This window comes from Myotis myotis, unplaced genomic scaffold (assembly GCF_014108235.1).
Source record: "Myotis myotis isolate mMyoMyo1 unplaced genomic scaffold, mMyoMyo1.p scaffold_m19_p_4, whole genome shotgun sequence".
NCBI classification, from domain to species: Eukaryota; Metazoa; Chordata; class Mammalia; order Chiroptera; family Vespertilionidae; genus Myotis; species Myotis myotis.
Genome location: NW_023416346.1, coordinates 60,131,764 through 60,275,942, shown reverse-complemented (window position 1 = coordinate 60,275,942; position 144,179 = coordinate 60,131,764). Strand labels below are relative to the sequence as shown.

The window sequence follows — 144,179 nt, the reverse complement described above, 5'->3', positions numbered from 1 at the left end:
TTAGCATCATTAGTCACCTTGCTAAATAAAATTACTATTTATTGGAGGGGTTTTTTTTTTTGGTAGGTTCCTTGGGACTATATCAATAATCATTTCAGTGAATAGAGGTTTTTTTCCTTTTCTTTTTTAAAAATTTATTATTAAAAAATAATTTTTAATAAAAATATTAAATAATAAATAATATATTAATATTAAATAATAATAAATATTAAATAATAAATAATAAAAATTTATTATTAGTTTTTATTGTTTAAAGTATTGCATATGTCTCCTTTTCCCCCCATCGATCCCTCCCTGTGTTTGTGTCCATTGGTTATACTTATATGCATGCATACAAGTCCTTTGGTTGATCTCTTACCCCTACTCCACAACCTCCCCTGCCTTCCCTCTGAGATTTGATGGTCTGTTTGATACTTCTCTGTCGCTGGATTCATTTTTGTTCATCAGTTTATGTTGTTCATTATATTCCACAAATGAGTGAGATCATGTGACATTTATCTTTCTCCAACTGGCTTATTTCCCTTAGCATAATGCTCTCCAGTTCCATCCATGCTGTTGCGAATGGTAAAAGTTCCTTCTTTTTTACAGCAGCATAGTATTCCATTGTGTAGATGTAGCACAGTTTTCTAATCCACTCATTTGCTGATGGTCACTTAAGCTGTTTCCAAATCTTAGCTATTGTAAATTGTGCTGCTATGAACATAGGGATGCATATATTCTTTCTGATTGGTGTTTCTGATTTCTTGGGATATATTCCTAGAAGTGAGGTTACTGGGTCAAACAGGAGTTCCATTTTTAATTTTTTGAGGAAACTCCATACTGTTTTCCTCAGTGGTTGCACCAGTCTGTATTCCCACCAGCAGTGCAAGAGGGTTCCTTTTTCTCCACATCCTCACCAGCACTTGTCATTTGTTGATTTGTTGATGATAGCCATTCTGACATGTGTGAGATGTTACCTCATTGTCATTTTGATTTGCATCTCTCAGATGATTAGTGACTTTGAACATATTTTCATATGTCTCATGGCCTCTTTTGAAAAGTGTCTATTTAGGTCCTTTGCCCATTTTTTGATTGGATTGTTTATCTTCCTTTTGTTAAGTTGTATGAGTTCCCTGTAAATTTTGGAGATTAATCCCTTATCAGAGGTAAAATTGGCAAATATGTTCTCCCATGCAGTGGGCTCTCTTGTTGTTTTGTTGATGGTTTCTTTTGCCGTGCAGAAGCTTTTTATTTTGATGTAGTCCCATTTGTTTATTTTCTCCTTAGTTTCCATTGCCCTAAGAGCTGTATCGGTAAAGATATTACTATTACATATGTCTGATATTTTCCTGCCTGTGGATTCTTCTAAGATTTTTATGGTTTCCCGTCTTACGTTTAAGTCCTTTACCATTTTGAGTTTATTTTTTTGTATGGTATAAGTTGGTGGTCTAGTTCCATATTTTTGCATGAATAGAGTTTATTTTTAAGCCAGCTTATTTTATTACTAGAGGCCTGGTGCATGAAATTTGTGCATGGGGGTGCGGGGGGGTCCCTCAGCCTGGCCTGCACCGTCTCCAATCCAGGACCCTTGGGGGATGTCCGACTGACTCTTGCAATCCAGGACCACTGGCTCCTAACCGCTCGCCTGCTTGCCTGCCTGATCGCCCCTAACCACCTCTGCCTGCATGCCTGATCGCCTGTAACTGCTCCCCAACTGGCCTGATTGCTCCTAACTACTCCCCTGCTGGCCTGATCACCCCTAACTGCCTCTGCCTCATACTGCACCCAGGACCCAGGATTCCCTCCTTCAGCCGGTCGCAGGCACCCGGGACCCAGGCTGGCTTCACCTGGGCCGGCGGCAGCCACAGGGGACCGTGGGCAGGCGGCTTCACTCGGGCCACAGGCGCCCTGGACCGTGGGGCGGGCAGCTTGTCCTTCTCCCGGGCTGCAAGCACTGGCACCTGTGACCGCGGGGCAGGTGGCTTGTCGCTTTCCCAGGCCACAGGCACAGGCACAGCAGCTGGCACCCGGACCATGGAGCAGGCCGCTTGTCCCTCTCCCAGGCCACAGGTGCAGCAGCTGGTGCCCAGGACCACGGGGACCATGGAGTGTGCAGATTGGCGCTCTCCCAGGCCGCAGGCACAGGTGCAGACGCTGGCACCCAGGACAGAGGGGTGGGTGGCTTGTCCCTCTCCCAGGCCGCAGCCTAGCTAGTCCCCATTCCTCTTTCGCGAGCTCATTTGTGCCTGGCTGGTCCCCATTCCTCTCTTGTGAGCTCATTTGTGCCTGGCTGGTCCCCATTCCTCTCTCCCCAGTGTTGAGTGTCTGAGCCATTATGGTGTGACAGCATGACGACCATTTGCATATTAGCTCTTTATTATATAGAATGGTAGCTATTCTGGCAGGTATGAGGTACGTCATTGACACTTTAATTTATATCTCTCTAATGATTAGTGATGTTGACATTTTTTCATATGTCACTTGGCAATTTTAGGTCCTTTTTGGTTAAGTGTCTATTTAGGTCTTCAGCCCACTTTTTTTCTTTTATTTAAAATGCGAGAGCGCCAGCTATCCTGAGGGAAACTTTGGAGTTCTGCCCACTTTTTGATTGGATTGTTTGTCTTTCTTTTATTGAGTTGTATGAATATTTTACATATTTTGGACATGAACCCCTTATCAAATGTATCATTGGCAAATATGTTCTCCCATACAGTGGGTTCCCTTTTCATTTTGATGCTGATTTCTTTTGCTGTGCAGAAGCTTTTTATTCTGATGTAGTCTCAATTGTTTAATTTTTCCTTGGTTTCTCTTACCCTAGGCATTGTGTCAGTGAAAAATTTGGTACCTGAGATGTCTGATATTTTGCTGCCAATGATGCTTTTAAGGATTTTTTATAGTTTCGAGGCTCAGTACACAAATCCGTGCATGGGTGGGGTCTGTCTGACCTGTCCCGATCAGGCCAATCAGGCCGGGTGGGCTGGAGAGGGAGAGGCCACGGGTGGTTGGCGGGCCAGCCCTGCCCCTGATCGGGGGGAGAGGGGCCACCATGGGTGGGCCCGGCTGGGGGGAGGGCTGTGGCTAGTTGGCCAGCCAGCCCCACCCCCTGATCAAACTCCTGGTCAAGGGGACAATTTGCATATTAGCCTTTTATTATATAGGATGACTCACATTTAAATCTTTCATCCATTTTGAGTTTATTCTTGTGTATGGTGTAAGTTGGTGGTCTAGTTTCATTTTTTACATGTCCAATTATCCTACCATTTATTGAAAAAACTGCCTTCCATTGATCCATATGCCTGTATTTGTGTAGTACCAGGTTGTTTTGATTACAGTAGCTTTGTAGTATAACTTGATATCTGGTATTATGATCCCTCCAGCTTCGTTCTCAAGATTGCTACACCTATTTGGGGTCTTTTTTGGTTCCATATGAATTTTTGGAGTATTTGTTCTAGATCTGTGAAATATACCATTGGTATTTTAATAGGGATTGCATTGAATTTAAGGTTGCTTTGGGTAGTATGGACATTTTAATGAACATGGTATATTCTTCCAGTTGTTTATATAACTTCTTTGATATTTTACAACATTCTATAGTTTTCCAACTACAGGTTTTTTACCTTTTTGGTTATTTTGATCCCTAAGTATCTTAATTTTTTGTTGTTGCAATGATCAATGGGATTACTTTTTAGTTTTTTTCTGAGAGTTCATTATTGGTGTATAAAAATGATATTGATTTCTGGGTGTTAATTTTGTATCCTGCTACATTGCTGAATTCATTTGTTAAAGCTAGTAGTTTTTTGGTGGAATCGTTAGGTTTTTTATGTACAATATCATGTCATCTGTGAATAATGACAGTTTTACATACTTCTTTCCAATTTGGATGCCTTTTTTAATTCTTCTCTGATTGCTGTGGCTAGGACTTCTAGTACTATCCTATATAATAAAAGCCTAATGTGCAAATTGACCGAACGGCGGAATGACTGGTGAAATAACTGGTTGCTATAACGCACACTGACCACCAGGGGGCAGACGCTCAATGCAGGAGCTGCCCCCAGCCCCCTGGCCAGCCATGCGAGGGCCAGTGGGGGCCTCCCTGATCACCCTGCCAGTTGCTGCCCCACAGAGGGAGGTGACCAGTGGGGCGATCGGGGGATGGGGCCAGCTGGTGAATGGGCCAGAATCGCCCCTCCCAATTGCCCCACTGGTCGCTTCCCACAGAGGGAGGCAACTGGCGGCAGCTGGCAAGCGGGCGGCACCAGACTGGCCAAGGCAGTGCCAGTGGGAGCCCCTTCACCCCCTGATTGCCCTGCCGGTTGCCCCACAGATCGGCCCTGATTGCCGGCCAGGTCTAGATACCCTACCCTTGCACGAATTTTGTCCACTGGGCCTCTAGTGTTGAATAAAAGTAGTGAAAGCAAACAACCCTGTCTTGTTCCTGTTTTAGGGGAAATGGTTTTAGTCTTTGCCCATTGAATATGATTTTGGCTGTAGGTTTGTCATATATGGTCTTTATTATGTTGAGGTATGATCTCTCTATTACCACACTCCTGAGAGTTTTTGTCAAAAATGCATGCTGGGTTTTGTTGAATGCTTTTTCTGTATCTATTGATATGATCCTGTGATTTTTGTCTTTCAATTTGTTAATATATATCTTATATATTGATTTGTAAATATTGTACCAGCCTTGCATGCCTGGAATAAATCCTACTTGGTATGATCTTTTTAATATATTGCTGGATCTGGTTTGATAATATTTTGTTGAGGATTTTAGCATCTATGTTCATATTGGCCTGTAGTTATCTTTCTTTGTAGTGTCTTCACCTGGTTTTGGAATTAGGATAATTCTGGTCTCATTAAAAAAAGCTTGGAAGTGTTCCTTCCTCTTGGATTTTTTGGAATAGTTTGAGGAGGATAGGTATTAATTCTTTGAATATTTGGTAAAACTCCCCTGTGAAACCATCTAGAACAGGGCTTTTGTTTGCTGGGAGGTTTTTGTTTGTTTGTTTGTTTTATTTTTTTTTATTACTGCTTCAATTTCATCAGTAGTTATTGGCCTATTCAGGTTTTCTGATTCTTCCTGATTCAACTTTGGAAGGTTGGATTTTTCTAGGAATTTGTCCATCTCATCCAGGTTGTCCAGCTTGTTGGCATATAGTTGTTCATAGTATTTGCTTACAATCCTTTGTATTTCTGTGGTGTCAGTTGTTATTTCACCTCTTTCATTTCTGATTTTATTTATTTGGATTCTCTCTCTTTGTTTCTTGATGAGTCTGGCTACAGGTTCATCAATCCTGTTTATCTTTCCAAAGAACCAGCTCGTGGTTTCATTGATTTTTTTTGTATTGTTTTTTTTTTAAATATATTTTATTGATTTTTTACAGAGAGGAAGGGAAAGGGATAGAGAGTTAGAAACATCAATGAGAGAGAAACATCGATCAGCTGCCTCCTGCACACTCCCCACTGGGGATGTGCCCGCAACCAAGGTACATGTCCTTGACCGGAATCGAACCTGGGACCCTTCAGTCCGCAGGCCGACGCTCTATCCACTGAGTGAAACCGGTTAGGGCTTGTATTGTTTTTTTTTAAGTCTCTATTTCATTTATTTCTGCTCTGATCTTTATTATTTTCTTCCTTCTAATTACTCTGGAGTTTCTTGTTGTCCTCAAACAAAGTAGAAACAGACTCATAAATACAAAGAACAGACTTACAGCTGTCAGTGGGAAGATGGGTTGGGGGCTGGATGAAAAAGATGAAGGAATTAACAACAACAACAAAAAAAAACTGTCACAGACAGACAACAGTATGGTGATTACCAGAGTGAAATGGGAGAGGGGGGAGGTAGAAGACGGTAAAGGGGCATAAATGGCAATGAAAGGAGACTTGATTTGGGGTGGTAAACACAATATGATATACAGATGATGTATTATAGAATTGTATACCTGAAACCTATAATTTTATTAACCAATGTCACCCCAATAAATTCAATAAGTGATTAAATTTTTAAAAATTAAAATAAATATTAATTTAAATTAATAGTTACAAGCAAAATATTTTATGCCTCCTAGATAATTGAATGTCTGCAACCAATTGTTCCAGTAAAAAGAGACCACTAAAATGTTTTCAGTGACTAAGTCTACAGATATAATTTATACCTTTACATGGTTACAGTTTAAAACTTTAAATATTTTTATTGAGTAATTTTAAGATGTAATTTTAAGAAAGGCCTTTAAACATGGAATTCGAGTTCAAGACTCACATTATTTGCTGATAAATTAGTATTTGGGCCTCAAAGTATATGAAAAATTTTCACTAAATTTTCTATACATTTCATGGCTGCAGTTTATTGAGTGTCATTCAATATTTGATGTAGACATTTCACACTGATCACTTTAACCATATTTTTCTTTGAACTTTTAAATCTTGCAATCTCAGTAGCAAAAATTGAAAATTGATTTTAATTTTTATCATCTCTATTTGTTTCCTTAAACAAAAATGTAGTGATCCTAAAGGCTTTGGTGTCTAGCATCATTCTTTAACTCAATTTTTTTAAATTAAACATAATATTTTAGATATAGAGTTAAATAATATATGATATTAAAAACAAAAGAAATGAACTTAATTTAGAACCTATTTTAATATATGGCTACTTTATTTTCCCAATTTATGGAGGTATAATTAACAAATAGAAATTATATAGAGACTTCCAAAATGGCGAACAGCAGGAAGGTAGGGAGGGAGAGGGTATGAGAGCACAAGGAAGTGATAGAGGAGTGTGTGGATGCGTGTGGTGTGTGTGTATGAGCTAGGGACAGTTAGACTCTGCAGGTCTTCTAAGGGGCTGCTAAACCGGGCAGTCTTAGGCAGCGGAGTCCCGCTCCCTGTGCGGACACTCCTGGGCAGCCAGCACAGGCACGGCGACCACGCCATCTTGGGAAACAGAGCTGCTTGAGACTAGGATCCTGGCCTCAGCACCACCCAGTCTGATCTCAGACACATACCAGGACCCTGCAGTCACTGGGGACAGAGACCTGTGACCACAGCTACAGACCTGCGGACACCAAAAGTTCAGAAATCCCCGCGGCAGATCCATGAGTAACAGAGCCCATCCCCCCTTCCCACAGGCTTGTGGGCAGCGCCAGAATAACTAACTGATAGACCCACCCCTTGCCAGGGCCTCAGCACTCCAGGAACTTTAGCCTGGAAATGTGCGAGCACCTTGGAACTGATCCTACTCGCAAGGCCAGCTTCTGAGCCCTGGGCTGGAAGCAAACCCGCGAACCCCAGGAACTGAGTCTAGGCGCAATGCCTGCTTCTGAGCCCTGGGCTGGAAGCAAACCCGCGAACCCCAGGAACTGAGCCTAGGTGCACTGCCGGCTTCTGAGCCCTGGGCTGGGAGCAAACGCTCAAACCCTAGGAACTGAGCCTAGGCACACTGCCGGCTTCTGAGCCCTGGGCTGGAAGCAAACGCGCGAACCCCAGAAATTTGTCGCACATATCACAGGCCCAGGGACCCCAATTCTCTGGGCAGGTGGCAGCACCAAGCACCAGTGACTTGACGGTGTCTCTTTTCACCTGCGCCTGAGATCCTGATTTCCTGTGCACTCATACTAAGAGCCAGTGATTCAAATTCGTGGTGCAAGGGCACACAGGGACCCTGATTCTCAAGGCAAGGTCGTGCGAAGGAACAGAGACTCTGATACTGGATTCTGGGGAACTCTGACTCCTGGCGCACGCGAGGGGGCTCTGGTTTTCAACACGCTTCAGGGGGGGTCTCTGTTTCAGCACGGTGCAGGCAGGGTCCCTGATTCTAAGGGCGCTTACAAGGCCACATTGAGCGCTGACAACACTGATTCTGAGCGAGCCTGATTCCCACCAACCCACAACAACCACACATGTTAGTGTCAGAGCTCTTCAGTGACACTAAGGTGGTGGGTGGCTCCCACTGCACACGGCCCAGGCCCACGCAACTCGACGTTTGAACCATCGGGAGATAATCAGAATGAAGAGACGAAACAACACCCAGAGGAAAGACAATGAGGAGTCACCAAGAAAGGACATTAATGAAGTTGAAGCATGCAACATGACAGAAAAAGAATTCAGAATAATGGTTGTACAATTCATTCACCGGATGGATGAGAAAATCAACAACCGATGCAAGAATCAGGAAGAAATGAAAAGTGATATAGCTACAATCAAAAACACCATGGAAAGTTTCAACAGCAGATTTGAAGAAGTAGAGGACCGAATTAGTGAATTAGAAGATAAGGCAGAGAAACAAGCTCAATCTGAACAGCAACTGGAGAAAAAAATTAAAAAGCAGGAGGAGAGCCTAAGGGAGCTTCAGGACAACATGAAACGAAGTAACATACACATAATAGGGCTGCAAGAAGGACAAGAAGAGCAGCAAGGATTAGAAAATCTATTTGAAGAAATAATGTCAGAAAACATCCCAGATATGGGGAAGAAAAAAGTTACACAAGTACAGAGAGTCCCAGGCAAGATGAACCCCAAAGACCCACACCAAAGCACGTCATAATAACGATGGCAAATGTACAAGACAAAGAGAGAATCTTAAAGGCTGCAAGAGAGAAACAGAGAGTTACCTACAAAGGATCCCCCATCAGATTATCAAATGATTTCTCAACAGAAACACATCAGGCCAGAAAAGAATGGACAGAAATTTACAAAGTGATGCAAAGCAAAGGACTGAATCCAAGAATACTCTATCCAGCAAGGCTATCATTCAAAATTGAAGGGGAAATAAGAAGCTTCACAGACAAAAAAAGGCTAAGGGAGTTTATCACCACCAAGCCAGCAATGCAAGAAATGCTAAAGGGAATGGTGTAAAAAGAAGAACTAAAAAGCCCAGAAAGAAAACAGCCACAAAAAAAAAAAATGGAAATGGCTACAAACAAGTACCTTTCAATAATAACTTTAAACGTAAATGGACTAAATGGTCAAATCAAAAGACATCGAGTGGCTGAATGGATAAAAAAACATGACCCATATATTTGCTGTCTACAAGAGACCCACCTCATTAGAAGGGACTCACACAGACTGAAAGTGAAGAGATGGAAAAATATCTTTCAGGCAAATGGAAAGGAAAAGAAAGCTGGGGTAGCAATACTTATATCAGACGAAATAGACCTCAAAGTGAAGGCCATAACAAGAGATAAGAAAGGCCACTTCATAATACTAAAGGGATCAATACAACAAGAGGATATAACCCTGATAAACATATATGCACCCAATGCAGGAGCACCCACATACATAAGAAAACTCCTGGAAGATATCAGGGGAGAGATCGACAACAATACAATCATAGTAGGGGACTTTAATACACCACTGACATCACTGGATAAATCCGCTAGACAAAAACTCAGCAAAGAAACAGCAATCCTAAATGACTCACTAGATCAGATGGACTTAATTGACATCTTCAGAACACTTCACCCCAAAGCCACAAAATATACGTTCTTCTCAAGTGCTCATGGGACATCTTCAAAAATAGACCACATATTGGGTCACAAACAAAGTCTCCCCAAACTCAAGAAGATTGAAATCATACTAAGCATCTTCTCAGACCACAAGGCCATAATATTAGAAATAAACTACAATAAAAACAACTCAAAATACTCAAACACTTGGAAGGTGAATAACACGTTATTAAATATTGATTGGGTTACCAATGAGATCAAAGAAGAAATTAAAAACATCCTGGAAACTAATGACAATGAAAACACAACAATCCAAAACCTTTGGGACGCAATGAAAGCAGTCCTGAGAGGGAAGTTTATAGCTCTACAGGCCTATCTCAACAAAAAAGAAAAAATGGTAGTAAATCATCTAAATCTACAGCTCAAAGAATTAGAAAGAGAGCAACAAGAAAAGCCCAGAGTGAGCAGAAGGAAGGAGATAATAAAGATTAGAGCAGAAATAAATGACATAGAGACCAAAAAAACAATACAGAAAATCAATGAAACCAAGAGCTGGTTTTTTGAAAGGATAAACAAGATTGACAAACCTCTAGCCAGGCTCACCAAGAAGCAAAGAGAAAGGACCCAAATCAACAAAATCAGAAATGATAGAGGCGAAATAACAACAGATCCCACAGAAATACAAATGATTGTTAAAAAATACTATGGACAGCTCTACTCCAACAAACTAGACAACCTGGAGGAATTGGACATATTCCTAGAAAAATACAACATTCCAAAACTTGATCAGGAAGAATCTAAAAATCTCAATAGGCCAATAACTATGGAAGAAATTGAAGCAGTCATCAAAAAGCTTCCAGCAAACAAAAGCCCAGGACCAGACAGCTTCACAGGGGAGTTTTACCAAACATTCAAGGAAGAACTAAAACCTATCCTCCTCAGATTACTACAAAAAATCCAAGAGGAAGGAACACTTCCAAGCTCATTCTATGAAGCCAGCATCACCCTAATACCAAAACCAGGTAAAGACAACACTATGAAAGAGAATTACAGGCCAATATCCCTCATGAACATAGATGCCAAAATCCTCAACAAAATCTTAGCAAATCGGATCCAGCAGTACATCAGAAAGATCATACACCACGACCAAGTAGGATTTATCCCAGGGATGCAAGGATGGTACAATATCCGCAAATCAATAAACGTGATACATCACATAAACAAATTGAAAGAAAAAAACCACATAGTCATATCAATTGATGCAGAAAAAGCGTTTGACAAAATTCAACACCCATTTTTGATAAAAACTCTCAGCAAGGTGGGAATTGAAGGATCATACCTCAACATAATAAAAGCCATATATGACAAACCCACAGCCAACATCATACTCAATGGACAAAAACTAACACCATTTGCCCTAAGAACAGGAACAAGACAAGGATGCCCACTCTCACCACTCCTGTTTGACATAGTACTGGAAGTATTAGCCATTGCAATTAGGCAAGAAGAAGAAATAAAAGGCATTCAAATTGGAAAAGAAGAAGTAAAACTGTCCTTATTTGCAGATGACATGATATTATACTTAAAAAACCCTAAAGACTCCATCAATAAACTATTAGACTTAATAAAAGAATTCGGCAATGTAGCAGGATACAAAATTAACGCCAAGAAATCTATGGCATTTCTATACACCAATAGTGAATGTGCAGAAAGAGAGACTAAAAAAGCAATCCCATTTACCATCGCACCAAAAAATTAAGCTACCTAGGAATAAACTTAACTAAAGAGGTAACAGACCTCTTCTCAGAAAACTACAGGACGTTGAAAAAAGAGATAGAGGAAGACATAAAGAGATGGAAGAACATACCATGTTCTTGGATTGGTAGAATCAACATCATTAAAATGTCCATACTGCCCAAAGCAATCTATAAATTCAACGCACTTCCCATTTAAATACCAATGGCATATTTCACAGACCTAGAACGTACTCTCCAAAAAATTCATCTGGAATAAAAAACGACCCCGAATAGCTGCAGCGATCCTGAGAAAGAACAAAGTAGGTAGAATCTCAATACCAGATATCAAGCTGTATTACAAAGCCACTGTTCTCAAAACTGCCTGGTACTGGCACAAGAACAGACATATAGATCAATGGAATAGAATAGAGAGCCCAGAAATCAGCCCCAACCAATACGCTCAATTAATATTCGACAAAGGAGGCAAGAACATACAATGGAGTCAAGATAGTCTCTTCAATAAATGGTGTTGGGAAAATTGGACAGATACATGCAAGAAAATGAAACTAGACCACCAACTTACACCATACACAAAAATAAACTCAAAATGGATAAAGAACTTAAATATACGACGGGAAACCATACAAATACTAGAAAAATCCAAAGGCAACAAAATCTCAGACATATGCCGAAGCAATTTCTTCACCGATACAGCTCCTAGGGCATTAGAAACTACAGAGAATAAACAAATGGGACTACATCAAAATAAAAAGCTTCTGCACAGCAAAAGAAACCATCAACAAAACAACAAGAAAACCCACTGTGTGGGAAAAGATATTTGCCAATGTCATATCTGATAAGGGCCTAATCTCCAAAATTTATAGGGAACTCATACAACTTAACAAAAGGAAGATAAACAATCCAATCAAAAAATGGGCAAAGGATCTAAATAGACACCTTTCAAAAGAGGACATTCAGAAAGCCAAGAGACATATGAAAACATGCTCAAAGTCACTAATCATCCGAGAGATGCAAATCAAAACAACAATGAGGTACCATCTCACACCTGTCAGACTGGCTATCATCAACATATCAACAAAAGACAAGTGCTGGAGAGGATATGGAGAAAAAGGAACACTTGTGCACTGCTGGTGGGAATGCAGACTGGTGCAGCCACTATGGAAGACAGTATGGAGTTTCCTCAAAAAACTATAAATGGAACTCCCATTTGACCCTGTGATCCCACTTCTAGGAATATATCCCAGGAAACCAGAAACACCAATCAGAAAGGATATATGCACCCCTATGTTCATAGCAGCACAATTCACCATAGCTAAGATCTGGAAACAGCCTAAGTGCCCATCTGTAGATGAACAGATAGATTAAAAAACTGTGGTACATCTACATGATGGAATACTATGCTGCTATAAAAAAGAAGGAACTCTTACCATTGGCAACAGCATGGATGGATCTGGAGAGCATTATGCTAAGTGAAATAAGCCAGTCAATGAAGGAAAAATACCACATGATGTCACTCATTTCTGGATAATAAAGACCATTATAAACTTATGAACAAAAATAGATACAGAGGCAGAGCTGCCTCGAACAGACTGTCAAACTACAGCAGGAAGGCCGGGGAGGGTGGGAGGGCAGGAGGGGGGTGGGTAAGAGATCAACCAAAGGACTTGTATGCATGAATATAAGCATAACCAATGGACATAAGACACTGGGGGGTAGGGGAGGCCAGGGGATTGTCAAGGGCGGGGGGGGGGGGGGGAAGGAGACATATGTAATACTTTTTGTAATACTTTAAGCAATAAAAAAAAGAAAGTATATATATTTAAGGTATACACTATGGTGTTTTGATATACGTATACATCGTGAAATGATTACCCACAAATCAAGCTAATTCACATATCCATCACCTCATACAGTTACTATGTTCTTTTGTTTGTGGTGAGAGCACTTAAGATCTACTCTTTTAGCAAATTTCAATAATGCAATACGGTATTGCAACCTATAGTGATTATGTTGTAAATGAGATCTCCAGAACTTATGCATCCTACATAACTGAAAAGTTTGTACCCTTTGACCAACATTTCCCCAACCCCATCCTTATCAACTACTAATCTATTCTCTGCTTTTATGAGTTTGACGTTTTAAGATTCCACATATAAGTGAGATAATGCAGTATTTGTCCTTTTTTGTTTAGCTTATTTCACTTAAAATGTCCTCCAGGTTCATCCATGTCGTTGCAATGGCATGATTTCCTTCTTTTTAAGACTGAATATTATATGTATATAATATTCTTTGTCCGTTCATTTATCAACAGACACTTAGGTTGCTCCCATATCTTAGCTACTGTGAATACTACAGCAATGAACGTGGAAGAGCAGGTATGTTTTTAAGACCTTGGTTGCAATTCTTTTAGATATATACCCCAAAATGACATTGCTTAATTTCCTTTTTAAATTGTTATTGGCAGTGTATAGAAATGCAACTGATATTTGTTGATTTTGTATCCTACATCTTTGCTAAAATCATTTATTAGTTTTAGTAGGTTTAAATGGGGGATTTTTAAGGTTTTCTACATATAAGATCATGTCAATTGTGAACAGAGGTCATTTTATTTCTTCCTTTCCTATTTGGATGCCTTTTCTTTCTTGTACTTGTCAAATGCTCTGTCTAGAACTTTCAGTATATTTCGAACAGCAAGGTGAGAGTGGGCATCAGATACTTTGATCTTAGAGGAAAAGCTCTAAGTATTTCGCCATTGTGTACCAGTATGTTAGTTGTGGGCTTTTCATACATAGCTTTTATTGCCTTCAGGTAGTTTCCTTCTATTTCTAATTTGCTGGGTGTTTTCATCATGGAAGGCTATTGAATTTTATTTATTTTATTTTTTTCTTTATTAATATATTACATATGTGTCCTTATCCCCCCATTGCTCCCCCACTCATGCCCTCACACACCCCCCTCCCCCGTGTCTGTGTCCATTGGTTAGGTGAGTTGAATTTTTTTAATGCTTTGTCTGCATCTATTGAGATGATCATGTGCTTTTGTCCTTCATTCTGTTAATGTAGTATATTACAGTGATTTTCATATATTGAACCATCTTTTATTTCCAGGTATAAATCCAACTTGGTCATGGTGTATAATCCTTTTAATGTGCTGCTGAATTTGGTTTGCTAGGATTTCATTGAGCATTTTTGCATTAATATTCACCAAATATATTAGTATGTAATTCTGTGTCTTTGCTTGGTTTTGGTATCAGAGTAATATTGGCCTTACAAAATGAGTTTGCAATTGTTTCCTCCTCCTTGATTTTTTTAAAGAATTTGAGAAATGGATTAATTATTTTTTAAATGTTTGGTAGAATTCCCAGTAAAACTATCTGGTCTTTGGCTTTTGGGGGGGGCGAGGGAGGGAGGGAGGCTTTTTATTTCCTAATTAAAAGCAATTTTATTTTATTTTTATTTTTGTATTGATTATTACATATGTGTCCTTATCCCCACATTACCCCCCTATCCCTCCCACTCATGCCCTCACCCCCCTGTTGTCTGTGTCCATTCGTTAGGCCTATATGCTTGCATATAAGTCCTTTGGTTGATCTCTCTGCTTGGGAGGCTTTTTATTACAATTATAACCTAATTACTAGTTATAGTTCTGTTCATGTTTTTTTTTTTTAAATTTCTACATGATTCATTCTTGGTAGGTTGTAGGTTTCCAGGATATATTTCTTCTAGGATATCAAATTTGTTATATAATTGTTCATGTAGTCTCTTATAATCCTTTTATTGCTGTGACATCAACTGTCCCCTCTTTCATTTTCAATTTTAGGTATTTGAGCGTTCTCTCTTTTTTTTCTTAGTCTAGCTAAGGGTTTGCCAATTTTATCAATGTTTTCATAAACCAACTTTTGGTTTCATTGATTTTTTTCCACTTTCTATTTCATAAATCTGTTTTAATCTTTATTATATATTTCCTTATTCTAATTTTGGACTTAGATTGATTTTTTCCTAATTCCCTGAGATGTAAAGTTAGGTTGGTGATTTGAGATCTTTCTACTTTTTTAATCTAAGCAATTACCACTATAAACTTTCCTGTTAGTATTGCTTTCTCTGAATTCCTTAAATTTTAGATTTTTAAAATCAGGTTTACTGAGCCCTAGCCGGTAAGGCTCAGTGGATAGAGTGTTGGCCTGCGGATTGAAGGGTCCCAGATTTGATACCAGTCAAGGGTACATGCCTGGGTTGTGGGCTCAATCCCAGTAGGGGGTGTCAGGAGGCAGTCAATCGATTATCTCTCATCATTCATGTTTCTATCTCTCTCTCCCCCTTCCTTCCTCTCTGAAATAAAAATATATTTTAAATAAAATAAAATAAAATAAAATATACCTTTTATTGAGGTAGAATTAACAATTAAATTATAGATATTTAAAATGTACAATGTGATGACATTACATATGTGTAATTTTTGAAATAATTATCAAAAACAGGTTAATTATCACATTCATCACCTCATATACTTATCTTTTTTTGTATGGTTAAGATTACTTAAGGTCTACTCTATTAGCAAATTTCAAACATACAACACAGTAGTATGATTGTAATCACCATCTGTATATACTAGTACAGTAGATCCTCAGAGATTATTCATCTATAACTGAAGGCTTATACCCTTTGATCAGTATGTCCTCAACTACCCCACTCCTAAGCCCCTCGTAACCACATTTCTACTCTTTGTTTCTATGAGGATTTTTCCCCCATTAGATTCATATATAAGTGAGACCATACAACATTTTACCTTCACTGTCTGACAAATCTCACTGAGCATAACGTCCTCTAGGCTCATCAGTGTTGTTGCAAATGGCAGTATGTCCTTTTTTTCTTAGGCTAAATAATATTCCATTACACACACACACACACACACACACACATCTTCTATATACAGTCATGCAGTAATAGACACTTGTTTCTGATTGTTTAGTTTCTTTGTTTATTTCTCTGCTGTTGTCATCCTTTGTGAATTAATTCATAGTGCTATGTATTGATTCCCTTCTCTTTATCTTTTGTGTGTCTACTGCAAGATTTTAACTGGTTATTGCTATGGTGCTTACATAAAACATCTTACAGTTTTAAGTATTTTAATCTGATAACATAACTCAATTGCATACAAACTCTACCCTTTTACTACCCCCAACTTTGTTTTGATGACCTGATTTACATATTTTTACATTGTGTATCCATTAACAAAATTTGTAGCTATAATTATTTTAATATATTTTCCCTTTAACCTTTTTTTCTTGGATAGCAGGTTTTTTTTGTTTCAACCCATTAAATATATCATATCATCCCATGTCCTTCTCACCAGCAATGTTTTTGCTGAGAAATCTGCTGATAATTTTTTAATGTTTTTTTAACTTTTTCAATTATAGTTTATATTCAATATTATTCTGTATTAGTATCAGTTATACAGCACGGTGGTTAGACAATCATATACTTTATAAGGTGTTCCCCCCTGATATTTCCAGTACCCATCTGGCAGCATACGTAGTTATTATAACATTATTGACTATATTTCTTATGTTGTAATTTACATCTCCGTATGGTATATATACAGCATAGGAAATGTAGTCTGCTGATAATTTAATAGGAGCTCACTATGTGTGACGACTTGTTCTTCTCTTGTTGCTTTTAAGACTGCTCCTATGTCTGACTTTTTAAAAATGTTTTTATTTATTTTAGAGAGGAGGGGGGAGGGATAAAAACGTCGATGAGAAAGAAAGATTGGTCAGCTGCCTCCTGTATGCCCCCTACTGAGGACCGAGCGTACAACCCTGGCACGTGTCCCAACCAGGAATCAAACCTGTGACCTCTGGGTTCATGGGTTGATGCTCAACCACTGAAACACACCAGCAGGGCTCTTTGTCTGTGACTTTTGACAATTTGATTAAATGTGTCTTGGTGTAGGTCTCTTTATATTTTTCCTAGTTGGGGTTTTTGAGCTTCTTGAATTTGTATGTCCATTTATCCTAAGATTTGGGAAGTTTTATACCATTAGTTCTTCAAATAGTTCTCTGTCCTTTTCTTCTCTTCTCTTCATGTACATATTGTTCCTACCATTGATGTCCCCTCACTCTGTTCCCTTTTTTCATTATTTTTTTCCTTTATTTTTTCCTATGCCTTAACTATTTTGAAGCCCTTCTTCAAGTTCACTAATTCTTCTAGGTCTACTATGATACCCCTCTTGTGAATTTTTCAGTTCTGTAATTATATTCTTCAATTCCTGAATTTGATTTGTTTCTTATTCATAATTTATAACTAGGTTGATATTCTATTTTGCTTTATGCATATTTTTCTGATTTTGTTTAGTTGTCCATCTGTGATCTCCTTGAATTCATAAAGCATACTTATGGCAGTTATGTTGAACTTTATGTCTGGTAATTCATATATATATATATATATCTGTTTCTTTAGGGTTGGTTTCAGGTTTTTTAATTTGTTCCTTTGATTAGGTCATGTTTCCCTGTTTCTTTGTGTACTCTGTTATATTCTGTTGGAACTTTGCCAATTGAAAAATCAGCTACCTCTCCCAGTCTTTGTGGTTTGGTTTGGTACATGGAAGACTTTCTCTAATCACCCAGCTAGAGATTCAGGAGACCTCTAAGCTTTTTCTGGCAATGTGTTGTCTAGGGCTTCTGTGTGTAATTGCCTAATTGAAGAGATTTTTCAGTTTCTATTCATATGCTTCCTTTTGGTGTCTGCGCTACTGCAACCTAGCTGGATGTCTACTAAACCACATTACTGGAGCCCCATCTCGTGTCTATTTAAGGTACTACAGACTCTGGTGCATGTCGATCTTTGTTCTCAGAGGCTCCCAACCTGGCACCTAATTCTTGTCAGAGATCAAATTCAGGTAAGACAAAAACCAGTCTCCTCAGACAGTTGCCCCATTAGTCAGAATGTTGGCTGTATGTTCTACTCTTATCTTTCTCTCCCCAGGGAGAAGCAGGGAGTTGGAAATTTTCTCCCACCATGCCTACTATGCTGGGAAGAGGGTCTGTAGTGAGTGAATGCTATAAAAAATTTTTCTAAAAGGCTTTGATTCAGTTGGCCTCATGCTTGCCTGTGATGCAGGAACCATTTAACTGGTTTCTTGACTTCTTACAAAGGCAACTGTTGTTAAATTGGTGTTTCTGTGGGGTAAGGAGGTTCTGGGGCTTCCTATTCTGACATCTTGCAGATGCCACTCTCCATGAGTCAGGTCATACTCTTTTTAAAAAGTTTTTTTGATTTATAATTCACATACCATACTATTAACCCATTTAAAGTATATAACTCAATGATTTTCAATATATTCAGATATATGTGCAACCACCACCACAGTCAATTTCAGAACATGTTTATCACCTCAAAAAGAAACCCTGTACAATTTAGCTGTCACTCCCCCTCACTCCAATCCTCTCCCAATCCTTAAGAAAATACTAAGGAGAAACCAAGATGGCGCCATAGGTAAACACCGGAGTTTGCTGCCTCGAAAAACCACTTCAAAAATACAACTAAAAGACGGAAGGGACATCATCCAGAACCACAGGAAGGCTGGCTGAATGGAAATTCTACAACTAGAAGGAAAGAGAAAACCACACCGAGACTCAGAGGAGGCGCAGTGTGGAAGTAAAATACTAAGGTGTGGAGGCACATGGGAGCGGGCTGGTGGCTGAGGGCACAGTTGTCGTTTTCAATCCGGAGGGAGTCTCGGGCTCTGAGCTCCAGTTCTGGGCGAGTCTCTGGGGACCCAGACTCATATGGGAGAAGCAGAACTGTCTGGCATCGGTCGGAACTTGAGGGCAGCTTTCTCTCGGTAGGGCTTGCAGCAATTGCCAACACTGAGAAGGGGAGCCTCTGAGAGCAGCCATAACTGCTAGCCCCGCCCTGTTGATCCTGTGGGGACCACCCCGCCAAAGCCCTGCAGGGAGGCTTTTGCTGGATAGCCTAAGACAAAGGCTAGATTAGCACCTCCCTAGAGATCCAGGAGCCAGTGTACCCAGAGGTCAGAGTGGGACCATCCAGCTTGCAGCTCCGTGGAACCATAAAGGACACACTCAGGGGGCAGACTCAGTGAGCACCAAAGCCCCATTGAAGCAAGTCTTGCCCCAGAGGGGTGTCTCCAGCACAGAAGTTCTCCCACTGCAGACACAGCTGATTCTCACAGCCAATTGGCCTGGAGGTCAATTCCTCCCAGTGTTACCTACAACAATCAAGGCTTAACTACAACAAGACTGTGGACAAAGACCACAAGGGGGTACACCAAGAGTGTCCTCCTCAGGTAATTGGGGAGGCTGAACCACTGGGCCCTAGAAGACACTTAGCACAGAAAACCACTGTATCAACACAGGGAAGCATAAAAAATGCGGAGACAAAGAAAAAGGACACAAATGACAGAAATGGAGGAAAGCAAACTACTGGATATAGAGTTCAAAACCACACTTTTAAGGTTTCTCAAGAATTTTCTAGAAACTGCCGATAAACTTAATGAGACCTACAAGAAATCTAATGAGACCCTCGAGGTTGTAATAAAGGACCAACTAGAAATTAAGCATACACTGACTGAAATAAAGACTATTATACAGAATCCCAACAGCAGACTAGAGGATCGCAAGAATCAAGTCAACGATTTGAAATACAAAGAAGCAAAAAACACCCAACCAGAAAAGCAAAATGAAAAAAGAATCCAAAAATACGAAGATAGTGTAAGGAGCCTCTGGGACAGCTTCAAGTGTACCAACATCTGAATTATAGGGGTGCCAGAAGAAGAGAGAGGGCAAGATATTGAAAATCTATTTGAAAAAATAATGACAGAAAACTTCCCCTACCTAGTGAAAGAAATAGACTTACAAGTCCAGGAAGCGCAGAGAACCCCAAACAAAAGGAATCCAAAGAGGACCACACCAAGACACATCATAATTAAAATGCCAAGAGCAAAAGACAAAGAGAGAATCTTAAAAGCAGCAAGAGAAAGAAAGCCAGTTACCTACAAGGGAGTACCCATACGAATGTCAGCTGATTTCTCAACAGAAACTTTGCAGGCCAGAAGGGAGTGGCAAGAAATATTCAAAGTGATGAATGCCAAGAACCTACAAACAAGATTACTTTATCCAGCAAAGCTATCATTCAGAATTGAAGGCCAGATAAAGAGCTTCACAGATAAGAAAAAGCTAAAGGAGTTCATCACCACCAAACCAGTATTATATGAAATGCTGAAAGGTATCCTTTAAGAAGAGGAAGAAGAAGAAAAAGGTAAAGATACAAATTATGAACAACAAATACACATCTATCAACAAGTGAATCTGAAAATCAAGTGAATAATCTGATGAAAAGAATGAACTGGTGATTACAATAGAATCAGGGGCATAGAAAGGGAGTGGACTGACTATTCTTGGGGGGGAAAGGGGTGAGCAAGATGGGGGAAGAGACTGGACAAAAATTGTGCACCTATGGATGAGGACAGTGGGTGGGGAGTGAGGGAGGAGGGTGGGGTGGGAACTGGGTGGATGGGAGTTATGGGGGGAAAAAAGAGGAACAAATGTAATAATCTGAACAATAAAGATTTATTTAATCAAAAAAAAAGAAAATACTAATCTACTTTTGGTCTCTATAGATTTTCCTATTCTGGACATTTCATATGAATGGAATTATATAATATGTTGTCTTTTAAAACTGGCTTGTTTTGCTTAGCATAATGTTTTCAAGCTTCATCCATGCTGTGGACGAAAAGGGCTACATACTAAACTTAACAAGCTCAGGGAAGGCCTACGTGATGGTCTTGCAAACTCAGAGACCTAAAGTAACCACATAGAATGGTCTGAAATTAAAACTTTCGAACTAAAAGCAGTTTATGGCAGGTAGTCATGTCCTAGGCTAGAATCTTCTCTGACAAAGGTCAATTTTCACCTTAATTGACCTTTTCTATTATCTTTTTGCATCTACAAAAAACATACCATTGGAATGTCAAAGTAATTTTCTTTTTCCAGACACCTCAAAGCACAGAGCAGAGATCACAAAACCCTTCACTGTTATTGAGTTAATTGTTGATTATTAACTATCTTGCACCCACCTATGTAAAAGATGTATGTGTCTATCATTTTACTTTTTATCCCATCCCAAAGATTTCCCCACTTTGCTTTCTCTCACCTCCCTAATCTATCACCAATGGATTTCATGCAACCAACTTGTGTTTTCTCTTTTGATTCTAATGTATAAAATAAGGTGCAAAACTGCCATTTTCTGGAGCATAATTTCAATCCTTTGAGATTTGCTTCCTGGCAATCATAGACAGTTTGACTCAAAGAAACTCACAAAAATTATGTATAGGCTTGACTGTTTCTTACGTTAACAATACTATAGCATATATTAGTATAGACATAACTCGTTCTCTACTATTCCCAAGCGACATGGGATTAGCAAATTGATTATATTGATCCTCCTCCCTGTGAGGGTTGTAAATATGCCTTGGTTTGTGTAGACACCATGCCTGGTTTAACCCAAGCTTTCCCCTGCAGTCTCACATACCATATTGCCACCACTGGGGGATTAGAGAATCTGGGTATCACATATGGTTACCCTTGTCAAATAGATAGTAATTGGAGGGGGGATATCACATTTCAAAGGTTATGATATGTAAGACTATGCAAAAGAACAGGACAATGAATGAAGGTTCCATCTCCCCCATAACCCACAAGCAGCAGGGTTGGCAGAAAGGAAGAATGGACTATTAAAGCCCCAGATTACATTACTAAAAAGTAAAACATTACAAAAGTACCACCCCAGGCTTTAATATACAGGGGTGGGCAAAAGTAAGTTTACAGTTGTGGTATGCAAAACACAGTGTTATTTAATAAAACTATTGTAATACTTATAACCTGCATGTCTTTTTCCATACGAAAAACTGTAAAGCTACTTTTGCCTACCCCTGTATTTGAATAATCACCCAGTAGGGCCATATGCCAGGCCGGGGACTGCAGTGGAAACACCAAACATCATGAAGGTATATAAAGGCACGGAAGTTGCAAGAGACGACCATGGCTCTGACTCTCACTGTGGATCAATGTGCTATACCGCCGAAAACACCAAGCCCATCATGCCTGGGAAAGGCATTTTTTACTGGAATTTGCAACAGGACGTCCCACCAGGATGGGTGATTTACTTCACACCCCTGGGTGAGGGGGAACTTCTCAGTGACCACTGGGATCCTACTGTCCTGCTGCACGCTGGACCAATTGAAACATATTGTATCTGGAATGATACACACACCATTAAAAGAGGGGAGAAGGTGGGCATCCTGGTCTGGCATATCCGATCCCCAGTCTACCGCCTCATACCTGATATGCTGCCTCCTCTGGGCATCATGTATGGTATTCACAACAATGTCAAGTTCCTAAAGCTTCAGCCACATTAACATCTAAGGATCAGGTCAGAAGTGTTATTTTTATAGAAGGGGAAGACCTCCCCATAAAAATTTATACTAAATATCTGTCTTTCTGGCTTTAAGCTTGTTGCCCCTGTGGTATCTGGTAATGGGATCGGTACACATTCTATTTTCCACTGGTATGATCATTTGGCTGCTGTCTATATTCCCTCCATTAGCCTGAAGGACATTATAGCACACATAGAAGCCAATATGGAAAACAGTATGGAGGTTCCTCAAAAAATTCAAAATATAACTACTACATGACCCAGCAATCCCACCTCTGGGTGTATATCTAAAGGAAATAAAAATCGCTATCTTGAAGGGCTATCAGCACTCCCATATTCATTGCAGCATTATTCATAATAGCCAAGATATGGTAACAACCTATGTGTCAACCAATGGATGAAAGGATAAAGAAGATGATACATACACACACACACACACACACACACACCACAGAGGAATATAATGCAGACATTCAGGCATGATAAAGATAGAAATCCTGCCATATTCAACAACTTGGATGAACTTTGAGGGCATTATGCTAAGTGAAATAAGTCAAATGGAGAAAGACAAATACTGTATAATATCCCTTATATGTGGAATCTAAAAAAAGCCTAACTCAGAGAAACAGAGTTGTTACCAGGGGGTGGGGAGGTGGAAGAAATGCGGAGGTATTGGTCAAAGGGTATCAACTTTCAGTTATAAGATTAACAATTTCTGGGAATCTAATTGCAGCATGGTAACTATGGCTAATACTGTATAATACAGTTGAATGTTGCAAAAAGGTTAGATACTAAATGTTCTCACCACAAAAAAGAAATAATTGTGTGACAGAATGAAGGTGCTAACTAATGTTATGGTGGAAATCATTTCACAATATGTAAATGTATTAACTAAACACATTGTATACCATAAACTTATGCAATGTTATGTGTCAATTATATCTCAGTAAATCTGGGGGAAATATAAAATATATAATGAAAAATGTTAAAATATAATATACAGAAAAATATTAATACACAATTGTTCATAGTATTCTCTTATAATCTTTTATATCTCTATGAGGTCACTAGCAATGCCCCCACTTTAATTTCTGATTTTAGTTATTTGTGTCATCTCTCTTTTTACTTTGCAGTTTAGCTAAAGGTTTGTCAATTTTTTAAATATTTTCAAAGTACCAATTTTTGGTTTCATTAATTTTCTCTATTATTTTTCTATTTTCTACTTTGTTTATCTCTGACCTGATCTTTATTATTGCCTTTCCTATGCTAGCTTTGGATTTAGTTTACTCTTCGTTTTCTGGGGCCTTAATGTATAAGGATAAGTTATTATTTTGTGATCTTTTAATGCAGGCATTTACAGCTACAAATTCCCTCTGATCACTGCTTTTGCTGTATCCCATAAGTTTTGGTATGTGGTAGTTTTGTTACTATTTGTCCTTAAGAATTTTGTAATTATCCTTGTATTTTATTGTTCATTATTTATAGAAGTTTTCATTTCATTCTTATTTGAAATATATTTGACATATAACATTGTGCAAATTTAAAGTTTACAACATGTTGGAGAACCAAGATGGTGGCATAGGTAAATGCCTGTACTTGCTGCCTCCCACAACCACATCAAAATTACAACTAAAATACAGAACAACTATCATTCAGAACTTCCCAAAATCTGGCAGAATGGAAGTCCTACAATTAGAGAATTAAATAAGAAAGCACATTAAGACTGGTAGGAGGGGTGGAGATGAGGAATAGGCTGGCCTGACACCCACCTGTACCATTTTTTTAATAGGGAGGGAGATCGTCTCTGCAGAGACCACCCATGAGGAGCAAGGGATCCAAGCACCACACCAGACCCCAGCCCAGGGTTCCAAAGTTGAGAAGTCCCCACAACTATGGACTGTAAAAAGCAGCAGGGAGTGACACAGAGGCTACTGGAGACTCAGGTGTTACATTTAAAGGGCTGGTGCATGAACTGATTCAGACTCCCAGCACCGGACAACTTTGGGGGACCCAGACATACATGGGGAAGAACTGGATTATCTGCCATTGGGGCAGGAACTTGGGGGTGGCTTTCTCCCAGACTAGGGTGCTCACAGGGGTCACTGTTCCTGTGCTGGGACCTCTCCTGTTGCAGAGCTGACTGGCAGCCATAGCTGAGTCTCCATCAGCCTGGAGCACACTGTTTGCTCCACCATAGGGATTCTCTGAAACTCTACCCCATTCATTTGCAGCCCCACCCAAGCTGTTGCAGCAACTTTTCCATATGAATGACCTGTCCTGGCTCAGGCTTCAAGCTTTGCTAAAATCTCTCAAACAAGCTACAGCTGGTGATAGTGTGGCCCAAACCTATCAATGAAAGGCCCAAGACCCAGAATTAGCACCAGTCTGCCTTGCTACACCTGGGCCTCACCTGGGAAACTCCAAGCCCAATAAAAATAGCAAATAGTAGCCACCTGCAGATACCTCTGTAGCTCCTGCTGGGTGGCCGCAGGCAGTGGCTGACTTTCTACCTCCCTGGAGGCCCTAGAGCCAGTGCACCTGGTGGACAGCTTCAGACCATAGCAGATTACAACTCTATACATCCACAAGCAAAACACTCAAGAGGCAGACTCAGTGAGCACCAAAGCCCCACTGAAGCAAGTCCTACTCCATAGGGGTATTTCCTGCACAGCAGCTCTCCCACTGTGGTCAAAGCTGATCTTCACAGCCAACTGGCCAGGAGGTCAACTCCTCCCAGTGATGCCAACAGCAATCAAGTCTCAACTACAAGACTGTGCACACAGCCCACACAGGGGCACACCTAGACTGCCCAGCTCAGGTGAATGGGGAGGCTGAGCCACTGGGCCCTACAGAGCATCTACTACACAAGGCCACTCTACCAATTCCAGGAGACATAACAGCTCTACCTAATACATTGAAACAAACACAGGGAAGCAGCCAAAATGCGGAGACAAAGAAACATGTCACAAATGAAAGAAATGGAAGCAAGAAAACTACTGGATACAGAGTTCAAAATCATGGTTATAAGGTTACTCAAGGATCTTTATGAGACACTAGGATCTTAGTGAGAATGTCAAAGACATGAAAAAGGACCAGTCAGAAATTAAGCATACACTAACTGAAATAAAAAATAATTTACAGGGATTCAAAAGTAGAGGATTTCGAGAATCAAATCAATGATTTATATGGTCCTTTTCCATGTCTTGGACACAGACAATAGGGGGTGAACGCCTGGTCTGGGGGGCCGGAAGTAGGCTGGTAGAGGTCAATGTGGGAAAAAGGGGACATATGTACTACTTTCAACAATAAAGAATTTTTAAATATTTAATCTTAAATTTTTTAAAAAATGAATTGAATATTTTGTCTCTTTCATGCCAAACACTTGTTTGATTGAATTTTCACATTGTAAACATGTTTTTAACTAATTTCAACAAACTTTACCTTAAAGACAAAAAAGTCATGACATTTAAATGTCACAAATATTTGCTACAAAGGTCTTTTTATTTCAAAGTTAGATCAAAAGAAAGGCACCAAATGTTAATGGTGGGTATCTGTGATTGTAAATTAATGAGTGACATTTCTTCTATTTTGTACTGTCCAAATCTCCTATAATAAACATCCTATATAATGAAAGGGTAATATGCAAATTGACCCTAACAGCAGAACGGCTGGGAATGACTGGTCACTATGACACACACTGATCACCAGGGGGAAGATGCTCAATGCAAGAGCTTCCCCCTGGTGGTCAGTACACTCCCACAGGGAGAGCTCTGCTCAGCCACAAGCCAGGCTGATGGCTGCCAGTACAGTGGTGGTGGTGGGAGCCTCTCCCGTCTCCTCAGCAGTGCTTAGGATGTGCAGCTTAGGCCTGCTCCCCGCTGGCAAGTGAATATCCCCTGAGGGCTCCCGAGCTCCCAGAGGGATATCTGACAGCCAGCTTGGGCTGAGGGACCCTCCCGAGTGCACAAATTTTTGTGCACCGGGCCTCTAGTTAAGTATAAAATAAAACACATTCCGGTTGAAAAAACATAAAGTGAGTATCTTGTAGACAGTATGTAGTATATCATGGTTTTTTTACGTACATTCAGCCAATCTTTTTCTTTTGATTGGAGAATTTAATTCATTTACATTTAAATCACTGATAAGGGATTTTTGCCCTTTTGATATATTTCTCAGTTGTTTTGTTCCCATTTCCTCTATTATTGCTTTCTTTTATGTTTAGTTGATTTTTTATTAAGGGTTTGTTTTTTATAGAGCAGTTTTAATTCACAGCAATATTGATGGGAGGTATAGAGATTTCCCATGTATACCCTGGTCCCATATGTGCATATATGCATAGATTCCCCCATTTTCATCATCTTCCAACACAGCAGTACCTTTGTTACAATTGCTGAACCTATACTGATATATCATAATCAACCAAAGTCCATAGTTTACATTACAGACAGCTCACTCTTGGAATTGTATTTTCTATGGATTTAGACAAATGTATAGTGACATATATCCATTATTATGGTATCATGCAGAGTATTTTCACTCCCCTAAAAGTCTTTTGTGCTCTGACTAGTCATCCCTCTTCAACTGACAGAAACCACTGATCATTTTCACTGTCTCCACATAAGACCCCAAATAACAAAAACAATCCTGAGAAAGAACAAAGTTGGAGGTATCACACTTCCTGATTTCAAGCTATATTTATTACAAAGCTACAGTAATCAAAATAATGGTACTGGCATAACAATATACACAAAGACCAATGGAACAGAATCAAGAGCATAGAAATAAACCTCATATATACAGCTAACTAATATTTGACAAGGTCAACTAAGAATACTCAATGGGGAAAAGATAGTTTCTTCAATAAATGTTGTTGGGAAAACTGGATAATCACATGCAAAAGAATAAAACTGCACCCCTATCTTATACCTTCACAAAAATTAAACTTAAAATGTATTAAAGAGTTAAATCTCTATATAAAACCTTAAAACTTCTAGAATAAGACAGGGGAAAAGCTTCTTGACATTAGTCTTGGCAATAATTCTTTTGGCAATAATTTCCTTCATATGTCAACAAACGGCACAAGCAATAAAAGCAAAAATAAAAAGTGGGACTACACTAAACTAAAAAGCTGTGCACAGCCAAAGAAACCATCGACAAAATGAAAAGTCAACCTACTGAATGAAAGAAAATATGTGCAAACCATCTATCTGATAAGAGGTTAATATCCAAAATATATAAGAAACTTATGCAACTCAATAGCAAAAAGGTAAGCAATCTGATTTTTAAAATGGGCAGAAGACCTGAATTAACATTTTTCAAAGACATACATAGGGCTAACCAGTATATAAAAGATGTTTAACATCACTAATCAGGGAAATGCAAATCAAAACCAGAATGAGATATCACCTCACATCAGCTAGAATGGTTATTATAAAAAAGACAAGAAATAACAAGTGTTGACAAGGATAAGAGGACCCTCATGCACGGTTGGTGGGAATGTAAATTGGTGCAGCCACTATGGAAAACAGTATGGAAATGCGTCAAAAAATTAAAAATAGAACTACCATATGCTCCAGCAATTGCACTTCTGGGTATTTATCCAGAGGAAACAAAAACGCTAATGTGCAAAAATATATGTATGCCTGTGTTCACTGCAGCATTGTTACATTAGCCAAGATATGGAAGCAATCCAAGTGTCTATCAATGGATAAAGAAAATGTGGTGTATACAGGCAATGGAATATTATTTAGCCATAAAAAGCAATGAAATCTGGTCGTTTGCACAAATGGATGGACCTTGAGGGCATTATACTAAGTGAAATAAATCAGACAAAAGCAATACCCTATGATCTCATTTATATTTAGGTTCTGAAAGAAAACAAACAGAGAACAGACTAAGGGGTGGGGAGTGCCAGAGGCAGGGTGAGGAGTGGGAGAAATGGATTAAGGGGGTTAAAAGGTACAAATTTCTAGTTATAATATAAATTAGCGTCCTGGTGCATGAATTTGTGCACAGGTGGGGTCCCTTGGCCTAGCCAGTGATTGGACCAATCGGGGCCATTTGGCCCAGTCCCCATTGGGGCGATTGGGGCCGGCCAGCCAGGGAGAGGGGCTGTGGGAGGTTGGCCGGTGGCGGGAGGTTGGCTGTGGGAGCACAGTGACCACTAGGGGGCAGCTCTTGTGTTGAGTGTCTGCCCCCTGGTGGTCAATGCGTATCATAGCTACTGTCCGGTTATAACAGTCGCTTAGGCTTTTATACATATAAAGTCATGTGATACAATTTACAGCATGGTGACTAATAATACTGTATTGTATATTTGAAAGTAGATAAAAGAGTAAATCTTAAAAGTTCTCATCACAAGAAAACAAATTTTAACTATGTACAGTGATGGCTGTTAATTATACATATTGTGGTGACTACTTCATAATATATATTACTATCAAATAATTTTGCTGATTTCTTCACTGATACAGCTCCTAGGGCACTTGAAACTAAAGAGAAAATGAACAAATGGGACTACATCAAAATAAAAAGCTTCTGCACAGCAAAAGAAACCAACAAAACAACGAGAAAACCCACTGTGTGGGAAAACATATTTGCCAATGTCATATCTGATAAGGGCCTAATCTCCAAAATTTATAGGGAACTCATACAACTTAACAAAAGGAAGATAAACAATCCAATCAAAAAATGGGCAAAGGACCTAAATAGACACCTTTCAAAAGAGGACATTCAGAAAGCCAAGAGACATATGAAAACATGCTCAAAGTCACTAATCATCCGAGAGATGCAAATCAAAACAACAATGAGGTACCATCTCACACATGTCAGACTGGCTATCATCAACAAATCAACAAATGACAAGTGCTGGAGAGGATGTGGAGAAAAAGGAACACTTGTGCACTGCTGGTGGGAATGCAGACTGGTGCAGCCACTATGGAAGACAGTATGGAGTTTCCTTAAAAAACTGAAAATGGAACTCCCATTTGACCCTGTGATCCCACTTCTAGGAATATATCCCAAGAAACCAGAAACACCAATCAGAAAGGATATATGCACCCCTATGTTCATAGCAGCACAATTCACCATAGCTAAGATCTGGAAACAGCCTAAGTGCCCATCAGTAGATGAATGGATTAGAAAACTGTGGTACATCTATATGATGGAATACTATGCTGCTCTAAAAAGGAAGGAACTCTTACCATTTGCAACGTCATGGATGGAACTGGAGAGCATTATGCTAAGTGAAATAAGCCAGTCAATGAAGGAAAAATACCACATGATCTCACTCATTCATGGATAATAGAGACCATTATAAAAACTTTTGAACAATAATAGATACAGAGGCAGAGCTGCCTCAAACAGATTGTCAAACTGCAGCAGGAAGGCCGGGGAGGGTTGCGGGGCAGGAGGTAGGGGGGTAAGAGATCAACTAAAGGACTTGTATGCATGCATATAAGCATAACCAGTGGACATAAGACATTGGGGGATAGGGGAGGCTAGGGGACTGTCTAGGGCGGGGGGATAAAATGGACACATATGTAATACCCTTTGTAATACTTTAAGCAATAAAAAAAATAATAATAATAATTTTGCTGTACACCTGAAACTAATTTATTTGGCAGTTATATCTTAAATAGGTAAATAAATAAAGTACAAAATTTGAATAAAAATATGGAAATCTTGCTATTTGAGATAACACTGATGGACCTTGAGGGCATTATGCTAGATGAAATAAGTCAGAGGGAGAAAGAGAAATACTATGTGACCTGACTAATATGGAGAGTCTAAAACAGGGGTGGGCAAACTTTTTGACTCGAGGGCCACAATGGGTTCTTAAACTGGACTGGAGGGCCGGAACAAAAGCATAGATGGAGTGTTTGTGTGAACTAATATAAATTCAAAGTAAACATCATTACATAAAAGGGTACGGTCTTTTTTTCAATAGTTTTATTCATTTCAAACGGGCCGGATCTGGCCTGCGGGCCGTAGTTTTCCCACGGCTGGTCTAAAACAAATACAAAAACTGAACCCAAACAGAGAACAGATTGGTGGTTGTCAGATGTGGGGATGGAACGTGGAAAAAATGGGTGAAGGTGGTCAAAAGATAGAAACATTCTGTTATAAAAGAAACTAGTGGCCCAGTGCACAAATTTGTGCACATTGAAAGGAAATTAATTAGAATATTTTTATATCGCTATTCGCCTTTCTCTATAATAGAAGTGTCAACCAAATTCATGATCAAAAATGACAGATTGAAAGAAATGCATGCGATTGGTGCCAGCAAGAGCTTTGTATGTATCACACATGTGCAAGTTAACTTAGCCTTTTGATATATATAGAATAAACTTGCTTAATTAGACCTGCTTTCTGATGTAGCTAAACTTTTTCCAGCCCAGTGAAACACCCCAACTTCTCTTTCAGGTAATTATCAGCAACACAGAAGTAAATATCAACACAAAGCAGATTATTATTGAAGATCACACAGAGAGAACAAAGGGTAAACTATTTAACTGCAGCAGTGTTTGACTATATTCTGTGCAATGAGAAAACCCGAAGTCATTTTCAAGGTCCACCATTTCTTACTTCTTTTCAGTCAGGTCAAGTTTCTAAGCTTTCTAAATCTCTACTTTCCAGCGAATGAAAAGAAAACAGGATTGCACCGAGTCTCCTATCTACCCACTCCAGGACTTCTGTGAGGATTAAATGAGATGAAGCACAGGAAAATGCTTCATAGACATTTGGTTACAGAGTGAAATGTTTCCACCTGGCTATAAAGCAAGTCATGTTCCTGAGCTGAAGAAACTATAAGGAGGCTACTCATTGCTAGGGAGAGGAAGCCGGGGGTTGCTTCGTGATGTCATTACCTGGACGGACACATAGCATATTAGCCTTTTATATACAGACTAGAGTCCCAGTGCACAAAAATTTGTGCACTCGGGGGGTAGGGGGGGTCCCTCAGCCCGGCCTATGCCCTCTCGCAGTCTGGGACCCCTCGGGAGATAACGACCTGCTGGCTTAGGCCTGCTCCTGAGTGGCAGAGGGCAGGCCCAATCCCTAGGTGCAGCTCCTGGTTGGGCTCAGAGCAGGGCTGATTGGGGAGTTGGGGCACCTTCCCCTGTCATGCACAGAGCAGGGCAGATAGGGAGGTTGCGATGCCACCCTCAGTCACGCTCAGGGTAGGACCGATTGGGGGGTTGGAGCACCGCCCCGTCACACTCAAGGCAGGGTCGATGGGGAGGTTGCAGTGCCACCCCGTCATGCACAGAGAAGGGCCCATCAGGGGGGTTGGGGCACTGCCCCCTGTCATGCACAGAGCAGGGCCCATCAGGGGGGTTGGGGCTCCATACCCTGTCACGCACAGAGCAGGGTCAATCAAGGGGTTGGGGAGCTCCCCCGTCATGCACAGAGCAGGGCCCATCAGGGGGTTGAGGAGCTCCCCCCTGTCACTTACAGAGTAGGGTCAATAGGGGAGTTGGGGCACCGCCCCCTGTCACACTCAGGGCAGGGTGGATCAGGGGGTTGGGGCGCCGCCCTCTATCACCCACAGAACAGGGCCGATGAGGGATTTGGGGCACCGCCACTGTCACACTCAGGGCAAGGCCGATGGGGAGGTTATGGCTCTACCCCATCACACACAGAGCAGGGCCCGTGGGGGGGGCGTTGGGGAGCTCCCCCCGTATCAGGCACAGAGCAGGGCCGATCAGGGGGTTGGGGCGCCTTCCCCTGTCACAAACAGAGCAGGGCCGATAGGGAGGTTGTGGCCCTGCCCCCTGTCACACACAGAGCCGCAGGGCAATCAGGGGGTTTGGGCGCTGCCCCCTGTCACACTGATCCAGGTGCTGGGAGGCCTCTCAGCTCTGCTGATCCCAGTGCTGAGAGGCATATTACCCTTTTACTACATAGAATAGAGGCCTGGTGCACGGGTGGGGGCCGGCTGGTTTGCCCTGAAGGGTGTCCTGGATCAGGGTGGGGGTCCCCACTGGGGTGCCTGACCAGCCTGGATGAAGCGATGATGGCTGTTTGCAGCTGGTCACACACCCTTCAGGGTGGGGGTCCCCACTGGGGTGCCTGGCCAATCTGGGTGAGGGGCTGAGGGCTGTTTTCAGTTTGGGACTGAAGCTCCCAACTGCTCTTTTTTTTCTTTTTCTTTTTTTATTCTGGGCCAGCTTTGGCTCTGAGGCTCCAGCTCTTAGGCCTCTGCTCCTGAAAGCAGGTATCTGGTTTGTTTTGGTTCTCAAAACTCTGTATCAACTCCAGGTCTGAGATCCCAGCCGGCTGAAAGCTGGTTTCTGGGGTTTTGTTTAGCTCTATATTTGTTACAATGTTTAAAACTGCAGGCTCAGAGGCCTGCAGCAGCCTGCAGGGAACGTTGGAGTCCTCCATCACTGAAGCAAGCAAGCCTCATGTTAGTTTCAAGCTGCCTGGCTGCCTGCCGCCATCTTGGCTGACAGTTAATTTGCATATTGCCTTGATTAGCCAATGAGAAGGGTAGCGGTCGTACGCCAATTACCATGTTTCTCTTTTATTAGTGTAGATAAGTCCTAGGGATGTAATGTACAGCATGGTGACTATAAACAATAATACAGTATTGTACAGTTGAAAGTCACTAAGAGAACAATCTTTAAAATTCTCATCACACAAAAAATTATAACCATGTGTGGTCATGGTTGTTAACTAACTTATTGTGGTGATATTTTGCAATATGTACAAATATCAAATCATTATGTTGCACACCTGAAAGTAATATAATATTACATGTCATGTATATCTCTATAAAAATGTTTGCAAAAGACACATCTAATAAGGGACTGTTATCCAAAATATAAAAAGAAGTCTTAAAAATAAACAATAAGAAAGCAAACACTCACCCAAAAAATGGGCCAAAGACCTCATCAAACAGTTCACCAAAGACGATATATAGATAGCAAGTAAGCACATAAAAAGAAAATCCACATCATATGTCTTCAGGAAATTGCAAACTAAAACAACAAGGAGATATCACTACACACCTATTAGGATGGCCAAAACCCAGAGCACAGACAACACAAAATGCTGACAAGAATGTGGAGTGACAGGAATTCTCTAATTCATTGCTAGTGGGAATACAAAATGGTGTAGTCACTTTGAAAGTTTGCTGGTTTATTACAAAACTGAACTTACTGTTACAAAACAACCCAGCAAACACACTCCTTGGTATTTACCTAAAAAAGATGAAAACTTATGTCCACTCAAAAATCTGCACACAGATATTTATAGCAGCTTTATTAATAATTTCCAAAACTTTGGAAGCAACCAAGATGTCCTTCAGTAGGTGAATGGACAAATAAACTTAGTACATCTAGACAATGGAATAGTATTCAGTACTATAAAGAAATGACCTATCAAGCCATGAAAAGATATGGAGGAACCTTAAATGCTTACAACTAAGTGAAAAGAGCCAATCTGAAAAGGCTACATACTTTATGATTCTAACTAAATGACATTCTGGAAAGAGCAAAACTATGGAGACAGCAAAAAAGATCAGTGGTAGCCAGGCGTTGTGGGGTAGAAGGGGACTGGGCACAAAGGATTTTTAGGGCAGTGCTCTCTGTAGTACTACAATCATGGAAACATGTCATTATACATTTGTTCAAGCCCACAGAATGTACATCAAGAGTGAACTTTAAGGTAAACTATGAACTTTGTGAGATCATGTTGTATCAACATAGGTTCATCAACTGTAACAAAAGTACCACTCTGGTGGAGAATGTAGAAAATGGGGTAGGCTCTGAGGGTGTAGAGGCAGGGGGGTTTCGGGAAATCTCTGTACCTTTCTCTCAAATTTGCTGTGAACCTACACCTACTCTAAAACAATAGTCTTCAAAAGAGAAGACAACTTACAGAATGGAAGTTGTAATATTTACAAACCATATACTTGATAAGGGTTTAATATCTAGAACAGGGGTCCTCAAACTACGGCGCCCAGGCCACATGCAAATACAAATATTGTATTTGTTCCCGTTTTGTTTTTTTACTTCAAAATAAGATATGTGCAGTGTGCATAGGAATTTGTTCATAGTTTTTTTTTTTAAACTATAGTCCGGCTCTCCAACAGTCTGAGGGACAGTGAACTGGCCCCCTGTTTAAAAAGTTTGAGGACCCCTGATCTAGAACATACAAAAAGCTCTAACAATTCAACAACAAAATGACAAACAGTCCAATTAAAAATAAACAAAAGACTTGAATAGACTTTTCCAAAGAAGTTATACAAATGACCAACAAACACATGAAAAGTTGTTTAACAGCACTGAAAAATACAAAATCCTATATAATAAAGAGGTAATATGCAAATTGACCCTCACTCTGTCATGCTGTCACAAGAAGGCTGCGCCCACAGCAGAGGCGGGGTTCCCATAATGAGACGTAACAAGGGATCAGAAGGGACCTGAGGCTGTGTGGCACCAGGCCAGGGCGGGGGACCTGAGGCTGCGCCCCCCCATCCAGTGGGGCTTGATGGGGGACCTCAGGCCACACCCCCCTACCCAGCAGGGCTTGAGGCAACCTCAGGCCGTGCCCCTGCCTGGCAGGGATTGACAGGGGGGACCTCAGGCCACGCCCCCCCCACCCCAGGCCAGGGGACCTGAGGCAGCACTCCTCGCCCAGCATCAGGCCGGGGGATCGAGGCTGTGCCCCCCACCTAATGGGGCTTGACAGGGGACCTGAGGCTGTGCTCCCCACCCATCAGGGCTTGACGGGGGACTTGAGGCTGTGCCTCCGGCCCAGCACCAAGCCAGGGGACCCAAGGCTGCACCCCAAGTGGGGCTTGACAGGGGTTGGGCCAGCTAGGTCTGGATCTCGCCTAATGGGGGTGGGGCCGGCCGGTTCTGGGTCTCGCGTGATTTCGAGGTGCACATGGTGGGCGGGGATTTGACTCTGGGTCCTGCGGTGTGCCCAAACTCTGACAGGAGGAAGATTTTCATAAACATTTTACTAATTTTCTTTCATCTCTGACATTTCTATTACAGAGAAAGGGCAAACAGCAATATTAAAACATTTCCTCTAATTAATTCCCTTTTAATGTGCATGGATTTTGTGCACCGTGGGGCCACTAGTAAAACCATAAGGAGATATCACTTTCTACCTGCTATGCTGGCCATCATCAAGAAAACAGAAACTAACAAGGGTTGGTGAAGATGTGGAGAAATTGGAACCTTCATTCATGGATGGTAGGACTATAAAATAGTGCAGCAACTATGCAAAGTTTGGTACTTTCTCAAAAAGTTAAACAGAATTACCATATGAGCCAGCAATTCCACTCCTAGGTATAGGCCCAGGAGAATTGAAAACAGGTGTTCTAAAATGACTGATAACTGCATACCTCTGTGCTTATACTAAACTAGAGGCCCGTTGCACGAAGATTTGTGCAATAGGCCTTCCTTCCTCTGGCTGCCAGCACCGGTTTTCCTCCGGCACCCGGGACCCAGGCCTTTGGTCCAGCCGCAGCGGCGAGGCTTGGCTTCTCTGCTGGATGCTTGGCTTCTCCACTCCGGCCGCAACAGTGAGGCTTGGCTTCTCGGACCGCAGCAGCGAGGCTTGGCTTCTCCGCTCCAACCGCAGCGAGGCTTGGCTCCTCCGCTCTGGCTGCAGCAGAGAAGCCAAGCCTCTTCAGTCTTCAGTTGTCTTCAGTCTTCGCTTCGTGCCTGCATATGCAAATCAATTGCCACCTTTGTTGGGTAATTTGCATACTCATCCTGATTGGCTTGTGGGCATAGCAGAGTGACACCAATTTGAATGTTTCTCTTTTATTAGTGTAGATACCATTGAATCATTCACTTTAAATGTGTGACTTGTACGTTACATGAATAATATCTCAATATAACTGATATACACACATATGCATACACAAACATACAAGGTGTCCCCCAAATGTATACACACTTATTATATACTAGAGGCCCGGTGCACAAAAATTTGTGCACTCAGGGGAGCGGAGGGTCCCTCAGCCCGGCTTGTGCCCTCTCGCAGTCTGGGACCCCTCAGGAGATAATGACCTGCTGGCTTAGGCCTGCTCCCGGGTGGCAGAGGGCAGGCCCAATCCCTAGGTGCAGCCCCTGGTTGGGCTGAGAGCAGGGCCGATTGGGAAGTTGGGGTGCCGCCCCCTGTCATGCACAGAGCAGGGCGGATCAGGAGGTTGCGATGTCACCCTCAGTCACGCTCAGGGTAGGGCCGATTGGGGGGTTGGGGCACCGACCCTTGTCACACTCAAGGCAGGGTCGATGGGCAGGTTGCAGTGCCACCCCCTGTCACGCACAGAGCAGGAACAATCAGGGGGTTGGGGCGCTGCCCCCTGTCATGCACAGAGCAGGGCCCATCAGGGGGGTTGGGGCTCTGTACCCTATCACGCACAGAGCAGGGCCCTTAAGGGTTTGGGGAGCTCCCCCCTGTCATGCACAGAGCAGGGCCCATCAGGGGGTTGAGGAGCTCCCCCCTGTCACTCACAGAGTAGGGCCGATAGGGGAGTTGGGGCACCGCCCCCTGTCACACACAGAACAGGGCGGATCAGGGGTTTGGGGCGCCCTGTATCACCTACAGAGCAGGGCCGATCAGGGGGTTGGGGCGCCACCATGTCACACTCAGGGCAGGGCCAATGGGGAGGTTGTGGCTCTACCCCATCACACACAGAGCAGGGCCCGTGGGGTGGGGGTTGGGGCGCCGCCCTCTATCACCCACAGAGCAGCACCAATCAGGGGGTTGGGGCGCCGCCACTCTCACAATCAGGGCAGGGCCGATGGGGAGGATATGGCTCTACCCCGTCACACACAGAGCAGGGCTGTTCAGGGGGTTGGGGCGCTGCCCCCTGTCACACACAGAGCAGGGCCTATCAGGGGGTTGGGGCGCTGCACCCTGTCACACACAGAGCCGCAGGGCAATCAGGGGGTTTGGGAGCTCCCCCCATCAGGCACAGAACAGGGCTGATCAGGGGGTTGGGGCACCTTCCCCTGTCACAAAAAGAGCAGGGCAAATAGGGAGGTTGTGGCCCCGCCCCCTGTCACACACTGAGCTGCAGGGCGATCAGGGGGTTTGGTCGCTGCCCCCTGTCACACTGATCCTGGTGCCGGGAGGCATATTACTCTTTTACTATATAGGATAGAGGCCTGGTGCATGGGTGGGGGCCAGCTGGTTTGCCCTGAAGGGTGTCCTGGATCAGGGTGGGGGTCCCCACTGGGGTGCCTGGCCAGCCTGGGTGAGGGGATGATGGCTGTTTGCAGCTGGTCACATACTCTTCAGGGTGGGGGCCCCCACTGGTGTGCCTGGCCAGTCTGGGTGAGGGGCTGAGGGCTGTTTTCAGGCTGGCGGGTGACTGAAGATCCCAACCACTCCTTTTTTTCTTTTTTATTCTGGGCTAGCTTTAGCTCTGAGGCTGCAGCTCTTAGGCCTCCGCTGCTGAAAGCAGGTTTCTGGCCTTTGTTTACCTTCTGTATTTGAAACAATGTTGCGATCCTGCTGGCTGAAGCCCAGCAACTAAAGCAGGTTTCTGGGGTTTTGTTTAGCTTCTATATTTGTAACATAGTTGCTTAGAGTTGCAGCTCAGAGGCCGGCAGCGGCAGGCGGGGAACGTTGGAGTCCTCCGTCACTGAAGCAAGCAAGCCTCATGTTCGCTTTAAGCTGCCTGGCTGCCAGCCGCCATCTTGGCTGGCAGTTAATTTGCATATTGCCCTGATTAGCCAATGGGAAGGATAGCGGTTGTATGCTAATTACCATATTTCTCTTTTATTAGATAGGATTATTAATTCAAATGGGTTAAATTTGAAAAGAAAGAAACATCAATTGAGCTATCAGCTGTTAAAGTGTGTATACATTTTTAGGGACATCGCTGTATATGAAATGAGGTACTAATATGCTATAACATAAATGAACCTTGAAAACATTATGTTATGTAAAAACAGCCAGTCACAACAGACCACATATTATATTATTCCATTTATAATATATGAAATGTCCAGAATAGGAAAAATATATAGAGATAAAATATACATTAATGGTTGCCCAGGGCTTGTCGGAATGGAGGATTAAGATGGTCATAGCTAAAGGTTACAGGGCTGTTGTTTTTTTTGAGGTAATGAAAATATTCTAAAAGTGATTGGGGTGATGGTTCCACAACTCTGTGTATATATTAAAAACCATTGAATTATATACTTTAATGTGAATTAACATCACAAGAAAGCTGTTTTCTATGAAAAATTAAAACAGTTCACTAGAAGAGAAGAGCAATAATACCTGGAACCCTTGTGTGCCAGTATTTACCTGCTCTAGTCAACTAGAGGACAGGCCATGTAATCCACATGGACAGCATAGGATCTACTGGCTGAATATGCATGATCTGTGTACTCCATGGTTTACTGTGAACTTGCTTATGAAGAATGGCAATGCAAGTTTCTACAGACTGAACCCACCTTTGCCACTCTGGCTTTCCCTCACAGAAACTCTTGCAGCTTTATATTTCCAATGGTCACTGATAATTTGCTGAGGAAAATGACAGTGCTTTTTCTCTATTTCCCTGCTTCCAAGATGCTAAAGATTCTTCCTCAGGAAATATTCTAGTGTCCTGATATAACATTTGACAGGAAATGAACCAGCCCTCTTCAGAGCAAAGGACGAGTCCCAAAATTACACTATCAGAGATGTGCAAAAGTTTCAGTTATAAGAGTTGTAAAGAAAATGAAACGAGGAACAACAGTACTATCAAATGGGACATAGCCATAGCACAGCAGGAAGGAAAATTATTATGTAGACCTTCATAATTCTCTTTTCCAGTTGTGTATTTTGAAAAGAAAATAAGAAAAAGTTATTCTCTACCTTATTCTGTAGGAAATGAGGATGATTCATCCTTCATGAGTTTTCACTCCAACTTAACATTTCTCTTATTGTTTTTTTCTCCAATTACTTTTAGAGAAGGCCATCTACGTATTTAAACAACATTAAAATTCTAAAGTCCCACAGTGCCCAGTTGGCATGGATTAGTGGTTGAGCATCGACCTATGAACCAGGAGATCACACCCCGATTCCCGGTCAGGACATATGCCCGGATTGCAGTCTCAACCACTGGGGTCATGCAGGAGGCAGCCAATCAATGATTCTCTCTCATCATTGATGTTTCTATCTGTCTCTCCCTGAAATCAATTAAAAATTTAAAAATAAATAAAGTCCCATGGTTTTATTTCAGGCACTTTATTATCTTACTGGTTCCAGGCCTTGGCTACTTACTTAGTCCCTTCTCTGACCCAATTACATGCAATTAACTTTCTACATTGTATCATGCAAACTCCCCGAGTAAAATCATTCAATGTGAGAATGGTACTTTGTATGGTAAAGTGATGAAGGCAAGCAATACAGTTGGTCATGTTTTGTTTGTGGAGAAATGGATATTTTCTGAAAGTCATTGCCTGTTAATATATGTGGAAAGTCACTCTGAATTGTCAAAAGATATATTTCCCCTGTACTCACCTTCCTGTTATCCTCAAAGTATATTTGGCACCCATCTGCTACTCCATTTATATCTAGATTTTTGTCTCAGAGCAGCTACAGCAATGAAGATTCAAATCACAGGCATGAGGTCCACACCAGCATGAACTAGAAATGACAATGTAAAATAGTCAGTTCCTACAGAAAGATTAGACTTTGCTTGAGATCACAAGTCCCAAGTGGCCAACCATAAATAAAGGTTCCAAGTTCTGAGACTCAGAAATAGCATTCTCTTTGAGAAAACATCCAGCTTTCGACTGAGTTGGGAGTTAATTTCCTATAATCATAGCCAAGAGATTAAAGAAGGCACAGTGAAACTGATGACATCAGATGTCAGAGTCCTCTTATTCAGACATGTTAAAAGAATCCTCTTATTTCTGTTTTGCAGGAGGACCCTTAGAGCAGCCAATTGAGGCTCTCTGGTTTGATAAAAATCATGGAAAGAGTCTTATGAAAACTCATAAGTTTTAATAGGGATTTTAGCAGCTTATTTTGGTTGCAGTTTCCAATCTTTAAAAATGTTTAGGTAAACTTCTCCACCTTCCCCAAATCCTAATTCTTGTAGACTTACTAGTGTTGAACCAATGCTTTCTCATGTCTCAGTTTTTTGTATATGCATTCTTTTCAGATGTATCAAACAAACAAAAAAACAAGTCCCCTTATTGAAATGTGTAGATAAATACAGTGGGGCCTTGACTTACGAGTTTAATTCATTCCGTTACGGAGCTCGCAACTCAAATTACTCGTATGTCAAATCAATAGTGAACGAGTGAGACACGTGATGCTGGGCTGATGTTGTGGTGTTCACTGTGATGTTCGCTGCGCCAACTAGCGGTGGGGTATCTGAAGCTGGTTCATAACCCGAATTTTAGCTCACAACTCAAAGCAAAAAAACGGCCGAGAGATGGCTCGTATCTCGAAAAACTCGTTAGCTGGGACACTCGTAAGTCAAGGCCCCACTGTATACTCTAGACCAGTGGTTCTCAACCATCTGGCCCTTTAAATACAGTTCCTCATGTTGTGGCCCAACCATAAAATTATTTTCGTTGTTACTTCATAATTGTAATGTTGCTACTGTTATGAATCTTAATGTAAATATCTGATATGCAGGATGGTCTTAGGCGACCCCTGTGAAAGGGTCGTTCGACCGCCAAAGGGGTCGTAACCCACAGGTTGAGAACCGCTGCTCTAGACCTATTAGAGAGTCTTCATCTTCCTCCTCATCTTCAATAAGCAGATACTTAGTACTGTCGTGACTGGGGTACGTACATGTTCTTTAGGGACTGTGGTCAGCAAACTGCAGCTCGCGAGCCACATGCGGCTCTTTGGCCCCTTGAGTGTGGCTCTTCCACAATATACCATGTGCGGGCATGCATGTATGGTGCAATTGAAACTTCGTTGCCCATGCGCAGAAGTCGGTATTTTGTGGAAGAGCCACACTCAAGGGGCCAAAGAGCCGCATATGGCTCACAAGCCTCAGTTTGCCGACCACTGCTTTAGGGAGAACACAACATTAATACAATTATTTAAAAGATACAAAACCATACACATATCAAAGGCCAGTTCGTTCTAGGGAATAATTGAATGGTAGTGTTCAAAAGACAGTAGACAGGGAGGTATTAGCACTCCTTAAATTATTCCAAGTGGAGTTTTGAAAGTTATTTGTTTGAATGATGGGCTAGTGAAGGAAATTATGAAAAAAACATGTCAGGCATGGGAGTCATGGGAGAAGGCTCACAGGTATAAAAAAAGTGGTAATCTAATAGGAGGCACTGACACTCAGGAGGGAGATTTTAGATTTCATCCAGGAAATAGGAGGGGCCTTTAGGAGGAGAATCACATGATCAAAAGGAAGACAATATCTTCTTAAAGGAATCACTTTTAGGATGTGAGGACAATCTGGCTGCAACATCTGTCACCCCATTGACCGCCAGGGTTGATTCGGCTGATCTGGCTGGCTAGGCGGGTGTCCCCCTCCTCCCTCACCGATCCATGTGCTCCCTCCCGAAGCTGCGCGCTTGGTCGAAGAGGACGACCTTCCCCCATGAGGAGAGGACCGGTCTTCGGTCAAGGGTATACGAGTAGCTGCGCTCCCCTGCTAGAACCTCCAAACAAATTCTCAAGGAATCACTTTTAAGAGCTCACCTGACAAGAGGATACTAAATTTTCTAGGAGGGAAATACAGAATTTCTATTCTATTAACAAAAAGAGATTTGGTGCTCAGTGCACATTAATATGAATATATAATATACAAACAACACAATGTTCTCACCTTCCAGGGAGTGGAGCTTTATCGTCCTCCCTTGATAAAAACTCAAGAGTGACTTGTATGCATATATGCATAATCCAGGGACACAGACAATAGGGTGGTGAAGGACTGGGGCACAGGGAGGCAGGGGCAGGCTAGAGGAGTCAATGGGGGGAAAAGGGATATATGTAATACTTTCAACAATAAAGATTTTTTTAAAAGCATACAGACAGATAATGGGAAAAAAACCCTCAAGAGTGGACTTAACCTGAACAGGAGTCTGGGGAAGAGGCAGCTACTTCAAGCCAATGGTCTTAAAACCGTCACCTTCACAGAGACCCACTAGTGTTTGTACAGCATGGGTCAGCTTCTTGGTGATGATCTCAAAGGAAAATATGCACTGGGTAAAATCAAAATTATTCCTAGGGAAAGAAATATAATAAGAGGTAAAATGAATAATACAGGCATCACACAAAAAAAGCAAGGGCTCACAGTTGTTCATGACATGACAGCAGCTAGTTCAGACAAGTAAACAATTGAAACTAATAATAGCTAACATTATGAATGCTTACTGTGTGGCAGATGCTGTGCAAAGCATGTGTTCTTTATCATTTAATCACCATCCCAACAGCCTCATGAGGTTATTATACTCATTACTAGTGGCCTGTTGCACGAAGCTTCACACAATAGGCCTTCCTTCCCCTGGCTGCCGGCACTGGTTTTCCTCCAGCACCTGGGACCCAGGCCTTTGGTCCGGCTGCAGCAGCGAGGCTTAGCTTCTCTGCTCTGGCTGCTCCCAGCCCCTCCTTTTTTCCCCCAGCTCCTCAAGTGGAGCCCAGGGCGGGCTGGAAGCCTGAGTTGCCCCTGTGACCCAGGCCCCCAGTCCCTCCTTGAGCAGAGCCCAGGGCAGGCTGGAGGCCTGGGTCACCCCCCGTGACCCAGGCCCCCAGCCCCTCCTTGAGCGGAGTACAGGGCCGGTGGGAAGCTTAGCTTCCTCCATTGCCGGGAGCAACCCAAGCCTCCTGCTCACTCCAGCTCCATGGCCACCGCCATCTTCGGTTGTCTTCAGTCTTCGCTCTGCGCCTGCATATACAAATTAATCGCCATCTTTGTTGGGTTAATTTGCATAGTTGCTCTGATTGGCTGGTGTGTGTAGCAGAGTGGCAGAGTGATGGAGTGATGGTTAATTTGCATGTTTCTCTTTTATTAGTGTAGATAACTGAATAAATTGAGGTTCACAAAAACACAGCTAGAAAGTGATAGAGCTGGCACTGAAACCCACAGTACCTGACTCTTAGTTTGTGCTCTTAAATTGCCACCAAATGTATAATAAACTATCATTCAGGAGAGAATCAGATTATGATTCTTCCAGCTTTGTGCTTCTTTTTACCTGTTAACCACTTCCTACACACCCCGCCAAATGGGTTTAATTGGTGCTACTATAATCTACTAGATCAGCCGTGGGCAAACTACGGCCCGTTTGAAATGAATAAAACTAAAAAAAAAAGACCGTACCCTTTTATGTAATGATGTTTACTTTGAATTTATATTAGTTCACACAAACACTCCATCCATGCTTTTGTTCCGTCCCTCCAGTCCAGTTTAAGAACCCATTGTGGCCCTCGAGTCAAAAAGTTTGCCCACCCCTGTACTAGATCTTTCATATTCTGGAAGACATTTTGATTTACAAAAAGGAACCAGGGTTCTTTGGAGAAATGGCTGATTCTGAGATGGCTGTGCCAGGGAATATCCAAAATGAGCATCCCATGGTGCCAGAAAGTAAGAAAGTACTCAAAAATGAAAACAATGGGGACATGCCAAAGGGACATAGGAACCTAAGTGAAATAGCTTCCAAAGGACAAAACTGTAACAATTTGAGAAACCAAATCATTCTTCCTTTTAGAAGAATGCTAAATAACTTGTGTAGATTCTCACCTTCTAGGAAGCAGAGCTTTATCTTCAACTCTTCTTCAGTGTGGGCTGGACTTAGTGACTTCCTTCTAAAAAATATAAAAAATAGAGTATAGACAGTAGGGAATGTGACTTTACCTGACAAATACTACTGTGGCCAAATGATCAAGGCCTTCATATGATACTACAGGTCTAGTACACGAAATTTGTGCACGGTGGGGGGGAGGTCCTTCAGCCCAGCCTACACCCTCTCACAATCCAGGACCCTTTGGGGGATGTCCGACTGGGATCAGGCCTAAACCAGCAATCGGACATCCCTCTCGCAATCCAGGACCACTGGCTCTTAACCACTTGTCTGCCTGCCTGATCACCCCTAACCACTTGCCTGCCTGCCTGATGCCCCAAACTGCTCATCTGCCTGCCTGATCGCCCCTTACTGCTCGCCTGCCTGCCTGATCACCCCTAACCACTCACCTGCCTGCTTGGTCACCCCTAACCACTCTGTCTGCCTGATCGCCCCTAACCTCTCGCCTGACTGCCTGATCGCCCCTAACTGCCTCTGCCTGCCTGCCCCATTGCCCCTAACTGCTCGTCTGCTGCCTGATTGCCCCTAATCACTCTGCCTGCTTGCCTGATGACCCCTAACCACTCGCCTGCCTGCCTCATTGCCCATAACCAATCTGCCTGCCTGCTTGATCACCCCTAACTGCTCGCCTGCTTGCCTGACTGCCCCTGCTTCTGCCTTGGTCCCCACCACCACGGCTTCATCTGGAAGGATGTCTGGAATGACATCCGGAAGGTCGTTCAGCTGTCTGGTCTAATTAGCATATTATGCTTTTATTATTAGAGACTAGAGGCCCGGTGCACACAAATCTGTGCACTGGAGGGGGGGGGGTGTCCCTCAGCCCCACTTGTGCCCTCTCACAGTCTGGGACCCCTCAGGAGATAACGACCTGCTGACTTAGGCCCGCTCCCGGGTGGCAGAGGGCAGGCCCAAACCCTAGGTGCCTGCCCTGCAGCCCATAGTCGGGCTCAGAGCAGGGCCGATTGGGAAGTTGGGGCGCCACCCCCTGTCATGCACAGAGCAGGGCGGATAGGGAGGTTGCAATGTCACCCCCAGTCATGCTCAGGGTAGGGCCGATTGGGGGGCTGGGGCACCACCCCCTGTCACACTCAAGGCAGGGTCAATGGGGAGGTTGTGGCGCCACCCCCTGTCATGCACAGAGCAGGGCGGGTCAGGGGGTTGTGGTGCCACCCCTGTCACATACAGAGCCGGTCAATCAGGGGGTTGGGGCGCTGCCCCCTGTCACGCACAGAGCAGGGCCCATCAGGGGGGTTGGGGCTCCGTACCCTGTCACACACAGAGCAGGGCCAATCAGGGGGTTGGGGAGCTCCCCCCTGTCACGCACAGAGCAGGGCCCATCAGGAGGGTTGGGGCTGTGTACCCTGTCACATACAGAGCAGGGCCGATCAGGGGGTTGGGGAGCTCCCCCTATCAGGCACAAAGCAGGGCCAATCAGGGGGTTGGGGCACTCCCCCGTCACACTCAGGGCAGGGCGGATGGGGAGGTTGCAGCTCCACCTCGTCACACACAGAGCAGGGCCCATGGGGGGGGGGAGTTAGGGCGCCGTACCCTGTCACACACAGAGGAGGGCTGATCAGGGGGTTGGGGAGCTCCCCCCTATCAGGCACAGAGCAGGGCTGATCAGGGGGTTGGGGCGCCTTCCCCTGTCACGAACAGAGCAGGGCAGATAGGGAGGTTGTGGCCCCTCCCCCTGTCACACACAGAGCCACAGGGCGATCAGGGGGTTTGGGCACTGCGCCCTGTCACACTGCTCCAGGGGCCAGGAGGCCTCACGGCTCCACTGATCCCAATGCTGGGAGGCCTCGTGGCTCCGCTTGACACCGGGGCAGTGAGGCCTCGCTGCTCCTCTGATCCCGGTGCTGGGAGGCCTCGCTGCTTCGCCTATCCCGGTGCTGGGAGGCCTCGCAGCTCCGCTTGACACAGGGGCAGTGAGGCCTCGCTGCTCCTCTGATCCCGGTGCTGGGAGGCCTCACTGCTCCACTGATCCCAGTGCCGGGAGGCCTCCTGGCTCTGCTGTTCCCGGGTTTGGGAGGCCTCACGGCTCCGCTGATCCCAGTGCTGGGAGGCATATTACCCTTTTACTATATAGGATAGAGGCCTGGTGCACAGGTGGGGGCCGGCTGGTTTGCCCTGAAGGGTGTCCTGGATCAGGGTGGGGTCCCGCTTGGGTGCCTGGCCAGCCTGGATGAGGGGATGATGGCTGTTTGCAGCTGGTCGCACCCCTTTCAGGGTGGGGGTCCCCACTGGGGTGCCTGGCCAGTCTGGGTTAGGGGCTGAGGGCCGTTTTCAGGCTGGCGGGTGACTGAAGCTCCCAACCTCTCCTTTTTTTCTTTTTTCCTTTTTTTCTGGGATTTATTTACCTTCTATAGCTGTCACTGGAGCTGAGAGCTGGCTCCAGCTTTGAGGCTGCAGCTACCTGAAAGCAGATATCTGGGTTTGTTTACCTTCTATAATTGAAACATTGTTGCCATCACTGCCGCTCTAAGCTCTGAGGCCGAAGCTGGCTGAAAGCAGGTTTCTGGAGCTTGTTTAGCTTCTATAATTGCAACATTGTTTCTTAGAGTGCAAGCTCAGAGGCCGGCAGCGGCAGGCGGGGAACATTGGCTTCCTCTGTCACTGGAGCAAGCAAGCCTCCTGTTTGCTTCAGCTGCCTGGCTGCTGGCTGCCATCTTGGTTGGCAGTTAATTTGCATATCTCCCTGATTAGCCAATGGGAAGGGTAGCGAAGTTATGGTTAATTACCATGTTTCTCTATTATTAGATAGGATGATGAGAATGAGATTTTATCTGTGTGGTCTTCCCAAACACCCATAACCCCAGTCTAATCATGAGAAAAGCATAAGACACATCCCAATTGAGGCACAATCTACAAAATACCTCAGTCATTCTCCTCAATACTGTCAAGGTCATCAAAACAAAGAAATTCTGAGAAACTGTCATGGTCAACTGCACCCAAAGGAGATTTGACAACAATGTAATGTGGTATGCCAGATGGGATCCTAGAACAGAAAACTACACTAGGCAAAAACTAAGAATATCTGAATAAAATATGGACTTTAGTTAATAATAATAATAATAATAATAATCAGTTTTCGTTCATTAATTGTGATAAATGAACCATACTAATCTAGCATGTTGATTAGAAAGATAACTGTGTGCAAGGCAGGGGGTGGGTGTATATGAGAACTCTCTGTACTATTTTTGTAACTTTTTGGTAAATCTAAAATTATTCTAAAATACAAAGTTTATTTTAAATAATAACAGAACTTGGAAGAAGAAATAGAGTTAAATCCCAGTTTTGATTCTTATTAACTGTGTGATCTATGCAAGTCACTTTCTGAGCTTTGGTATCCTTGTTTATAAAATAGACTAGAGGCCCAGTGCATGAAATTCATGCACTGGGGGTGGGGGTGGGGGCGAGGAGTGTCCCATCAGCCCAGCCTGCGCCCCCTCCCGGTATGGGAGCCCTTGGAAGAGGGTCCCACCACCGCCAGCTGTGAGCCCCGCTCAGGGCTTTTGGCTGAGCGGTGCTCCCCCTGTGGGAGCACACTGACCACCAGGGGGCAGCTCCTATGTTGAGCGCTGCCCCATGGTGGTCAGTGCATGTCATAGCAACCGGTTGTTCCGCAGTTTGGTCAATTTGCATATTAGCCTTTTATTATATAGGATAGAATATTACCTTTTTAAGTGACATCTGCAACTTGGCAGACTAGGAAGCTGCAGCCTCTCCTCCTGCTACCAATATTAACATTTTCATAAGCAAGTAGGGAGTGGCTAAAATGACTTTATAGGAGCTCTGAAAAACAGTCTACAGCAACCAAACAAATGCTTAATAAAGAAAAAATCTACATATAAAAATGGCAGGAAATACCATAGTTTTTACATACCCGTACTCCACCCCTCCTTCTCCCACAGTGTCCACAGCACCATTTAGGGCAAGAAGTGGCCCAGCTGCCAATGTCATCCCTCTAATTGGAGAAAGGAAGGTGGACCTATTTTGCAATGTTCTAATCTGCCTGGGGCAGTGGTTGGCAAACTGCGGCTCACGAGCCACATACGACTCTTTGGCCCCTTGAGTGTGGCTCTTCCACAAAATACCACAAAATACCACGTGTGGGCGCGCATGTACAGTGAGATTGAAATTTCATGGCCTATGCACAAAAGTCGGTATTTTGTGGAAGAGCCACACTCAAGGGGCCAAAGAGCCACATGTGGCTTGCGAGCCGCAGTTTGCCAACCACTGGCCTGGGGGCTACCTGAGGTACTGATCTCTGTTTTACGTAACTTGGAGTTCAGACAGAGAAAAGTGGCATAGCTTGGATGTCAGGCTAGGAAAAGCCACAGGAAATGATGGACATTGCTATGAAAGCTGCAGAAGTACCACAGCTTCACAACACCTGGGGCAGATATTAGATGAGAAGACACAATAGAACATCAAAACTCCCCAGAAAAAAAGCAAAGGTGAAACTCTTTAGGAAACTAGGACACTTCTTAAAATGTTTACTTAGAGAAATTGGAAAAAGCACACAACAGGCTCATACAAGATGTATGCCTAGAAAAGGTCTAAGAAGACTTTAAGCCGCCACATAAGGCTTATCACGAGGCACACAACTATCCTTGTTAATTAGTGTTTTCCTCAGCACAGAGCCTATCTGAAAACTGTTTTTTAATGTCAAATTTTCAACAAACAAACAAACATCACAAAGCATACAAGGAAACAAGAAAATATGCCACATTCAAAGGAAGAAAGTAAAGTGGCAGAAACTGTCCCTGAAAAAAATCAGAATTATGAGACAAAGACTAAAAAAACTGACTTAAATATGCTCTGAGCCAAAGGAAAACACAAAAAACTAAAAGAATAAGGAAAATAGTGTATTTTAAAAAGTAGAATAACATCAAAGAGATAAAAATATAAAAAGGAACCAAACAGAAATTCTGGAGTTGAAAATATAATAATTGAATTGAAATGTTCACTAAAGGGGTTCAACAGTAGACGCAAACAGGAAGAATCAGTGAAGTTTAAGACAGATCATTTGAAATTATGGAGCCTCAGGAGCAAGAGACACACACAATAGAATGAAGAAAAAAGTGGACAAGAGATTAAGAAAGTTATGGAACATCATCAAGCAATATATGCATTATGAGAGTTCCAGAAGGTTAAAAAAGAAAGGAAGGAGAAAGGGGCAAAGAGGTTATTTGAAAGCTTCCCAAATTTGAAAAAAACCATGGATATACAAGTCCAAGAATCATAATGAACTCTAAGTAAGATAAACCCAAAGAGGCCTACATCAAGATGCATTATAATCAGACGCTCAACAACCAAAGTGAGAATCTTGAAAGAAGCAAGAAAAAAGCAACTCTTTATGTACAAAGATCCTCAATAAAATTATCAGCAAATTTCTCAGAGGAAGTCTCAAAAACCAGAAGGAATGAGATAATCTATCTATCCTATATAATAAAGAGGGAATATGCAAATTGACTGTCACTCTGCCACAAAGATGGCGGCACCCACAGCTGAGGAAAAGTTCCCATAACGAGCTTTAATGAGCAATCAGCAGGGACCTGAGACTGCGCCCCCCCACCCCCCCATGGGGCTTGAAGGGGACTTCAGGCCACTACCCATGCCCTGGTGCCAGGCTGGGGGACCTCAGGCCACAACCCCTGCCCCAGTGGGGCTTAACAGGAGACCTCAGGCTGCGCCCCCCACCTCAGGCTGTGCCGCCCACCCCAGCGCCAGGCCAGGGAACCTCAGGCCGCTCCACCCACCTGGCGGGGCTTGGCGGGGGACCTCAGGTCGTGCCCCTCACCCTGGCACTGGTCCAGGGGACCTGAGGCTGCAACCCCGCCCCGGCGCTGGGCCAGGGTACTGGAGGCTGCGCCCCCTGCCTGGAGGGGCTTGACAAGGGACCTCAAGGTGCACCCCCCCACCCAGGTCCTGTCTGGAGGACCTCAGGCCGCGCCCCCAACCCCAGTGCCGGGCCAGGGGACCTCAGGCCGCACCCCCTGCACAGCAGGGCTTGACGGGGGACCTCAGGTTGTGCCCCCGCCCAGAGCTGGGCCAGGGGACCTAAGGCTGTGACCCACCAAGTGGGGCTTGACAAGGGTGGGACCAGCCGGGTCTGGATCTAGCCCAATGTGTGGGGGGGTGGCCGGGTCTAAGTCTCATGCGATTTTGAGGTGCATGTGGGTGGGTGGGGACTTGATTCTGGGTCCCACAACACACCCCAGACTCTGACAGGAGGAAGATTTTCATATACATTTTACTAACTTTCATCTCTGACACTTCTATTATAGAGAAAGGGCAAATAGCAATATTAAAATATTTCCTATAATTAATCCCCTTTTAATGTGCACGAATTTCGTACACTGGGTTACTAGTATATATATAAAGCCTAAGCGACCGAACAACCGGTCGACTGGTCCATATGACATGCACTGACCACCAGGGTGCAGATGCTCAATGCAGAAGCTAGACCCTAGTGGTCAGTGTGCTCCCACAGCAGTAGCGCCACTCAGCTTATCAACCCGTCCCAGTGTCCCACCAGCCCAGCTGCAGCCACTCACTCCCTCAGTGGTCCTGCAGGTCCAATCTCTGGAGAATGGGGCAGGCACCAATGGACCGGTGCCATTGGCATGATCCCAACAGCGCCGCTGGTCTCCTGGAAGTCGGTCTCAGGAACTGCAGCCGCTTCCCCTCCCTAGACACTCTGCAAGGAAGAAACAATATAAAAGCAGCTGCCAGGTAGCTCCCAACAACCGGTGTGGACATCAGTGGGACAGATCCAGCAAGGGCATCCCACTGCCCGCCCGCCCGAAGGGCCAATTGCATCCCACCCCCGCCCCTACCTGCCTTGGGACAGGTGCCAGACACAGGGCTTATGGCTGGCAAGCGCCGCTGTGGTGGCATGAGCCTCTCCCAATTGAGACTGACTGGGTGCGAGCCCACAGCAGACACAGCTGGGGCCGGGATGAGTAGGAGCAGCAGGCAGGAGTGGCAAGCGGCATTGGACTGCCAGTTTTGGCCCGATCCCCACAGGCCACCCCGAGGGACCCCACCCATGCACGAATTTGTGCACCAGGCCTCTAGTATATTTATCGGGCTGAAAGAAAAATAATGTCAACTGAGAATTCTACTGGTATATCTGGCAAAACTGTCCTTCAAAAAAATGAAGGTGAAATTGAAACATTCTCAGATAAACAATATTTAACATCACAAAGGAGATTTCAGCCACAGCAATTATGTAAAAAAAAATAAAGGTATCCAAATTGAAATGGAAGAGTTAAAATTACTTCTGTATACAGATGATATGATCTCATATGTAGAATACCCTAATATTTATCCCCAAACCCACTAGAACTAATTAATAAATGAATTCCGCAAAATTGTGGGATACAAAATCAACACACAAGAATTGGTTGCATTTCTATATACTAACAATGAACAATGTGTAAAGGAAATTAAGAAAACAATTATATTTATAACTAGAGGCCTGGTGTGCCGTAAACCAATTCCAGCATGTCATAATTTCAAGAGTTTCATCAAAAGGTTGATGAAACTTGGGGACTCAACAGGGTTGAGTCACACATGTAGTCACCTATTGGGAATGGCTAAAGGCATTTCCCCAAACCTGAATAGGAAACTGCTTGTGGCTGCCAGACAGTTAAAGGGCGTCTTAATCTACATGTAATTGCCTCCTACTGGCCAAACACCTGAACAGCCGTAGGCTATTCCCCAAACTGACAATGCTTCTGTACCTTTGAAACCTTACCCTTCGACATGTATTATCTCTACCTTGCCTTAGGACAAAGTGTGTTAATAAAAGCAAGGGTCCTAGACAAGGAGGGAGTCTTCAGTTCCTTTAGCTGAAAGTCCTCTGACCCCCAATGCCTTTCAAAATTATATCTCGTCTCTGGACTCTTTAGTAGTCTCTGGATTCCTATGTCATCTACGCACAGCCTTTTCCAGATTCCTGAACCCTTCTTGATGCTGGAACATGAACCTCGGCACCGGTGCACAAAATTCATGCACGGGGGGAGGGGGTCCCTCAGCCCAGCCTGCACCTTCTCTAATCCAGGATATCCCTCTCGCAATCTGGGACCTCTGCCTCCTAACCGCTCACCTGCCTAACTGCCTGATCGCCCCTAAGCACCTCTGCCTGCCTGCCTGATTGCCCCTAAGCACCTCTGCCTGCTGACCTGATCGCCCTCTAACCGCCTCTGCCTGCCGGCCTGATCACCCCCTAACTGCTACCCTGCTGGCCTGATCGCCCCCTAACTGCTCCCCTACTGGCCTGATCACCCCCTAACTGCTCCCCCCTGCTGGCCTGATCGCCCCCTAACTGCTCCCCCCTGCTGGCCTGATCGCCCCCTAACTGCTCCCCTGCTGGCCTGATCACCCCCTAACTGCCTCTGCCTGCCGATCTGATCGCCCCCTAACTGCTCCCCCCCTGCCAGCTTGATCACCCCTAACTGCCTCTGCCACTGCCCCCGCCACTGTGGCTTTGTCCAGAAGATGTCCAGTCTAATTAGCATATTATCTTTTATTGGTATAGATAGAAACCAAAAGAATAAGCAAAGGCAACAAAAGCAAAAATAAACAAGTGGGACTACATCAAACCAAAAACCTTCTGCACAGCAAAACAAACAATCAAGAAAATGAAAAGGCAATCTATCAAATAGGAGAAAATATTTACAAATCATATATCTGATAAGGGTTTAATATCCAAAATATATAAATAACTCATACAACTCAATAACAAAAAAAACAAACAATATAATTAAAAATGAGCAAAGGATCTAAAAGGCATACAGATGACCAACAGATACTTGAAAAGGTGTTCAACATTACTAATCATCTGGGAAGTGCAAATCAAAACCAGAATGAGATATCACTTCACACCTATTAAATGGTTATTATAAAAAATACCAGAAATAACAAGCAGTTGGAAGGATGAGGAGAAAAGGGAACCCTCATTCAAGATGCTAGAAATGTAAATTGGTGCAGCCACTACAGAAATCAATATGGAGATTCCTCAAAAAATTAAAAACAGAACTACCATATGACTCAGCAATCCCACCTCTGCGTATTTATCCAAAGGAAACAAAAACACTAACTTGAAAAGATATATGTTCATTGCAGCATTATTTACAAGAGCCAAGATATGGAAGCAATCTAAGTGCCCATGGGTAGATGAGTGGATAAACAAAACGTAGTATACACATACAATGCAAAATTGTTCAGCCATAAAAAAAAATAATGAAATCTTATCATTTGTGACAACATGGATAGACCTTGAGGGCATTGTGCTAACTGAAATAAGTCAGACAGAGAAAGATAAATACTATATGATCTCATTTATATGTGGAATCTGAAGAAAAAAATTCATGCAGAGAACAAATTGGTGGTTACCAGAGGCAGGGAGTGGGGAGTGAATAAAATAAGTGAAGGTGGTCGCAGGTACAAACTTCAGTTCTAAAATAAGTAAGTCTTGGGAATGTAATGTACAACATGATGACTATAATAATAAAAGGGTAATATGCTAATTAGACTGGACATCCTTCCATACGAAGCCAGGGCCAGAGGGAAGCCTGGGTCCCGGGTGCCGGAAGGAAGCTGGTGCCAGCAGTTGGGGGAAGGAAGGCCTACTTTTGCACAAATTTTCATGCATCGGGTGTTTAGTAGTTAATAATACTGTATAGTATACTTAAAAGTTACTAAGAGAATTGATCTTAAAAGTTCTCATCACAGCCCTGGCTGGTTTGGCTCAGTGGATAGAGCACTGGCCTGTGGACTGAAGGGTCCCAGGTCCAATTCCAGTCAAGGGCACATGCCCGGGTTGTGGACTCAATCCCCAGTAGAGGCCATGCAGGAGGCAGCCCATCAATGAATCTCTCTCATCACTGATGTTTCTATCTCTCCCTCTCCCTCTCCTCTCTGAAATCAATAAAAAAAAAAATTTTTTTAAAGTTCTCATCACAAGAAAAAAAATTGTAATTATGTATGGTAATGGATGGTACTAAACTTATTGTGGTGATCATTTGCAATATATACAAATACCAAATTATTACTTTGTACACTTGAAACTAATATATGTCTATTTATCTATCCTAAAAAGAACAAAATACTCAGGAATAAAGTAAACCAAGGAGGACTATCTATCTAACTTATAATGAATAAAATACTCAGGAATACAGTAAACCAAGGAGGTGAAAGGCTTTTATACTGAAACTACAAAAGTTTGCTAAAAGAAACTAAGGAATACACAAATAAATGGAAGAACATCCCCTGTTTATGAGTTGGAAGGTTCAATATTGTTAGGATATCAGTACCACCAAAATGATCTAAAAATTCAAAGCAATCCCTATTAAAATCCTAATGAAATTTTTGCAGTAGAAAAATCCATCCTAAAATTCATATGAAATATCAAGTGATTCTGAATAGTCACACAATCTTGAAAAAGAACAAAGCTGGAGATCTCACATTTCCTGATTTCAAAACTTACTACAAAGCTACGATAATCAAAACGGTGTGATACTGTACCAAAGAAAGACATATAGATCAGTGGAACAGAAGAGAAAACCCAGAAATAAACCCTCATATATATGGTCAAAGGATTTTTGGTAAGCTTGCCAAAACCACTCAATAAGGGAAAAGACAGTCTTTTCAACAAACGATGCTGGGAAAACTGGATATCCACACACAATGGAAAGAAGTTGGACCTTTACCTTAAATCATATACAAAAATGAACTCATACTGGATCAAAGAACTAAATGTGAGAGCTAAACCTACAAAACTCAGAAGAAAACATAAGGGACAAGTTTCATAACACTGCATTTGACAAAAAATTTCTTTTTTTTCCATTTCATTTTTTAATTATTAAATCTTTATTGTTCAGATTATTACATTTGTTCCTCTTTTTCCCCCCATAACTCCCCTCCACCCAGTTCCCACCCCACCCTCCTCCCTCACTCCCCACCCACTGTCCTCATCCATAGGTGCACGATTTTTGTCCAGTCTCTTCCCCCATCTCCCTCACCCCTTTCCCCCCCAAGAATAGTCAGTCCACTCCCTTTCTATGCCCCTGATTCTATTGTAATCACCAGTTCATTCTTTTCATCAGATTATTCACTTGATTTTCAGATTCACTTGATAGATGTGTATTTGTTGTTCATAATTTGTATCTTTACCTTTTTCTTCTTCTTCCTCTTCTTAAAGGATACCTTTCAGCCTTTCATATAATACTGGTTTGGTGGTGATGAACTCCTTTAGCTTTTCCTGATCTGTGAAGCTCTTTATCTGACCTTCAATTCTGAATGATAGCTTTGCTGGATAAAGTAATCTTGGTTGTAGGTTCTTGGTATTCATCACTTTGAATATTTCTTGCCACTTCCTTCTGGCCTGCAAAGTTTCTGTTGAGAAATCAGCTGACAGTCATATGGGTATTCCCTTGTAGGTAACTGAGTTTCTTTCTCTTGCTGCTTTTAAGATTCTCTCTTTGTCTTTTGCTCTTGGCATTTTAATTATGATGTGTCTTGGTGTGGTCCTCTTTGGATTCCTTTTGTTTGGGGTTCTCTGTGCTTCCTGGACTTGTAGGTCTATTTCTTTCACCAGGTAGGGGAAGTTTTCTGTCATTATTTTCAAATAGATTTTCAATATCTTGCTCTCTCTCTTCTTCTGACACCCCTATAATTCGGATGTTGGTACGCTTGAAGCTGTCCCAGAGGCTCCTTACTCTATCTTCATATTTTTGGATTCTTTTTTCATTTTGCTTTTCTGGTTGGGTGTTTTTTGCTTCTTTGTATTTCAAATCGTTGACTTGATTCTTGCAATCCTCTAGTCTGCTGTTGGGAGTCTGTATAATATTCTTTATTTCAGTCAGTGTATGCTTAATTTCTAGTTGGTCCTTTACCACAACCTCGAGGGTCTCATTAGATTTCTTGTAGATCTCATTAAGTTTACCGGCAGTTTCTAGAAAATTCTTGAAAAACCTTAAAAGTGTGGTTTTGAACTCTATATCCAGTAGTTTGCTTTCCTCCATTTCTGTCATTTTTGTCCTTTTTGTTTGTCGCCGCATTTTTTATGCTTCCGTGTTGATAAAGTGGTTCTCTGTGCTAAGTGTCCTCTAGGGCCCAGTGGTTCAGCCTCTCCAATTACCTGAGGAGGACACTCTTGGTGAACCCCCTTGTGGTCTTTGTCCACAGTCTTGTTGTAGTTAAGCCTTGATTGTTGTAGGTATCACTGGGAGGAATTGACCTCTAGGCCAATTGGCTGTGAGAATCAGCTGTGTCTGCAGCGGGAGAACTTCTGTGCTGGAGACACCCCTCTGGGGCAAGACTTGCTTCAATGGGGCTTTGGTGCTCACTGAGTCTGCCCCCTGAGTGTGTCCTTTATGGTTCCACGGAGCTGCAAGCTGGATGGTCCCACTCTGACCTCTGGGTACACTGGCTCCTGGATCTCTAGGGAGGTGCTAATCTAGCCTTTGTCTTAGGCTATCCAGCAAAAGCCTCCCTGCAGGGCTTGGGCAGGGCAGGTCCCACAGGATCAACAGGGCGGGGCTAGCAGTTATGGCTGCTCTCAGTCCTGCCCTCAGAGGCTCTGCTTCTCAATGTTTTGGTAATCGCTGCAAGCCCCTCGGAGAGAAAGCTGCCCTCGAGTTCTGACCAATGCCAGACAGTCCCGCTTCTCCTGTATGAGTCTGGGTCCCTAGAGACTCGTCTGAAACTGGAGCTCAGAGCCTGAGACTCCCTCCTGATCGAAAATGACAACCGCGTCTCTGCTGCCAGCCCACTCCGCATGCACCTCCACACCTTAGTATTTTACTTCCGCACTGCGCCTCCTCTGAGTCTCGGTATGCTTTTCTCTTTCCTTCTAGCTGTAGAATTTCCACTCAGCCAGCCTTCCTGTGGTTGTGGATGATGTCCATTCCGTCTTTTAGTTGTATTTTTGAAGTTGTTGTGCAAGGCAGGAAACTCCGGTGTTTACCTATGCCGCCATCTTGGTTTCCAACCCAAAAAATTTCTTGGATGTAACACCAGATGCATAAGTAAAAAATAAAAGAATAAATAAGTTGGATTCCATCAAAATTTAAAAACTGTTATGTGTCAAAGGACACTATCAGAGTAAAATAGCAAGCCTCAGATTGGGAGAAAATATTTGCAGATCATATATCTAATAAGTCCTACATCTCAACAACAAAAAACAATCTGACTTAAAAATGTGAAAAAGACTTAAATAGATATTTTTCCAAAGAAAATATACAAATGGGCAATAAGCCATAAAAAGATGTTCAACCTCATTAATTATTAGGTGTGAGATAACAGAAATATGTATATGGGTCTCTGCCCCCAGTTCCTGGTACAGAGATCCTAAAACTCTTGTAATTTCCTTAGTGATAAAAACACTAGGACCATCTCTTGTTCTCATATTTGGTCTTTGACCCCATCTCTCACACAGGGTTCCTAAAACTCTTGTAAGTTCCTAAGTGAGAAGAGCATTAGGAGCACTTTTTGTTGCACTTAGGCAACTCTGGGTGAGGTCTTGGCTGGGAGCTAGTCACCAGAATGACCAGGCCATGATTAGAAGCTTGTAATTTTCAGCCCAAGCCCCCCATCCTCCAGAGAGGGGAGAGGGGCTAGAAATTAAGTTAATGATTAATGATGCCTACCTGATAAAGCCTCCATACCTGTCCCAAATGTACATTCGAAGAACTTTCAGGTGTGTGAACACATCCACCTATCAGGAGGGTCCCCAACTCCATGGGGACAGAAGCACCTGCACCCTCCTGACCTTACCCTATATATTAGTATGTCTTCCTTTGGGTGTTCATCTGTATCCTTCATCATATCCTATCTAATAAAGAGGGAATATTCAAATTGACCATCACGCCATCACAAATATGGCAGCGCCCACAGCGGAGGCAGGGTTTCTGCAACACAAGATGGCTGCACCAACAGTGGAGGCCCAGTTCCTATAACGAGCCTTAATGAGCAATCAGCAGGGACCTGAAGCTGCGTGGTGCTGGGCCGGGGTAGGGGACCTGAAGCTGCGCCCCCCACCTGGTGGAGCTTGACAGAGGACCTCAGGCAGCATCCCCTGCCCCAACGCCAGGCCAGGGGAACTCAGGCCACGCCCCCCGCCCAGCGGGGCTTGATGGGGGACTGCAGGCTGTGTCACCCGCCCTGGTGCTGGGCCGAGGGACCTCAGGTCACGCCCCCTCCCACCCTGGCGCTGGGCTGGGGGACCTGAGGGTGCGCCAGGGGGCCTAAGGCTGCACACCCCACCCGGCGGGGTTTGACGGGGGACCTGAGGCTGCGCCACCCACCATGTGGGGCTTGACGGGGGACCTGAGGCCGCACCCCCCACCTGGCGCTGGGCCAGGGGACCTGAGGCTGTGCTCCCTGCCTGCAGGGCTTGACAAGGGTGGGGCTGGCCAGGTCTGGATCTCACGTGATTTTGAGGTGCCGCAGGTGGGCAGGGACTTGACTCTGGGTCCCGCAACGCACCCCAGACGCTGACAGGAGGAAGATTTTCATTTATGTTTTACTAATTTTCTTTCATCTCTGACACTTCTATTATAGAGAAAGGGCAAACAGCAATATTAAAATATTTCCTCTAATTAATTCCCTTTTAATGTGCATGAATTTCATGCACTGGGCCACTAGTACTTTATAAACTGGTAAATGTAAGTACTGTAACTGTTTTCCTGAATTCTATGAGCCACTCTAGCAAATTAATTGAACCTGAGGAGAGGGTCATTGGAAACTGATTTATAATCAATTGATCAGAAGCACAGGTGACAACCTGGATTTGGGACTGGCATCTGAAGAGAGATGGGGGCAGTCTTGTAAGACTGAGCACTTAACCTGTGGGATCTGACACTAGATAGTACCAGAACTGAATTATAGGACAGCCATTGGTGTTGCAGAGAAATGCTTGTTGTGGGGAAAACAACCCATATTTGGTCACCAGAATTGTCAGAAGTGAAGTGTTCTGTGTGAAAGTAAAGGAGACACAGGAGAGGGGAATGGTAGATTTTTTCCAATACAGTAGGGAAATTCAAATCAAAGCCAAATGAAATACCACTTCACACCCATTTAGGGTGGCTATTATTAAAAATAAAAAGCCCACAGAAAATAACAAATGATGGTGAGAATGAAATGAGTGAGAACCCTTGGCATCACTGATAGGAATGAAAAATGGTGCTGTAACTATCATAAATGGTATGGTGGTTCCTCAAAAAATTAAATATAGAATTGCCATGTGATATAGCAATTCCACTTCTTGGTATATACCCAAAAGAACTGAAAGCAGGGACTCAAATCAATATTTTTACAGCCACATTCATAGCAGCATTATTCACAATAGCCAAAAGGTAGAAGCAACCCAAGTGTCCCTCAATGGGTGAATAAGCAAAATGTGGTATATACATACAATGGTATATTTATTATTCAGCCTTAAAAAGGAAGACAATTCTGACACATGCTACAACATGGATGAACCTTGAAGAAATTATGCTAAAGTGAAATAAACTAGTTACAAGAGGAAAAATAGTGTTATGATTCCACTTATATGAGGTATCTAGAGTAATTAAGTTCATAACAGACAGAAAATAGAATGGTGATTACCAGGGGATGGGTAGAGGGAAAAATGGGGAATTAGTATTTAATATGTATGGAATTTCAGTTTGGAAAAATGAAAATTTCTGGAGATGGATAGTGATGATGGTTGCACAATGTAAATATAATTAATTGCTATATTATACACTTAAAAGTGTTAAAATGGTCAATTTTATTTTATGTATATTTTACCAGAATAAAAAAAAAATACAGTACTAAAGCTATCTCCCAGGAATTGTTAGAGTCAAATAAGCTCTATATAGAAAAGCTTTGTAATCTATTTGGCCCTTCACAAATATTAGCTTTTTAATCATTGTCATCCTGTTTACCCCAACCTGATACCATTATCCTCATTCACTATCCAGCCCAGCAGCACACTTTTGGAGTTTAACTGCTGTCCAGTGATATCCACCTTCATTTTGCTGAGCCCTAGATTCCACACGCCAAAGCAATAGCCTCTCAGAGTTCTGGTTCTGAAACAGAACATGCCACCAAACAAACAAAGGTTTTAGACAGGCAAGCCTGGTGGGTTCTAAGGATAAAAATCAGACTTCCTTTCCTTACTCAATTTTCCCCAATGCTTGGCTTGGTAGCAGTCCTCATCAGCAACAAGAGGTCATCGTGCCATTGCCAAGAACACGAGAAATCTTCCTCCAATTAAGTTGACTACCTAAGTCCTTGCCCTGCTCCCAAGCAACATATCTCATAAGGCAGCCTTTGAGCTGGTGAAGAATCCCGAACCTTCTGGATAAGGAATACAGGAAATGTATTCACTGAGTATGAGTTGAGAAGAAAAGTAGTTAGGTAAGAAATAAAAAATGAAAATGCTAAAATAGAAAACCAGAATGACCAATTTTGATGGATTAGACAACTCTCTGTAGAGTAGCTTCAGAGCTGAACCCTTAAATATTACCAGAAAGTACAGTACTAGTGCGATAACACAATAGTATCAAACTTAGGAATGTTATTTCTTTCTGGACAGCAAGCCAATTGTTTCATCCAGATACTGACCAGATCTCTGTAAACATTCAGGTGTTCTCTGGGGGCCCCAAGTTTCCTTAGGCGCTGCTCATTGAGTATTTCTCCTAACATTGGTAATGCTACAGTGCCTTCTGGGATCTTTTTCATGCAATAATGCCTGTCCAGGAGTTGCTGCCTTTCCAGGTATTCCCTGGAGGATCAATGAGGGATTTCATTCCATTGATTCTTTGAGGAGTTTTAAATGTGGGTCAAGAATGAAGTAGTACTGACCCCAGTCTTAGAAGTCTGGCCTTCTATGGCCAGGAAAAAGGACCTAAGTCTCTGTGCCCTCACACTCTTGAATGTCTGCTTCCTTCAATTTTATGTTATGTAAGATTCTTAGCAACATCAACACAATTGGATACAAACTCAGAACTTTTCCACAAAACTTTCTGCCAATGATCCACAAATCTTGACTGTGGTTTCCCAAATTCTTTGATTCTCCACTATGTGCCTTTTCTCTTCTGCTTAAAGGTCCCAAATAACACCTATCCCATATATTTAGCCCCATTTGTGTAGAAATACACCTTTCCTAGTCCCCCCCCCCCCACCTCTTCATTGTGCACCTACATCGTTGTGTTAACCAAGGCTCAGTCATAAAACCTACAACAGTATCATCCCATCTTGTCTTCATTTTGCTATAACTGGGAGGCAAAAGAAATATGTCACTCTGGAAGTGTCACAGTAAATGGAAAAAGACTTTCCTGGACAACAGACACTGAGGTCATTAGCACATGACCTATAAGTGAAACTCTATAAAAAAAGCAAAAGTTTAGGAAATATACCTTGCACCCACCTCCTCTTTTATAACAGTAGAGTAGGGATGGCTGATGAAATGATAGAACCAACAGTCCATTCTCCACAGAGTAACTGCAATGGAACAATCACTGGCTTAGTGCCTCAACCTATTCTTGGGTGGTTCATTATTGTGAGTCATTGATCCACCATCACCAGGTCACATACTCTTCTTTTCCCTCAAAATGGTAATATGTTAAACCATCCACATTTTCTCAGTAATAGTGGGAGGCAGTAAGCATTCGGTCTCTGGAGTCAAAGCAACCCTAGTTCAAATCATGCCTTAGCTGCTTGTTGCGTACCACCAGTCAATGATGTTTCCTGTTCTAATGCTTTCAGCCACTCCGCCCCAACACCACCATCAAGCACACAGAGCCCAAGGGCTAGACAAGAGTAAAGAGGGGTCTGTTCTCCCTTTACCTCCCCAGCTATGTGTTAATGCTCTGACGTTGAATGCCCCTCATTCTTTCATTCTTCTAGGCTGCCTCCACTCTCCCTTCCTCCATACACTCACAGCTTTTACAAGACAATCTTTTGCACGCCCTGGGGCGGGGCCAAGCACTTCCCTCCCCTAAGAGGGAGTAATTAAAACCAAAGTGCCACCCTTGTTAGGAAATGACTTCCCTGTTACCTTGGTAACGCCGCTGCTGCAATCATTATTGTGGTCAACAATTACTTGAATTAGCCAAAAAAAAAAAAAAAAAAAGAAGATTCTATTCTCCCGGAAACGCCAAGAATCCGGCTTAGAAAGGAGTTATTCTCGGGCTGCAGCCCAGACCAAGAGTTTACGCTACAGAACACGTAAGACACGCCTCCCGTGACGCAATGACGCCAGGGAAGGTGCCTTGCGTCAGCCCTGCTCGGGCGTTTCCGGTTCACGCGCTGTACGGAAGCGTGTTGGTCGTTAGGCTCACGCGCAGTACGGAAGTGTGCCCGGGCAACCGGAAGCCACGGGAAGAGAGCTATGGCGGGTATGAATGTGAGAGATCCAGCGATAGACCGTTCTCTACGTTCGGTGTTCGGTAAGAGGAATTAGGTATTGCCAAGCATCAGGGAGGGATAGAAAGAGGCAGGGAGCAGCGAGGAACGCCCCCTGCACCTCTTGAATCGCTTTGGGAACCGGTAATAGGTCAGGGATACAGCTCTACCTGCCTTTCTTGTGGGGCGTCCAAGCTGATGGACTCGAGGGTAAAATGATGTTCCCCTTCTCCCGCGGTTTAGCAGCCTTTCCACGATGTGGTTAAGGAAGTTAAACTAGCGTTCAGCTTCTATGCGTTTCTCCTTTCATTGATTTTCTCGCTTCAGTTGTTTTCTAGAAGCGAGGGCGCTTAGCAACGGTCCCATACTACTTTTAATCTCCTATTTTAGAACATATTGTGCCGAGGTTATACTTGAGTCCACTTCCACCCTCTTATAAGGACTTCCATTCTGTGCTTAAAGCCCCTTACATTTTAGTTCGTTGATGGTGGTAGGGGCCACCTGGCGTCTTAAGGTGGATAGTAAATGAATGAATGTATAAGCGATTAAGACCTCATCAAAGAAATTTTAAGGAGCGTCGAATCTATTCTAAGTAATCTTCCGAAATAATTTGTTTTTATGTATGTGTGCTGATTTTAAAGCACTGTTTGGAAGGGCCATGGCAAAGCAGTACAGAATAATTTTAAACATCTTCCACTACATCCATGGCCTTTCTCCTTTGTGGTGTGTGTGTGAATATGGACATATGAGCCAGTTTTAAAAATTACAGTATAGATTATTTTAGTAGTTATTGATAAGACTTGCAGACCTTCAGGTAAATACCAATGCCTAAGTATTTTCACCAAAGTTAAAGAAAATCTAACTCTTGTCTAATCAGTCTGTGAACTGACATTTAGGCATGTCTACACCTTTTGTATTTATTCTCAGTGGTTTATTTCTCTTGCAATTAACGTCAGCAAAAATTGAAATCCTGTCTAAGGGAGTACAATGGAACTGGGATTGGAGGAGCACTGTATTTTGAGCCAGTTGTTATATTTTCCACGATATGAGAAAATACTGTTTATTTTATTACTAAAGATCTAGGTTACAAACTCAGAATTTTAATGTTATCTATTTTCTTCCTTAGTGGGAAACATTCCATATGAAGCTACTGAAGAGCAGTTAAAGGACATCTTTTCTGAGGTTGGACCCGTTGTTAGTTTCAGGTATGATTCTCTTTTGCTATTTGTAGGAGTTTCTTAAAAATTACCACAAATTTGGCCCTTAGAAATAATGTCAAGGTTTACTGATGATTTTGTACATGCATTCTTCTGGGGTTTTTTTGTTTGTTACAGCTTTATTGAGATGTAGTTCACAGACCATACAATTCACATTCATTTTTACTAAAAGATACATTTTGGGGAATACAGGCAGCATTCAGAGTTCATGCCATTTTCAAGTATGCCCAGGGTTTACTATCTCCTGGGCCCCTTTTATGTTTCCTATGCACATATGTTCAGCTTTAGCATCAGCCCGGTATGTGTAACTGGTTCGAGTTTTCTCCAGAATCTGCTGCACATACACACAGTCAAGCAAAAAAAAAAAAAATGTGCCTTTTCTAACAATGACTATAACCTCAGGCTGGTGGAGTTGTGAGCATTCCCTACCCAACCACCCCTGTGATTGTCACTTCTTCTGACAACACTGCTGGGTGTGGACTTTTTCTACCACACCAAATTGAGCAAGCCCCTTCACTATTGATCCTTTTGACCTGTCCTATCTTGTCAACTGAGCTGAGAGAGGGATTCATTTTTTAAAATGTTTATGAATGTCAATTGTAATTTTAAAATAAAATTTTCATTGTTTAAAACATAGTTCAGTGAGGCAGTCAGACTGATAGTTATTTGGCTTACAGTTTACCAAATTGGAACATGGCAATGTTTGCAGGATCCCTGTGTGTATGTAACAGTTATGCCTGATACTTTGTTCTGCTCTTCAGGTTGGTATATGATAGGGAGACAGGAAAGCCAAAGGGTTATGGCTTCTGTGAATACCAAGACCAAGAGACAGCACTTAGTGCCATGAGAAACCTGAATGGGCGTGAATTCAGTGGAAGAGCACTTCGAGTGGATAATGCTGCCAGTGAAAAGAACAAAGAAGAACTGAAGAGTGAGTATGAACCCAAGTTAGTAGAGATGTAACAATGAAGATTTTCCATTTATGGTATGTTTTAGCATCTGCTTAAATGGTTATCCACACAGCTTCTTTACTTGACCCACCTGAGGTACCTGCACTGGGGAAGTGTATATCTTTGAGAAACAAGGTAAAGTTGACTTTAGAAGTCCTTCAGTTGCTAAGGAGTTAATTCCATTTGAAGATGAATTCAGGCCACCAAGTGATTAGTAGTACTAAATATGTCCTTGGTGTTTTCCACTCCAGTAACTATGTTGCCAGATCTGTAGCTGGTGGAGACGCTAAGGCATTCTTAGGGCTTTTTTATGAGGTGGTAGATCCAGAAATTCCATTTTGAAATTAGCATCTTTTTCTGTTTAAACCTTTTGCTTTGGAAATTACTTGTCAAAGGAAATTGATATGCTTAATCCCTAATTTAGGTTAACATTGTTCACCTATATGATCCTAGCCCCAGCTTTACTCTAAGAGCAGAAAATACACTGTCACTTTCTTCCACAGAAATGAGAAATTAGCAAATCACATATTTCTCAGCTCCAGAGAATTTAAAGTTATCATCGGATCCTTATAAGTGCTGGAAAGTAGATATTTGAAATGATTTAGCTCTTTATTTTGCCTCTTTAACTTTTTTGTACTTTCTTCCCGATCAGGCCTTGGCACTGGTGCCCCTGTCATTGAGTCACCTTATGGAGAGACCATCAGCCCTGAGGATGCTCCTGAGTCCATTAGCAAAGCAGTTGCCAGTCTTCCACCGGAGCAGATGTTTGAGCTGATGAAACAGATGAAGGTGGGAGGAGGCATTAAATTATGAATAAATCCAATCACATCAAATTTTCAAGAGTTATTGATGAAGTAAATGGAAGTGATTCCCTGAGCTCAAGTAGAAGGTGTGCCTGTTGACCACCATTTCTTGCACCTTTACTATTCCATATGTGCACAGTATATTTTACATTTTGTGCAAAGAGCTTCCCATTTTTGTACACAAACCACATCAACATAATCTGGCTGGGTTTTTGTGGCCCATAGATATCAGATGTAGATATTAAAATGTGAATTTTTTCCTAAATGATTGTATTATGGTATTTGAAATGCCTCTTCCTTCTCTTGCCTGCTGTGACAGAATTTTGTGTGCTATGCAAAAACCATTGCGTTTCTCTGATGGGAATAATTCTAAGTCACTATTGATTTCTAAGCAATAAATATTGAACTTGATGATGATTCTGTGTATCTTTTCAGCTTTGTGTCCAGAATAGTCCCCAGGAAGCACGGAACATGTTGCTCCAAAACCCTCAACTGGCTTATGCTTTGCTACAAGCACAGGTAGTGATGAGAATTGTGGATCCAGAGATCGCCCTGGTGAGTGCTACTGGTTCTTTTGTGGAAATACTGAGGTAAACCTTGAGTAGGGGTAGGAACTACTTGATTGTTTTGTTAAACAGACAGTTCATAGATTTGTCTTTTTACTTTTTAGAAAATTCTGCATCGCCAGACAAATATCCCAACACTGATGGCAGGCAATCCTCAGCCAGTCCACAGTGCTGGGCCTCCCTCAGGAGCCGGTGTGCCAATGAACCAGCAGAATCCTCAGGCCCCTGGGGCCCAGCCTATGGTATGGCTTTACCCTTTAACATTTCTTTTATCTGTCTTAGAATGTCATTTTCTTTTTAGGAGGATATATTGAAAGAAGAATGGACCAGAGCCAGAGATGGTAATTTCAATTTCCAGGCATAAAGGCAGTTTCCAGGTTGCAGACTCTGTGGCATCTGAATGAATATAGATTTGATGCCAAGTTCGTAAACAAAGAAGTCCTTCCTGTACGCCCCTTTTATAAGCGAATTTTGTGTGTCTATGCATGTATAGCACTGTGGTTGGTACTTTATTATTTTATATACACTGTATAATTTAATACTTTATTTAATACAGCGATTATATGAGGTGGCACTCTTATTATCTCCATTCTTACCAATGAAAAAAGTAAAAACCTAGCTTTCTAAGTGTTACACAAAACCCTGAAGCCATAGAAAATCAGTACATTTGAAAACTGAAAAAAATTCTTTATGGAGGAAAAGAAATAAACACCAAAGGCAGATGACAAATTGGGAAAAAGTATTTGCCACACATGTGAACAACAGGGTTATTATTTAAGAGCCTTTAATCATCTTGAAGCATGTTTGTTGCCACAGTATAACAGTGAACAATTAGAAACATTCTAAATGTACATCAGCAAAAGAATGAAGAAAATATGATACACTCTGCAACAGTTAAACTATATTTGTCACAATGAATGACTTTCAAAAACATAATTCTATATAGCAGTTAAGATGAACTAGGATACATGGTATCAACACAGATAGCTTAAAAACAATACCATACAGACGTGGAAATAAGTGAATGTGGAAGCATTCCCAAAATATGGGATACATGTATCTGCATATATCCCAAATATATGTTGAGTGAGTTACAAAGACTATGTTCAGTATATAATTTACAAAAAATTTCAGAACACCAGTAAGACTTCTGAAGTGACTGTCTAAGAAAGCGACACAGGGTGCAATTAAGGAGGACCATATGGGATACTTCAGTTGTGTATATAATTTATTTCCTAAGTTGTGTAGTTAATTTTATTAACCATATAATTTATATATCTGGAATTTTTCATGATACTCTAAGAGCAGAAAATACACTCTTGTCACTTTCTTCCACAGAAATAAGAAACTAGCAAATCACATATTTCTCAGCTCCAGAGAATTTAAAGTTATCATTAGATCCTTATAAGTGCTGGAAAGTAGATATTTCCAGCACTTATAAGGATCTAAAATTAGTAATAAAATTACCAATGACTCAGTAGAAAAGTTTGCAGTGGACATAAACAGTTCACGAAAGTGGAAATACAAATATGTATTAAACATATGGGAAAGTGTTCAACCTCAAAAAAAGATAAATGTAAACAGAAAGTACAAAAATCTAACATTTTTTACCTATCAGATTGGCAGAGGCAAACCACTTACGTAGATGATACAAAGGTTTAAGGCGGGAGTCAGCAAACATTTGTAAATGGGCCCGTAGTAAATATTTTTGGCTTTGCAGGCCATGGAATCTCTCGTAACTACTCAACTCTGCCATTGGAGTTTGAAATCAGCCACAGACAATACATAAACAAATGTGCGTGGTTGTGTTCCAATAAAACTTTGTGAAATGAGGTAGCAAGCCAGATTTGGCTCATGGGCCATAGTTTGCTAACCCCTACTGTAATTAAACATTTTTTCAGAAATACAATGAAATTAATTAAGACCCAGAGAAGTTAACTGGTCCAAAAATAGCGTAAGTGGCACATCCAGGATCTAAACCTGGTTCTGTGTGACCTCATAACCTGTTTTAATACAGTGTTCTGTTTGAGAGTTTTGTTTGTGTTCTCTGAGAGTATATGTGATTTTTAAAAATATAACTTAGTTTTTACTCTTTCTTTATTAAGCTCTTTCTATTCCAAGGGACTGCTCACTTCTTTGGGGAATATATAAATGAAAACAATCCCTTTCCCTCCAGGAGCTTTAATGTAGCTTTAAAAAATTAATATTCCCCCCAAACCAGAATTATATCTCAGGACAGGGATGAGAAAACATTGGTCAGATTTTTAAAATTTCATCTTAAAAATTCAGACTGCCAGCAGTTTCTTTATAAAAATGTCCTAGTCTCCTAGGCACCTTTTTTTTTTTTTTTTTTTTTTAGTCTTGTTGCTAGGCCCCAGTCGTGAAGTCAACCATAGGTGCTACATGTAGCCTCAACACACAAATAAGACTTGTCAGTCTTGGCTTTTAGAATACGGTCCATCTTAACTGTATTATAACCAGGCTTTTCATGTGTATTGCATATTCTGTTCAAAGTTTGCATAAGACATGCTATACAAAAAGGATTCTTGGTAGAATATTTGGGTTATCAGCTTGAAGAGTTCTTTAAGGTCATAGACTTTGTGTGTTGAGTCTCCACTGAGATGTCTACATACTCTGATTTTTCTCCTGGTCAGGGTGGCATGCATGTCAATGGTGCACCTCCTTTGATGCAAGCTTCTATGCAGGCTGGAGTTCCAGCACCAGGACAAATACCAACTGCTGTAACAGGACCTGGCCCTGGTGCCTTAGCTCCCGGTGGTATGTTGCATTTAGAGTCTTCACCATTTTGGTATTTTGCTAAAGTTTTTTTTATTGCAAATGGGATAGATCTTGATATAAAATTAATACACAACTAGGAAATATATCTCCTAGGTCAGTGGTCGGCAAACCGCGGCTCACGAGCCACATGCAGCTCTTTGGCCCCTTGAGTGTGGCTCTTCCACAAAGTACCATGTGCGGGCGCGCACAGACAGTGCCATTGAAACTTTGTGGCCCATGTGCAGAAGTCAGTTTTCGGCCTGGGCAAGTCTATTTTGAAGAAGTGGCGTTAGAAGAAGTGGGGGGTGTCAGTCGGGCCACGGGAGACGCGGCGCCAGGGAGGCGCGCACAATTCATGCACGAGTTGAGTGAGCCAGTCAGCAGTCTCATTGTGCAGTGGTTAGTGCTAGTCGCGTTTGCAAATCGCGCACAGGTGACAAAAGTAAAGTTTATTAAGTTAATTTTAGGGAACGTTGTGGAGTGAAAGAAGATGTAGTGTCGAGGATTGAGAAAGGTATGTTGAGATGGTTTGGACATATAGAGAGGATGAACGAAAGGAGATAGACGAAGCAAGTATACAAGACGAGTGTGGATGGGAGAGTTGGAAGGGGTTGACCTCAGCGAACGTACCTCAATCAGATTGAGGACGTTTTTAGCAAAGGCCAGCTTAGGAGTACCCTAATTAAGTTAATAACAATGTACCTACCTATATAGTTTAAGTTTAAAAAATTTGGCTCTCAAAAGAAATTTCAATTGTTATACTGTTGATATTTGGCTCTGTTGACTAATGAGTTTGCCAACCACTGTCCTAGGTGGAAGAAATAATTGATTTCTTATATACAAATCTTATGAGAGCAGGGAAAAAGACAGTAAAGAGGAAAGGTACAGTAAAACTTCCAAATTAATAAAAGGAAAATTGGAATGAATGGAAACTAGAGCAAGCCAGCAAATACAGAGAAAAATAAAATGATATTGTGAAGTAAGTAATAATAAAAGTAGAGTAAGGGGGAAGGAATAAAATCTTGTATAGTCATTATTCTACTAAATGTGAATGGATTAAATTCTTCCATTAGAAATCAGAGACTGTTAGATTAGGGTAAAAACATAATGGGGAAAAAAACACAGATTACGTGGACATATTTCTTCTTATTTAACAGACATAAAATCCCATTTCATTAAATATAATCAGACCAGGCCATGGCTGGGTAGCTCAATTGGTTAGAGTATCCTCCTGATACACCTAGGTTATGCGTTCCATCTCTGGTCATGGCACATACAAGAATCAAATAATGAATCAAATAAATAATGGAACAACAAATTGATGTTTCTCAGTCTGTCTCTTCCTCTCTTTCTAAAATTAATAAATAAATATAATCAGACCAAAGAACAAAAGAAAAAAAGAATTTTAAAAACTTAATTTGTTCATTGAAATTGTATATATAGGAATTAATACAGTATTGCTGTTACTTTTGTAGATTTTCATCATTCAGTAATTGTAACTAAAGGTATGCATGAAATCGAGATTCCCTATGTGAAACACCTGTATGAATACATAATGTATATCAATATTAAAAGTTTTTTTAAAGCAATCTTCTTATTAATTTATCTAATCTGGGTTAGATTGCGTCACTACTCATGGGGGATAATTTGAATCTAAATCATTCTGTTTTGTACAGAGACAAGTGGACAAAGGACAGAAGAAGGGATTTTTAAAGAAATTTCAGCAACCCACAATTTTCATTTATCCTATAACAGTGATGGCGAACCTATGACACGCGTGTCAGAGGTGACAAGCGAACTCATTTTTTTGGTTGATTTTTCTTTGTGACACAGCACCAGAGTTAAGTTAGGGTTTTTCAAAATGCTGACACGCCGAGCTCAAAAGGTTCGCCATCACTGTCCTATAATGTCACAGTTAAATTTAAATTATCTTTCAATGAAAAAAATAGATCCTGTATTTTATATATTTATGAATTGTAAGTGAATAATTTACCTTAAAATAGTTGTAATATGGTCCTACTACACCTGACAAGTCTGCAAGCCATGACATATGCAGCTCATTATGAGTTGAAAATCATCCAAATACTCTGAGCCAAGTGTGACGACCATGCACTCAGATGTCACAGCAATGTCAAATTGCTATAAAGGTTTCTAAGTGACTGCTCTCCATTTCTATACTTACATTGTCATGAACTGTTAACACAGAATGTGGATCGACATTGTCTGTGGACCACACTTTGAGTAGCATTGTGTTAGTGGACAAAAAATAAGTAAGGATGTAAAGAAATAAAATAATGGACTCAATAAGCTTGATATAATATATAGAAGGTGCCTTATATCTTTTGACTGGAGAATGCACACCCCCCACCCCCAAATGACCATGTCACAGTAAAGAAAAAAACTTGGCCATGTACTTAGCCATAAAATAAAAACAAATTTTAAAATACAGAGATTTTACAGGCTGTGTTCTCTGATTATAAGCCAATAAAACTAGAAATAAATAAATAAATGGTGACTGGAAAAAATTGTACTAAGAACATACTCTAGGTAATTCTTGAATTAAAGAAAAAAGTAGAAATTTATAAATTATCTAAAAGAACAAAAAGTAGTACACTTCATATAAAAAACTATGGGAAATAATAAAAGTGGTATGCAAGGAAATGAATATCCTTAAATGCCTATATTATTAAAGAATAAATGAATCTTAAGTCCTAGTTTTAAAGAATTAGAAAAATAATTTTTAAAAAAGATATCAAGAAGAGGGAATTAAGTTAAGAGTAAATGAATTTTCAAGTGATAATTTTTGGTGAGTGTATAGCATTTATACTTCTGAAGTTATTAAAACTTAAAACTACTAAGATTTTTGAGGTACCCTTACAAAGCTCTTTGACAGTTCATGAGAAGCGAGAATAACTTACTAGGAAAGTAGGCAAAGAAAATGAATAGGCACTTCAGAGAAGAGCAAATCCAAATGGCAATAAGAACAAATTCATTTATAGTCGGGACTGCAAGTTAAATAGCAGGATTTTGCTTTACTTAAACCCATCCAACCAGCAAGAGTTTCAAAGAGAGATGACACTCTTGATGGGGAATGTGGTATCATTAATTGCTGCCAGAAATGTGAAGTTTTTCCACCTTTTAAGAAAGTCACACATTAAAGATTCATATACACTTTGACCCACCAATTCCACTTCTGAGAAGCAAGTGATACAATAAAAGTGCCGTTATGTGATCATTTATAACATGAGAAATGATGCCCATAATTCTTTCTGCCACCACTTTCTTCAGATAGTTATCTTTGTATTGTTTTGGTGAGTGGTCTGAATAAATCATAAAATGTTATGGCTGTAAGACAGCTCTGAAATCAATTTGACCTGTGATTCTCAAACTTAGTTTGAAGTTGAATCACCAAAAGAGCTTATTAAAACACAAATCGCAGGTCCCCACCTCCAGACTCTAATTCAGCAAGTCCGAGGTAGGGCCCTGAATATTTGCAGTTCTGACAAGTCCCTGGTGATGCTGATGCTACTTGTCTGAGAACTATACTCTAAGAACCACACTGGTGTAGGCCAACTCCTTCACATTACATATGCGGAAGCCTGGATATACATTAATTTCATCAAATAACTTGTTCATAATCACACTTAGTAGCAGGGCTTGGCCTAGTACCAGTTCGGGTATTTTGTATCCATGGCTCTTTGATGCCTGGTATGTTAAATGGAATAAGAGAATGTGAAGTGTACTTGATATTTTAGGTAAGTACTAATGACTGCAAATAGTTGAGCTTGTCTATTTTCCCCACTTGCAGCATATGTTGTTCTTTTGATGAAAAGAGAAGAATTTCTATGTGGAAAGGGCCAGACAAGGACTTGTGGTAAATGATTATTTTTTGTATAGCAGTTATCATACTGTTATCATACTGGTTAGAATAGACCAATGGTTCTCAATTCTATCTTTGGCCCCTTTTCTTAATAGATACATTGCAGTGACTCTTTAATATCCTGAAATGAAATGCACAGAACATATAACCTACCTAACATGATTTCAAAAAAAAATAAAATCAGCATAATGTCCTAAGCATAACATAAAGGATAAGATAAAATATATTAATTTATAACAAAAATTTTTTAAAAATATATTTTATTGATTTTTTACAGAGAGGAAGGGAGAGGGATAGAGAGTTAGAAACATAGATGAGAGAGAAACATCAATCAGCTGCCTCCTGCACACCCCCCAATGGGGATGTGCCCGCAAACAAGGTACATGCCCTTGACCGAATCGAACCTGGGACCCTTCAGTCCTCAGGCTGTCGCTCTATCCACTGAGCCAAACCAGTTAGGGCAACAAAATATTTTTAATATACAATTATTCGGGCAAAACTATACTAGAAAATAAAAGGTAGTAGTCAGATGCTTGCACCTATATCATGAATGTTAAAGCTACAAATGTAGACAGATACAGGTATGTTTTTCTGACAAATACCACAAGTACTTTGATATCAGTGATGTGATTTTCTGAAATGGAGAAAACTCTTGGTAAAGTTCTGTTTGTTTTTAATCCTCACCCAAGAATATGTTTTTATTAACTTTAGGGAGCGAGAGAAAAACCATTGATGTGAGAGAGAAATATTGATGGGTTGCCTCCCATACGCACCCTGATCAGGGGATCGAACCTGCAACCCAGGTATGTGCCCTGACCGGGAAGCAAACCCAAGACCCTTCAGTGCATAGGACTATGCTCCAACCAACTGAGCCATCAGGCCAGGGCTCTTGGTAAAGTCCTTAACAAAACAAAATATAGTGCCCATAATTTACTCAGTAACTTCATTTCTGAATTTCTGGAAAATATAACACAAACATATAAATAGGACAAAGGACCTTTTTGTTTACAAATAAAACACTTGGGTTTTGAGTTCTGATGACCATAAACAGATATTCATTTGTGTGAATGTTCAAGACATTTGAAAGTTTTGCAAGACAGGGTAAATCTTTTGTTTGTTTTGTTAATTTTCACCTGATGATATTTTTTCCATTGATTTTTTTTTTTTTTTTTGACAGAGTTGGAGGAGAGGGAGGGTGAGAAAGAGGGGGAGAGAGAGAGAGAAAAACATGGATGTGAGAGAGACACAGTGATTGGTTGCCTCCTGCACACGCATGGCAGGGTAATTCTTTTTTTTTTAAATATTTTTTTATTGATTTCAGAGAGGAACGGAGAGGGAGAGAGAGATAATCATTAATTGGCTGCCTCCTGCATGCTTCTTCCTGGAGATTAATTCACTTTTCTGTCACTGAAGCTTAACAAATTCCCATCTTCTATATAACTACATTGTTTGATGGTAGTTATCTGCCTTTTTAGGTTTCTGTCTGTGAGGCAGAAAGAGGATATTTATTAACTCAGCCACTGTGCTAATTGTTTTTCCACTGTTCTAATTTGTGTTTTCTTTCTTGCCCTTTATGTTCTAGGAGGGATGCCGGCCCAGGTTGGAATGCCAGGAAGTGGACCAGTGCCCATGGAACGAGCACAAGGTAAATAGGTAGTAATATCTGATTAATGTGAACTGGACTTGGAAATGTTCTATATCTGCACTAAGATGGCAATGTGGCAGCCACTATCCACATATACTTCAACATATTTGAATGTTAAAGTAATTTCAAATTGAAATTACGTAAAATCTAAAATTCAGTTCCATATTACAACTGCTCAATGGCCACATGGGGGGATACCCTACTGGATATTACAGATACAGATAATTTCTATCATTGCAGAAAATTCAATTTGACACCTCTGGTCTGTACTTTCCATCTAGTGATTCAGAACCCAGCTCTACAAGAATTGATGATGAAGCAAAGGATCCTTTGTTGCCATTTAATTCATATCACCTTTTCCTGATAGCCTATAATGATTCTACTGACATGTTCGCTCTTCCTCTATGGATATCTGTTGATTGAGTAAGGAATGTTAATAATGAGCATGTAATGTGTGGCTGATTATGTAGAAGACTAAATTGAAACCCCAGAGAATACTGGGAGGGGACCAAAGATCTGTGAAATCTACTTGATGGCAGTAACACTGGATACCACAGCATTAAGCACTACGAAATCTCCACATTAATTCTCTATGTTACTAGAGTTTGGAGAAAAAGAAAATGCAGTGGTTCAGTTAAAAACAACATTAGGAGGAGAGATAGTGAGAAAACAGGGAGCTAACAATAAAATTGAGTGCATACTATAGGTCAGGCACTTTAATTTTTATAAACAACCTTGTGAGTTAGGGAGCAGCACTTCAGTTTTCACGTAAAGAGATGGAAGCTCAGAGTTTTGAATCCCTTACTGAAGGGGACATGGTAAGTAAATACCGATATCTGAGTCACATGGACTGGACTTGGGGCACTCATCTTCTCTTCCAGCTAGTAAGTGACAGAGCTAAGATTCTAAAGTCTCTGATCCTAGAATCCTCTTTTTGTCAATCCTTACCACCTCTATTAACTTCCAAAATATTTTCTTTGGACAAGCATAGAGAAGCTTAAGTTATTCTTAGCATATGGCCTGTAAGCAAAACCTATTTTTAAGCAAAATATTAAGAAATAGGATTATATACTTACTCCTTGTCTATATACGCTGGGGTTGGTTACTGAAGTGACAACTAATAAACTTGTCAGATGGTTGATAGTAGGACAAGCTCTTGGCTAAATACTTCATCTGAGTATTCCATGCTTTTGTGCAATTGTGCCCCACCCCCCTCAGCTAATCAGTAGATTATGTATAAACCTTAAGTATTTTTGCAGTAGTGTGAAGGAATTGGGGTTTCAGTCATACTTTTACCTCCGCCGAGCCATAATTCAAGCTATAGCTTTTTAATATATACTTCCACAAGACATCTTCCTTTCTGCTATAGTTATCTTCATTTTTCTGGTCAAAAGTTAACAGGGAAATGGCTCGAGTTTTGAAGGCATCTCAAGGCTGTCTTCATGAAGAGACAAAGTGAGATGAGTTTCCCTTCATGGTTTTCCTTCAGTATCCAGCAGAGGAAGCAAGAATCTTTCCATTTATACCTAGTTTGTCTTTTCCTGTTTCTTTGGCACATTTATAATGGCGAAAGGAGACCGTGAGATGTTTAAGAAGATACTTCCTCTTGCCTTCTGCCACCTTTGTTTAGTGTTAGTGCTTTTGTCATCTCATTAGTCTTTGTTTGCTGTTGTCATGGTGTTTGTTTATAATGAAAGACTTGCAGTGACAGAGTATTTCTTGAGGAATGATGCTTTCTTTCCTTGTCTAAAGATCATTTACTGTATTTCCCCATTTGGTACTTCGGTTATGGGCCTCTCCAGAATAAATCTTGCCTTCACATTCAGTATAAGTTATTTTATTTTTACATATGAAATATGTTTATACTCTTTACCTAAATAGAAATTCAAAACCATCCTTTTTATATTTTCTTTTCTAAGGAGATTTAGGGGGAATCATAGTAGCAGAGGTGAAAATGGAAAGTGGCTGGTTATTCCTGCCCCAGTAAAATCAGTGTCCCACAGGCTTCCGCTTTGGAAGCAGTCTGATGAAAGCAGAACCAAAGATGCTAACATAGTTTAGGAAGATTTTATAGCCTAGGCAAACTAATGAACTCTTGACTTTTTAACTCACACATATAAATCTCCAGTGTCTGTATGTGTATGTCTCTGCATGCATGTTCAAGCTATTTTAAGTGTCTGCTCTTTCTCCTTTTCAACTTACTGCTTACCTAGGAACCCTACAGCACTCGCCTGTGGGACCCGCCGGGCCTGCATCAATTGAGCGAGTTCAAGGTACCCATTGTATCTGTGGGTTTCCTTTGGCTTGTGTGTTCAGGGTGGGACATTGAGAGAGGACAAGGGCTGCTTGTCAGTCATCCTCACATTCAGAACCCAAAAGGGTAGTGTTTTGGGTTTTTGTTTTTAAATTTTTTCCTGTTGGAGCCACAAGCCTAAGATTGACCTCTTCACACAGGGCAGAGAACATGGATGATATGGGCATCTGTCCGAGGCTGTACTCCCTCCCTACTGGTGTCAGGAGGCTTGGATGGAATAGCAGTCTGTAAGGAGACAGCAGGTTCTTGCAGAGCCACGGCAGTGTTCACATATTCCGAGACCCTACCTCTTTTTTGTGACTCTGGTCCTTGAACTAGGGTTGATTATGAGGGAAACCATAAGTTTCTTCAGGTTGCAGTGCTAGTCCTTGGCAGGTTGCTCCCCAGTTTGCTCTTTATATAATTCCATCCATACCTCTGACATGGCACAGATTCTGCTTACACCCTGCTTCTGTTCTTGAACTGCAAGAGGAGTCTTCTGTGGTGAGGTTTCACCCACTCTAAGGTGTCTAAATTATGTTGTCAGTGGTGTATAGAGTCATTTCTTGTTTCCTTGTGTCCTTCACAGCAGTAACTCCCCATTTGTTTCCCTGTCAGTGCCGATGCAAGACCCCAGAGCAGCTATGCAGCGTGGGCCCTTGCCTGCCAACGTCCCAACTCCTCGAGGTCTGTTAGGAGATGCTCCAAATGACCCACGTGGGGGCACTTTACTTTCTGTAACTGGAGAGGTAGAGCCTAGGTAAGCAATGACACGGAAGGAAAAGCTTAGAGGAATCAGAATTTTCCCTTGCTTTGAGAACAAAGTCTTTCCATACCAGTTATGCCTCTTGGCTGCTATTCAAGACTAAGCACTTCTCCTTGGACAGAACTGTGTACTTGAGTATGTCATTTTGAACTAACCATGACAGCTTGCATCTTCAGAAGTTACAAATTCTAGCATACATACCCAGGCCGGAAAAACTTATATTGCTTATTATTAGTAGTAATATTAATAATGGCAGTAATAATCATACTAAAACAATTTATATTAATGAGAATTATGCCTCTGACTCTACTTTGAGTACTGAATTTGGATCATCTCATTAAATCCACATGAACCTGTGAGGTTGATATAATATCAGTCCCATTTTACAGATGAAGAAGCCAAGGCATAGAGAAGTTAAGTAAATGGGCCCAAGATCACACAGCTAATAAGTGATGGAGCCTAGATTTGAACCCATATGTTAACAGTGTTCTTAAGCACTATACTGCATACTCATTATACATAATGGATATCCACTTTAAGTCCTCTTTAATTATGAGTACCCTGACCAAATATGAAATTCTAGAATATGTTGATATATATCTCTATAGCTTTTTTTTCAATCTGTTTGGTGTTATTCTCTTAGCATTCATAGACTGGTGTTTACATAAGTTCTTTGTCTGATTTTTATTTACTGATCTCTGGTTGATACTTTTGTCTTATTTTTAGGTTCTGTTTTAAAATAAAATAATTTTTTCCATCTGTAGAGGTTACCTGGGACCACCTCATCAGGGTCCACCCATGCACCATGTCCCTGGCCATGACAGTCGTGGCCCGCCCCCACATGAGATGAGGGGAGGGCCATTAGCCGAGCCCAGACCTCTAATGGCAGAGCCAAGAGGACCCATGCTAGATCAGAGGGGTCCACCTTTGGATGGCAGAGGTAAGGGCAGACCACATCACAACATTGACTGGTAGTTGTGGGTTGATGATAAAGCCAGCTATCTTGGGCTCTAATCTGGGATAAAGAATGCTGGGGTAATAGGGTTAGCAGGCATTTTTAAGTTTTATCTGCAAATCTGAGAAATTGGGGAGGAGAAAGCAGTCTCCTGTAATTGGGGCGGGGGGGGGGGAATGTGGCTAGAGGAATTGATTTCTGTCTTTCTTAGGTTGTTGATTCTTCTTGCAGTAAAGGTGAATAGCTACACAGTGGTTTTCTTGGACCTTACTTTATAGGTGGAAGAGATCCCCGAGGCATGGACACACGAGGGATGGAGGCACGAGCCATGGAGGCAAGAGGATTAGATGCCAGAGGATTGGAGGCCCGTGCGATGGAGGCACGTGCAATGGAGGCCCGTGCGATGGAGGCCCGTGCAATGGAGGCCCGTGCAATGGAAGTCAGAGGGATGGAGGTCAGAAGCATGGATCCAAGGGGCCCAGTCCCTGGCCCTAGAGGCCCTATACCTAGTGGAATCCAGGGTCCCAATCCAATTAACATGGGGGCAGTTGGCCCCCAGGGATCCAGACAGGTATGTATGACACATTCACTTCTGGCTTCTATGTGAAATCTTGATCTATTCTGGAACTGATTATTGAGCCTGATTACTACTGCTTTATTTGATTTGGGCTATTTCACAGCTTGTTAGAAAGGGAAGATTAGAATCTCCCTTCCTGTAGTTTCTCTGTCCCTTAGGATAGTGATTTCTGATTAACAGGATTATAGTCCAAGAGAGCAACCTTGTCTCACAATTTCAGGAGCTTTTCCATTCAGAGCAGATAAAGAGTATATCTGGGACCTGGCCGGGTAACTCAGTTGATTAGAACATTGTCCCAATATGCCAAGGTTGAGGGTTTACTCTCCGGTCAGGGCACATACAAGAATCAACCAATGAATGCATAATAAGTGGAACAACAAATCCCCCTCTCTCTCCCTCTTTCTCTCCTCTCTCTCTCCCTCTCTCCCTTTCTAAAAATCTTTAAATTAAAAAATTATTTTTAAAAGATCATATCCATAGAATCTAGACATGGGTCATTTGAAAAACTCCTAAACGATTCTAATGCGCAACCCTTAAGAGCCACTGCACTAGAGTATATGAAGAGTTCTTAGTGGCCATTTAGATAATCTTCGGTTTGCAGAAACCTGTTTTAATTTTCTTTCATTGCATAGCCTAAGTGAACAGTGAGTATGAAAAGCAGTTTACTAATGCTCACCTTAAAACCTGTGGAACTGAATTTTTTACCTCTGCTTTCTTTTTTGTCTCCAGCTATGAGAGCATATGTTTGTCTTTGATTGTCTGTGTGTTGTCATCTCCTTCCTCTTCACCCCAGTTGGTTGTGTGATGGTGTTTTTCTTCCCTGAGTTTTTATATGCTAGAACCTTCATCTCACTCTAGCCCCTACCCCATTCTTTTTCCTATATGTGTCTGCCTCCTTTCTCTACGTAGTTCTGTCTCTCTTTTCCCTTTCATATGCTTCTGTGCCTTCCTCCCCTCCTCTGTGAGTGTGTGTATGAGAGAGAGAAACAGAGAGAGAGAGAGAATGTCAGAACTGAAATGGAACATGTCAGTCATCCAGTTCTCTCATTTTGTAGGTTTGGAAACTGAAACCCAAGAATTCAGGTGACTTACCTAAATTCACACAGCTAAAAAGTGGCAGAGCAAAGAATAGGATCCCCTATTTTTTCCACTGTACCACTCTGTCCTGTTACCTGCATGTTGTGTATGTGTATATGTGTGTCTACCCCCCTCTTTAACATGAAATATGAGAGTGTTGTTTCTGGTATGTGTAGAAGAAAACTGTAACCTGTCATTTCTCAAGTTGTATTTTTTAAAAATGTGTTCATGGACCTCGATGTTTATTGTGCCCTCTATGGTCAGTAGCCTCATAATAAAAATGGTTTTATGTGTTCATTCAGTCATCCAACAAATATTTATTGAGCACCTACTCTATACCAAAGAGAACTATAGGTAATAAGGATATAGTGTTGTGAAAAAAGAAGTCCCTGTTCTTATGGACTTCCATTCTAGTTGGGGAGACAGACAGCAAATAACTACATGATGTGTTTAGATAATTCTGTTGATAATTCTGTGGAGAAAGACACTGAAAATAGTGGTTGGAAGACTGTTTCTAGATGATGTCTTGCTTCTTTATCTCTGCTAGTGGTTGAAATCATTATTCTGTAATATTAGGCTTATATAGTTTCCATTAGTAGATTCTATAAAGCTAATTAGATCTGAGGTAGTGAAAATAAAAATTTTATGTTCTAACCTTTTTAAAAATGGTTTGAATCCATGTGTACACGTATAATTAAATATCTAAAATACATTCACTCATATATAATAGATATACAATAAGAACCTCACTTCTTCCCCTGTACCTGTCTCCCCTGTAACCCCCATCTTCTATAGATAATTGCTTTTATTAGATTTTTAATGTATCATTCTAGCAAATAATATATATTCTTATTTTTTCAAATATGAATATACATATATATTTTTTCCTTTTGCTGTTCTGTGCCTTGTTTTTTACTTAACAGTATATATCCTTAATTGAGCATTTTAAATCAGATTTTAAAATTACCTCCATAACACATAAATTGGAAAGTCATCAGTAAAAGGATTATTATTGCTAGAGGAATTATATAACTTCGCATCAAACAGGGACACATTTGAGAGTGAGAGTGCTGTCAGTATTTACTCTGACAGAAGCATAAACTGGGACTGTCTTGGGCAAACCTAGATGTGTAGTCACCCATATTATTGCCTGCCTGGAATAGGTGCTCCTGGAAACTTTACATGGCAATTAGTGAATGATTAGATCACATTACAATACTTCAAATTAGTATTGACTGAAGCTTCAGAAAGGTTGTTCTTGAAGATGTTTCAGGTCTATAACAGATTATGAAAGTTCAGACTCATCTGCGGATTCAGTATCAATAAAGACCAGGAATTGATAATATTTTAGCAAGCTGTATAAAGTCGTACTAATGCTTCATCTCTCTAGTGTCTAGTGAGTTAATGTATGTAAATGAATGTTGTAGATAATAGAACTATTCTACCAAATTTTTAACTAGTCAAATGAAAAGTAACTTTGTGTATTTTGTTTCCTTCCTTTCTTAAACAAAATACAAAAACTTATTTTAATCATTTTGACTACTCAAGGTCACCATTAAATGTATCCATTATTGAACATGCTGTAATAGAAAGCAGAGTTATTTCCTGTTTGGTTTCTAGTTTCCTTCACTCTCAGGCTGTCACCTGGCTCCTCATATTGCTGTTGTGGTATCTGCTCCTAACAGTCTATCCTCATTTCTTCTATGCTTTGCTGCTTCTAATCTGCTGGGGAAGCAAGTAACAAGTTTGCTAACAATTATGTTTAATAAGAGTACCTAAACTCTAGGTGAATACCTGAATGTAAACATAACTTCAGCATAGGGATTATTTAAGTTATTCTAGGTGCTCTGAGGCCTATTCCTGGGTTCTGATAGTTTTCAAAGATTGAACTCACCAAAGATCTTAAATATCAATAAGTATGTTATAATTGCACTTTGTTCTTTTAATTTGGGTCAGTCATATATATTTCTTGGTATGCATTTAGCATCTGCTGCATATTCTCTCTGGAAAGTTACAAAAAAACAAATGTTGGGCTAATAGCAGTCTTCTCCCCAGAGGCCTTTCCATCTCCTTTCTGCCTCTGCCATTAGGATCGTCTCTGCCTTACTTGTGGGATAGGGCCCTTTGGGATGAACAACCTATGTTTGATTGAACTAGAGGTAGGCGGTATCCCTGTGAATGTAGCTTCCCCAGTGGACCAGCATCCATTATCTCTAAAATCTGTCAGCTTTCATTTCTGTTTCCACTGAACACTACTTTCCAGGATGCTCTGTTTTCTCTGTGCTTATGTGGCTGAATTTTGCTTGATTTGATGGTATCCAGTTGTGCTATGTGGTATTTGTTGATGCTGGAGCTGTTGTAAGCAAATGTATCTAACATGTTAATTGATCTCTGCCTAAACCCTGCCTTCTGCGGTTGCTAACAGTAAGAAATGATCTTCAGAATCATTAATTTGCTTTTCTTACTCATATCCATACTCAGATCATATTTTTAAACATTGCTGTTACTGGATTCTGTCTGCCTATATGAGACATTGCAAAAATCTCTTTCCTCATCTCTCTTTGTGCACGTAGGTCCCAGTCATGCAGGGGGCAGGCATGCAAGGAGCCAATATGCAGGGTGGAGGCCAGCCTGGTGGCTTTAGTCCTGGCCAGAACCAAGTCACTCCACAGGACCATGAGAAGGTAAACAATCCTGCCCGATTGCCTCCGTGTGCACAAATTCTTTTGACTCCTGTTTTTAGTTAACATGTGCGAGTCCTGGATTTTCAGAGTCCCTTTGGAAGTGGTGTTTACTCTTAGAACTCTTTATGATCTTATTAACCTGAAAATTTATGAGTCAGTCCTAAAATCCTTAAATGGATGTATTTAAATGGAAGCTTATCTTACATTTCAGACTCATCTGCCAATAGCAGTTTTTGTGTGCAGGCCAGATAGACCTGGAAATCCAGATCTCTTTCTTCTCCCCCTTTCTACCTTCTCCCTGAAAAACAGTAGCAGATCCCCTACAACTATATTTCTGTTTCTATATTTGACCATTGTGGGGAACTCATGTCTGCTGGACGGGCTGAAACTTGAGAAAAGGAGAGACGTTCAAAATGATGAAAAACTGAAAACTTCCCAGGGCTCACAGATACCACTCTAGTCTGCAAGAACTTTGGGTTCCAAAGATGTCTGTTTTGAGTCTTCTAATCTTAGATATTGTTGTGCTTGTGCTTTTCATTATGCTTTTTCTCACCAGCTGCTATTGTTGTTTTTGTTTGTTTATTTGGTTTGGGTTGATTTGTGGAGGGCTGTTTTCTGTGTGTGAAATATCCTTTCTTTTTGGCCAAAGCGGGTGTGGTGTTTTGTGGGGTTTTTTAAACTGCCATCATTAAAACTCACTACCTTTCTTTTTGTCTTCACAGGCTGCTTTGATCATGCAGGTTCTTCAACTGACTGCAGACCAGATCGCCATGCTGCCTCCCGAACAGAGGCAGAGTATCCTGATCTTAAAGGAACAAATACAGAAGTCCACTGGAGCACCTTGAAAGGTGAGCAGACTTACCTGGCCTGAGTCCGGCAAAAATTTTGTGCATTTGGGATATATACTGCAACCCTAAGCAACAAGACTCTCCTGATATCAAGATTCTCTGCAGTCTGCTCCTCTTGGCAAGATTCTCTCCACCCTTCAGTAGGTCAGCTCCTATCAGGACAACAGAAGGCTACAGAGCATTTGTTCAGCTATTGAATTTGGTGTAATCTTTTTTAACCTTTCTTTCCTAATGGCAAAAGTAACATGCAATGAATTTAGCCAAATTAATCAAATAGAGAAACATAAAAAATTCAGGATAAAAAGCTCTGCTTCCTTAATTTCGATTTCCAGACATAACCTTTATTTCTTCTTAATTTCTTTATTAAGGTATTACATATGTGTCCTTATCCCCCCTTTGCCCCTCCCACTCATGCCCTCACCCCTGTTGTCTTTGTCCATTGGTTAGGCTTATATGTATGCATACAAGTCCTTTGGTTGATCTCTCCCCCTTAACCCCGCCCTCCCCTACCTTCCCTCTGAGGTCTGACGGTCTGATCGATGCTTCTCTGTCTCTGGATCTGTTTTTGTTCATCAGTTTATGTTGTTCAGTATATTCCGTAAATGAGTGAGATCATGTGATATTTATCTTTCTCTGACTGACTTATTTCACTTAGCATAATGCTCTCCAGTGTCATCCATGCTGTTGCAAATGGTAAGAATTCCTTCTTTTTTAAAAAAATATATTTTATTGATTTTTTACAGAGAGAAAGGGAGAGGGATAGAGAGTTAGAAACTTCAATGAGAGAGAAACATCGATCAGCTGCCTCCTGCACACTCCCTACTGGGGATGTGCCCACAACCAAGGTACCTGCCCTTGACCAAAGTCGAACCTGGGACCCTTGAGACCGCAGGCTGATGCTCTCTCCACTGAGCCAAACCGGTTAGGGCAAGAATTCCTTCTTTTTTTACCGCAGCGTAGTATTCCATTGTGTAGCTGTACCATGGTTTTTTAATCCACTCATCTGCTGATGGACACTTAGACTGTTTCCAAATCTTAGCTATGATAAATTGTGCTGCTATGAACATAGGGGTGCATATATCCTTTCTGATTGGTGTTTCTAGTTTTTTGGGATATATTCCTAGAAATGGGATCACTGGGTCAAATGGGAGTTCCATTTTTAGTTTTTTGAGGAAACTCCATACTGTTTTCCACAATGGCTGCATCAGTCTGCATTCCCACCAGCAGTGCATGAGGGTTCCTTTTTCTCCGCATCCTTGCCAGCAGTTGTCGTTTGTTGATTTGTTGATGATAACCATTCTGACAGGTGTGAGATGGTACCTCATTGTCGTTTTGATTCGCATCTCTCAGATAATTAGTGACTTTTGAGCAGACATAACCTTTAAATATAGTTTGGTATATATCCTTCCAGAATCAGTTGTGTTATTTTATTCCAAACTGTCCCATCAAAATGGGAAAAATACAAAGCATTTCAGTAAAATGTATAAATGTTTTAGTTTCCAGTATTTATTTTATATTAAATATTTAGAGATTGAACTATTACAGCACATAATTAAGGTAGTGAATTTCCACCATCATCATCAGTCCCTATACATTTGAGAGATGGCTGTACATTGCTGCCCTTATTTTTCTTTCTCATCAGTCAGGTAAAAGAGATCATAACCATGGGACCTAACTTGATTACATGTATTGGTGTTTCCTTTAAAAAATATTTCCCCAACAACTTCTATTTCATAACTAATTCTGTTTTCTAAAAACAGTTTAAAATTCACATTGTCCCAATACTAGCTGGGATATCACAGTTTGAATTTCTACTTTTTACCCCCTTCATATTATAATTTTCACCCATGTATCATCATATAATAGTGAACTCATTTACACTAATTAGCAGTCTTTGCTAAATACATTGTATTTTAATCCATACTTGTAATGTCATTAAAACATCTGGACTGGAAATAAACATCATATCTGTCATAGATGAATGGCTAGCTAGACTTTTGGTATGACCAGTACTTTCTTTTTTTTTAATTTTTATTTTACTTATTTTTTTTTTTGTTAATCCTCACCCAAGACTAGTTTTCCATTGATTATTACAGTAGAAGGGAGAGAGAGGAAAAAAAATCGATGTGTGAGAGACACATCAATTGATTGCCTCCTGCACACACCCCATTTGGGCCTGGGGGTCAAACCTTCAACTCAGGTACATGCCCTTAACTGGGAATGGAACCAGTGACCCTTTGGTTCAAGAGACGACACTCTAACCACTGAGTGCACACTGGCCAGGGTAGTACTTTAATTTTGTAGTTCACATACCCAATACATTCTATTTTTTTTTTCAGTAAAAGTATAGAGTACCTATTGTATTCAGAGGAACAGATAAAAAGAACTTCCTCTCTTTTACTTTTCCTAATTTATTTATGCTAGAGGAGGCATTTCCTATAATGTGAGGAAATTATTATTTTGGGGTAATGGAGGTAGATATGTTTCTGAAAATTCGTTCATTATACTTGTGAGATATCTCAATTCAAAGCCTTGCACATAAACCACAGGACAAGGTTTTTTTTTGTTTTACCTTTTATTTTTAAGTAATTGTAAATTCACAGGAAGTTAGAAAAATAGTACCTTATGTACCCTTCCAGCTTTTTGGTCTGCAGTACAAAACCAAGAAGTCAACATTGGCACATTACTGCTAACTAGACTATAGATAGACCTTACTCAATTTAACCATTTTTTTAAAAGCTATATTGATTTCTGTGCATGTAGTTCTATGCAATTTATTTTTTTGTCTTATTTCTTTATTTAAATTTATTTTAAATATATAAAATTTAAACATATACAAAAGTAGGGAGACTAGAATAATAAACTCCCAGGTACCAGCTTCAACATGATCAAGTCTTAGCCAATCAATCATGTTTCCTCTTTTCCTTTACTCATGCTCCCCTGATACCCCAATCCAGGTTATATATATTTTTTGAATAACAACTTTACTGAAATATAATTCACATACTATACAAATTACCTATTTAAAGCTTTTTATTCAATGTAGTCATAGAATTGCAATCATTACCACAATCAATTTTAAGACTTTTCATCACCCCAAAAAGAAACTCCATACTCTTTAGTTATCACCTCCTGTCCCCAGATTTATCTCTTCCCCCAGCTATAATCAACCACTAATCCATTTTCTGTTACTACAGATTTGCCTACTATGGACATTTCATTAAATGGAATCATACATTATGTTGTTTTTGTGACTGGCTCCTGTTATTTGTATAATGTTTCAAGGTTTATCCATCTTGTGGCATATATCAGTACTTTACTTATTTTTATTGTCAGATGATACTCCACTGTATGGATATGCTACATTTTAATTAGTCATTCATCAGTTGATGGACATTGAGTTCTACTTTTCGGCTATTATGAATAATGCTACTAAGAACATTTGTGTATAAGAACATTCATGCACAAGTGAACATATGTGTTCATTTCTCTTGGGTTTATACCTAGGAGAGGCATTTCTGAGTCATACAGGAACTCTACACTTAACCTTCTGAGAAAATTCCAGATGGGTTTCCATAGCGGTGTACCACTTTACATCCCACCAGCAGTGTGCATAGGATTCCAATTTCTCCACATCTCCCCCACACACCTGTTATTATTTTTTCAGTTTTTTTATTTCAAGAAGGATTTTAAATATAATAATGTTGCATGCAGTTAACCTTAATATCTCAAGAAAAATGATTTTAAATGATAATGTTACATGCAACAAACCAATTATTTAAGAAAATGATCTTACATATAACATTACATGCAATAAAAATTAATATTTTAAGAATAAAGATACTTTAAGTATAATAATATTACCAAAACTGTACTAACATAGTATGATATCACAAAAGTTGTAGGAAATATTATAAACCTGCAAATAACAGGATTACTTCTATTATATTCTAGAATATTTTTCCCCCCTCTGGCTCTATTTTTGTTCATCAGTTTATGTTGTTCATTATATTCCACAAATGAGTGAGATTGTATGATATTTATCTTTTTCTGACTGGCTTATTTTGCTTAGCATGATGCTTTTAGAGTCTATTTTGTTGGATATGAGTATTGCTACTCCAGCTTTTTTTGCTTTTGTTTTGAGGTGGGTCTCTTCTAGACAGTATATAGTTGGGTCATGTTTTTGTATCCATTCAGCTACCCTACACCTTTTGATTAGAGCATTTAATCCATTTACATTTAATGTTATTAATGAGAGGTACTTATTTATAGCCACTTTAATTCTGTATGGCTAGGTTTCTCTCCCTGTTTCTTCTTCTCAGCAATCCCTTACAGCAATTCCCTTAGCATTTCTTATAATGCTGGCTTGGTGGTGATGAACTCCTTTAGCCTTTTCTTATCTAGTAAGCTCTTTATTTGACCGTCTATTTTGAATGATAGCCTTGCTGGATATAGTAATCTTGATCTCAGATCCTTGCTTTCTATTACGTTGAGTACTTCATGCTATTCCCTTCTGGCCTGTAGAGTTTCTGATGAGAAATCAGGTGTCAGCCTTATGTAAACTCCTTTGTAGGTAACACTTTTCTTTTGCTGCCTTTAAGATTCTCTCTTTGTCTTTAAATTTTGGCATTTTAATTATGATGTGTCTGTGTGTGGGTCTGTTTGAGTTCTTCTTGTTTGGGGTTCTCTGTGCCTCCTGAACTGGTGTGACTTTTTCCTTCACCAGATTAGGTAAGTTTTCTACCATTATTTCTTCAAACACCTCTATTCCTTTCTCTCTTTCTGCCTCTTCCAGCACACCTACTATCCTAATATTGTTACGTTTCACATTGTCCCACAGCTCCCTTAAGCTGTCCTCCTGTTTTTTAATTGTTTTTCTTTTTGGTTCTCTAATTGAGTGATATTTTCAACTCTGTCTTCTAATTCACTGATTCGATCCTTAGCTTCCCCTAATCTGCTATGTATTCCTTCCAATGTGTTCTTTATTTGTGGTATGTCATTCTTTATCTCAGACTGTTCTTTTTTCATAGTTACTATATCTTTTTTCATACTGTTGAGCATTTTTAACATCATTACTCTGAACTCTGTTTCAAATAAATTTCTTATCTCTGCTTCATTTATCTCTTCTTCTGGAGAATTCTCTAGTTCTTTCATTTGGAGGTTGTTCTTTGTCTCCTCATTTTGGCTATCTGTTTGGGTTTGTGACTATGTTTTAGGTATAGATCCTGTACACCTCACAATCTCTAGTGCAGGGCAGTGTTAAAGGCTATTTCTGACTAATTGAATCAGGCAAAGATTCAAAGCCTCTGTCTGCAGACTAATAGGATTCCAATTAAATTGCCCCAGGCAATCATCCTCGGGTGTGGTGAGTTTTGTTTTTTTTCTCCAACAGGGTGGGGCAGTTGTTTTTGCCTGGAGGCTAATTGTTATTTTTTTTAATATATTTTATTGATTTTTTACAGAGAGGAAGGGAGCGGGACAGTTAGAAACATTGATGAGAGAGAAACATCGATCAGCTGCCTCCTGCACACACCCCACTGGGGATGTGCCCTGCAACCAAGGTACATACATGCCCTTGACCGGAATCGAACCTGGGGTCCGCAGGCCGAATCTCTATCCACTGAGCCAAACTGGTTAGGGCCTAATTGTTATTTTTAATTTCTTAAGTGGCCTCGGGGCAAGGTGTTTTCCAATAGGGTGTGTCGACTGTCTTCCCCCCAGGCAAAGCAGATGTCTATGTGGGAAAGATGTCCTTCACTGTGTGAGGGAATGACAACCCAGGAAACCTGGGGTGTCTGCCTTCTGAACTCTATCCCCTGAATCCCCAGTCCTGGGTTCTGCTCTCACAGCTCCAGTCCACTTCACCCTCCCTCTGCCAGAGCACAAGGTGGGTGGCTGCACAGGGAATTTTTGTGCATTGGCCCTTCAAGAGGGTTCCCAAACTTTGAGCTGCCACTCCCTGGCAGACAGCACCCCACTGCTTTTCACAGCTAGATGTTATGTAGGTACCCTCCTCAGATTGGTGTTCTCTGCTGGGGAGCCCAGCTTCGGGATTAGATCCCAGAGTTCTCAGTGGCACCCCGCACATAGCTGAGATATCTCTCTGGGACTTCAGTTGCTGTCTGTGGGCGCCCGGCCAGCCCTTTCACGCTTTTGCCCCTCCTACCAGTCTCTATGTGGTCTCCACCTTCAGTCCTTGGGTATCAGGGTTCTCTCCTGTGAGTTTTCTGTTGATTATTCAGGAAGCCTTTCCATATTTCAGTTGTAATTCCAGCTTGTTCCTAGAAGCATGTCAGTGCAGCATCCTCCTACTCTGCGGCCATTTTTAATCTTTCTCTGTGCAATTTACACAGGCAAGGTTTTAATGTTTATTTTCTGGTATCTGTGCATGCTGTAGCCAAAGTATTGGCTCTCCCTCCATTGTGTACCTCACTACCTGTGATCCATCCCTGCTATCACTGACACACTTATATACCATTGCCATTAGAACACTGTTTCTCAACCACAGGCAATTTTGCCACCTACAGGACATTTTGAAATGTCTGGAGACATTTTTGGTTGCCACAGCTTTAGAAGGACGATGCTACTGGCATTCACTGGTAGAAACCAGAGTTGCTTCTAAACATCCTGTAATGTGCAGGACATCTTCCCATAAGAAAAACTTATATGGCCCCTAATGTCAATAGTGCTGAGGTTAAGAAGCCCTGCTGTAAAGGATGATTACTTTTGAGAGGCAGGAGGCAGACACCTTAGGAATCTGCCCCGGATGTTTTACTCTTGTGCATAGTCTCTCTCCCCAACTTTTTAATTTTTTTCCTGCTGTTTGGAGAAGAGAACTTTGTCTCCAATTCTAATGGCTTTCTCCCAACTTTTCCTTACAGGTTTTCAAAAATACCTGGCAACAAATATGGAAAATAATTCCATAACTTTGTTGAAATGTTGCAAAAAGATGACTTCTACATCCTAATCCTTGAATGACTCAAATTGGTGCCAGGTGGAGGATTCCCATCACCTCTCTCAGAACAAAACTAGATCATTCTGTTGTCTTAGTTTATATATTTTCTGTGACTTGAAATAAACTTTGAACACAGTTTTAGTATAATGCAAATTGATACACATGAACTTTTTGCTTTAAAAAGCTGAATACCAAGGGTGAAACCTTAATGTATTTTCTACCCTTACTGCAATATTGTACTTCAATGTTATATTGCCATAGTTCTGTTTTTATTAAGTTAACCATTTATTCTTCTTTATTATATTTGAGAATTTCTCAGAAACAAATTTTTCAGAAACTTAGTTTCTTCTTAGTCTGCTTCCTGTGGTAATAGTAAGATTTGCCCTTTGAGAACTTGCTAGAACTTCTGAGTCTACAGGAAGAAAATAACATGTGCTTAGAGCTATAAAATGATAAAAAGGCCAACAAAACAGAGAGCCTAGCAGAGTAATGTATTTAGTTTATAAAAATCCAAATATCAAAATGCATTTTTTGTCAATAGTAGGTCTATTTACATGCATAGTTCAGAGGTAAGACAAAAATGTATTAGCCACTGGTTCTAGTGTGTCAACAACACGAAACTGGACATTTCCTTCTCCCAAAACCCTTCAGTCTAGGTAGTCAACCTTAAAAGTTACAAAATCCACTGATTTTTCACATGTTCAAGATAAAATAAAAACTGAACAGCAATCAAATGCATAAAATGTATTTCATCCTACCTAAGTCACTAACCTATAGGCCTACCCTGTAACCAGATTTATTCTGGGAAATTAAAACAGAAAACCTTAAAACTTTTACATTCCTATTTATTTTAAGAGGACCAAATGTAGAGTGCAAGCAGATAAATATGGTTGTCTCCCCTGCCTGCTTCCTTGCAGATAGATATGAACATAATTAGTGCCCTAGCTCTGACTTATGGCTCTTTCAGCCTACTGTTCCTTTTCTCATAGTAGCGTTAAGGAGAAACATGATTTCTCTCCATCAGGCCAACCTCAAGAGGTTATGAGGTGCCTTAATAATTAGTAAAGTTCCACTGGAACTACTCGAGCCTATTTATATTCTCAGAATCCTACCCCCAGATTAGGAGTATGGTCAAGTGAATTAAAGCCTGCAATAGGCTTAGAGAATGTAATAGCATATTGCTTATATATCAAGCAAAAGAATGCAAAGATAATCAACTTTATGAGACACTGAAATTGAGAGATTTTCTACTCTGATATATAAACATTTACTATAAGAGTTTGCTGAATAAGATACTTCGTATTACAACCTAAGAAGAAAAACTTGCTCAAAACAGCTTAGGAGATTTCTAGGTGTCATGCACAGCCCGAAATTGGGCTTGGATGTTGATTATATGTAGGACTTATTATTATCATTACCTTTTCTGCCTACTTACATGAATAGTCTAGACCAGCAGTCGCCACCGTTTCGGACCTCACGGACCACCAGTGGTCCGCAGGCCACCGGTTGGTGACCGCTGTTAGACCTTGGTATGTTGATTTTAGCAGCAGTCATATCTTGGAAGTGTCAATACAATTTAGACATTGAGATCAAGAGTAAAGCCTCTCATTAGGAACTCATAAGATATTCAAGGAATACTAAGGTTCCAAACCAAACTCATTGAAAACCAAATTATCATTTGGTCAGCAGCTGTCTAATAAGAACCATATTGTCAAGGTTCCATTGTGCATGTTTCTAAAGCCTTATTAAATTTAGACAGCTGAAATCCAGGAAGTTGGCAACAGTAAGGGTACCCCAATCTATTCCTACAGAAACATCTGTTAGTACTTTTTACTAATGTCCAATTAATACATGAAACATAATTCACTACCATAAGATCTGGACTTACCTTTATTTTGTTCAGACTAGTGACTGAAAAATACTCCAAGTTACAAGTTATACAGGTTTCTGGATAATTAGAAACTATCATTTATTCATTTTTGGTCACTTAAAAAAAGAGAAAGAAATAGGTGCTGTAATGCTAATTCAGTAGAAACAGTCTTTTAAATCTGATGAATTGACTTTGGGCACAATGAAATGTGAGGTTTTTCCCTCTTTTAAAGGCCCTTGTCTTTTACTGATTCACTGTGACTACTAACATCCCGGAGCCAGGAGGATAGAAGAAATAAAAAAGCATTTTGACAGGAGAAAAAAGGCATTTGGCTTATGTCATTATGGGAATGATTCCCTAATGAATAAGTATGTCGGAGCAAAAAGATGTTATCAAAATTCTAAATTATCTTTTATTAAAACTAGAGATTAATACACCCCCTTAATAAAAATGGTGATAAAGAGCCCTGTTGACTAAATTGTCCTAAGATCAAATTCAAGTTTTTGCAATTATTTCCAACAGAACAATGCAAGCTAATGACTATAGCTGACTCTCAGTTATACAATTTCAGTTATGATTAGCATACTTTCAATATTTTCTTTCCCAAATGGAGACCCCAGATAAAGTAATAAAAGATGCATTCATTAAGCAAAGAAGAAAATCCTTTTTTTTGACAAGCAAAAATAAGTATAGCATAAATGGCTGTTCACACTGGATAAGACCATGTTTAAAAATAACAGTAAGACTGTTCATATTGTATATAGAAATGGGGTTCTTGGTATTTTTATGTTTTATTTATGCTTATTGTGTTTTGTCATTAATTCTTAAATAAAATTTTATTTTAAAAAAGCACCCTACTTCGAAATCTTTTTTGATGATGGGAGGGAGGGGAGAATATGACCCAAGGTCCAGGCGAAAGTAACACTTGCAATCAACAAAATCACCTGGGGTTAAATTGTCATCCACCTCTGCTATCAGGCCTTGCTGTAGTCATGGCATTCTAAAATGATTTATGGCTATTTTCTGAAGAAAGGCTCCATGGACTTTGCAATTATTATGGCATTCTAAAATGATTTATGGCTATTTTCTGAAGAAAGGCTCCATGGACTTTGCAATTATTGTGACTTCTGAAATTCTTGGGTTCCTTTTAAAAAATTATCTTTATTGTTGAAAGTATTACAAAAGTTCCCTTCCCCCATTGACCTCTTCCATTCTGTTTCTGCCCCCTCCCCCACCCCACCCTCAGGCCTTCAGAGCACTATTGTCTGTGTCCAAGGACAATGCATATATGCATATAAGTTCTTTGGTTAATCTCTTACCGCCCCCTTCCCTCTGAGATTTGTCAGTCTTTTCGATGCTTCCATGCCTCTAGATCTATTTTGTTCATCAGTTTATTTTGTTCATTAGATTCCACATATAAGTGGGATCATGTGATACTTGTCTTTCTGTCTGGCTTATTTCACTTAGCATAATACTCTCCAGGTCCCTCCATGCTGGCTCAAAGGGTAAGATATTTTTTATAGCTGCACAGTATTCCATTGTATAAATGTACCACAGCTTCTTTATCCACTCATCTGCTGAGCACTTGGGCTGTTTCCAGATCTTAGCTATTGTAAATAGTGCTGCTGTGAGCATAGGGGTGCATACATTCTTTCTGATTGGTGATTCAGGATTCTTGGGATATGTTCCCAGAAGTGGGTGAAATGGCATTTCCATATTTCATTTTTTGAGGATGCTCCATACTGTTTCCAAAGTGGCTACACCAGTCTGCATTCCCACCAGTAGTGAACTAGGATTTCCTTTTATGCACATCTTCGCCAGCACTTGTCTTTAAGTTCAGAAAACAAAACTGAATCCAACCAAAAAAATGCCTGAGAGTCAAGTCTTGAGAAGCACGTTCTTGTCCTTAAGTGTCTGACCAGACCAAGTAAGTTGTTGAAGATACAAAGGAGAGACGAAATGCAGATTGTGGTCCTTATTTCTATAAGTCAGAAATTTTCTTTGTTGAAGTAGAATTGAACCTTCCTAGGATCCAGACTGGAGTATTGGTGACAATATTTGCTCAGGGACTTTGCCAAAGCCTGAGGACCACATAAAAAGACTCCAACCACAGACCTGCAAGAAAAGAATAGTTGGCTAGTAAAGGCTGCGATGTTGTTAGAATGGAGAAATGAGGTCTCTACTACTGACAACTCTGCAACTCTGCATAGAAATTCAGTTGTTGACACCCTTCTCACATTCTTCATAGTAGTTTTCTTACTTTTTCTTCTTACAAGCTCCAAATGAGCTTTCAGCCCTTATCACATCAGTGGTTCTCAACATTGGCTGCACATTAGAATCACCTGGGAATCTTTTTAAAATCCTTATTTCTGAGCCTCATCCTCCGGAAATTCTGTTTCTTTGTTACTAATGTTGTGGCCTCACCCCGTAACAAAGAAACAGAATTTCCGGAGGATGAGGCCCAGAAATCAGGATTTTAAAAAGATTCCCAGGTGATTCTAATGTGCAGCCAACGTTGAGAACCACTGCACTAGGTACTCAGCCTTGCCTATTCTATTCAGAACATGTTCAGCTGTAGTGCCCTGTAGTGGTTAAGTGCTAGCTAGACTAGTGAGCCAGGCTGCCTGGGTTAAAATCCCAGCTCTGACACTTGTCCAGCTGTGTGATTTTAGGAAAGTTTCTTAACCTCTCTGTGTTTCAGTATTTGCCCCCACTCTGTAAAATGGTGATAAAAACTACCCACCTTACAGGATTGTTTTAAGGTTTAAATAAAAATTATAGCTGCCATGAAAGCCATTTGTGTAATTGAATTGATCTTCACCTGCCAATTGTTCCTGGAATTTATCTAATACAATCAGCTTAATCTCCTTCTCATCAGAATGTCTGACCTCAGGGCACTAGGTTTTCCTGTGTTTCAAACCCCTCCAGAAAGACTGAGGTCAGGTCATCAGCTAACTAGATAAATACAGCCCAAATCCTTGCTGCTTTGAGGTCACTAAGCCAAAAGCAATGCATTTAAATTGTTCCAGTTCTATTTCATTTGGTAATACAAATCAGAACTGAGTCTCCTTGCCTCACTATTTGAATGGGGGGTTGTGGTGCAGCAAACGTATTCTCATCAATTACGAGATCATGACCCTTATTTGGCTGAAACCCCAGATGGGATTTCCTCAGTTTTAAGCAATAATCTAGGAGTGGTGCAAGTAGTTTCTGCCCCAGAGGTCTTTTCCCAAGAGTGTTCAACATACCATAATGCCTTTCCTAAACCCTAAGTCTGTAAACTCAACTAATGAGAGGAGAATACACTTACTTGGGGTGGATGGTAGCTATTGTAGAAAACTCTTTATCCCACATAGGTCTCCCAAAGAAAGTTTTGTGTTTCAGACCTGTCAGGATGTCTGTGGCTTTGTCAAAGTTTAATGCTGCATGACCAGCCTGGAGTCAGAGAAATAAAAAGTTAGAAAAAGAAGGCTCTGATAGTTGTCTCTTCCTTCAGCTACTTTTAAACTTGAATGTGAGGGTGAGAGCAGGTAGGAAATCACATACAAAAAAATTATTTCCAATCAGCACACACCGTCTTTGGTCTGACATTCAGCTTGCATCCAACATGGGAATTAGTGTGTTGTTTGAACTCACAATGTTGCTGTCCCATCCGGTGAGGAAGAGACGGAAGTTTAGAAACCCAACTTTGCCTAATTCCTCCATCTCCTGTTCCAGGGAAGCCAATAGGTCATTGAACCAGGCAAAGGCACCTGTCTCCCTGCAGATCCAGTAGAAATATATCTGGAATCACCAAGAGAGAACATAGCCTTTTATAAATGCCCTTTACAATGTGCATTGTAGTGACATGATTAGGTAGATATACTGTATATTTGTTGATCATGTTTAGGGTGACCCGAGAAATCACCTCTACAGAACAGCAGACCTTAGGCAGCTCAAATGTCCAGAGTCCTAACAATTTCCCTTGTGGAGAAAGATCACCCGCCAATGTCATTTTTGTTTCAAGGTAATTTTAAACTCCAAATTGAAAATGAAGACCCTATTCATATGGTCAATCTGTAGAAGCAGATGCCTTGGCAGAGAGAAGTGATCACTTGGTCTCATAACTCCAGGGAGGGGTGCTTGCTCATCAGTTGTAAAGAGCTTAGCCCATGAAAGCAATGGACCTGTCAGGCCCACACCAGATAAAAGGTGGTATGAGGGAGTGTACCGTTTGTGTTTTGAGGTTATGATCTGCATGCCGGAATTTGTACCAGATGGACTTCAAAATGGAAGCAAAGGGGGTGACTCCAATTCCTGCTCCAATCAACATAGCCACTTCATACTGAAAAACATCCTCACTGGCAGTGCCAAAGGGACCATCCACCTCAATCCTGGCAGAAGACAGAAGGCAATAGGCAAGTGAAGTCTCACCTCCCTCCCCCCACAACCTCAAACACCCTCCCAGAGACATAGCAGTTCCCATGGCTGATTTCAGCCTGTTTTTTTTTTTTTATTACGTTCTATTGTACCAAACATAAGGTTCAATGAGGAATTGTATTCTCATATTTGCCTGTCTGCATCCTGGTCTGGGTCTCTGCAGCTCTCTAGGACCTACCTCGGAATTGGTGAATGCTGTTGTTCAAAAGCCTTTATGAGATTTTCTGTCCAGTCCCCTGCTGCTCGGATATGAATGGAAAAGAAGTCTTCCTCCGGAGCAGAGGTCAGAGTAAAGGGATGCCACTCCAGGTAAGAGATTGAGGGGCAGTTAACAAAAATATACTGTCCCACTTCCATGCTGAAGCCACGCTTGATCATCTGCAATTCCAAAACTTTGGATGGGTGCATGACAACCTATGAATGAGGCACAGAGACCAAAGGAGGCCATTTCAAATGGTGACAGGAACGGTAGACAAAGTAAATGAATAAAGCTGGAGGGCTGGTGACAATGGTGAACTGCTAGCACAAATGCTTTCTAAAGGGACTAGCAGTTACTTACTTCAGGCAATTGGTTACGCTATGGAACTGACAGCATTATTAGGCTGCCTGATTCTTCAAGAGAAGCAGAAATGCAATTTTTAATGTAAAAGCCTCCATCCAGATTTTTAAGTGTTAGCAACTAATTCAACTTTCTAAACAATGAGTGTGTGGGCCAAACAAAACATGTCTGTGGGCTACATCTGGCACAGGCCGCCTGTTTGCAGCCTCTGACATAGACCCATGTTGATGATTTCTGCTAAACCCCTCTTCCCATAGTTCTGTCCAGCACTGGAGGAACTGAAGTATGTTACCTCCAAGATGTTTTTTTTTATTCCCTACAGGTTAACAACATGGAAATTTATTTCTATAATCGGGAAGACCAGAACTCTTATCACAGCAACATGAAAGTGCATATGCTTTACCTTGGTAATCATAACCCGCTGCTGGGAGCGATAAAATCGGAGGATCCTTTCAAAGATATAAAGAACACCTGGTGCAAGGATCCACTTCCAAGACTGCAAAGTAACAGAGTACAGAATAAGGTTACACATTAATCTCTTCTTTAGGATTTATTTGTGTAGCAGTTTATTCCTTCTTTCAGTAAATATTTATTGAATTCTCTGCTGTGTATCATTATTAAGCCACTAATTTCACCAAATCTTGAGAACAGAAATGGAAAGGAATAAACTACAATAGTTTCTTTTGCTAATCTGTTACTCATAAAACAGATCACTTCCTGAAATTTTACAGGTCTCACCAGGAAGCAAAAGAAAAGCACAGAAAGAAAGTATATGGTAAATACAGGTTGTCCCCCCAAAGCATATATATTTTTATACATATATAAAGTCAGTGTTTATTAACATACAGTTCATTTTCAACATTTAAAAGGAAATTGAGTTGTCAGCTGTTAAAGTGTGTATACATTTTGGGGGACACTACTTATATGTAACTTAATTTTCAGAATCTAAGACTGTTTTCCAGGATAGCTTGCCCAATCTGAAAAACAAACAGAAAAGGTAGATGTGAAATTGAAGATGATTAAGAACAAAACAAGCCCTAGCCACTTTGGCTCAGTGGTTAGAGTGTCGGCCTGAAGACTGAAGGATCCCAGGTTTGATTCTGGTCAGGGGCACATTCTCCAGTGGGAGGCAACCAATCAGTGTGTCTCTTTCACATCAATATTTCTCTCTATGTGTCTCTCTTCCCTTCTACTCTCTAAAAATCAGTGGAAAAATACCTTCGGGTGAGGATTAACAACAAAAAACTGCCCTGGCAGGTAGATCAGTGGTTAGAACATTGGCCCCACACACCAAAGGGTCGCAGGTCCGATTTCCAGGTTAAGGGCACTTACCTGGGTTGCAGATTCAATCCCTGGCTCCAGTTAGAGCTCGTGCAGGAGGCAGCCAATCAATCTCTCTCTCTTTCTCTCTCTCTCTCTCTCTCTCTCTTTCTCTCTCTCTCTCTCTCTCTCTCTCTCTCATTATTTCTGAAAGTCAATGGAAGAAAATATCCTCAGGAGAGGATTAACAACAACAACAGAAAACAAAAGTGAAAGTGGTTGACACTATTGGTAACAATACGGTGTACCGGTTAATAATGTGGATTTTTTTTCAATAGATGGAGTTACACATATGTTGATATATATGCGATTTGATATGTATGCTACTTTGTTGTATTGACAACAAGCTTCAAAACTTCATATGTCAAATTTTCTGAAGGTTTTAACATCATAGATATTTTTACGCTTAAAAATGTCGAATTTTGTGCCAAAAAAAAAGAGCATTTGCGGGAAGTTTTAATTTATTACTTTATTTTGAAGAAAAGTGCTGCTGAATACTTTGGGAAGTTTATGGTGAACATGCTCCATCTCAAGATATTTTTGAACGCTGGTTTAAATGCTTTAAAAGTGATGATTTCAATGCGAAAGACAAAGAATGTCTAGGTCAATGGAAAAAGTTTGAAGACCAACAATTACAAGCATTATTGGATGAAAATGCATGTCAAACTCAAAAACAACTTGCAGAAAGATTAAACGTTGTTCAGCAAACAACTTCTGATCGTTTACAAGCAATGGGAAAGATTTTAATAGAAGGAAAATGGGTTCCATATCAACTGAATGAAAGACAAATGGAAAACCAAAAAGTCATCAGTAAATTGTTGCTTCAACAGCACTAAAGAAAGTCTTTTTTGCATCTAATTGTGACTGGCGATGAAAAGTGGATTTATTTTGAGAATCCCAAACGCACAAAACCATGGGTTGAACCAGGTCAACCATCAACATCGACTGCAAGGCCAAATCACTTCAGAAAGAAGACAATGCTCTGCGTTTGGTGGAATCAGGAAGGTGTGGTGAATTATGAGCTTCTAAGAGCAGGTGAAACCATTAATACTGACTGCTCCCAAGAACCAATAATCAATTTGAACCATGCTTTGATCATGAAATGACCAGAATGTGCCAGAAGACACGGCAAAGTAATTTTGCTTCATGATGATGCACCATCACACACTTCAAACCAGTTAAAGACACGTTAAAAGATCTTGCCTGGGAAGTGTTAACCCACCCGCCATATTCACCAGACCTTGCTCCTTCAGATTACCACTTGTTCTGATCGATGGCATATGCGCTTTCTGAGCAGCACTTCAAAACGTACAAAGAAGTGGAAAATTGGGTCTCTGAATGGTTTGCCTCAAAACAAGGAAAGTTCTATTGGGACAGTATCCACAAATTACCTGAAAGATGGGGGAAATGTGTAGCTAGCGATGGACATTACTTTGAATAAAGCACTTTTGATGTTTCTCTTGAAATTAATCGTTTTTTCTTTGATTACAAAATCCGCATTATTAACCGATACACCTAGTAAAACTTGATACTTATCCATCACCTCTTTTCTCAGGTGCTCAAAACACCTAACATGGTAATATACTTTTTTCTTTTTTAATCATCACCAGAGGATATTTTTTCCATTGATTTTTAGAGAGAGTGGAAAGGAGGGAGGAGGTGGGGGGAGAGAGAGAAGCATCGGTATGAGAGACACATCAATTGGTTGCCACACACATCCTATCCAGGGTCGAGGATGGAGCTGCAACCAAGGTACATGCCCTTAATCGGGAATTGAACCCTCGACCCTTTGGTCTCTGGGCCGATGCTCTAACACTGAGGCAAACCAGCAGGGCTGGCATTATACTTTTTATCTTGTCTACATGTTTTTTTTTTAAAAAGCAGCCTTTTTGTCCCTGAAATCTTTTTAAACGTAGCAAGTTGCTTCCATATGCACAGGAGCTACCAAAAATGTATTTTCTAGTAATGTTATATCTTTTCTTGCACAATTGTTCAAGTGTAATACATCAGAACTATGTGCAGTGAGGTTTCTCATGCTGTTTCAGGTAAATAACTTCCTTAGGTCTCTCTGGGGAGAAAATGGGCAGAGATGGGGCTAGTGAACCTGAGAGTGGGCATTATACAATTTGATGCTACTTCTTATTTGGGAAAAATCCCTGGCTGAATTCAGAAAAACTGAAAAAAAAATTAAGAAATGACTGTTAACAATGTGGAAAATTTTTTGGCCTGAGAACTAATCAGAGAAATGAATTAGAAAACTAAATAGCATTCGAGGCCCTCAAATTGAAAAGCTGCTTTAAACAATAATGTCCACCATTAACTGGGATGCAGGGGAATGGGCACATTCACATGTGCAGCTGGTGAAAATTAATAGCATCTTCCCAGGGAACAATTTGGCAATACATCTCAGCATCCTGGAAAGCATGCCTTCTCTATTACCCAAGAATTTCACTTCTAGGAAATGGAGCATAAAGAAATAATTAAAGTGTGCACAAATATACAAGTATAATAATGACCACAGTATTTACTAAGAAAAAAAAGTAACAAAAATGGTATACCATACAGATTTTTTGTCAATACCAAACTGTCTTTTTAATTTGTTTTTGTATTGAAATATGATTTGCAGATAATATTATGTTAGTGTTAGGTGTACAACATAATGATTCCATATTTGTATATATTGCAAAATGATTATCACAGTAAGTCTAGTTAACATCCATCACCTCACATAGTTACAAAAGTTGTGTGTGTGTGTTTTTATGATGAGGACTTTTAAGATCTGCTCTGTTAGCAACTTGGAAACATGCAATACAGTATTATTAACTTTAGTTACCATGCTGTACATTACATACCCAGGACTTATTTATTTCTAACTGGAAGTTTTTACCTGCTAACCACTTTCACCCATTTTGCCCACCATTCATCCCCTGTGTCTGGCAACCTTCAATCTCTCCTCTGTATATATGAGCTCAGTTTTTGTTTGTTTGTTTGTTTGTTTTTAAATATATTTTATTGATTTTTTACAGAGAGGAAGGGAGAAGGATAGAGAGTTAGAAACATTGATGAGAGAGAAACATCGATCAGCTGCCTCCTGCACGCCCCCTACTGGGGATGTGCCCGCAACCAAGGTACATGCCCTTCACCGGAATCGAACCTGGGACCCTTCAGTCCGCAGACCGATGCTCTATCCACTGAGCCAAACCGGTTAGGGCTCAGTTGTTTTTTTTTTAATTAGGTTCCACATATAAGTGAGATCACATGGTATTTCTCTTTGTCTAACTTTTTCAATAAGCATAATGCCCTCAAGGTCTTTAAAAATGACCATTTAGAAAAAAAATGTATACTGTACAACTTTTTAAAAACTGATGTTTCAAAAGAATATTTGACAAGAGAGGAAAACATCCAATGATATAGATGAAGGTAAAAATGTATTACATCTAAGTGGTAGAACTCTATGAAATTTGTATTTTCCTCTAAATATGTTTTTACATTTTCTAAACTTTCTACAATAAACATGACTTCTTTTTATAATTTTTAAATGGGGAGAATGTGAAGAAAGTTTTTTTTTAATGTTTATGGAAGAAACAAACCAATATATTCAACTAGATAGCAAAACTGGTATTCTCTCCCTTGGTATATTATGTAACCAATCAAGGAACCCTTGAGTTTTAAGTATCCCTCCAAATAGGCCAAATATACCTTATCTCAGGTAATATATGGGGAAAAGATAGATGTTGATGTGCAATGTAAGACCGGGATTTAACTGCCTTAACTAGTAAGGGACTGATCAAGCTTTATAGGTTTCTGTTTTTAAGGGCTTCTTATCAAATAATACAGAAGGTTTCTGGTTATAGCTTCCAAGTTCCTATGACTTTTGAAATTAAGTGTGCTGTTAACATATGCCAGGGATGTCCTTTTACAATTATTTTTAATAAGTAATACATGTAAGTAACATGTACACTGCACAAAATTCAAAAGTACAAATCTCCCTTCCATCCCTGCTCCCCAGCTCTCCAGAGGCAGACAATCAATGTTATTATTTTGTAATTCCTTCTGGAGAATATGCATTTAAGTGATAATATTGCATTAAAATGCAAATGGTAACAGACTATGCACACTGCCCTGATGCTGTTTTCATTTAACATCTTTAAATTTTTTAAATTTTTCAATCCTCACTTGAGTGTGTGTGTGTGTGTGTGTGTATTTGATTTTAGGAAGAAAGAAAGCAAGAGGGAGAGAGAGAAACATCAATTGAGACAGAAACGTCTATGAGTTACCTCTGGTATGTACCGGGAGCAAACCCGCATCTTGGGTAACCTGTATATACCTGCAACCTGGATATGTGCCCCTGACTGGGAATCAAATCCAATACTTTTCTGCATACAGGACGATGCTCCAACCAACTGAACCACAGCATCCAGGGTTCATTTAACATCTTAGAGCAGTGGTTCTCAACCTCTGGCCCTTTAAATACAGTTCCTCATGTTGTGACCCAGCCATAAAATTATTTTCATTGCTACTTCATAACTGTAATGTTGCTACTGTTATGAATCGTAATGTAAATATCTGATATGCAGGATGGTCTTAGGTGATCCCTGTGAAAGGGTCATTCGACCGCCAAAGGGGTCGCGACCCACAGGTTGAGAACCGCTGTCTTAGAGACTGTTCCATATTAGTACCTATAGAGCTGCTTCTTTCTCTTTAATGGCTGCTGAAAACTCCCATAATTGTAGGAAAGTCCCATGATTTAACTAGTCCTCTATTGATGAGCATTTATTTCCAGTATTTTGTTCTATCCAACACTGCTACAATGAATAACCTAATACATGTTAACACATATGCAAGTATATTTTTAGAAAAAACTCCTGGAAGTAGAATTTTAAAATTTGATAAATATTGCCAAATCACCCTTACAAACGAACAGTTGTATAGGTGCACACTCTCACCAGCAATGTGTGGGAGCATTGCCAACACAGCATATGAGCAGACTTTCATATCTTTGCTGATCTGTTTGTTTTTAAAAAGAAGTATCTTAATGTAATTCATTTCTTCCACTGTTAAAAACATTTACCATAATTTAATATATTTAAGATTAACACATATCGTCATTTCTTCGACCTTCTATATCTTTTTTATGAGGTTGTTAGGCTTTTTCTTATTAATTTGTAGGAGTCATTTATTAATTAGGAAATTAGTTTATGGTCTGTAAGTTGTAAATAATTTTCCTACTTAGTAATTTGTTGCCTGTCTTTATTATTTATGATGGGGGTTTTTTGGCTATAGAAAATTATGTGTATATTTAGATATACTATATATAGTATATATAAAGAATAATATATTTGAATATATATTTATTCAAATTTATTATGTTTTCTTTTCTGGCTTCTTAGCTTTTTGTAAATCTTATTTAGAGAATATCTTTATTAATATTCCAGTATTAGAAAAAAATTTTTCCATGTGGCCTTAGGGTGCTTTTATGATTTTTTTTAACATTTACATTATTGATCCATGAATTCTTGATCGATATTTTAATGTAAAGTGTGGAATTAAGATACAGCTTTTTCACCCTAGATGACTATCCTATTATCCTAAAAGTATACTGAACACTTATCTTTTTCACATTGATTTTAAATGCCAACTTTAGAGAATTTCTTTAGGTATTTTTCCCTTTCTAGATGAGGACTGAGCTATTGCTCTTCATTCTGCACCTGATTTAAAAGCTTTAATCATCCTCAGAGCACTTTGAGGCACCACAAGTTAACCTTTCCCTTCCATTTATTTTTCAATCTAACATATTTTATGAGCAAACCAAAGTAAAGCCATAACATCCACATAATTACCCTGAGGCACACCTTGAGTTCCCTGGAACCCAATTTCTTGGTCATCACTATCTAACAATAATTTCTAAGCATGTTCTTATAACACCAATGAAAGCCAACCTCAAGAATGCTTTTTAAAAAATTTTGAACTTTCCCTAACCAGTTTGGCTCAGTGGATAGAGCATCGGCCTACAGACTGAAGGGTCCCAGGTTCAATTCCGGTCAAGGGCATGTACCTTGGTTGTGGGCACATCCCCAGTAGGGGGTGTGAGGCAGCTGATTGATGTTTCTCTCTCATCAATGTTTCTAACTCTCTATCCCTCTCCCTTCCTCTCTGTAAAAAATCAATAAATATATTTTAAAAAAATTAAAATGTTGAACTCAGAAACAGAGAGTAGGAAAATGGTTAACCAGGGGCTGGTGGTGGGAGTGAGGGGTCCAGAATGGGGAATGTTGGTTAAAGGGTACAAACCTTTGGTTATAAAATGAATAAGTTCTGGGAATCTAATGTACAGTATGGTGACTATAGTTAATAATACTGTATAGTATACTTGAAATTTACTAAGAGAGTAGATATTAAGCATTCTCACCACAAAATAATGGTAACTATGTGAATTGATGGATGTGTTAATTAACCTCATTGTGGTAATCATTTCACAAAGTATATGTATATCATTCATCTACATTGTACACTTTTGAATATATATAATTTTATTTGTCAATTATCTATATATATATATAAAGCCCAGCAACCAGAATGGCAGAACGACCAGAACAACCAGAATGACTGGTGGCTATGACGCACACTGCAGCAGCCAACCAGCCTGATCTGGGCCCGAATCGCTGCCCCCCGCCCCCAGCTGGCCCAGCCCCCAATCAGCCCCCAACACCCTGATCGGGGGTGGGGTGGGCCGGCCAACCACCCATGTGCCCTCTGCCCTGCCAGCCCAGCCAATGGGCCCCCATCAGGGCAGGCCGGCTGGACCCCACCCTTGCACAAATTTGTGCACCGGGCCTCTAGTATTTCAATAAAGCTTTAAAAAAGAATGCTTTCCTGCCCCTAAAAAACATTGACTGGAATTTCATAGCTAAGTTTTGGGACAATATAGTTGTTAAGAACACAATCTTTGGAGTCCTAAATGCCCGGACTTGAATTCCAGCTGGACTAGTTACTTATTGTGGGAGCTTTACAGTTTACTTCATCTCCATGAATCCTAGTCCTTTTGTCTCAAAATGGAGACAGAAGAAGTACTTACTTCATAGGTTATTGCTATGCATAAATGGGATCATCCATATTATGCAGCAAACCTGGCCCATGGTAAACTATTAATAACATGGGCTATCATTATTGCCTTTGGAGAGGGTTTTACAACATGTACTAACCATTATTCATTCCTCTTCAGGGTGCTCTGCTAATGCTAATCCCCTAGCCCCATGGTCGGCAAACTGTGGCTTGCGAGCCACATGCGGCTCTTTGGCCCCTTGAGTGTGGCTCTTCCTAAGCCTTAGGAGTACCCTAATTAAGTTAATAACAATGTACCTACCTATATAGTTTAAATTTAAAAAATTTGGCTCTCAAAAGAAATTTTAGTCGTTGTACTGTTGATATTTGGCTCTATTGACTAATGAGTTTGCTGACCACTGCCCTAGACTGTTGCCAGCGATATTGGAGTTCCTTGGTAGTAGGAATTTTGTGGATATATTGGCTGAACTAATAATGGTAATAATAACAAATAATAATAACAACAATATAAATAACAGCTCCTAACAAGAGTCTATCCTTGTCCATAGGATTTTTACCTCAGCAGAGTTCCCTTCAAATTGGGGACTCTTGCAGTGGGAATCATGATCATCCCACTTCTCGAAAAACTCTGCACACCTATGAGGATGACTCTCCTTTATGCTTTCTTCTGTTTGACCTCGGACAATTCCACTGAAATAGATGAAGAAGGACAGTTTAGGCAATGAATTATGCAAGGTCAGGGGCTAGACATGAGAAAGGTGTCTGAGGACCTTACCTAATGCCGTGAATCCCCAAGCCGATGAAGTAAATGATAAAAATATGATGTGTATACCAGAAGACCTCAAAATAACTCCTCCGGATAAACTCCATAGATGAAGTCACCATGAGAACCAGAACTATCGTGATGATCACTCCAGTGAAACCAGGAATGCTGGTGAATGTCATATATATCACTGTCTATGAAAGGAGAAATGTCAGCCTGACACAATATCCACCAAGGATACCATGCTTTTCTTGTTTGTGACCAGAGCCCAGATGCTTTGCCATTGAGTCAGCTCACCATGTTTGGGGACTGCATGGGATTTAGCCAAGAATCCCCCTCTTTTTCTTGATGAGATAGGCTGGAGAGAACAGAAGCAAGGGATCCATCTGTGGCCTGTCGGCTTCTGCTGTATCGTTCAAAGTTAAACAGGTGTGCAATGATGTGAATAGCTAAGTGGAAAGATGAAAAGGATTGTTAGAAGTGTCCCAGGAGCATCATGGCAGGCATGCCCCACTAGAAAAGGAGAATACTGTATATAGTGTCTAGCAGAATGCCAAGTCCACAGAAGGTGCCCAATAAACCTTTATTGTAGAGAGACCCAAGACCTTTTTTAAAATACGCACCCTGTTCCCAAAGGAATAGAATGTGAGTTCCACGAAAATAGGCCTAAAACAGGGCCTGGCAAATAATGCCGGAGGCAATATACATATTTTTTGAATGACTATATGCATGGATGAAGGAGACTTGACTCTGAATGCCCGGAAGCCTATCGTTTCATGGTTTGCCTCAGTTACCTGTGTGAAGGCAGATCATATATGCCACCAGCTTATGGAAGGTGAGGTTGTGATCCAGTTGCTTTCTCAGAGTACGCCTGCAAAACTACAAATATAAAGTGATGGAGGTAAGATTTCTCCCAGGCAGCTTTATGAAATTCACCAACCCATAACCAACATGTCTTACACAGAGCATGCTAATACTCACCCACCCTTGTCCACCCCCTTGGCTACCAAAGGAGACCTCTGGCTTCCATTCCTAGGGGCTGGGTATTGGCTGGCCAACTAAGGAGTCCAGGGTCTTTTTTAAAAATCTGTAAGTCTTTATTTATAAACCATAAATGATGAATATTTCAGAGTGGTTGTGAAAATTAAGAGAAAGTTACATTTTACACTATAGTCATTTCCCATCCTATTTCTCATTTTTTTCCTAAAAACCCTGTGATGTGTTTGCTTTTTCCCCCTATAGGTTTAGTTTCATTGAAAGTACTTTATAAACTGATGTTCAGAGGAAGGCCCTAAAGGAAATACAAGATGTACTGCAATTCAAAAAAAACTGTTGTTCTTTGACACTTTACCCTAATTCACTTTTTCTCCCATTTCAGTGTTCTAAGTCACCTTCTTTAATGTAAAAGTTGACCTATGAGTGGTTGGGACTCACTGTGCAGGTGCCCCTCAGGAAGGACAGCAGATTCCGACACATGGGAAACAGGATCAGCATGCTGTTAAAATTCAGGCAGCGAGCAGAAGCTCTGGCCCAGGCCAATGCCGACTAGAGCAGAGGAGAGAAGACACCATCAGCTGCTTCATCTCAGCATTTATCAGTAAGTACGAGTCCAGTCCATTTGTCTGAGACCTGGAAATGGGCAGTCTGCAGCTTCCTCCCCTCTTTCTCAGTAGGTAGGACAATCAGGCCAGGCTCTCTGTTTGCAAATGACTTAAAATTTGCTGAATTTAATATTGAATTGAGAAATTCCTATGACAGTGATTTGGAAATGTTTGTACATTTATCAATATGAAAGATAACAGGATTTAATGATTCCATGTTAACAAACACATTCTATGGATGTAATACTTTGCAACTAGTGTATTGCTTAATGCACTCAGTTATTATTTTGTTGTTTTCACATGTAAAACAATCTTGAGGATCATATATACTCTTATTTCATTTTAAATAAAGTTTGTACATTTAGAGATATAATTGAAGATGGTGACTGTTTTTTCTCTTTTCTGTATTTTCTAATGTAGCAATTATAAGCATGTAATCTATATCCTATCTAATAAAAGAGAAACATGGTAATTAGCATACAACCGCTACCCTTCCCATTGGCTAATCAGGGCGATATGCAAATTAACTGCCAGCCAAGATGGCGGCCGGCAGCCAGGCAGCTGGAAGCGAACATGAGGCTTGCTTGCTTCAGTGACGGAGGACTCCAACGTTCCCCGCCTGCCGCTGCCGGCCTCTGAGCTGCAACTCTAAGCAAATATGTTACAAATATAGAAGCTAAACAAAACCTCAGAAACCTGCTTTAGTCGCCGGGCTTCAGCCAGCAGGATCGCAACATTGTTTCAAATACAGAAGGTAAACAAAGGCCAGAAACCTGCTTTCAGCAGCAGGAGGCCTAAGAGCTGGAGCCTCAGAGCTAAAGCTGGCCCAGAATAAAAGAAAAAAAAAAAGAAAAAAGGAGTGGTTGGGAGCTTCAGTCACCTGCCAGCCTGAAAACAGCCATCATCCCCTCACCCAGGCTGGCCAGGCACCCCAGTGGGGACCCCCACCCTGATCCAGGACATACTTCAGGGCAAACCAGCCAGCCCCCACCCGTGCACCAGGCCTCTATCCTATATAGTAAAAGGGTAATATGCCTCCCAGCACTGGGATCAGCGGAGCCGAGAGGCCTTCCAGCACCGGGATCAGCGTGACAGGGGAAGCGCCCAAACCCCCTGATCGCCCTGCGGCTCTGTGTGTGACAGGGGGCGGGGCCACAACCTCCCTATCCGCCCTGCTCTATTCGTGACAGGGGAAGGCGCCCCAACCCCCTGATCATCCCTGCTCTGTGCCTGATAGGGGGGAGCTCCCCAACCCCCTGATCACCCTGCGGCTCTGTGTGTGACAGGCTACAGTGCCCCAACCCCCTGATTGGCCCTGCTCTGTGTGTGACAGGGTGTGGCACCGCAACCTGCCCATCGACCCTGCCTTGAGTGTGACAGGGGGCGGTGCCCCATCCCCCCAATCAGCCCTACCCTGAGCGTGACTGAGGGTGGCATCGCAACCTCCCGATCTGCCCTGCTCTGTGCATGACAGGGGCGGTGCCCCAACTCCCCAATCGGCCCTGCTCTGAGCCCAACCAGGGGCTGCACCTAGGGATTGGGCCTGCCCTCTGCCACCCAGGAGCAGGCCTAAGCCAGCAGGTTGTTACCTCCCGAGGGGTCCCAGACTGCAAGAGGGCACAGGCCGGGCTGAGGGACCCTCCCTTCCCCCTGAGTGCACAAATTTTTGTGCACTGGGTCTCTAGTCTACACTAATAAAAGAGAAACATGGTAATTGGCATATGACCACTACCCTTTTCATTGGCTAATCAGCGAGATATGCAAATTAACTGTCAGCCAAGATGGCGGCCGGCAGCCAGGCAGCTAGAAACTAACATGAGGCTTGGTTGCCTCAGTGATGGAGGATCATTGGAGGAAACCAACGTTCCCCGCCTGCCGCTGCAGGCCTCTGAGCGGGCAGTTTAAGAAACTCTGTAACAAATACCACCGGACTTCAGCCAGCAGATTCGCAACATTGTAAGCAAAGGCCAGAAACCTACTTTCAGCCACGGAGGCCTAAGAGCTGGAGCCAAGCCTCAAAGCTAAAGCTGGCCCAGAATTAAAAAAGAAAAAGAAAAAAAGGAGCGGTTGGGAGCTTCAGTCACCCCCAGCCTGAAAACAGCCCTCAGCCCCTCACCCAGACTGGCCAGGCACCCCAGTGGGGACCCCCACCCTGAAGGGTGTGTGACCAGCTGCAAACAGCCATCATCCCCTCACCGAGGCTGGCCAGGCACCCCAGTGGGGACCCCCACCCTGATCCAGGACATACTTCAGGGCAAACCAGCCAGCCCCCACCCATGCACCAGGCCTCTATCCTATATAGTAAAAGGGTAATATGCCTCCCAGCACCGGAATCAGCAGAGCCATGAGGCCTCCCAGCACGGGGATAAGCGTGACAGGGGGCAGCGCCCAAACCCCCTGATCGCCCTGCGGCTCTGTGTGTGACAGGGGGCAGGGCCACAACCTCCCTATCTACCCTGGTCTGTTCGTGACAGGGGAAGGCGCCCCAACCCCCTGATCAGCTCTGCTCTGTGCCTGATAGGGGGGAGCTCCCCAACCCCCCCCCACGGGCCCTGCTCTGTGTGTGACGGGGTAGAGCCATAACCTCCCCATCGGCCCTGCCCTGAGTGTGAGAGTGGCGGCGCCCCAACCCCCTGATCGGCCCTGCTCTGTGGGTGATATAGGGCGGTGCCCGAACCCCCTGATGGGCTCTGCTCTGTGTGTGACGGGAGCAGCGCCCCAACCCCCTGATTGGCCCTGCTCTGTGCGTGACAGGGTACAGAGCCCCAACCCCCCTGATGGGCCCTGCTCTGTGAGTGACAGGGGGCAGCGCCCCAACCCCCTGATTGGCCCTGCTCTGTGCATGACAGGGGGTGGCGCCGCAACCTCCCCATTGACCCTGCCTTGAGTGTGACAGGGGACGGTGCCCCAACCCCCCAATCGGCCCTACCCTGATCGTGACTGAGGGTGGCATTACAACCTCCCAATCTCCCTGCTCTGTGCATGACAGGGGGCGGCGCCCCAACTCCCCAATCGGCCCTGCTCTGAGCCCAACCAGGGGCTGCACCTAGGGATTGGGCCTGCCCTCTGCCACCCGGGAGCAGGCCTAAGCCAGCAGGGCGTTATCTCCCGAGGGGTCCCAGACTGCGAGAGGGCACAGGCCGGGCTGAGGGACCCCCTCTCCCCCCCGAGTGCACAAATTTTTGTGCACCGGGCCTCTAGTATATATATAAAACCCTAGTATGCAAATAGACCGAACGGCAGAACAACCAGACAACCGGTCACTATGAAGTGTGCTGACCACCAGGGGGGGCGTGTGCAGAATAGGGCAGGCATCAGCAGCAGCAGGATGGTGGAGCAGGTGAGCAGGGGCATCAGACCAAGGAGGGGCACTGGTCGCTGTTATCAGGGCAAGCCTCTGGTGGTTACTGAAAATTCTTTGCTCCTGCACACTGCTGTCCTGCCCAGTGCTTGCACCCGCTGCCGGCACTTGGCGCTAGCCCCAATCACCCTTCAGGGCTTCTCCACCTCCCCTTGCTCCTGAGGGGTGATCAGGGTCAGCAGCCATCTCTCATACCTGCTGCTGGCAACAGCCCCGCTTGCACTTGCTGCTGGCACCAGAGCCACTATTCACACCCAGTGCCAGTACCAGCTCCACATTGTCAGTGGGTTTGAGTGGGGCCAGGAGAGCGGTGGCAGGAGCGGTGGCAGGAGAGGGGCGGCAGCGGCGGGAGAGGACTGCTGGCAGATGGGACCAGGGGCCGCTGTGGGAGGGGCTGGGTGGTGGCACAGAGGATGAGCCAAGACCTGCCCCTGTGCCCACCACAGCCTTGCAGCACACAGTTCCTTTCAAGGTTCAGGAATTCGTGCACTGGGCCCCTAGTATTCATATAATAAAATAATTAAAATATAGCCTCTTATTTTTAAGATGTCTTTTATAATTGAAGAAAGCCTAGGCAAAACTAGTGAACTCTTAAAGCAAAAATATTAAACTTAGGTAGAGATTTGAGAAGGTACAACTTCTTAGAACAGAATTTCAAACTGATTTCCTGTAGCCAGGCAACAGACATCAAGATCAATCTGATCCAGCAGTAGAAGCTGCTAGAAAAGAAGACAATGAATCAGTTCTTCAAAGAAGTATTTAGCCCAGAAACAGGTTTGATTAGGTATATACTGAAAAGAGTATGCTCAACTCCATGGTAGCTAAATCCAACTTATCTCAACTCTGTACAACTGTTTTTTGAGTTGGTTCCATGTACTTGAAACTGCAGGCTATGGAGTATGACCATTTCACAGCAGCCAGGCAATTACTGTTGCAGTTCAGCTGACTGGCCGGCCTTATATATGTGCCTGTCAATGACTTACTAAAAGGAAGAATATGGGTTAGAGTTAACAATTTCTCAGCCTTTTTTTTCTAGTAATCTTTTTGGCTCAAAAGCTATTTTTCCATACAACCTAAACCTTAAGCAATGCTACATGTGTTTAATAAGCCAGACAAGATCTCCCTCACATCCATAATAGCTTACAATGTCAGGCAGTGCAATGAACAAGAGCTGCCCTACTGTTTTCCATTTCTGGCTCCACCATATGACCTGTGTTTCTCCCTTAGCTGAGTCATACTCCAACTGTTTTTGATAGAAACAGCTTGTTCCACTTCTAAGTAAATTTTCTCTGCTCATCTCAAAGATCCTACATTTCCACATTGGTTCCCACATCTTGCTTATTTAAGTCACAGAGGTTTCTTAGGGCTAAAATTGGCAAGTGAATTAAAAATACAGAACTTCAATTTCAAAGCTCCATATTTTGTGAGGGCCATTTGTATAGGATGAATTCTTTTTAGAATAAATCTCTTTGATGTTGTTGTTAACCCTTACCTGAGGATATTTTTTCCATTGATTTTTAGAGAGAGTGGAAGGTGGGGGGAGAGAGAAACATTGGCGCAAGAGAGACACATTGATTTTTTGCCTCCCAAATGTGCCCCCCCCCCCCCGCCGCCCTGGGGCTGAGGATCGAACCTCAAGTACATGCCCTTGACTGGGAATTGAACCCACGACCTTTTGGTGTGGCCGACACTCCAACCACTGAACCACACAAGCCAGGGCTAGAACAAATCTTTTTTGTCATTGCAGCACACTGAAATATCCCAAATTATGTTCACTTTTCATCATCAACACTAACCGATATTCTAATTACACTGCTGCTGCCTTTAATGCCTCATTGACTAAACTCCTTCCTCTGCTACATATTTGCTCTACTTCATACTAAATCAAATAACTCTGCATTTTCCTAGAGGGAGCACAAGTTTAAGAAATAGCCTATGGAATGATTAAATAAATTATGGCACATCAATGCTATGGAGTGCTATGGTTCTTAAAAGGATAAGAGCTACATGCAGTGGTACAGATGTAGCAAATGTTTAATAATCAGCCTTCAGGGGAGACAAGGGTCTTTATTTCCAGGATTTGCCGATTTACATGATATAAATACTCCCACTATGGCAGATTTCAAGATACCAACTTGATATCATTGAACGCCACTGAATGCTGGGTAAGAGATGCACACAACTGGCTACTGCAAGATGGTACAAGCTGGTTCCAGCATTTCACCTGTCACATAGCAACATGGAAAGATATCTGCGATACACTAAGTGTGGGAAGAAATTTCCAGCCAATACCTACAATGTGATCCTTTTTTGGTTAAAATTTTTTAAAAAGTGATGTGTCCTACTGATGTATTTATCAAAACTAATAGAATGGTATACCAAAAAGAGCAATATTTTGGTGAATAAGAATAGTATCTACCTCAAAAACAAAATAACCATATGTCTGATGCATTTGTGAACATCTCAGTGTATTTATGCACACTACACACACACCAAATTATTAATAAACTAGAGGCCCAGTGCCCAAAAGTTTGTGCACTCTGGTGGGGTCCCTCAGCCCGGCCTGTGCCCTCTTGCAGTCTGGGACCCCTCAGTGGATAGCCACCTGCTGGCTTAGGCACACTCCCCTGGAGATTGGGCCTTAGCTGGCAGTCAGATATCCCTCTGGCAGCCCGGGAGCCCTCGGGGGATGCCCACTTGCCAGTGGGGAGCAGGCCTAAGCTGCAGTCGGACATCCTTAGCACTGCTGAGGAGGCGGGAGAGGCTCCCACCACCACTGCTGTACTGGCAGCCGTCAGCCTGGCTTGTGACTGAGCAGAGCTCCCCCTGTGGGAGTGCACTGACCACCAGGGGCAGCTCCTGCATTGAGCCTCTGCCCCATGGTGGTCAGTGTGTGTCATAGTGACCAGTCATTCCCAGTGGTTCTGCTGTTAGGGTCAATTTGCATATTACCCTTTTATTATATAGGATGGTTATCTTTGGGGAATGGGATGGGAGAGTAATTTTCACATTTATACATTTTTCTGTCATTTGATCTCATTGAATGAAGCATTATTTATAATTGATTTTTTAATAAAGAGGACCTTTAAAAATGAAATACCCACAGGAAATCATCATGATTCATTTTCTTGTTGCTGTCTTTTTGATCATAAAGCAATTCAGCTCTTAATAACTAGTCAATTTATTGCATCATTCTCTCTCTTTTTTAAATATGTTTTTATTGATTTCAGAGAGGAAGGAAGAGGGAGAGAGATAGAAACATCAATGATGAGAGAGAACCATTGATTGGCTGCCTCCTGCACGCCCCCCACTGGGGATCAAGCCTGCAACCCGGGCATGTGCCCTTCACTGAAATTGAACCTGGGACCCTTCAGTCCATAGGCGGACGCTTATCCACCGAGCCAAACCAGCTAGGGCAATTGCATCATTCTCTTAATAAAAAGCTATTTTAAAAACAAATTAACACTTCCTTTGGAGTTATAGTTTCCAAAGGAGGATCAAGAACCAACATTTAAAATGGAAAACAGCAGGGTAAAAGAAACCATGAATAGAACATTCAAATTAATTGTGATCTTAACACGAATCCTTTGGTTATGGAGAGAAAAGGATTTTTTTTAAAGGACAAGCTATCTTTAAACATGTACATTGGGTGGGTCTTTGTGAAAAGCTAGTGGAAAAGGCAATGTCAAGCCCTGGTGAGTGTGGCTCCAGTGACTGGAGCATCTTCCCTTGTACTGAAGGGTCTCCAGTTTGATTCCTAGTCAGAGCACAGATTTTGGGTTTTTTGCTTTGTTTTGTTTTGGTTTTTTTTTGTTGTTTTTTTTTGTTTTGTTTTTTTACAGAGAGGAAGGGAGAGGGATAGAGAGTTAGAAACATCGATGAGAGAGAAACATTGATTCGCTGCCTCCTGCACACCCCCTACTGGGGATGTGCCCACAACCAAGGTACATGCCCTTGACTGGAATCGAACCCGGGACCCTTCAGTCCGCAGGCCGACACTCTATCCACTGAGCCAAACCGGTTAGGGCCAGATTGTGGGTTTGATCCCCACCCAGTCAGGGTGCACACGGGAGGCAACCGATTGATGTTTCTCTCTCAAATCCATTTCTCTCTCTCTCTCTCTCTCTCTCTCTCTCTCTCTCTCTCTCTCTCTCATCAATTAAAAACATATCCTCGGGTGAGGATTAAAAACAAAGAAAAAAGCACTGTTAAGATGAAAGTGATTAAGTGATTTAACCAAATCCCTCACATGTTGTTACTGAATAACAGACCATAATTAGCAGTCACATTTCCTTCTCTAATTAGGTAATGGTCAGATTGATGGGCCTGTGAGAGAGCCATTCTCACCTCCATGCTTTCCCCTGAAAACTTCCACACCAATGTGCACTACCTACCCCCTTCCTCTTCTATTCTTTTTTTAATATATATTAAAATTTGGGATGACATAACATAAATTTCAAGTGTACAACTTTATAATATGACATCTGTATACTCTTTTGTGTGCTTACTACCCGAAGTCAGTCTCCTTCTGTCATCATGTATTTGATCCCCTTTACCCACTTCATCTTCCATCCTCCCCCACTCCCCTTCCCTACTGGTAACCACCATTCTGTTGTCTGTATCTATGAATTTGTGGGGTTTTTGAATTTGTTTGTTTCTTTGTGGGGGGTTTTTAAATATATTTTTATTGATTTCAGAGAGGGAGAGAGAGATAGAAACATCAATGATGAGAGAGAATCATTGATCAGCTGTTTCCTACATGCCCCCTATTGGGGATTGAGCCTGCAACCCAGGCAGGTACCCTTGAACAGAATCGAAACCAGAACCCTTCAGTCCACAGGCCAACACTCTATCCACTGAGCCAAACCAGCTAAGGCTTTTGTTTTGTTTTGTTTGTTGTTTTATATCCCACATATGAGTGAAACCATACAGCATTTGTCCTTTTCTGTCTGATTTATTTCACTTACCATAATGCTGTCAAGATCCCTCCATGTTGTCACAAATGGCAATACTTCATCTTATGGCTGAGTAGTATTCTCTTGTACACATGTACTACATCTTTTTTTGCCTTTTAATATCTCCTTTCATTTATTATTATTTTTAAACCTCACCAGAGGATATGCTGTGTGGTTGGTTTTTTTTTTTTAATCTTTATTGTTCAGATTATTACAGATGTTCCTCTTTTTTCCCCCATAGTTCCCCTCCCCCCGGTTCCCACCCCACTCCAGGTCTTCCTCCCACCCCCCCAGCTGACCTTGTCCATAGGTGTAAACTCTTTGTCCAATCTCTTCCCGCACCCCCCACGACCCCTTCACCCTAATAATTGTCAATCAGCTCCCTTTCCATGCCCCTGATTCTATTACATTCACCAGTCTGTTCTGTTCATCAGGTTTTTTATTCATTTGATTTTTAGATTTACTTGTTGATAGATATGTATTTGTTGTCACTTTGTTGTTCATAATTTTTTCTCTTTACCTTTTTCTTCTTCCTCTTCTTAGAGAATGCCCTTCAGCATTTCATGTAATACTGGCTTGGTGATGATGAACTCCTTTAGCTTTTTCTTGTCTGTGAAGCTCTTTATCTGACCTTCAATTCTAAATGATAGCCTTTCTGGGTAGAGTATTCTTGATTCTAAGTTCTTGCTATTCATCACTTTGAATATTTCTTCCCACTCCCTTCTGGCCTGCATCATTTCTGTTGAGAAATCAGCTGACAGTCATATGGGTACTCCCTTGTAGGTAACTGACTGTTTTTCTCTTGCTGCTTTTAAGATTCTCTCTTTGGCTTTTGCCCTTGGCATTTTAATTATGATGTGTCTTGGTGTGGTCCTCTTTGGGTTCCTCTTGTTTGGGATTCTCTGCGCTTCCTGGACTTTTAAGTCCATTTCTTTCAGCAGGTAGGGGAAGTTTTCTGTCATTATTTCTTCAAATAGGTTTTCAATATCTTGTTCTCTCTCTTCTGGCACCCCTATAATTCGGATGTTGGTATGCTTGAAGTTGTCCCAGAAGCTCCTTACACTATCTTCATATTTTTGGATTCTTTTTTCTTTTTGCTTTTCTGGTTGGGTGTTTTTTGCTTCTTCATATTTCGAATCTTTGACTTGATTCTTGAGATCCTCTAGTCTGCTGTTGTATCTCTGTATAATATTCTTTATATCAGTCAGTGTATGCTTAATTTCTGATTGGTCCTTTTTCATATCCTTGAGGGTCTCCCTAAATTTCTAGGAGGTTTTTAGAAGATTCTTGAGTAACCTTATAACCATGGTTTTGAACTCTATATCCAGTAGTTTGCTTTCATCCATTTCTTTCATTTGTGACTTGCTTCTTTGTCTCTGCATTCTGGCTGCTTCCCTGTGTTTGTTTCCATGTACTGGGTAGCTGCTAAGTCTCCTTGAGTTGATAGAGTGGCCTTGTGTGATAGGTGTCCTATAGGGCCCAGTGGCTCAACCTCCCCAGTCGCCTGAGGTGGACACTCTTGGTGCACCCCTTTGTGGGCTGTGTGCACAGTCTTGTTGTAGTTAAGCCTTGATTGCTGTTGGTATCAGTGGGAGGAATTGATCTCCAAGCCAATTGGCTGTGATGACCAGCTGGTCTACACTGGAAGATCTGTTGTGCAGGAGACACCCTTATGGGGCAGGACTTGCTTCAGTGGGGCTTTGGTGCTCACTGAGTCTGCCCCTTGAGTGTGTCTCTTATGGATGTGAAGAGTTGTAATCTGGTATGGTCTCACTCTGACCACTAGGTACACTGGCTCTGGGATCTCCAAGGAGGTGCAAGGTGAGCCACTGTCTGGGGCCACCCAGAAGGAGCTACAGAGACATATGAAGATTCTTCCTCTTTGAATGGGGTTTGGAAGTGCCCAGACGAGGCCCAGCTGTGAAGCAAGGCAGGCTGCTGCTGCCAGGCCTTGGGCCTTCTTTTGGAATCTCTTGGGCTCTCTGACCCAGCTGCAGTTTGACAGTTTTAGGCGGAGAAAGGACAGGTCATTCATATGCAAAAGCCGATGCACACAGCTTGGGTGGGGTTGTAAATTTGGAGCGGGGGGGTCTCTGGGAATCACCAGGGCAGAGCAAACAGCAATGGCTGCCAGTCAGCCCTGCACCAGAGACGTCCCTGGGGTCTCCGCGCCCCATGCCCCCGTGCGGAATAATGATGGCTGCAAGCACTTCTGAGAGAAAGCTGCCCTCTCATTCCTGTCCTGATTCCAGACAGTCCAATTTCTCCCCATATGAGTCTGAGTCCCCCAGAGTCTCACCTGGAACTGGAGTTCAGAGCAAGCAGGAGCTTGTATCTCCCTCCTGATTAAAAGAGCAGCACATCCAGGTGCCAGCACTTTCCGTGCCTTCACACCTCTTACCAGTCTCAATGTGCTTTCTTCACCTCTCTAGCTGTGGAACTTCCACTAAGCCAGCTTTCCCACGGTTCTGGGTGGTAGTTGTTCTGCCTTTTAGTTGTAATTTTGATGTGGTTGTGAGAGGCAGCAAGTATAGGTGTTTACCTATGCCACCATCTTGGTTCTCCTCTACATCTTCTATTCTTAATCTGCCACTTTCCCAGCCTCCTTCATCTTGTTACTCTGACCTGACCCCACCTTTCTGAAGGCCTTGAGTTCTACAGCCCCACTCAACCCTACACACCTCTCTTAGTATCCCTGTTTGATGGAAGTTATTTTTCTGTGTGATATCCACAGTGGTTGTTTTAAGGTGTTTATTTATTTTTAACCAAACTCAAAATCATAAGCAGGAGTCCATAAAACAAATAAAGCTGCTTTGGCTGAAGTAGGGGCAAAGGCAGGAGCCTTCCCCTCACACCCTGTAGGAGAACCTGTTTCTGTGGAAACCAGTTTGAAAACCACTGCCTACTAGTTTATTGTTTGTTTTCATTAATGGGTCTGGGGAATGTGCCTAGATAGGGCTTTAGATTTAGTGAACAAAAATACAGAACACTCAGATAAATTTGAACATCAGATTTAAAAAAGGAACAAGGTATCACCCTGATTTTCGAAAGTTCACATTTTGCCAATTAGCTTTTGCAAAAGATCTACATTAGTACCTTTTCTGCTAACCGAAAAACAAAAAACAAACAAAAACAACCCAAAGAGGATTCTGTGTGTTTTTTTTGTTTTTTTTTTTTAAAAAAACAAGGTTAAAAGCGAAAATCGTGTTCAGCATTTGTTTTGCAGTCAGCTCTTATAGAGGCAGTGTGCATCCTGAGCAGTGGGTGGCCTCACTAAGCCCTTTCCCAGGAGTTACCTCAGCACCAAGCCCCCATAACTTCAAAATGCACCTGTGAGCATCTATGCTTGATCCTGATTCATTAGGTGCATCTGTTAGCAATGTGTGTCCTAAAATATCAGAGTTCATAAGAGTGTTACACTTAGCATAAAACCAGGTGTAATTAAGTATATTTGGTATGATTTGGTAGGTTATTTTGGGGGGTCTAGAAATACTAAAAAGTTTTCCATATAAATTAATGGTTATTGCTTCTTTGCTTTATGCCATTTTGGCTTGTAAAAGATTTCATAGGAATGCTCTACTTTCAGATTGTGGGGGAAATCTATAATTTTTTTAGTACAGCAGATCCTAGAATAAAGTAGTTTTGTTTAAGGTCATCTATATATAAAAAAGGCTAATATGCAAAGTTTCCCCTCAGGAGTTCGACTATGAGATCGATTGCTCGCTATGACGTGCACTGACCACCAAGGGGCAGCGCGGAACATGGCAGCGACCAGCAGCAGTGGCGGGGTGCTGAGGGAGCGAGGGAAGAAGGAGGAAGTGGGGAGGCGGGGAACCTGATTGGCCCCGATTGCTGGCTAGGCCTAGGGACCCTACTCATGCAGGAATTTTGTGCATCGGGCCTCTAGTTTAATTATAATGTTTATGAGCTGCCATAGGAACTTAACTCTTGTTTATATCAATTAGCCATGGTAAAATTGGTTTTGTTATACATAGTTTTGCTTGAAGTTGTAGAACCAATTGATGATATTAAGTGAGGACTTACTGGATACCTATGAAATATTTGGAATACTTAAAAAATTGTTATTTTTCTAGAGTTCAAATTTAACTGGGCATCCTATAATTTTTCTGGCAACCCTACCCCTAGAGGAAATCAGGAAATTGAGTCTCAAAGGAGCCAGGGTCAGAGACAAGAAAAATGCCTAGATTCCTCATTATAACTATGATACTCACCCCCAGGATTTCTCTTGTGTAGTAGTACTTGTCCCCCTTCTCATATGACAGGAAGGCATGCACAAACAAGAAAACATTCAGTCCCAACCAAGTAACCTAGAGGAAGAAAACAAAGCAAAGAATAAAGTGAAACTTGGGTATGGGCAGCAGGAGATAAGGGGTAGGAAATAGTGTCATCCTTTGGCTATTTTGTGTTTAAATATTTTCATTTCATTTTATTTTTTAAATACATTTTTATTGATTTTAGAGAGCGAGAAGAAGGGAGAGAAACACAGATGAAAGAGAAACATCATTCAGCTGCCTCCTGCATGCCCCTACTGGGGATGGAGCCTGGAACCCATACCTGGAATCAAAACAGTGACCTCTTGGTGCATGGGAAGACACTCAACCAACTGAGCCACATCAGCCAAGATAGTCTGTTTACATTTTAAATGAATACAATTTTGCTAGTATCTAACTTACTTTCAGAGTGAGTTAGAACTTTGAAACATGAATTAGACACTAATGAGCAGGCTCAGCAAACCAAGGTCCACCTGGCTCACCACCTGTTTTGTATAGTCTATAAGCTAAGAAAGGTTTTTACATTTTTTTCACATTTTTAAATAGTTGCAAAAAAATCAAAAGAAGAATGATATTTTATTGCATGAAAATTATATGAAATTCAAATTTCAGTGTCTATAAATAAAGTGGTATTAGAATTTAGCCACGCCTACTTATCTCTGTATTGTTTATGGCTGCTTTCGTGATAACAAGTTGAGTAGTTGTGACAGAGACCTGCAAAATCTAAAATGTTTGCTACCCAGACCTTTACAGGAAACATTTGTCAACTCCTGGTCTAGAGCATTTAAAATATTGCCTAAAAGAGTGCAATCAGTGAATAGTGGATTTCCAAAGGAACAAAGAATAAATTTAACAGCTGTAACAATACTCATGTGAAAAGGACTAAACCATTCCAGATTGGCTGGCCTCTTTAATTATACCCTGACACACATTTTCCTGTTTTTAGATTGTGAGTCTCTTTTTAAATTAACATATCATTGCTTTGGACTCATTTGAGCTCTTAAAACTGCGTTTGTCTATCCCAAGGTCTGTCTCTGCATTGGCAAAAAGGGGAAATTTGGAATCCACTGCCCACTGCCTTGGAGACCTATCAATTGGGCTCTAGCCAAAGCTTGGAGGTGCTAATTTGTAATTGATCAGGACTCCTGGCATGGGAAAGCCTGCAATATATATATCCCTGGCCCCAGGATGGATCAGAACCATCTCAGACATTGCCCATTCAGATTCACTAGCTCTGGACCACTCACACACCTCTAGCAGCATAGTGATTTAATGTGTGATATTGGAGTCAAACTCCCTGGGTTCAAATTCTAGCTCCATTACTTTTTATCTCTATAATCTTAGCCGTAAATGTGATTAACTTCTCGGAACCTCAGTTTCTTCACCTGTAAAATGAAAATAATAGCAATATTTACCTCACAGCACTGCTGTGAGTCTTACATGAAATAATTCATGTGAAGTAATCAATGCAATGATTGGTGCATAGTAAGAGCTCAGTAAATGCTGGCTATAGAGTTGCATGGCTATCAGACTGTCTTTACCAATTAATTTCTTCCGGCATCCTTTGCTTAGAGGCCCTTTCCAGAGATAAGTGTCTTTCAGAGACTCTTTGACCCTAACGGAAAATGTGATGAAAGCCAAAGATATCTCAAGATTCAGAAGATAGAGGAGAGAAACTAATTTAGAGGGAGAAGAAATATTTCAGGATCTGAGAGGGACAGAAAGGCCTAATAAAAAATTGTAGGTAAGGTAAATGACGAAATACAGTGACATCTGAGAGTAAATAATTCCATTTCCCACGGCGACTATCATTTCCTCTGCTATGAATGGAAAAGAAAGTGGAGTAAAAGACCTGACATGAAAGAGGAATAAAAATAGTTTGGAGTAATTTATTTTTTCATTTAAAAAATAGTGCATAGGAGTATATGTCAAGAAGCCTGAACCTGCCAGCATGATTGGTGAGGGATATAAATTCAAAACTAGACAGTTAAATGTAACTCATCATCATGGGCAATGAACTCTCCAAGCAAAAAATAGGGATATAAAACATAGAGGATTTTAGAGCTAGAAACACCCTTACATTTGTATCTAATCCAGTCACCTCATTAATTCCCACCACACAACCCTGAAGTCTAAAGAGGATAAATAATTTGATCAAGGTAACTCAATTAGTATCCGAACTGAAACTAATTTCTAGGTGTGCTATTTCCTAAATTAAACGTAGGGGATTGAAATGCTGAAAATATAAGTCATAACCTGCCAATATTTTCAATGTTGGTTACATGTTGAAAGGATAATCTTTTTGATATATTGGATTTAACAAATATATTGCTAGAATTTAATTTCACCTTTTCATTTTACCTTTTTCAATGTAAGTATTAGAAATTTTAAAAATCACATATGTGGCTCACATTATATTTCTAATAGACAGTGCTGTGCGATTATCTATAAGGCTCTAAGATCACCTCTAACTCAAATGTTCAATGATTTTATGAAATCTTTCTTATTGCTTTTAGAGAGAGAAAGGAGAGAGTTAGGGGGGGGCATCAATTTGTTATTTCACTTATTTACTCATTTATTGGTTGCTTCTTATATGTGCCCTGACCAGCAGAGATTGAACCTACAATCTTGGTGTATTGGGACAGCACTCTAAACAATTGACCTACTGAGCCAGAGCCTTATGAAATTTTGATGCAAGCACTATAGGAAGGATGGAGAGAATAGAATGCTCCATGGCAGTAGTTAGAAGTGAGATGGAAGAGAAAAAGAGAAGACAGGAAATGAAAACAGGTTGAAATTTCAAATACTTGTGGCTTAAGAACACATTATTGTCTCTTTACCAATCAATTTCTAGAGTAGGATTTTTCCCCCCTTCTCTAAAGTGGTGAATATATTGTACACAGAAGAGTATATAAAGCATAGAGTTGGAATTCTAACTGATAACTGACATCAATGAGCCCAATATTGACATGTAATCTTTCCCTTTCAAATAGCTTTACTAATATGAGCAAGCAGAATGTCTCCTTACTCTGTTAAGATTAATTAATAGGCAGTTAAACATCACTTACCAGAACCAAAACTGAGAGCCAATGGTTAACCAACCAGTTTGCCATTCTGAAAAGGTGGTTTGGAACCTCTCTAGGCAGCAGGAAAAATTCAGCAACCTGGATTCTGGAAAGGTTCTTCAGGGTTGGGATCTCTTTCCAGCTCAAGTTCTGTGAGTCTTTAAGATATGAAAGATGCACACCTACCCACAGAGCTTCCAGGAATAAATAAGTGCATTCAGCCTTCCTCCTCTGGACGGAACTATGTTATCAGCTTGGGTAGCAGACCAGCCCTACCTATGAGAACTACAGGGGTTTTCCCGGTTGGGATTTTATCCCTTCAGGAAATAGCAGTCTTCTTGAGTGAGAATATGCTCTCATCATCTTATCAACATAACCTCATGTGAGGCATTGCCTTTGTTAGGCTGAGCTATAAACAAATAACCTCAGGTGAAGCAGGACAGGATGTGAGCATGTTAGGGAATCTGCTTTAAGATAGGCTTTCAGAAGAGTTGTCACATCTGCCAGCTGTGATTTGGACCTCAAGCCTGGCTGGCTCAGAAATTTCATTATCTGAAAGATGATTATTATCGAAGAAGATGGTCTGGTTCTGGACAAGTGAAAAGAATGGCCAAATCAAATACAGTAATAGAAAATTTAGTAGTATAAATATACACCTGGGTTCACAAAACAAAGTCAGAGTACTCAAAATGAGGGAGTTGATTGTCTCCAGTATGATTGAATAGCTAGAGTTGTGTGTTCAGTTCTAGGCACTGATTTTTTTCTACTATAAAATGATAAAATATACACAAAGGGATATATAAAATATTGATGTAATATCAAGAATAATTTTAAGGAATGAATATCTATGTACTCACCACCTAAGTTAACAAAATAGAACATTGATTTCCAGTATCTTAAAACCCTTTGTGGGACCCTCCCTGACAATATCCCCCTGCTAGCTCTCTCCCCTCCCCCATCAGATGTAACCACTTTCCTGAAATTGGGGATAATCATTGATTTGTGTGGTTTTTTATAGTTTTATTAACTAAATGCATCCCTAACCAATATATTATTTAACTTTTCCTATTTTTGAATTTTTTAATAAATGGAACTTAGCTGTTTGTATGTATATATGCTCCCATGATTTGCTTTTTTACTCAACATTGTGTGTTTTGAGATTAACACATGTTGATACGTCTAGTTTCAGTTCATTTATACTGCTATATAATATTCCATTATTTATTCATTCTACCATTTTTTGATATGATGATGGAATAATGTTGATGGAATGATGTACATGTGCTACAGTTTCTCTAAGTTATATACCCTAGAGTGGAATTTCTGGTTCCTGGATTTGCATATGTTTAACTCTACTGTGTAATGCCAAACCCCTTTCCCAAAGTGCTCACATAAATGTATACTCCAATGAGCCATGGATGAACATTCTACTTCCTCCACATGCTTGCCAACACTTGGTACTTTCCATACTTTTTTGCTTTTAGGATTCTAGTGAGTATAAAATACTATTTTATTTTTATTTTCATTTCCCTGGTTGCTAATGATGTTGAACATCTTGTAATTCAGTTATTGGCCATTTGAGGTTTCTCTTTTGAGAAGTGCCTATTCTGGTTTCTGGCCTACCTTTCTATTGATTTATTTTTCTATGGCTTATAGATTCTTAGACATCTCTTTATAATCTGATATTAATCTTTGGCTAGTTATATTTATGGCTTGTCTTTTCATTCTCTTAATAGTGTTTTCTGATAAATAGAAGTTCTCAATTTTAATGTACTCTGATTTACAAGTCTTTTCCTTTATGACATATATTTTCTGCCTTCTTTTGGAAATCCTTTACTATCCAGAGATCATTAAGATATTCTCTAATATTTTCTCCTAAAAGTTTTATATTTTTGCCTTTCACATTTATGTTTCGGTTCCACCTGGTGTTCCTTTTTTTTTTACATGTATGTTGTGAGGTAGGGTCCAATGTATTATTTTTCCATACAGAAAATGAATTGTTTGAGCACCAATTTTGAAAAGTATACTTTCTTGCCCTAACTGGTTTTTCTCAATGGATAGAGCGTTGGCCTGTGGACTAAAGGGTCCTGGGTTCAATTCCAGTCAAGGGCACATGCCCAGGTTGTGGGCTTGATCCCCAGTAAGGAATGTGCAAGAGGTAGCCAATCAATGATTCTCGCTCATCATTGATGTTTCTATCTCTCCCTCTCCTTTCCTCTCTGAAATAAAAATATATTTTGTTTTAAAAAAAGAAAATAAAAGTATACTTTCTTCACTGATCTAAAATGTCAGTTTTATTATACACCAAATGTTTATATATATGTGGGTCTGTTCTGGAACTCTCTATTTAGTTTTCTCCATGCCACAGCCTTAATTCCTATGGTTTTTATAGTAAGTCTTGACATCTGATAGGGCAAGTTGCCCCACCTTGTTCTTCAAGAGTACTTTGGCTATTCATATATATATAAATATTATTATTAAGCTGCAGCAGCAGAATAGGTTGGGTCCTTTCAAAATAAGATTATACCAGCTAATCCAACTAAAATATTTCTGGCCCAAATCTGAGGCCCCCGTTCCTTGGGCAATGCTGGACACACTAAATACATTAAATTTTTACCATCCATCTCCTTTTTTTGTAAATTCTCTAAGAATTGTTTTCCTTCTTTTGTCTCTAGACCAGTGGTTCCCAACCTTTTTTTGGCCATGCCCCACCTTAGCATCTCTAAAATCCTGATCCCCCACCCCCGATGACATATAATTCTTATTATACAAAAAGCGAACTCCTATTCACATGGAGGAAGCCTAAAAGGCCATTAACTTGGTCTAAGCAAGCTTCCAAAGAACATGGCATCCATGAAAGAGAAAAATAAAAGAACGAAATGACAGTTGAAGTACTGAGGAAGAAATCACTAAGAAACTGTTTAAAAAATAATAATATGAAGTGATATGAAAAAATAGCAAGTTTCAAAACATATAATAGAGAACTGAAATGCATAAATATGTCACTATATGTATATGTATATATATATAGTATATACATATTTACATACTGTATATGAGGCCCCCTAGAACCATAAGAAGTACAAAAAATTCAATGTTAATAACTCATTCTCGAATTGCCCCCCTGTGGGGCATGTGCCCCATATTGAGAACCAATGCTCTAGACATTATAATACCTCCCCTCCCTCTTTGTTTCACAAGACCTGTCTTAATGTTTGCATTTCCCAGGTTTATAGATTAACTGTAAGTTTAAGGTTGACTACTTCCTGGAGACCTCTAGGGAGTATTCTAATGTCATTAATACCTCATCCACAGTTATACTATAGGCCATAGTCTTTTGGAAATATTTCCTGTATACTGATGATCCCATCCATGGTAGGTGGATTTCTGTAAATTGCAAACACAGAGCCATGCCCTGATTTGCTTGTTTTGTCTTCTTCCTGATCACTTGTCTTCGTCATCATTTGTCTCCAACTTACCTTTACAATGATAACTCTTGTACACCTTTTCCGGGAATTAATATGTAACAGTCAGTGCTAAATTACTTAACAGTTTAAACATGTGCTTAGGACACCCAGAAAAAAAATGCTTCTAATAATTATTTGAAGTATTTAATCATTAAAATTTCAAAAAGAACAATAAGAAAAGTAATACTTTGTTGTGTTTATTTTATTGTTTATAATTGTTTTTAATTTGTAACCATAGAAGATGGTGCTGGTAGAGCATCCTTCTCTTTTTAGAGCTTAAGCCCTTAAAAGTATTAATCTTGCTTTGAACAGTATCCAAAAATGAAATATTCCATAATGATAAGAGGGATAGTGCATGTGGAATAATTTAAAATCAGGTTTTTTTTTTCACTATGTTAGATCAGAATCAGACCTCACAAAGTAGCCATTCTTAAAAATGATGGTTTGATGGAGCTGGACTTAATTTCCAGCTCCCCACTCACTACCAATGCTGCCTTGGAAAAGTCTACCTTTTCCAGGCCTCAGTTTCTTCATCTGTAATTTAGTGAGCTAAATGTCCTCATGGAGAAAATGTCCAAGTATCAACCTATACTGACGGCAGACGGTGGGTGGTAGCAGGGAAAAGGCAGTGAGGCAGTATTGTGTAGTGGTTAGAAACACAGAATCCAGAGCCAGTTTACCTGGGTTTGAAGTCTGCCTCATTTTATTTATTCATAAAATTAAATTTTGTGAAAATTAGAGTCACTATGTCATTAGAACAATGCACTCTATGGCGGCTTGCTGCTACGATGATAATGATCTCTAAGAAAATATAAACTGAGGGCCTGGACCCAATTAATACTTGCTTTTACTGTTGAAAAGGGAACAGAAATTTTAAAGGCCATTCATTATATAAACTTTGTAAGATTATGGAACCTTTGCCATTCCTTTATCTGTTAGCTTTATCCCCGTTTGTCCAAAGTAGTCAGCAGGTAAACCTTCAATTAAATGAACCCATTTGCTTGACTTAAATGGCAGCAAGGAAGCAGGGAGGTAGAGAAACAGTGTCTCATTCTGCAGTGAGGTTTACGAAGACAGCTACCAGGAGAGAAAACTGGCTGTGTCCCTGGGCTACCAGGAAGAAGGAACATGAGGCACAGACCTAGGCCTGGAATGGGGCCTGAGGACTTAATGATGACAAAGTTCATGTGGTTCCCTGCCCTCCCTATTTCCCTCACAGGACTTTGGTGTGCATCAAATGAGCTTGTAACAGTGCTTTTGAAGTGGGTAAGTGTAATAGAGGTGTCACTGGTATAGCAGTGAGTACTGTCATTTTGAGAGGGCAGGGGTCCAGTGGAAAACAAAGACAGATGGAACATAGGCAGGGGCAGACATGGCAGTTTGAGCCAACCTAACTGCAGGAACCAACCAAGCAGAATTAATAAAATGTTTCTGGACTCAAAGCAGGAGGCAGGGGGAAATAAGGGAGGGCCTGCAGCAACAGAAAGTTCAGCATAGGAACAGAGAAAGAACACATAGGAAAGGAAAAGTTCAGGTCTGTTGCTAGGCAAAAACAATCCAAGGAATCAATCAGGTGACAACACGAATAGATACAGAGGTAGGCTTGTAGCAAATATATACCCCTGGACTACAAGGCTTTAGGGGGCAGCCCATTATTGGGCTCCCCGTGCCCATTCGGGGAGTCTGAATCTGTTTGTAATAAATTTCCCACATTTTTGCTTAAATCTTCTGGTCCACGGAGCTCATTCTTCGGCGTCACGAGACAGGACCCTAAGACAAAACCCCTCAGCTCACCATTCCAGTTACCAATTTTACAACTGTTACATTGAAAAGCTACACAATGTTAGGGCTGCTAAAGGAGGTAAGCAGGTGGCCAAAAGGGGTAAGAATTATAAATTTATTAGGTCATCTGGAAACCAGATTGGGCTGAACTCTAAAATGGCTCCAGCCCCGAGGTTTTAAAGGGCTCTAGGCAGGCTTTTTCGGTAGGGAATTCTCTGGGTGGGTCCAGATCCGGAGCAAGTCTGGAGCAGAAAGTCACTGGTCTTAGCAAATGGAATGTAGTCTAAGTGAAAGGGAATGTTGGTTGCAAAATGATCTAAAGGTCAGTTTCCCAGGGGAGGGGACATTGATTCAATTATTTGATCAGACCTAACACACTCAAAATGTGTATTGTTAAAAGTTAAATTGAGGCATATTAAACATACAAAGAGTTTATTTGAGCAAAAATCTATTTGAATTGAGCAGCACCAAACCACAAGTGGTTAGGGGCACTCCAGGGACACTAGCTAGGGAAATTACTTATATAGAGAAGGTACAGCAGCAAAAACAAGAAATTATTTGATGGACTATAGCTTCAAGCCTAATTGGCTGTTTGTGATTGGGTATCCTTAGGCTTCTGTTTTTTTAACCTTGAGGCATTAATAGACATAGATTTTGATTTGCTTACATGGGCCACCAATGCTTTAGAGCCATCTCAATCTAATGGCCTCCTTGTTTAATTAATTTAACTATATGTAAGACTTGTTTAACTTACTGAATTCAGTTCAATCTTTGAATATTGTTAAAACAATATTCAAGTTTTTCTCTTTCTTTGAAACTGATTAAGCAAGTTCTGACTCTTCCAGGAAGCCTTCTCTGAACACCTCAACAATCACACCACACCCTCTTCTAATTTTCATAGCAGTATTTCCTCTTATCTTCTTATCTCTCCTGCAGCCTGTGAAACCTTCCATTTTTATTTACCCTTTCTGACTAAGTCCTCTTTCACACAGGTGGCTCCCTAAGGCAGAGCATGAAGCTCTCTATGAATAGTAGGTGCTCAATAAACATTTGTCAACTATTGGCGTGGTAGGCAGTAAAATGACCCCAAAGATGCCCACATTCTAATTCCTGGAGCCTGTGAATATGTCACCTTACATGGCAAAGGGAAATTAAGGTTTCAGATGGAATTAAGGTTGCTATTCAGCTGACCTCAAAATAGGGAGTTGATTCTGGATTATGCACATGGGCTCAGTGTAACCACAACGATCCTTAAAAGTGGAAGAAGGAGGCAGAAGAAGAGATCAGAGTGATGTGATATGAGACCTTAACCCTCTGTTCCTGGTTTTGAAGATGGAGGAATGGGGCCATGAACCAAGGAATGTAGACAGCCTCTAGAAGCTGGAAAAGGCAAGGATATGGGTTCTCCCCTAGAACCTACAGAAATGAATGCAGCCCTGCCAGAACCTTGATGTTAGCCTAGTAAGATCCATTGCTGATTTCTCACACCCAAAACTGTAGAACAATAGCTTTGTGTTGTCTTTAGCCCCCAAGTTTGTAGTAATTTGTTACAGCAGTTATAGAAAACTAATACAGACAGCAAACAATGACTTTCTGTGACTACTCCCTGCCGCTGAACTTCCTACTCTGCCTGAGAATGAAGGTAAAGCCTCAAGTTTTCAGAGCTCAAGCTTGACAGAGTATAATCCCTATCATTAACATAACATATGCTGTGGGGTAAATGAGTTAGAATGATTTTGGTTGCAAGTAAAGGAGAATATAAATAATTCATTTTTTAAAATAATGAAATGCAACTTGTTTTGTAAAATATTTTTCTTTTGTGTTATTAGAAACATTCAGCTCATTCTAGGGGTAAGGGAACTTTCCCAAAACAGGATGCAAATAGTTGTCCTTCCTTCCAGAGAGTACAAGATGAGACTATCTAAAATTTGAAGACTGAGACTTTCTTGCTGTCAAAAACAAGTTTTTGATTATTAAGGATTTGGACTCTGGTTTAAGACTCTTCACCATGGGTCATCAAAGTTGGTAAAGAAAATAGAACTGGATTTTGGATAGACAAGTGGTATCCTGAAACCCAGGGAGGATTTCTAGTGGGGGAGACAAAGAAGAGAATTGCTGGATGGGTTAAAGAAGGTGGCTCAGGTGCTCTGAGGCTCAATCCTAGAATGCTGTCCCCACACCTACCGCTAGGCCAGTGAACTCAGAGGAGAGCCATGTGCCCACTGGTCCTCCAGTCTATACACGGGCAAGAATACACATAAAATTCACCATTTAACCATTTTAAAGTGCACAACACAGTGGCACTTAGTACATCCACAATGTTATGCAACCATAGCCAGTATCTAGTCAAAGAATATTTTTATCACCATGAAAGGAAACCTCATATCATTAAACAGTTACTATCATTCCTGCCTTCCTTGAGCCCCTAACAATTGCTTTCTGCTCTCTGGTATCTTCTTTCTGCCTATAGATTTGACCGGTGTGGCTCAGTTGGTTGAGCATTATCCCATGCACCGAGAGGTCACCAGTTCAATTCCTGGTCAGGGCACATGCCCAGGTTGTGGGCTAGATCCCCAGTAAGGGATGTGTAGGGAGCAGCATATGGATGTTTCTCTCACGTTGATGTTTCTCTCTCTCTCCCTTCCTCTCACTCTAAAATCAATAAAAACATATTTTTTGAAAAGTAAAATATCTTTTAAAAAGACAGGCAAATTTGAAGGTGAGGTATAAACAGCAAGATCTGTAAACTGGGGTGTCTGGCAAGAAGAGGTACTTAGAATGGGGTACTGCAGCAAAGGGCTTTGGAAAACAGGGCTGCATTGGGCATTTGGAGGTTGGCTGAAGTCAAAGTGAGTCCTTAAAAGGGAAAGCTTGAAAACCCACTTGGTTTATGCTACAATTCCCTCTCCAGATGTACTGAATTAGAATTTTCATTTTAACAGGATCACCAGGTGATTCACATGCATATTAAATTTGAGAAGCACTGTTCTAAGGGGTCTGCAACCCACAAGGACTCAAAACCTACTGACTTAAGAATGTTTGGTATAAGGATAAATGGAAAAAAGTTGGGAATGGATCTCGCAAAAAAATGCTTTAATTAAATTCATACTTCCCTTTATTTAACAAAAATTTGTCTTTTAAAAATTAGTTTAGAAACTAAACCTCCCTTCCCCCCTTGCTTGAACCTTCTCAGTTCACAAACCACAAACAATCCCTTCTTTTTATTACAGGAAAAGCCTGAGTTTAGGTGAATACACATTAAAAGTTCTGTTTAGAGTTCTCTTTTGATGGTTAAGGAAATATGAAAACAAATAATAACCAAAAACCCCCAAAAGACTGTTTGGATATTACTTCATCTTTGCACCTGCCCTACAGCTGCAAGCTGGGAGGCAGGTGGAAGGTCAATAAACTCACCTCTCTACTTTCAAGCAGGTTAGAACTGAAAGTGGACACTTATTTAAAAAAACACCTTGAAGAACAAAGTATAGCCATTGCTCTAACTCAAGGTTTTTATATTAGTCCAGCTACACACATTAATGTGTGCCTACTGTACCTGAAAAGAACTAGTCAGGCTGGAGAGAGAGCAGGTGGTAGACAATCTTTGAGGAAACATTAAAAATGTGCTTCTGCCTTGGAACTGACCTCTCTTCACTCTGATCTCTGATTGTTTGCTATCGTTGGATGGTTTCCTGGTAGTAAAAGCAGAGGAAAAACAGGTAACTCTGTGGGAGAGAAGCAATATTATTTTATTGCTTTATAATTGGTCTCTTAAAGAGGATTAGTTCATTTCAAAGGAGGGAAATTAATATCTTGAGTTTATGAAAACTTCCATTTTTTCCAGGGAAAATTTGATTCTACTAGGTTTTCCAGAGACTAAATTAGAAACTCAACAAAGTGAACATTTAATCATTTAATGCTCATTTAACTAACATTTATTAAATACAAAATACGTGCACTCGGGGGTGAGGGGGTCCTTCAGCAGTTCAGGAGCCCTCGGGGGGGATATCAGAGAGCCAGAAGTTAGACATCCTTAGTGCTGCCACCACCGCCACTGTGCTCACCATCTATGAGCCCAGCCTCTGGCTGAGCAGATTGTGAGAGGGCACAGGCCAGGCCAAGGGACCCCATCGGTGCATGATTGGGGCCAGGGAGAGACATGGGAGGTTGGCCAGCTGAGGAGGGACAGCGAGAGGGACTGCAGGAGGGCTCCAGGGCATGTCCAGCCTGTCTCACTCAGTCTTGATTGGCTGGACCCCAGCATCAAGCTAACCTACTGGTTGGAGCATCTGCTCCTTGGTGGTCAGTGCACATCATAGTGACTGGTTGACTGGTCAACTGTCTGCCCCCTGGTGGTCAGTGCACGTCATAGCGAGTGGTTGAGCAGCCTTACAATATCGTTAGCATATTATGCTTTGATTGGTTGAACGGCCGACCCGTCAACCGGACACTTAGCATATTATGCTTTTATTATATAGGATGTACTAATAGGCACTGTGTTAGGAGATGATAGTACAGCAATAAATAAAATGGACAAGTTCCCTGTCCTCATAGAACTTATATTCTGGTGAGAAGGGCTAATAAAAACAGGTTAAAAAGACATCTATTTCAGGTAGTGATGAGAGCTATGAAGAAAATTGAAATGTAATGGAGCAGAGAATGATGTATATGTGGTGGAGGGGCTATTTTAGATTGGGGAAACAGGGAAGCTCTCTTTAAGAAGGTGATATGAGATGACATTTAATGCTGAGAAGAGAACAGTCATGCTTCTTTGGGGTATTAGATGGAAGGACCAGTATAAAGGACATGAGGTGGAAATGAGCTCAGTGTTCTAGAGAAACAGCAAGAAGTCCAGTGTTATGTGGTAGATTGTGTCATCTCAAAAATGTATACGTTGAAGGCTGTCAAACTATGGTTATTGGTGCCAATTCAATGCCAACAAGAATCCCCAATTTGGGATGCAGTGATGAAGGAAACTTTATTCAGTGCAAAACATTTCAATTGTGATACAGCACAGCTGTAAAAACAGCTCAACTGTGAGTCAGCTCTGGGGCCAGGTGGTCCAGAGGCCAAGCCCCTCTCTGGCTAGACAGCTCTGCTCTGCTCCATGCCAATCTGCTTTGTGCTGCACTGATCTGCTCCACTCTGTTCCAGGGAGAAACTTTGGATATTTCAGCTCAGCTGGGGAAATGAAGTCTCCAGTCTTTGTTGGAAAAAGAACATGCACTTCCAGAGCCAGAGGAGAGCTGGCTTATATATAGACAGAAGCTCCTGCCCCTGGTCCTTGATTGGTTCATCCTCATGCAGATGAGGACTTCAAATAATTGCAGTTTGATTGGTCCAAAAGGCACTCTCCAGATTGGCCAGAAATGAGCTGCTCTAATTGGCCAGTGATGATGTAATGGGGGATATAGCTGCACAGCTCTGATTGGATGAGGAAATAGGATTCCAGAAACTCCTTTATAAGGGCTGGGTCAGACAGCAGAAACAGTGCAGACAGGCATTTTAGTGTAGAGTGTAGGCTTCTCCCTGAAGTGCAGTTGTGTGAGAAGCCTCCAGTGTAGAAATGGTTGTTAGGCTCTGTTTTTGTTTTTTTTTAATTGGAGCCTAGTTAGCCACAGGAACCCTTCTTAGTAGGTATCTTCTTTCTCAGAGTCCATAAGGCATAACCCCCAGTACCCCAGAATATGACCTTATTTGTATGTAATTGATTAAGTAAAGTCAGACTGGAGTAGGGTGGACTTCCAATCCAATATGACCAATCTAATCTAATAAAAGAGAAAAGTGCAAATTGACTGCACCTCCCCTATGCCCCAAGCCATGCCCACCAGCCAATCAGAGTGACTATATGCAAATTAACCCAACCAAGATGGTGGCCGGCAGCCACAGAGCTGGAGCAAGCAGGAGGCTTGGTTGCCCCGGTGATGGAGGAAGCCAAGCTTCCCACCTGCCCTGGCCCGCTGTGGCCTCTGCTCAAGGCAACAAAGTTTCAATTATAGAAGATAAATAAATCCCAGATACCTGCTTTCAGCCAACCTCAACTGGGAGCTTGGGTGCCTGGGGGCCGTGGCCAGCTTGCAAACAGCCATCAGCTCCTCACCCAGACTGGCCAGACACCCCAGCAGGACCCCCACCCTGATCTGGGACACCCTTCAGTGCAAACCAGCCGGCCCCCACCCATGCACCAGGCCTCTATCCTATATAATAAAAGGGTAATATGCAAATTGACCCTAACAGCAGAACCACTGGGAATGACTGGTCACTATGACACACACTGACCACCATGGGGCAGAGGCTCAATGCAGGAGCTGCCCCTGGTGGTCAGTGAGCTCCCACAGGGGGAGCTCTGCTCAGCCACAAGCCAGGCTGACGGCTGCCAGTACAGCGGTTGTGGTGGGAGCCTCTCCCGCCTCCTCAGCAGCACTAAGAATGTCTGACTGCAGCTTAGGCCTGCTCCCCACTGGCAAGTGGGCATCCCCCGAGGGCTCCCGGGCTGCCAGAGGGATGTCTGACTGCCAGCTTAGGCCCAATTTCCCAGGGAGTGGGCCTAAGCCAGCAAGTGGTCATCCCCCAAGGGGTCCCAGACTGCGATAGGGCACAGGCCGAGCTGAGGGACCCCCCTGAGTGCACAAATTTTTGTGCACTGGGCCTCTAGTGTCCTTATAAAAGGGGGAAATGTAACACAGATATGCACATGGGAAGAACAACCATGTGAAGATGAAGACAGGGGTCAGGGCAATGCTTCTTTCTGTAAGCCAAGGAACACCCCAAATTGTCAGCAAACCCCAGAAACGAGGGGACAGGCATGAAATAGATCAGCCGTGGGCAAACTACGGCCCGTGGGCCGGATCCGGCCCGTTTGAAATGAATAAAACTAAAAAAAAAAAAGACCGTACCCTTTTATGTAATGATGTTTACTTTGAATTTATATTAGTTCACACAAACACTCCATCCATGCTTTTGTTCCGGCCCTCCGGTCCAGTTTAAGAACCCATTGTGGCCCTCGAGTCAAAAAGTTTGCCCACCCCTGAAATAGATCCTTTTTCGCAGTTCTCAAAAGGAAGAAATACTGCCAACATCTTGATCTCCACTTCTAGCCTCCAGAAGTGCAAGACAACAAATTTTTTTTGTTTACGCCATTCTGTGTTTGGTACTTAGTTACAGTACCTCTAGCAAACAAGTACAGACAGTGTTGCTGGAGAGAAGTGAGAGTAGGTAGTAAGAAATTAGTTCAGAGAGGTAAATAAAAGTCTGATTATCTAAGGTCCTGTAGGCTTTTGCAAATGTGTTGCAAATAGACCTAAACCCATTGTTTTTTGTAGACTTAGGGAGCCTCTGAAAATTAAAGGTAGGTGAGAGCTATAGGTCACCTCTCCCACCATCTCCTTACTAGATAAAACTTGACATTAAAGGTAACTGTCAGGAAGAATTATATGGCTCATACAGTTATTATCCATCAGGGACCAAAGCAGCCATATAGCCTCATCTTGTAAACTGGGTACATGTTCTCTGACCTTTGGGAACTCCAGGAAGTTCCTTGCATAAAAGATTTCCCTGAAACAGATGACTTAATTGTATGGTAACAGGATCAGTGGAGCAGGAAAATCTTCTATTAAGTTGTATATCTATTGCTGTGTTACAGATTACCCCAAAATTTAGTGCCTCAAAACAACGAACATTTATTACTTCACATAGTTTCTGTGTGTCAGAAATCTGGGAGTAGCTTAGTTGAGTGGTTGTAGTCAAGATGTTGGCTAGGGCTGCAGCCATCTTAAGGCTTGAATGGGCTGGGGACCTAGTTCCAAGGTGGTTCACTTACATGTCTATTGGAGGGGGGTTTCTCTCTTCCCGCAACCAGCGCAGAAAGAGAGAAATGGGGGTTGATAAATATTGATTAGAACGCGATGAGGTTTAAGGAAAAATGAAAAAACACAAGACTGAGACAGAAATAGAGTGAAAGCTAGGCCTGGGTGTGGCATCTGCCCTCTGATGGAAGGACAGATGCAGAGAGCGTCAGCACCATAAGCAGATTTATTTATACTCGAATAACAGGATGTTACATCACATCTGGGTGGGCCTTGAGTTCCTGGCGACATCATGAGATCCACCCCATTAACACTGGGCGGGAAGGTCAAACTGAGTGGTGTCCCAATCTCTTGATTAGGTCCGCCCCCAGGGCGTGGCTCTGCCTTTGCTCTGAGTTTCAGCCAACATATTTAAAGATGCCCATTGTTTACTAGTGGCCCTCAACACATGTCTAGCAAGACTGTGTTAGTTGCTGGAGGGAGATCTCAGTTCACCACCACCTAGGCCTCTCCATAGGGCTGCTTGAATGTTCTCATAACAATGATCCAAGATAGAGAAAAACAAAAGCTACAATGTATTTTCTGACATAGTCTTGGGAGTCACACACAGTCATTTCCATACTATAGTAACCTATTGGTTCCACAGGTCATTCCTATTCAACATGAGAAGGGACTACACAAGGAAGGCATCACTAGGGACCATATAGCAGGATATGGAACCACATGCAGCGGTTCTCAACCTGTGGGTCATGACCATCAGAAAACACATATCGCATATTAGATATTTACATTACGATTCATAACAGTAGCAAAATTATAGTTATGAAGTAGCATTGAAAATAATTTTATGGTTGGGGGTCACCACAACATGAGGAACTTTATTAAAGGGTCGCGGCATTAGGAAGGTTGAGAACCACTGAATAGAGTCTGAGGCCTATAAAGCCATTCCCAAGAGTGCTGAGCTACTGGGCTGACTTTCCAGATTTTTATATTCTATTCATGCAAGGGTAGAGGCATCTAGACAATATCTCTAGCCACTCCACATATTTTGAACATAATTCATTTCACCAATTAAATATTATTTCTTATATCTCATGCTAATTAATGGAGTCTATGATGCAAGGTTTCCTAAACTTGGGTCCTGCAGAGATAATTCAGGGGAGCCTGGGGACTTTGTTGGGAGAAAATTGTGCCTATATTTTTTATCAATTTCTAACTGAATGTCAACACACCATAGTCTTACTAGCAATAGCTGTGACTTTGTCACCAACACATATTGAAGATATTTTCACTTCCCATTACAACTGTTGCCAATATCTCAAAAGACCATTTATATTCATCACTATTTCAAAATTATGGTGATTATTAGGCCTGCTGCTAGATCTTCTTATTTGCTGAGTTAATAAAGAAGCACACATATTAATGTCAAAATTATATCTCTAACATTCTGCTAACAGCATTTCAACACAATTGGTTTTAATTATTATCCTTTGTGTTTTACTTTATGCACTAAAAACATGACACTAAATTCACCCCTTCTGCCTACCTCCACTGCCCACACCCTAGACCAGTATTTCAAAAGATCATTTTGTAGACAGATACGCCATTTCACTGCCTCTGTGTCATTCCTTCTTCGCCGACTCCGTCCACACCTTTGGGAACCCCTGGACATGGTGGGGCAGGATTCCAACATTCTTCTTCTTATAAGGACTTCAGTGAGATGGGCTAAGGGTCCCACTGGAACTGCCTCAATTTAATGTAATCCCCTCTTTAAAGATCTTATCTCCATATACAAGTACAGTCTGAGGTTCTGGGGATTAAGATTTTAACATACATTCTGTTGATTACCCAAATCAGCCCTTAACAACCAACATGTTTCAGGAAGTAGATTCCTACAGGGTTATTTATCAAATATTCAGAAGTATTTTTAAGGGGAGAACCAAGATGGCGGCATAGGTTAACGCTGGAGTTTGCTGCCTTGAACAACTACTTCAAAAGTGAAACTAAAAAATGGAACGGACATCACCCAGAACCACAGGAACGCTGGCTGAGTGGAAGTCCTACAACTAGGAGGAAAGAGAAATGCATACGGACACTCAGAGGAGGCGCAGTGCTGAAGTCAAATACTGAGGTGCGGAGAGTGCAGAGCGGGCTGGCGGCGGAGGGCGCGGTTGGCGTTTTCAATCGGGAGGGAGTCGCAGACTCTGAGCTCCAGATACGGGCGAGTCTCTAGAGACCTAGACTCAAACGGGAGAAGCGGGACTGTCTGGCTTTGGTCAGAGCGAGTGCAGCTTTCTCTCCGAGCTTTGCAGCGGGTGCTGGGACTCAGAGAGGCAGAGCCCCTGGGGACAGGACTGAGAGCCGCCATAACTGCTCTCTCTGGCCCACCCTGTTGATCCTGTGCGACCCACCCCGCCCAAGCCCTGCACAGAGGCATTTGCCGGATAGCCTCAGGCAAACGCCAGATTAGCACCTCCCTAGAGGACAGAAGTTCTCTCACTGCTGACACAGCTGATTCTCATAGCCACTTGGCCTGGAGGTCAAACCCTCCCTGGTATTAGCTACAACAATCAAGGTTTAACTATAAGACTGCTCACAAAGACCACTAGGGGGTGCACCAAGGAAGCATAACAAAATGCGGAGACAAACAGGACAAAATTGTCAATGGAAGATATAGAGTTCAGAACCACACTTTTAAGGTCTCTCAAGAACTGTTTAGAAGCCGCCGATAAACTTAATGAGATCTACAAGAAAACTAATGAGACCCTCGATGTTATATTGGGGAACCAACTAGAAATTAAGCATACACGGGCTGAAGTAACAAATATTATACAGACTCCCGACAGCAGACCAGAGGAGCGCAAGAATCAAGTCAATGATTTGAAAGGCGAGGAAGCAAAAAACACCCAACCAGAAAAGCAAAATGAAAAAAGAATCAAAAAATGCGAGGATAGTGTAAGGAGCCTCTGGGACAGCTTCAAGCGTACCAACATCAGAATTATAGGGGTGCCAGAAGATGAGAGAGAGCAAGATATTGAAAACCTATTTGAAGAAATAATGACAGAAAACTTCCCCCACCTGGTGAAAGAAATGGACTTACAGGTCCAAGAAGCACGGAGAACCCCAAACAAAAGGAATCCAAAGAGGACCACACCAAGACACATCATAATTAAAATGCCAAGAGCAAAAGATAAAGAGAGAATCCTAAAAGCAGCAAGAGAAAGAAACTCAGTTACCTACAAGGGAATACCCATACGACTGTCAGCTGATTTCTCAACAGAAACTTTGCAGGCCAGAAGGAAGTGGCAAGAAATATTCAAAGTGATGAATACCAAGAACCTACAACCAAGATTACTTTATCCAGCAAAGCTATCATTCAGAATTGAAGGTCAGATAAAGAGCTTCACAGATAAGGAAAAGCTAAAGGAGTTCATCACCACCAAACCAGTATTATATGAAATGCTGAAAGGTATCCTTTAAGAAGAGGAAGAGGAAGAAAAAGGTAAAGATACAAATTATGAACAACAAATATGCATCTATCAACAAGTGAATCTAAGAATCAAGTGAATAAATAATCTGATGAACAGAATGAACTGGTGATTATAATAGAATCAGGGACATAGAAAGGGAATGGACTGACTATTCTTGGGGGGGGAAAGGGGTGTGGGAGATGCGGGAAGAGACTGGACAAAAATCGTGCACCTATGGATGAGGACAGTGGGTGGGGAGTGAGGGCAGAGGGTGGGGCGGGAACTGGGAGGAGGGGAGTTATGGGGGGGAAAAAAGAGGAACAAATGTAATAATCTGAACAATAAAGATTTAATTTAAAAAAAAAGAAAAATTATGACTTTTAATCAGAAAAAAAAAAGAAGTATTTTTAAAAGAGCTAAGCCCCTCGCCCACTGTGCGTGCTCCTTCCGGCGAAGAGTGAAGGCCTGGGTTCTGGGCGCCAGAGGAAAACTGGTGCCAGCAGCCAGGGGAAGGGGCCCCTAAGGGGCCCTAGATTGCGAGAGGGCACAGGCCAGACTGAGAGACCTATCCGAGTGCACAAATTTTTGTGCACCGGGCCTCTAGTCCTATCTAATAATAGACAAACATGGTAATTAACTGTACCTCCGACAGCTTCCCATGGGCTAATCAGGGCAATATGCAAATTAACTGCCAAACAAGATGGCAGTTAAATGCCAACAAAGATGGCGGTTAATTTGCATACATAGGCACAATCATGGGAGGCGAAAGGGATCAGAAACCCAGGCGGCAGGTAAGAGGTGGGGGGAGGGCATAGGAGACCTTGCCGGCCACCTTTGCCTGCCCCCCATCAGGAGATCGCCATTGGAAAGCCTGAAGGCAGGCAAGGCAACAACCGCAGGCAGGGGGTGTGGGCTGCCTGCAGCCAGTGATCAGTGATCGCATTGTGGATGGGAGGGAGAGAGAGCCTGGCGGAGGCCAACAGGGGCTTGGGGTGCCGACTGGCTTGCTTCCCCCTGATCGCCATGGAGATAGGAGGCAGAGAGAGCCCCAACGCAGGCCAGCCGGCACCCCCGGACCCCTGGGCAGGCTGGCCTGCTTCCACGTGATTGCCATGGCAATGGAGGCAGAGAGAGCCCGGGCACAGGCCAGCCTGCACCCCCAGAACCCCTGGACCCCCCAAGGCGGCTGGTTTCCTTCCCCGTGATAGATCGCCATGGCGATCAGAGGTACAGAGAGCCCCGGCACAAGCCAGGTGGCACCCCGGACCCCCGGGGCTGGCTGGTCTGCTTCCCCGTGATGGACATGGCAATGGAGGCAGAGAGAGCCCGGGCCCAGTCCGGCCAGCTCCCCCGGACTCCCCGGGGTGGGGGTGATGGCTGGCCTGCTTCCCCATGATCGACATGGCGATCGGAGGGAGAGAGAGCCCCGTCGCAGGCCAGCCGGCAGCCCCGGAACCCTCGGGGCTGGGGGTGCAGGCTGGCCTGTTTCTCTGTGATCGCCATGGCGATCGGAGGGAGAGAACCCAGGCACAGGACCGGGGGGGGGGGGGGGAGGGGGGGGCGGTACCGGCTGGCATGCTTCCAAGTGATCACCATGGCGATTGGAGGCAGAGAGAGCCCCAGCACAGATCAGCGGCACCCCCAGACACCCGGGGCCTGGGTTGCCGGCTGGCCTGCTTCCCCGTGATAGCAATGGCGATTGGAGGCAGAAACAGCCCCGGCCAGCCGGCACCCCTGGAACCCCCGGGCCAGCTGGCCTGCTTCCCCATGATCGCCATGGTGATCGGAGGGAGAGAGCCCCGGCGCAGGACCCCGGGCCGAGGGTGCTGGCTGGCCTGCTTCCCCCTGAACGCAATGGTGATCAGAGGCAGAGAGAGCCCGAGCCCTGGCCAGCCGGCACCCCCGGAACCCCCGGGCTGGCTGGCCTGCTTCCCTGTGATTGCCATGGCGAACTGAGGCAGAGAGAGCCCTGGCGCAGGCCAGCCTGGACCACCGGAACCCCCAGGGCAGGGGTGCCGGCTGATCTGCTTCCCTGAGATAACCATGGCAATCGGAGGCAGAGAGAGGCCCGGCCATCCGGCACCCCCAGAACCCCCGGGCCAGCTGGCCTGCTTCCCTGTGATCGCCATGGCGATCAGAGGCAGAGAGAGCCCCGTCGCAGGCCAGCCATCACCCCGGAACACCTGGGACCGGGGGTTCCAGCTGACCTGCTTCCCCATGATTGCCATGGCGATTGGAGGGAGAGGGAGCCCCGGCTCTGGACACCGGGTGCTCGGGGTGCTGGCTGGCCTGCTTCCCCGTGATCGCTATGGCGATCGGAGGCACAGGCCACCCGGCACTCGCGGAACCCTGGGGCCGGGGGTGCCGGCTGGGCAGCTTCCCCATGATCGCCATGGCGATCGGAGAGAGAGAGAGCCCCGGCGCAGGACCCCCGGGGCTGAGGGTGCGGGCTGGCCTGCTTCCACCTGAACGCAATGGCAATCGGAGGCAGAGAGAGCCCCGGCACAGGCCACCCGGCACCCCCGGACACCTTCCCCATGATCACCATGGTGATCGGAGGGAGAGAGCCCTGGTGCAGGAACCCGGTGGCCAGGGGTGCCGGCTGGCCTGCTTCCTCATGATCGCCATGGCGATTGGAGGCAGAGAGAGCCTTGGCCCAGGCATGTCGGCACCCCCGGACACCCTGGGGCCGGCTGGCCTGCTTCCCTGTGATCGCCATGGCGATCGGAGAGAGAGAGAGCCCCGGCACAGGCCAGCCGGCCAACGCGGAACCCCGGGGCAGGGGGTGCCGGCTGGCCTGGTTCCCCATGATTGCCATGGAGATCGGAGGCAGAGAATGCCCAGGCGTAGTTCAGCGGCACCCCCGGGCCCCCCGGGACCCGCTGGCCTGCTTCCCCGTGATCGCCATGGCGATCGGAGAGAGGGAGAGCACCGGCACAGGACCCCCAGGGAACCCCGAGGCAGGGGCTGCCGGCTGGCCTGCTTCCCCATCATCGCCATGGCGATCAGAGGGAGAGAGCCCCGGCACAGGAACCCCGGGGCCGAGGGTGCCAGCTGGCCTGCTTCCCCCTGAACGCAATAGCGATTGGAGGCAGAGAGCGCCCGAGTCCAGGCCAGCCGGCTCCCCCGGACTCCCTGGGGCCGGCTGGCCTGCTTCCCCATGATCGCCATGGCAATTGGAGATAGAGAGAGCCCCGGCACAGGCCACCCGGCACCCCTGGACACCTTCCCCATGATCGCCATGGTGATCGGAGGGAGAGAGCCCTGGCGCAGGACCCCCGGGGCCGAGGGTGCTGGCTGGCCTGCTTCCACCTGAATGCAATGGTGATCGGAGGGAGAGAGAGCCCGAGCCCTGGGGCCGGCTGGCCTGCTTCACCGTGATCGCCATGGTGATCAGAGGCAGAGAGAGCCCGGGCGCAGGAACCCCATGGCCAGAGAGAGCCTAGCTGAAGGCCAGCCGGCACCCCCAGAACCCTCAGGGCCAGAGGGAGGCAGAGAGCACACAGGCGCAGTTTAGCGGCAACCCTGGACGCCCCGGGACCGGCTGGCCTGCTTAGCCGTGATCACCACGGCATCGGATTCAGAAAGAGCCCCGGCGCAGGCCAGCCGTCATC

At 42.0% G+C, this 144,179-nt stretch overlaps 2 protein-coding genes and 1 long non-coding RNA gene across 6 annotated transcripts; 1 reads left to right on the top strand and 2 right to left on the bottom strand.

The window, feature by feature from the left end:
• Positions 1-39,860: 39,860 nt before the first annotated feature.
• On the bottom strand, positions 39,861-62,609 carry LOC118654533. The gene is made up of 5 exons (XR_004967001.1): positions 62,437-62,609; positions 50,939-51,081; positions 44,315-44,379; positions 42,648-42,801; positions 39,861-40,239 (listed from the first exon to the last, which is right to left on the bottom strand). It is a non-coding gene; the product is annotated as an uncharacterized LOC118654533 (long non-coding RNA).
• A 94-nt stretch (positions 62,610-62,703) lies between these two features.
• CSTF2 (cleavage stimulation factor subunit 2) lies at positions 62,704-90,924 on the top strand. 4 transcript variants are annotated; one of them, XM_036305402.1, is made up of 16 exons: positions 62,704-62,827; positions 63,910-63,988; positions 64,762-64,931; positions 65,603-65,739; positions 66,189-66,308; positions 66,424-66,561; positions 68,974-69,097; positions 72,906-72,971; positions 74,560-74,622; positions 76,836-76,895; positions 77,534-77,675; positions 78,446-78,621; positions 78,915-79,207; positions 82,864-82,974; positions 83,697-83,822; positions 90,704-90,924. In XM_036305402.1, the coding sequence occupies exons 1-15, from the start codon at positions 62,770-62,772 to the stop codon at positions 83,817-83,819; spliced, it is 1,860 nt and encodes a 619-aa protein (XP_036161295.1). In that variant the 5' UTR covers positions 62,704-62,769; the 3' UTR covers positions 83,820-83,822; positions 90,704-90,924. The 4 variants fall into 4 exon arrangements, with proteins under 4 accessions (XP_036161295.1, XP_036161297.1, XP_036161296.1 ...); XM_036305404.1 differs by lacking the exon at positions 72,906-72,971; XM_036305403.1 differs by lacking the exon at positions 76,836-76,895.
• Positions 90,925-94,326: 3,402 nt separating this feature from the next.
• NOX1 (NADPH oxidase 1) lies at positions 94,327-116,085 on the bottom strand. Its single transcript, XM_036304144.1, has 12 exons — positions 116,080-116,085; positions 108,205-108,315; positions 107,565-107,649; positions 107,068-107,219; positions 106,783-106,964; positions 106,565-106,697; positions 98,029-98,121; positions 97,245-97,480; positions 96,858-97,020; positions 96,284-96,430; positions 95,958-96,082; positions 94,327-94,762 (listed from the first exon to the last, which is right to left on the bottom strand). Exons 1-12 carry the CDS (start codon positions 116,083-116,085, stop codon positions 94,636-94,638), a joined length of 1,560 nt encoding a protein of 519 aa, XP_036160037.1. The 3' UTR covers positions 94,327-94,635.
• Between the last annotated feature and the right edge of the window lie 28,094 nt (positions 116,086-144,179).

Excerpts from the sequence above, each read along its gene's own strand:
- CSTF2 (XM_036305402.1), top strand. The coding sequence starts at position 62,770 with ATGGCGGGTATGAATGTGAGAGATCCAGCGATAGACCGTTCTCTACGT. Across the intron at positions 69,098-72,905 it reads TGGTGCCTTAGCTCCCGGTG|CATATGTTGTTCTTTTGATG; the intron begins GTATGTTGCATT and ends CCCCACTTGCAG. Across the intron at positions 79,208-82,863 it reads GCCCCCAGGGATCCAGACAG|GTCCCAGTCATGCAGGGGGC; the intron begins GTATGTATGACA and ends TTGTGCACGTAG.
- NOX1 (XM_036304144.1), bottom strand. Across the intron at positions 106,698-106,782 it reads TTGGGGATTCACGGCATTAG|TGGAATTGTCCGAGGTCAAA; the intron begins GTAAGGTCCTCA and ends CATCTATTTCAG. Across the intron at positions 97,021-97,244 it reads CAGCATTCACCAATTCCGAG|GATTGAGGTGGATGGTCCCT; the intron begins GTAGGTCCTAGA and ends GTCTTCTGCCAG.